This window comes from Solea senegalensis, linkage group LG1 (assembly GCF_019176455.1).
Source record: "Solea senegalensis isolate Sse05_10M linkage group LG1, IFAPA_SoseM_1, whole genome shotgun sequence".
NCBI classification, from domain to species: domain Eukaryota; kingdom Metazoa; phylum Chordata; class Actinopteri; order Pleuronectiformes; family Soleidae; genus Solea; species Solea senegalensis.
Window position 1 is genome coordinate 25,253,093 of NC_058021.1, and position 120,027 is coordinate 25,373,119.

General features: G+C 41.8%; 8 protein-coding genes across 9 annotated transcripts; 4 read left to right on the forward strand and 4 right to left on the reverse strand.

Moving 5' to 3' along the window:
• The first annotated feature begins 8,434 nt into the window (after positions 1–8,434).
• skida1 (SKI/DACH domain containing 1) lies at positions 8,435–11,378 on the forward strand. The gene has a single exon (XM_044040242.1). The coding sequence runs from the start codon at positions 8,864–8,866 to the stop codon at positions 11,339–11,341; it is 2,478 nt and encodes an 825-aa protein (XP_043896177.1). The 5' UTR covers positions 8,435–8,863; the 3' UTR covers positions 11,342–11,378.
• Positions 11,379–23,908: 12,530 nt separating this feature from the next.
• LOC122775746 (polycystic kidney disease 1 like 1) lies at positions 23,909–47,939 on the forward strand. The gene is made up of 51 exons (XM_044035916.1): positions 23,909–24,120; positions 24,786–24,958; positions 25,679–25,840; positions 27,770–28,186; positions 28,683–28,851; positions 28,935–29,177; positions 30,008–30,140; positions 30,223–30,426; positions 30,991–31,172; positions 31,825–32,028; positions 32,121–32,284; positions 32,378–32,602; positions 33,530–33,619; positions 33,695–33,874; positions 33,952–34,029; positions 34,529–34,671; positions 34,783–34,903; positions 35,724–35,853; positions 35,985–36,177; positions 36,258–36,314; positions 36,407–36,748; positions 36,829–37,086; positions 37,172–37,285; positions 38,082–38,233; positions 38,317–38,417; positions 38,944–39,142; positions 39,223–39,306; positions 39,397–39,606; positions 39,753–39,857; positions 40,298–40,402; positions 40,480–40,588; positions 40,664–40,837; positions 40,922–41,108; positions 41,662–41,750; positions 41,862–42,268; positions 42,359–42,443; positions 42,516–42,680; positions 42,766–42,884; positions 42,956–43,066; positions 43,171–43,282; positions 43,457–43,525; positions 43,822–43,934; positions 44,014–44,248; positions 44,366–44,470; positions 44,703–44,837; positions 45,929–46,063; positions 46,283–46,498; positions 46,592–46,756; positions 47,060–47,236; positions 47,327–47,364; positions 47,463–47,939. Exons 1-51 carry the CDS (start codon positions 23,909–23,911, stop codon positions 47,800–47,802), a joined length of 8,436 nt encoding a protein of 2,811 aa, XP_043891851.1. The 3' UTR covers positions 47,803–47,939.
• An 821-nt stretch (positions 47,940–48,760) lies between these two features.
• Positions 48,761–53,623, forward strand: pdia4 (protein disulfide isomerase family A, member 4). The gene is made up of 10 exons (XM_044040282.1): positions 48,761–49,067; positions 50,526–50,700; positions 50,887–51,092; positions 51,180–51,318; positions 51,414–51,619; positions 51,719–51,877; positions 52,022–52,173; positions 52,314–52,470; positions 52,577–52,810; positions 52,959–53,623. Exons 1-10 carry the CDS (start codon positions 48,992–48,994, stop codon positions 53,372–53,374), a joined length of 1,920 nt encoding a protein of 639 aa, XP_043896217.1. The 5' UTR covers positions 48,761–48,991; the 3' UTR covers positions 53,375–53,623.
• Positions 53,624–53,701: 78 nt separating this feature from the next.
• si:ch211-217a12.1 (alanine aminotransferase 2-like) lies at positions 53,702–63,466 on the reverse strand. The gene is made up of 12 exons (XM_044040331.1): positions 63,343–63,466; positions 63,079–63,248; positions 58,356–58,445; positions 57,954–58,062; positions 57,675–57,808; positions 56,986–57,229; positions 56,303–56,382; positions 55,624–55,760; positions 54,783–54,957; positions 54,536–54,691; positions 54,338–54,450; positions 53,702–54,225 (listed from the first exon to the last, which is right to left on the reverse strand). The coding sequence occupies exons 2-12, from the start codon at positions 63,226–63,228 to the stop codon at positions 54,135–54,137; spliced, it is 1,479 nt and encodes a 492-aa protein (XP_043896266.1). The 5' UTR covers positions 63,229–63,248; positions 63,343–63,466; the 3' UTR covers positions 53,702–54,134.
• Positions 63,467–66,286: 2,820 nt separating this feature from the next.
• Positions 66,287–81,098, reverse strand: ppp1r16a (protein phosphatase 1, regulatory subunit 16A). The gene is made up of 11 exons (XM_044040296.1): positions 80,974–81,098; positions 73,258–74,289; positions 72,672–72,742; positions 71,459–71,604; positions 70,553–70,656; positions 70,206–70,330; positions 69,864–69,989; positions 69,694–69,769; positions 69,115–69,244; positions 68,856–69,018; positions 66,287–68,110 (listed from the first exon to the last, which is right to left on the reverse strand). The coding sequence occupies exons 2-11, from the start codon at positions 73,502–73,504 to the stop codon at positions 67,565–67,567; spliced, it is 1,734 nt and encodes a 577-aa protein (XP_043896231.1). The 5' UTR covers positions 73,505–74,289; positions 80,974–81,098; the 3' UTR covers positions 66,287–67,564.
• A 1,604-nt stretch (positions 81,099–82,702) lies between these two features.
• foxh1 (forkhead box H1) lies at positions 82,703–88,061 on the forward strand. Of its 2 annotated transcripts, XM_044040310.1 has the most exons (4): positions 82,703–82,818; positions 84,304–84,903; positions 85,528–85,632; positions 86,111–88,061. In XM_044040310.1, the coding sequence occupies exons 2-4, from the start codon at positions 84,424–84,426 to the stop codon at positions 87,089–87,091; spliced, it is 1,566 nt and encodes a 521-aa protein (XP_043896245.1). In that variant the 5' UTR covers positions 82,703–82,818; positions 84,304–84,423; the 3' UTR covers positions 87,092–88,061. The 2 variants fall into 2 exon arrangements, with proteins under 2 accessions (XP_043896245.1, XP_043896253.1); XM_044040318.1 differs by lacking the exon at positions 82,703–82,818 and having other exon boundaries at positions 84,222–84,903.
• Positions 88,062–88,674: 613 nt separating this feature from the next.
• On the reverse strand, positions 88,675–107,314 carry oplah (5-oxoprolinase, ATP-hydrolysing). Its single transcript, XM_044040174.1, has 28 exons — positions 107,189–107,314; positions 105,365–105,584; positions 104,443–104,634; positions 103,452–103,566; positions 103,096–103,219; positions 100,823–101,018; positions 100,381–100,546; positions 100,149–100,287; positions 99,883–99,950; positions 98,657–98,832; positions 98,438–98,560; positions 98,224–98,336; positions 97,685–97,855; positions 97,042–97,179; positions 96,715–96,853; positions 96,470–96,582; positions 96,230–96,381; positions 95,963–96,123; positions 95,755–95,856; positions 95,145–95,319; positions 94,696–94,880; positions 94,444–94,590; positions 94,189–94,323; positions 91,355–91,504; positions 91,067–91,224; positions 90,828–90,988; positions 90,537–90,634; positions 88,675–89,185 (listed from the first exon to the last, which is right to left on the reverse strand). The coding sequence occupies exons 2-28, from the start codon at positions 105,533–105,535 to the stop codon at positions 89,033–89,035; spliced, it is 3,921 nt and encodes a 1,306-aa protein (XP_043896109.1). The 5' UTR covers positions 105,536–105,584; positions 107,189–107,314; the 3' UTR covers positions 88,675–89,032.
• A 1,233-nt stretch (positions 107,315–108,547) lies between these two features.
• Positions 108,548–119,475, reverse strand: shrprbck1r (sharpin and rbck1 related). The gene is made up of 14 exons (XM_044040255.1): positions 118,764–119,475; positions 118,031–118,205; positions 115,444–115,521; positions 115,083–115,224; positions 114,888–114,978; positions 114,440–114,761; positions 114,147–114,238; positions 113,840–114,010; positions 112,139–112,299; positions 111,598–111,709; positions 110,786–110,965; positions 110,368–110,466; positions 109,836–109,979; positions 108,548–109,730 (listed from the first exon to the last, which is right to left on the reverse strand). Exons 1-14 carry the CDS (start codon positions 119,043–119,045, stop codon positions 109,650–109,652), a joined length of 2,130 nt encoding a protein of 709 aa, XP_043896190.1. The 5' UTR covers positions 119,046–119,475; the 3' UTR covers positions 108,548–109,649.
• Between the last annotated feature and the right edge of the window lie 552 nt (positions 119,476–120,027).

A 120,027-nucleotide genomic window follows, 5' to 3' on the forward strand; every position in this document is an offset into this window, starting at 1 on the left:
CCAAAATGTGTTCACAAAAAAATCTAACTATAAATATTGTATTCTTTTTTTATAACTATTGTTTTAAACAAACATCAGTCCTTTACACACAACTAAAGGACTGATGTTTGTTTAAAACAATAGTAATAAATACAATTACAGTTACATAATTCATACAATTGAATGAATTATGAATTACTTTTTTCAGTCCTCATAATATATATGCATCAAAATTAGTGGTTTGAACTAATGGGTTTCAATGAGCACATTTTTGTGCATAGGTGTGTTAGTGTAAGTATTTTAGTTAACCTTGTTTACAATTAAAAAAAATTGAGCACACTCAAAAATGCACAACCTGGCATATGCTTTTAACACTGCATGAAAGAAAAAAGGATAAACTATTCTAGAAGATAAAAAAACAAAAATGGGTCAAGGTGTGTTAAGGGTTAGAGGTGCAATATGCAACATTCTGCCTCACAATATAGGAAAAAAATATGACCACAAACACTAAAGGAAACACTAGACAATGTGTATAAATACTCTATGTTCAGATGTTGTTTTTTAAACATTGAGAAGAGCACATTTGAACACTGCTCCGTCGACATGATGTCCTGAGAATAATTACATTAACATACAAAGTAAGAGGAGCTGCTCACTACTAATTGAATTGAAAGTAGTATAAAGCAGTATAAAGCATCCAGCTAAAAGAGACTCTCTGGTTTTACTTTCAACAAAATCTTGTTCTTTGACAAAAAGCTATAAACATGAAGTGAAATAAGCTCTTTCATCATCAAAAATGATTTAGAGCTTGTCCTTCTCATAAGTAACTTGATGCGTATACATGAAGTTCCACATCTGTTTTCAATGGTGACCAATTTAAATAGGTGTGATAGCTTACTGGCATTAGCTGTCATGATCATTTCTGTTTTCGTCTGACAGGCATGCGTATATGTAATGACTGATGGCACTCAGGTATTACATATTGGAATTTTAAAATACAATTACAGCTCGGGGCAGTTTTGTCCACCTGCTGAGTGGACGAGGAAAGAGCCAATCTGACACTCGGTGTCAGTATCGTTCTTACGCCGTCCAAAACCGCTGGATCATATAACGGGAAAAGAGAAATGTAAAATCCCATAGGATGCCTAAACCCAAAATATCATGTTATGCTTCACTAAGCAAAGGCTGTAAAGGGAGACTTACACCACCGTCATGTGACCAGAGAGTGTGAGTGAGGGCTGCACATGTCTGCCTTGCTGCAGTCATCATATCAGCTGTGTTAATTTAACTTAACAGCAGCATTTATAGTAGAATATTTGCAGTGTTATCAATATGTTTTTGGTTATGGCAAATTTATGGCATTGTATGCGAGTGATATCATTATCAATAACCGAATCTTTAAAGATAAATATGAAAATGTCCTACTACAATGAAAACTCTGTTCTGTCATTCAGTGTAAGGATCATGAATCCACTTTTCAATTAATCAAAAGCTGTTTTTCTTATTTTACATAAATGCAAACAACATCATTTAAAAATATACATATATATATATGGACCACTTGTTGTGAATACACATTACAGACATTTACTGTTTTATCCCTTTCAGCACTGGACTGATCACACATGAAACTAAATTACAGAATAATCAGTAAAGAAAATAATCTGGTTAACGCAGTTTCTTTTAGTCTACTGTCACACCAGTGTGTGTATGTTTGTGTTAATGGTACAAGGGTTAGGGTTTGGATTACCATAAATCATAATAAATCCAAACGTAGCAGCTTTTCAGGTGTGAGACATGAGGCTTGTGTGGATTTTTTTTATTACGTTGTATAAAACTCAACAACATAATAGTCACTCAATATAAACATGACTTCTGCATGTACAAACAGCAGCAGCAGCTTCTGTACATGTACAGCATTTAAATCAAATACTAGTCTTGGTTTTTAGCCTTTTTATTATTATTATTATTATTATTATTATTATTATTGTTATCACATCTTACAGGTTGAGTTGTATTGCTGTCATTTTTAAATAAAAATAAAAATTTCATTAACATTTTTTACATTATGATGAAAACATGGTGAGAGAATGTAAAAGTATAGTCTTAACGAGTGGACAGCCAGTGGATCTGAGAAAAGTTTTCATTACACAAAAGAATATATTTATCCTAGCAAAAAAAAGAAATTAATTGGCTTTGAGAAGCCTGGTTCAGAGCTGTCAATATACAGTTTTGTTTTGACAGCATCCCCATGCTGTTGCCAAGGATGTTCCTGACCACACACACACACACACACACACACTATTCTAAGCACTCAGCTGCTGCTTGCATCACCGATTCCTCTGAGCGAGCTCCCGCTCTTGGTTTCCAGAGAAACGTAATGACTTGCCAATAATGCGCAAGAGCACACGAGCGTCCTCCGTGTAATATGGTGAGCGAGAGGTCCCTGGGAGTGCCTGCCCATTGTTTGCTTTAATTTCAAATTGCTCAAATGCTCCAGTCGACACTGGGCACTGCACTAAAAAGGGGGCGTGGGGGGATGGGGAGCTGGGGAAAAGGGGAAAAAAGTGAATTGTGTGTGGCAGGGGAAAACCTATTAGAGCTGGAGAGAACAAAGGGAGGCGAAGGAGGGAGCAGCGGTTGTGGAGGGGCCCATATAGCTACTGAAACACTGAAAATGGCAAATGATTTTCACAACTTGCACTTGATTAAGTCAAAGTCTGTGCAAATCATGTGTAATGTTCCTCAGGTTGTCAGAGAGGAGCTTTCACTGAGACAGAAAATTGGAGCAACACTGTCTGCCTCCCTATAGTGACCTCCAAGTGTGGCTTTTATATAATTCAAGGTACAGTAACTACAGCAATTATATCCAGGTGTCATGGTTAAAGCTCTGTGGCTTATGTTGTACATCTGTTAACTTAGTGTTGAGGTCTGTGGATCCACTGTGGCTACATCTCTGGATTTGTTCAGAGAAATACAGCAACCTGTCTCACACACACATTATTTTTTTTTTTCCATACCTGCTGGAGAAACTTTCATTCTTCTCGCACTATGCAAATGTATGTCAGAGGCTGTCATTGTTGTCAGGAATGTTGCCTCTGTCCTCGGTACACTTGTTTTCATATTATCTCCAGTGATGTAAAATAGCAAAGTTGAACTTGGGCAAGGCAACAAAACCAACTTAAAATCCTCGAAATACACATTTGCTGTGGGGATTCCCATTTCATTGATTTAACAGTATTCAACAAATGGGCTGACAAAGAACTGTTAAACAAAGGAGGTTTAATTTGCTGTCCTGAAATGCCCTTTCAGCATGAAATGTTCTCATTCATATTCCCATGTTTTCTTGCCTTTGGTCCAGATTTAATTGTTGGAAAAGGCGGCTTTGCAGCATTTGAAATTTAAAAAGGTCAGAGAAACCCGCACACATGAGTTCTGGGTGTGTTTGCGGTGTGTTTTTGTGCCGGGTCCTTTGTGTCGAATGTGGAAAGTGTAAAATACACAGCGAGGACAAAAGACAATATACTCACACCTCACAGCCTCAGACTTACGTGTAAAACCCTAAACTCAAGTTAAAGCACTGTAAACACTGTGTGTTGTTCCTTAGGCGACCAAACTGACCTCCTGATCTGAAACATTTGTTTTATTGACAAGAACTTACATGAGAAACATTGCCTTATATAACACATTAAATGTTAAAGGGGTTTATCTTGAAGCCATGCACCCACAAATATGCCACACGCTTGTTTTTAAATTGATTAACTGATGACAAATGTGTATTTTTGTGGGTGTCAAGTAGAACCCAAATTAACTATGACTAGCCCATACAGTATATATATGTATATATATATTCTGGAAACTATCTATAATGTACATTCTATTCTTAGTTTTAATATCCGTCGATACTATACTTTCTTGGAAATGCATGTTAATTATTTATTATCTTTATCTTTGCTGTGACAATGTAAATTTCCCCACTGTGGGACTAATAAAGGACTTTATCACAAAAATAATCATATTGTTGTTGTTTTTTCATGACAATGTGTGTTTGAGTCCAGCAAGTATATACATTTAGCCCAAATATTAATGCTTAACTAAAAACACAGACAAAGCAACAAACACACACACGTCACACACTTTAAATTGTACAGAAATACTTATTAATAACGTTTATTTTCCTCTTGCTTCAAATTCAAGGCATTAAATATAAGTGAGTCTAGTATTTATTTGTGACGAAATTATGGAATATACTCGAGATTTTAAACATGTGGCAAATGATAATTATCAATATTCTGCACATGTTTTTATTTAATTTCATTTTATTTTAGGGCATTTAAATAAAAACAATATTGAGAGCTGTGATGGTTGTAACAGACCAAGGATGTGTGGTGTGTATTCAGCACACTGATCCACAATTTGTTTCAATTGCCATTGTCCATAATTGTGACAATTTTAGATGTATTTAAAAAAAATTTAGCCCTTAAACAGTTCCACAGTGGGGGGAAAGTGAGACAAATGGAAAATTTGAACGCAGTGAAAATGATCAGAACAGTTGAAATTACTATTTAAACTTCGACCCATCAGTGCGTTATTTTTATTTAAACAGGGTTTCCTCAGGCACACACACACACACACACGCACGCACACACACAAATTGGAAGAGAAAAAATACAAACAGTCCCAACACGTCGGGGTGAAAGGTGAAGAGAGCCCCTCCCCCCACCACTGTCCGCACACACTTCAGGCTCGGATTGCATGTAAAATCACATTCTCTCGGGGTGGTGGGGGGTGGAGAGGAATTCATTGTTTTGGCATGGGGCAGTGGGTTTGCGTCATAAAAGGTCTATGCTCTTACAAGAGCCTGCGCCTCCTTGACCAAGTGTCTCCATAAAACTCAATGCACAACAAATGAGTCGCGGCTGTAGCAGAAACACGACACGTTTGGTGAAACTGGTGACATTTTTTTTTATGGCTCATAAAGAAATGTATGAACTTCATGATCACTGTCAATTTAACTCCCAAAGTGTTCCGATCTCTCTCACCCTACCACATTTGCTTGTGCCGTATATGGCGCGTGGTCATGTGAGCGTGTTGGAGCGCGTGCATGCTTGCGTGTGTGTGTGTACTTGTTTATGTTGCCTCTTTAGGTCCCTTTTTTCTGGCATAAACACTGATCTTGTCATGGAAACAAAAAAAACTACCGTTCTCTTAATGAGGCAGAACCCTGTTTCTGGTGAGAGTTTTAGGACACAGGTTAAGGTTATAGAGTTAGACATTAACTGGTTATATTTAAAGTTGGGGATATAAGGCTTTATAGGCTGGAAGTCAGTGCACAGACCTGTGTCTGTGCCTGTGTGTGTTCTTACCGTAATCCGTCTATCTCTCCCATTAAGCCTCGCTCTGCAGTGAAGTAGTGGAAAAATAGAAAAGTAGGTAAAGCCCCGCACATGCAGCAGTAAGATGTTTCTCATACGCATGTAGCCCTTTGTTTAGGTTAATTTACTTCATGTTACTTGATTGCCTGTTCTTACTGTGTGAGCTGCATTAAGGATCATATATACGTGATGTCTTGAACCTTAATTCCAGACACTGAGTTGAAAGACACAGCATTTTAACTGCATGTCTATATAGTGTGTCCTTCGGGTTAAAGTGAGTTGTGCACAATGGATAACTCTGGATTTTAGATCGTCCGAGGCTTTTCACCTGCAGCATACACACACACACAGAAACACACACACACAGGGCTGCAGCGAGAAACCTCCACCGGGCTTGGAGTCTCTCCCTCGGCCTCTCTGTGTGTGTGTGTATCCTCCCCTCCCCTCCAGATACAACATCCAGGCAGGCACATGCAGGCAGGCAGGCAGGGGAAGAAGAAGAAGAGGGGGAATAAGTTGCCCCGTGGCATCTGGCGTATCCACAATCTGCATGACAAAAGAGCTCCCGTAATCTTAATTGGGAATTATTAAGTGTATGTAAATACACGGGGTTATTTTTATTCACAGTATTTATGCGTAATATGTTGTCATTGTTTTCAAATCGTGAAAACGAGTCTGCATTTAGAAAAAGATACATAGAGGAACGTGTAAGTGGATTTAAAAATATATATATATATTATTTTTTATTAATATTATTGTTTATTTAATTTAACTCGGTGTGTGTGTGTGATTTCGTGTTTTAGGATGTAGAACAAGTGCAGATGACTGAGTTTGGATATAATTAGGTCAGTGGAAGAGAATTATTTTGCGTGTCACACTGGTTCAGATTTTCTACATTGTCCTTGAACGCAGTCCATAGTGGATGTCGTTCAGAGGAAAACAATAAACTATTTTTGTGCCAAACGGAACACAAAACCCAGATCTCCTTGAACGGCTGTGACGTGCGTCTCCGCGCCGCCGCGCGCGGTGCTGCTGACAGTCAGGGGAGCTGTTATTCCCCACGGGCATGTGGTGGTGGTGGACCTCTCAGAATAAGCTGCCTCTCTGCTACATCCGAGAAAACTCCACGTGCTCAACGCTACCGCGCACAAGCAGCACGTGAAGAGCGAGTTTATTTTCTTTCTTTCTTTCTTTTTTTTTTCTCTTTGCTGCTGCTGCTGCAGACGGAACAACCGAGCAGTCTGACGCACAGGTCTGCGGTGCGGAGGTCAAATCACCCAGAGGTATAGAGCTGTATAAGACTTGCGCACACACACACACACAAACACTGAATGCCCACAAGCAACTTCTGCCATATAGCGTTCACTTTTTTACACTTAAGGGTAAAGTATAAAGTATTCTAATATCCCTACAACTTTGTACCACACTATTTACAGCCATGGAAGGCAACATAATTTAATTTATAATAGCTTAACAATAAAATGGAGTAAATTTAGTTGAGTGAGTTTGGTTACAGCGTGTGGGGAACAGTTATTCACTTAAAAACAAACAAATATTAGCCTTACATTACATACAGTACACAGTCATATTATTTAGACAGCGTTGTGGGTGGTGGCCTCAGTGTTTCCTGTGCTGTCTATAGTGTTCTAGTCTATACGTGTGTGTGCATTCCAATCGTCTCTATTAAAGTGTGTGTGCGTGCTCGCGCGCGCACGTATGCATGTTCCCTGTGCATTTTCGTGCAGACATTGTCAAAGACGCGCACAAAAACCCATGTGTGCACCGTGTGACACCGCGCGTGACACGAGGCACAGTAGAAAAGGGGGAAAAAAATCGGCTTCAAGTTGACATTTCGGTCATTTTCTGACACACAATGCTGCTCACACAACTATAACAATTCATATATTTTCATGTGATATTTCTACATTTGCTCTCAGACGTGTTTAACATGTTAATTTTTTAAAGGGAAGCTGCTGAATATTTTTGAAGTCGCTGCGGGTGAAGATGTGAAAATCATGTGGGAAAAGCAACTCTTGACTCTGCACTTTACGCGTCGTCTTATCACACTGGGAAATGGGGCGCGCGCTCCATAAAGGTTTGACGCTTTTTAAGTGCTTCGTATAAATAAACATGAACTTTACTCATTGGCGTGTTCTTTGCATTCCCCCCTCCCTCCCCCCCTTAAAGCGATAAATGTAGGCTTACCCAATTATTACAGCACACGTGAATGTGTCACACACTCACACACAAAGAGAGAGGCAGGAGATAAGAGTAAAAGTGTGTAAAAATAATGTATACAATAAAAATAACATGACGGTATAGAACCAGACAAATGAAGACAAGTCTACATAAGTAGGTCAGTCTATAGGCAACACACGAGGAAGAATCCATATGGAGGAAAAGCTGGACCCAACAAAAGCAGCACACGAGTAGAGCTTCAGTCAGAGCAGCAGTAGCAGCAGCAGCGTGGACGTGGAAAAGCAGCTCCACGAGTGTAAAAAGCAAATATCTTTGTTTAAGCATGGGCTGCCTGCACACACACGTAATCAACAAGACACTGTGGATTCATTCCACCGGCACACAATCCACTGCATATGTAGCACATATCATACTGCGTGTCCTATACATGTTACATGCACGTTTATGTGGACAGCAAAAAATGTACATTTGAGTGCAGTGTCACGCTGCACACTCACACTGGTTCACCCATAATGAACGCACGCAGCTGTGGCGACTTCACTGCGTGTTTTACTTTAACACTGACGACTGCGTGTGAGCACAATTGTAAACTATATTGTAATGATAGTGAGTGTGTGTGTGGAGGGGAGGGGGGGTATCCATTTTATTGCATCACCTGTCAGCAGCGTCCAATGGGCGTCTACATGGAGGGCATTAATTGATGAAGGTGTCTCCAGACTGGCGCACCTCCCCTTCTCTGTCATTTTATTTGTGGCTCAACCAGCAGCCAGAATAGCAGCTGCATTTTAGCAGTTATTCTGTTTCTCTCTCTCTCTCTCTCTCTCTCTCTTCCTCCCTCCTCTCCCACCCTCACTCCCTCCCCTCCCTCCCTCTCTCTCTCTCTCTCTCTCTCTCACACACACACACACACACACACACTCTCTCTATTTCATCCCTTTGGCTGAGGCAGTGGTGTACACCTACCACTCGTCCTGCTGCCGACCAGAGGGGAGTGGAACCGGCAGAGGCAGGTAGCAGCAGCCCCGGCTTGGTGGACGCATCCGCCGCATTCCTCCACCATGCCGGACCGGGGCAAGAGGCGACGAGTGGATGCTGTCGGCTCAGTCAACATATGAGACACCGGCGGCTCCCTTTAACTCCGCATGTCAAAGTTTACATTTTCATGACGCAGCAGCAGCAGCAGTGTGCATGGATTAAAGGTATGGCCAGGATGTCTTGGGCTCGCGACCCCCCCATGCCATTTACTGGTGAATCCATAACACAGTGAGGGTGACTACATGGATTAAATCACTGGAGCGCATTTATGAAACATGGGAGACCTGGAGTGTGGTTTTGAGGAAATGCAAGGCGTCAGATTGGGATACCTGCTCATCAAAGGCAAGCAGATGTTTGCTTTGTCTCAGGTCTTCACCGACCTGCTCAAGAACATCCCTCGCACCACAGTGCACAAGCGCATGGATCACCTGAAAGTGCAGAAGCACCACTGCGACCTGGAGGAGCTGCGGAAGCTCAAAGCAATAAACTCTATCGCCTTCCACGCCGCTAAATGCACGCTCATATCGCGGGAGGACGTGGAGGCTCTGTACTTCTCCTGCAAGACTGAGCGGGTGTTGAAGTCCAACAAAAGGAAAGCGAAAGCGGTGCTGTGTTCCCCCGGGGATGTCGATGCGTCCTCGGGGCTCCTCGGTGCAGACGCGGAGCTGTGGAGGGAAAAAGTTTGGTTTAGTTTGCACGGCGTCCCGGAGACTCTCACACTTCACAACAAAACGGGCAGGCGGAGAGAGCTGACTCCCTGCCTTACCGACTCCAAACTACCTCAATATTACCACAAATCCCACGGACGGGATTACCGTGCGGCGACCAAGTCCAGTCACAAACACTTTAAAAACTATGAAACAGCAAAAATCGCAGGGAACCGCGTTACTTTGAGCCAAAGGCACTCGTTTTTCCGGAGCGCAGTGAGCCGGCAGCCCGTGGTGCTTCAGTCCGCCATAGCTGCTCAGTCCAGGCTCTCGCGCTCTGCCGGCGACCTACTTCACAAAAGGAAGAGGAGGCGCGAGGGGGGCGGCGGCAAGGACAGCGCGAGGCACTCGTGGAGCAGGAGCAGACACACGCATCACCAAGTCCCACCGGTGCTGCTCGTGCAACCCAAACCATCAAACAGTCTCGGGACTTCTTTTGGTGCTTTCCACCTCGAGCAGGATTTTTATTTGGACCCCAGACCTCACCATCACCACCACCACCAGCATCACCATCATCATCACCACCACCACCCGGCTTTCCCGGAGAGCTATAGCAGCGACACCGAGTCCAGCACCTACTCAGATCGGGCCTACCCCGACTCGGACTTTGGGTCCGGCTTCTCCACCAGCAGCAACTCCGGGAGCTCGGAGGAGGAAGAGGATGGCGAGGATGAGGATGATACGCAGTCAGAGAGTTCAGAGGTCAGCACAGAGGAGGAGGAGAGCTCCTCTCAGTCCGACTCCAGCTCAGTTTCAAGCAAGGTTTCGGTCCAGAGCATCCGGTTCAGACGCGCCCGGGTCGGTTCTCTCCCCAAAAGTCTGCACACTAGTAAAGCACCTTTGCTTCTGCAGCCCACGTTTCACTACAACAACCAGCAGCAACATGAGAAGCATCACAGGACACTGTGCCATGTTGCCACTGCACAGACAGAGGACACGAGGCAGGAAAAGAGGCAAACACGTGAATTCATTTGCAGTGACACCAGAAAGGATTTGGGACCCATGCAGCCACCAAAATTCAACTCAGCTGCTGTGCACGGAGAGAGCTTTTTTACTGAGTCCAAAAGGGAAAAAGTGTCTGATGCGAAACCTGCGTTGGGACTCCACCGGAGCAAGGCCTTTCACCCCACACGCAGGGCATCATCAGGGTATCCCACTAAATGCCCCACGGGACTGAGCGCGCTGCTTTGTGACCAGGACAAAGACGCCAAACTCCCAAAATGTACTGATAAAAGGGAGGCGAAAGCCACCACAATAAAACTGCCCACACCAGTGAAAAAAATAAAGACCGAGGTGGAGGAGTCCTGTGTGACCGCCACCTCCAACACTGACAGCGGCAGGACAGACAGGACGCCTCCCTTCAACCTCCACAATGTGAAAGTTAAAGTGGAGGAAAGCTGTGACGAGTATGAATACCACAACCAAGCTACTGGGGGAGTTAAATGTAAATGGGATAAAGCAGAGAGCAGCAGCTACCAAAATGTTAAGCAAGGGGACGTTTTCAGCAGCAGCGGGATTAAAGCCACAGATAAGAGCCCAGATGTGGCCCCCAGGTCCCCGTGTGACCCTCAGGAATGTAGGAGGGACAGTCCAGGTGTGGAGGAGGGGGAGCACAGACACAAAAGCTGCAGGGCACTGGTGCTGGGGAATAAGAAACCCCGAGTTTCAAGAACTCAAACAAAACAAAACGTGCCCCGGGTCAGCAAGCCTGCTGCCCCTCCTGCCCCCTCCTCTTCATCCTCCTCCTCCTCCACCTCCTCCTCTCCTTCTTCTCGCCCCTGCGAGGATGCATCCACGGAGGATTTACCGAGCAGACGCAAACGCAGCATTGCAGTATCGGCCGTTAAAATGCCTTTCAGCCTGATGGCAAATTTCCCCTCCCCGCCGTCGCTGGTTGTTGGCAGCGACGGGGATTTGTGTCCCGCTTACTCCCTGAACTCGCTGCTGGGCCCCGGGCCTCCCCCTCCGTCCCACCCCGTGTGGAGGTGGCAGCCAGGCGTCCACGTTCTCCCTCCCCCACACACGCAGAGAACTAGGAAATACTGAGCTCTGTGTGTGTGTGTGTGTGTGTGTGTGTGTGTGTGTGTGGTATAAGGAGGAAAAAAAGCAAAACAAAAGCCCCCACGGTTTCCACGCTCCACGCTCCTCCAACCTAATCGTAGCTAGAGTCTTAACGTGAGCGCACCAAATTTGCTCTAAACTTTGTTTTGTTTTGTTGTTGTTTTACCTTTTCTCCCCACCCTCTGTGAATGGATATACATTCCGCGTTGTTTCGAAGTTTTGATCGAGGAAAACCTTCACCACCATCTCGCTCTACCCCTTTTTGGAGCCTCTCGCATACATGGACTGTGAGACACCGCTCGTGGATTAATCTAAAAAACAACGACAACAACGTGTGTTTTGAAATAAGATATCCATCCTTAGCAATATGTGAAGGGGTCTCGTTGTTGCGTGGTTGTGTTTACTTGATTTGCTTTTGTTTTTCCTGAACTCGACTGTTTCTCTTTTGCCTTTTCTATGCTCGACCTGTAGGATTGTATGTCGCAGGGCTTTCAGTGGTTTGTGCTTTGTCTCAAAGAGTAAAGGGGGCAACACGAGATCGCAGCATTTCTTGTAACGAGGCTAATCTATAATCTCAGATGAAACTGGGTTTCTATATATATAAAAAAAACAAAAACAAAAAAAGAATAACAACAACCAGGGTTTCCATTCTGTGCCACTTGGTAAAGCTGTGTTTTCTTTCTTGGCCCAAGTGTCCATGCGTAAAAGCGCCAGGGAATTATTTTATTAACAATTGGGTTTATTCATGTGCTCTAAATTAAGCCATTATTAGATTTGATTTTGGGCTTTGTTAAAGGTGATTGTGGCTCAGGTTTTTTTTTTTACTATGATTTTTGAGTGCTTATGATTCGGTTTCAACTGTCTGCGCAGTATTTCCTGGTTTGCAAACGTGGTTCCATGTGCACAGATGCAGACACAACACAGGCCTTAATGTACAGACAATCAAAAAAGAATAAGGCTTAGACCTTCACACAGCACGATAGGACTCTATTCATGTCCCTGCAGGTCCATATATACATATATATATATATATATATATATATATATATATATATTGTATATATGGACACCGCCACAGTGATTGTGTCCGACATAGGTTTGCAGTGGGATGTGAATCAGGAGTCACTGTGGGGAGGAAAACAGCACCAAAACAGCGTGAAACAACCTTCCAGCTACACTGGCTGTTCACTCAGAAATAATGCGACAAAGCACAAGTAAAAAGCTGAAAAGCACTGGACTTCTATAGACCGTTGGGGTCCGGTTTCAGCTTTAGTGTTTTCTGACTTGCCTGGTGAGGAAATGATGGCGAAGAGATGCTGATAGGAACACATGATCGATGAAAATCAAAGAAAAATATACAGAGATATAAGACCGTTTCATTTGGATGTGAAGAAAAATGGCCAAAATACTTTCCCATGTGTAACCTGAGGTTTTTTGGTGTCGCTCATTATTATGTTCTGTAGGTAGGATGGAAACACGTCACTCGTGACCTGTGATTGGCTGAGACACTCAAACTACAATTAGCTTTCCCACATAAAAACCCATAGAAAGACTAAATGGATTCAATGTAGACTTGGTGAATGTACTGTATTAAGTTGTAGCTCCTACTTCAATGTGAACACTCTGACAGACATGGAGTATAGAGATCCATTGGCTCAAGTTGCACCCACATCATATGAATCTATCCTTTAAATAAATGTGTGGATGATTTTTAATGGCAGTGCAGTGCACGGGGGTGCTCTGTGCACTAATTGACAGGCTCCTCTCTCTCACTGCCCGCGACAAAGGCAAGGAGAGGCCCATAGCGCAGCTGATGGCGAGTCAGATCACAACAAACCCAAAGCCCGTGAATGATGTCAGAGCTCCTCACATAAGCACAGCAAAGAGCGCGTTCATTCAGAGGATTGTAGAAGCTATTTAAAGGCTGGTTGTAAAAAAAAAAAATGTGATAGAGAGAGGGAGGAGGGGTTAAAATCAGCTACATGTGGTGGATGTGGTTAAAGCACCGTTGTGACGCCACAGCTCACTGCAGGGTCCTTCTATTATTGTCATTATTATTATTATTATTATTATTATTATTATTATTATTATTATTATTATTATCATTATTGTTGTTTTTATTGGCTGCAGGGGCTACAACTCAAACTTGAACTTACGCCTGTTCTCAGCTTTTAAACGGGCCATTTCTGCAGCTATGACACAAACTGGTGCGTGAGCAGGCTGTTGCAGTATAAAATGGGGGGTGGTGAGGAGGGATGGGGGAGGAGGAAGATGTGTGTGTGTGTGTGTCAGAGCAAAGCTTTCAACCTTTACTCCGCATGTCAAGAGCATACAGGGCTGCACGGCATAGGAAGAGGAGGAATAGCCTTTGCGCAAAGCTGTGCGGGTTTCCCCCGCAAACACACACACACACAAGCGCACGCACACACACACCAGCCTATTCTCAGTCACGCAGAGCTCACAATGCGCGGCTGACGGACTGGGATGGTGCTAATGGCCTGTAGGGAGGGCCTTTTCCACCATTAAGACAAATAGCGCTCTGACAGTGACGCTATCAATGTAAACAATTGCATCGTTCGGCAGATATAGAAGCAGCATGTATCCTCCTCCTTCCCTCCTTTCCTCTTCCTCTTCCCCACTACACCCTCACCCTCCCCAGTCACTCATTTTACGTCTCTCTTTTTTGATACAATACTTGAGGTCAGGTTTTTTGACATGGAATTTGAAGTCACTGGTTCTTTATATAATGAGACTGAATATTTATTTTTGTGAATTTTCTCTGAGGGTTTTTTTCCTTATATTTGATGATTATTTTTTTCCTCTTTGTTGTGAATATGCATATATATAGTACAGCTGCACTCGAAATGGAAACTTGAACGGTGGATATCTGAAGCACTTTCCTTGTCTTTTTTTTAATATGAAACGTTCATTAAACGCGACTGAGTGTGAATCACAGACTCGTGGTCTTTCTTTTTGGGTTTGAGGGTGTGGAATCAAGACATATGTGATGTTTTCTTATGGGGTTTCCTTTTCCTTTGCAAAAAAAAAAATCGTATATTTTTGGGAACACATCTGCTTTTCATGTTGTACCAGTTTCCCCTTTTAATTTAGGGTTAGGGTTATCAATTCCACAGCTAAAAGGTCAAATCTTATTTATGGAAAATTAAACAATTGTATGTAACAATTGCAGACTTAAATGGGTTTCAGATTTTATATGATAAAGACCTGAAATTATAGTCATAATTGAAATTGTGGGCAGTTTACATGGAAAAATTAAACTGCCCACAATTCAATAGATCACTGATGAATAAAGGTACATGCACACGCTGCTCGCCTGCGGTGTGTGTGTGTGTGACGGTAGAAGTGGTAGACCTGCGGAGCCTGCAGTAATAACAAGAGGCAAACCGCAGACATTTACGCACACAGCCCTTTTCTAACCGCTGCACATGAGGTGGTGTAAAGGCGTCACGGTTTTACATGCATGCAACAGAGAGGAGTCTCAACGAGCCGGACTGAACGACGCAACACTCATGCAGGGCCACCGCTCAGCCTCTGAGCAACTAACTCATAAAACAAGAACAAAAAAGTAGTTGCAGCATGCATGCGTGCATTTGCAGGAAGCTCGTGCGCAAAGATGGCCAACTTCTCAAATTCCCTCTCCATAAACAACCACATTCCTGAGAGACTATATAGAATAAAGGGCAACCCCGTTGTATAGTTATGACACAATAATATAATCCAACAGCTCAACACGTCATGGTCGAGACGCACAGCAACCATTAAAAAATACGGACAGGTTTCCCCTAAAATATTGTTTTACTGATTCATACATTTCATACCAACATTTGACGGGATTCTGCAGCCTGGTCCCGATTCAGATATAAACTCAGCCTAAGGCTGAACGACATGTCTGTCAGACTATATGTGCAGCAGCAGCAGCAGCAGCAGAAACAGAACCTTTAGAACTTCTCCCAGAAGCTTTGAGCAGACTTGCCCTTTGCTCGTCCTGCCACGTTTTGACGTGATATGTCCCTGATTAATGAGACAGTGGTATATATGGCCCAGGCCAAAGCCCCGAGGATGATAAGGGGAGCCGGGGCTGCGTGTCTGGCCCCAGCACGACGTCTCTTGCTGCTGCAGCCTGAAGGAGCTATACTGGCAGCAGGGACAACTCTGCTGCTGGCGTTGCAGGGTTAAATTCCAGTGCGGATTGGGAATCAGTAGACTGTAACCTCTATAGAATATAGAAATAGGAAGAATACGTGGAAGAAAATGTGGGGGGGCGAAATAAATTAAAATGAAATATAACACACAATGCAAAGCGCACTCCGACTGCATTTGCCTCTAAAAAGATTTTGCATTAGTGAAAGTACGCGCGTAATGGTATGGTCAGCAACCTGATAACTTCACGCAAGTTCACGCCGCGGGCTCATATGTGCCAAATAACAATAACAATAATAATAATAATAATAATAATAATAATAATAATAATAATAATAATAATAATAAACAACCAACCAACAATTCTGAGGATTTCCTCTCTCACTGGGTATTGTTGTTTCTGTGGGGTCTCGTGGGACGGAAAAGCCACTGGAAAGGGTCTGCATGCGTGGTTAAAAAAGAAAAACAGCTCAGAAAAACAGCTCAGACCGGAACCCCACGATGAAACTGTCAGAGTGCAAGCACACACTTGTGCAGCCCGAACGGGAAAGAAACAAGCTGCTCCTGCTGCTGCCTGAGTCATGTCTGGCTGCAGAAAAAAGATTTAAAATAAAACTTTAAATCATTTTGGAAGAGACCAAAAAAGAAAAAAAAAATCAACAATTAATTCCTTAAATTGCATTGGAATAAATTGGAAGTGGTTTAAACTGAGGAGAAAAACTACAATGAAATTACACAAACATTTACAGCGATTGTGTGTGTGTGTGTGTGTGTGTGTGTGTGTGTGTGTGTGTGCTTTTTAAACTCAACATTCATGTAATTATATTGGCACATAAGCATAAAAGAGGGTTGTGGTGATGGAGTGGGGGGGGGTCTCATTGTGGTCTGTTTCAAAATAAAAGCCGTCCTCTTTAATTCAGCGACAGCTCTGACCCCAGCATGTGAGCGTGACCCCGGAGCTCGGAGCTCCTGTGTAAGAACAAACATTTCCCAGTGAGAGAAGCTGCTGTAATGTACATGGATTCCCCTCCATGCGCCGACCACGTGCTTTTCCCCCTTTTATACTAGAGTTTATACGATCCAGATGTGAGGAACAGCGTGCATTAAAGGGACAATAAAAATTCGCACCTTCTTCTTTTTTTGGGTTGTTGATATTTTTAATATATTACACCTGCCTGATGAGCTTTAAGCATGTACTGGCACTCAGCATCTGTAAATCTGAACACTCTTTGTCTAATACGGAGTTAGACGAAGGTGCAATCAGACCTGTTTTGTTTTTGCAAACCTACATTTAAAAATTTAAATGACTATTTTAAGTGCATATCAATCAATCAAAATGGTGCAAAGGTCATGACATCGTGCAGTCATTGAATTAGTCAGCAATGACGCAAAATCACGTGTCAAGACAAGAATGGACTTTAATCAGTTTTATCGTCTTCAAATCCTGACATTCACTCACTTTTTTTTACAATTTTGCTGTAAAAAAGTATATTTTGCAATATCAGAAAACACTTTTCACTTTCAAACTTTTCGATTAGGACAAAAAAAAACACTCGGGAAAGTGTGTTAAGTGTTTTTAGAGTTTAACTGTGATTTAAAGTGGAGGGCGGAGACCGCGGGGGAAACAGCGCTGCCTCTCCGGGGCTTTCACCGGCTTCCTCCTACTCTGAGCCGGCGTCAGAGGGAGGGAGCTCGGCCTGTTTTGGAGAAGACACGAAAGAACAAGAATGGAGCGGGGAAAACCACACACACACACTCCAACAACAAAATGTGTGTTCGCAAAAACGCTGAGTTATTTTACTGAGTGTGACACAGGAACAAAATAAAAAACACACACTTTAAACCTACAGGTTTTGAAGTGTGTGTTTGTGCTTGATGACATTTATTTACTTAAGACAATCAATTCCTCTGCAACAACACAGATATTTATTAATACAAATAAGTATAAATACATTTATATTTATGGTGGATTTCCCTCGCCACGCAGGAAAACTGCACAGGGGGGAGGAAGAAGAAGAAGGAGGAGGAGGAGTAGTAAGGAGGAAGGAGGAAGGGGAAAACCAGCACCAGAGGGGCTTCTGCTCCGTCATGGAGCTCAACTCCATTTGTAAAGGCTTTTCTTTGGACGGGGGCAGAGCCAGATGTAGCCTAATGTTTGAATGGAGCATGTAGACTCGAGCAACTTTTTAGATACAATTCAATCACTTTATATGAGTGAGAGCTGTTCAGTGCAGCGACACAAGCACAGTGTCCATGTTCATTTATTCATTTATCAACAACATGCCAACACGTATGTAAAGAATCTACACCTAAAACAATAAGGCCACTCTGTTTTCTGAATGACAAGAAATATGTATGTTAATTATTATTATTATTATTATTAGGAAGTTAAAATTATGGTTTAAATCAGTTGATCAAAACTTGCACTATCATTAAATGTAGTTATATAGTGAAAAATACATGTTAATATAACTCAAAGTAATTCAACTGTTTCATATCAAATGCATGTTTCACAACCAACTCCACAATTTAAGGTCAAAAATAACAAAAAATCCAAAATAGAGACAAACATAAGAGACGATTGCAGCAAAAAGAGATAAAATACTTTCCTTTCAAAAGCCTGGTAACTCATTTTTGTAATTTAAAACATGTCTAACAGCCACTCTTCGTAAATACGACATTATGCTATGACTACATTATTATTTTTAGTCTTATAAAGAAGAACGACCCCCACAATTACCAACAACTAATCAATCTGAATATTTGTGCACATTTCAATGTATTAAGAGTTGAATATGTGTAAAAAATGGTGTTGAATTAAACTGCACATAAGCTGATTACGATGTCCCGCAGTCTGAAAACTAATGTCTGGACACTGGCTCCCTTTTAGAAAATGACAGGTCAGTTGAGAACGTGACTCACTAAAGGGGGATTTGAACAGGCCACAAGCAGCGGTGACCTTTGACTCCTCATACCAGGGACTTAGAACAAGAAGCCCAGGCTGGACTGAGGATAAAGCCACCAGCACGCACACGCGCACACACACACACACACACACACACACACAGAAAAGTTGTATTATTAAGACACAAACTTAAAAATGATGCTATTTAGTAGAACATGTCAAACGTCAGACTGATGAGAAACAGCCCTGCAGTGCCTTGCTGCAGGGCACGGGGCATGATGTGTCAGAATCCAATTTTGAGCGGACGGAGCATCCTTTCTTCTCCTCCTTCCAAGTGAATTTACTTCAATTGACTGGCGGAAAAATGGAATAGGAGACTTCTGGTGCTGTCTGGGTCTCTGCCAGATAAGGTTTCAGCTGACATTTTTCACCCACTTCTTTAAATTGCATATTTAGCGTGTGGGACAAAAGGGGTTCCAGGACTTATTCTTTATTTAAAGTCTATAGTTGCACGGCTAGAAGGCATGATCACATCCAAATGAAACAATCTGGAGATGTTTCCTTTAAAGGGTATTGGACATACTTTACTGAGTTGATTTAAAATCACTGTATAACATGACACCAAATCACATGAAATTTATAATTCTGGGGGCATTAAATACAAATTGTCTTTAGTTAAGTAAGTTTTGAAGTAGATTTAAAGTAATCTGGAAGCATATAGGCTGAGTAAAGCAAGACTAAACTGCAAATTATACGTTGAACAAATTGACTTTCACAAATTTATTGTCAGGTTGAGTTCAGTTCTTGTTTTTAAATCAGCTGGTGAACTTTCTTTTTTTTAAGTTTTTAAGTTTTGTTAAGTGTTGAAAAACACTTAAATGGGTAACACCCACATGACTGAGGTTTATTCAAAAATAAAGTTAGAAAATGACATGAAAATCACTTTCTTATTTGATCTTTCATGAAGAAATTAAGCCTTTTTTGAGTTCCTCTGCCATTTTGTTTAATGCTGATAAGATAAGATAATCCCACAATGGACAAATTCACAGTTCAAGAGAGACGTGTGCAGACAGCAAAATAAGAAAATGGAAAACAAGCTAGGGATTAAAGGTAAAAACAGAAAAAAGGACTATGTGCATTATGTATAGAAGAATGGATGAGGGCTAGAGAAATATTGCATATATATTGAAATATTTTCACCAGTTTCACCAAACTTTGAGTCACAATGTGATTTTGAGTCACATTTCATTCTTATTGCAAAAAAAACAAACATTTCTATTTATTTCTCTTTCTTTTTTACTCATTGATTGTTCTCCTCTCGCCAAAGCAAAGCAGCAAAAAAGAAAAAAGTCACGTGAATTGAGTTCTCCTTTTTCTGGAGGTGTTGTCAAACACAGGAAACTGCTCCTGCTCGTGATAAGATCTGAATGTTACAGTGGATCCTTGTTAATAATTTGGACTGATTGAGGATTGTTTGGAGTGTAACAGGAGCCCGGGGAGCTCCTCCACCCTCAGGGGGCAAAAACGGTGACTGAGAGCTGCAAAGCAGCTTTTAAATAAGGATGTTTAACCTGGTCAATATGTTTAAGCACAGCAGGGAATCAAAGGTTGCAGGACTAAGACTTTATTTTTATTTGTACTTTTAACAAAAAAAAGCCACATGGATTGAATAACTGCAGCACAGACCATGTGTCTGAAAAGACCAAATGCATGTTATTACTTTTACATTTTGTTTTTTTTGCTCCTGACCCTCTTAACATTCTCTGAGGAGTTTTGAGGCCTCATTTATGGATTTGTGGTTCTAGTATTTTATAAATACGTTCAAAGATTTAACTTTTTGAGCATCAAGAGAAGCTTATAGGAAATTCTCACAAAGAGCAGGTCCAATCTGTATTTTTCTTTTTCTTTCTTTTTACATAATATTATATTTTATAACAGTTGTTAAAGAAATATAAACTTACTTTTAATTTAATGTAGACACCTCAAGCAGAGCCAGGCTCAGGGCGGATGACCATCTGCCTCCTCCAGTTGGACTGTGGGTGGGGGTTTGAGGATGAGAGAGAGAACATATCCACATAAAGTTACGTATTATAACAATAATAATGACAATAAGAGTAATCCTAACAATACACTGACGGCAATAGTTGTAGCAGGACTTGTTGAACAGGATTAGAAAACCTACTAACATCAAGAAACAAGTCGTCTTTGTTTGTATTTAAGATTAAAAAAAAAAGACTTATGTTAGACAAAGGCACAACACCTGTGTTATTATAATTTACACACCGCTATTGAGCTGAAATCAAGTGTTTTTTGTGCTAATGATTAAACAGGGAAAGAAAGTGAGATTAAAAGAAAAGCTCCAATTGTCATTCTGCTGTCTGTCTTCCTTCAAATAAAAAATATTTTTGATATTTCCTCTCTTTTTTAAAATCATAATTGAGGACTTACGTATGTGTGAAATATGCTAATTGAATCACCTTGTTTATTCATAATGTGGCGTCTCTTCTTTTCTTGTTTCTCTTTTACGAGTAAAATACTAATATAACACTATGAGACTCCTGACTTCATTCATATTCTATAACAATCTGACATGACTGACAAATATTTAATTTGAATGAAACACTTGAGTTTGTTTGTCTCTGAGAAACACAATCAAATGAACTGATATAGTGAAAAGAAAAAGAAGAGAGAACGACTTTAAAGAAGCATACGTGTTAGTTAATGTTGGTGTAAATGATAACGTCAAAAGAAAAGTACAGTGGGCCTGTAAATCTTTTTGGTGGAGAGTCCTGAAACATCCGGGTCCTTTCATGTAAATGTATTAATTAGGTTAGAAAATAAGTGAAGAGGAAAACAGAAAATGCCAAGGAAACAACCAAGAAACTTGTATTTATTAAAAATAAAATGACAAAACAGTTCAGATAAAGGGAAGTAAATGAAGAAGAAAAAAGGTGAAAGAGTCGATCATTAACTCCACTTAATCATCATATTTAATACATTTATAAATGAAAAATACACTCATGTAACCGGTCAGTAAAGTGGTGTTGTCTATGATGTAATGACATATAATGAGGTTTAATGAAAGCTGACAGAAATATACAATAAAAATGTGAGTAAAGTGACTTTAAAGGCTGTTTCTTTTACTTCTACCTGCTCTAACATCATGGACATATGAAGACAGTGTGTGATGCGTTCACATTAGACTTCAGTGTGTGTCTCTCTGAGTGTGTGTGTGTCTCTTGTGGACTTTAATGTATATACGCGCAGTTTATACAGACTGCGCGTATAGCGCGTCGCCTTCTCTCCGTTTACGCACTAAAGCGCGGACCCCCACGGCTCATTTCTGTGCAAAGATTTCGTTGAGGCGAGTGTCTCGCAATCGTGTGAGCGCGTGCGCGCACCGAAAACGCGACACGCGCTCAACGAATGAAGCAGGTGACACAGGAAAAGAGTGTCCCGAGCCCCGAGGTTTGGTGGCTTTATTTTACGCACCGTCTCCACCACAGCGCGTCACGCTGCACGTCCCCGAAATAAATGTCCCTCAGTGTGTGAACACGGGACCTGCAGGAGCCCACGAAGAGACTCCGGGGTCCCGCTGCAAACAGCTCTGTGTGTGTGTGTGTGTTTTCCCCCCACTGTAAATTAATCCACATTAAATGATCCCGCTGTATAGCGCACGTGCGCATTAAATAAAGCTTTAACCCACAGTTACTGTTTTTGTCTCCACACATGCTGATGAATTTAAATATTAAATAAACAAATAAAAAAACACGTTATTTTCTTTCCTGGGAAGTAAAGACGACTTGTTTACGCGTCTGATTTGGTGTTTTCTTCACGACGAGGACACGCACGCGAGTCCACGAGTGGCCAGACGGAACGAAATCAACCAATTTTGCGCGCGTTGCGTGTAAAAGATGAACAGAGGAGAAGTGTGTGACTCCCCCCGCTGTGCCCCTCACTGCTATTGCCACTGCCATACAGAGGACGCGGTCTGGCTGCGACCCCTGGCGGCCACAGGGGGGAGCGGAATAATCTCTTAAAGGGGATGTCAGGGAAACCGGAAGAGTTTTTTAAGGTGGACCGGCGAAGTTAGCTGCGCGGCGAGGACGACGCTTTATTCTCTGTTCCAGCAAAAGGAATCACACACTTTCAAGCTTTCATCTCTGCTGCTGCTGCTATTTCTTTTTTAAATATAAATTATTTATTTATTATTTTATTTTCAACCATGCATGCTTCCTCACATATTAATACACAGCACCTCATGATAGAGGCTGACTCTCACTGCTCTCAAAGAAATAAAAAAATAAAACACACTGCATGTGAATCTGTAGTTTTAAAAAAACGCATGAGTTGCGTCTCTGACCTCTACAGAGTGACCTGTGGAGGCTCGAATCCACAAGCGTTGAAGCCCACTCCCACGGTGTGCAATTTAATGGGGGAAATAAACTCTAGTGATTTATTTGCGAGGTCATCTGAAGCCTGGTTCCTCAAAAAATATCCAGGAACCAGCAACCAGACCTGTGATGTATTAAAAACATCGATATTACTCCTTTCTTTAAAAGTTTATTCCAAGTTCCACAGTTAAGATTCTTCCTCGATGAAAGAGCAGATGTGTTTCTGAGGAGAGTGAGAGGCTGAAAGAGGCTGTGGGTGAATAATCTGTGGTGTGATTTCCTTCACCCTGTGACCTTGGGCTCGTGAACGCAGGCTGCAAATAAAAGAAATCATCTCCTTCCTGTGATATAGCTTGTGGCGCGTGAGTGCGATGTCGGGTCACTTCAGGTCAAATGAGCCTCACAATAATCCTTACATAGGAGAAAATCAAATAAAGACCCCAGTGTTGGTTTCCTTTCCTTTTTCGAGACTTATTATGGGATGGCACCTTATTTCTGCGGTGGTGTATTTATTTTTATTTATTATTTTTTACCAAGACACCGCAGTTCAGTGTGCAAACAGCGGCCCTTGTTCCTCTGCAAACTGCTCTCTAAACTCATAAAACATGTAAGTCAGTAATTGACATTTCACTGCACGAGGAACGTAAACGAGATAACACGTTCGATAATAATATTTTTATCGTGTAACAGTTAAATCTAAGAGGTCACATGGTACAGTATTCACGTCCTCACACATTTCTATTGTCCCTCGACAGTTTTGCCTGAAATATCGTACTAATATAGTCAAATTAAAATCAACTGTAACACTTACGTTCACATTTACAGCCCTGTAAGTTTCCTGTTTGATCCTCGCTCATTGAAAGCAGCCTCCTGCTTCTTTACACACTTCCCTTCCTTTGCACACAGTTACACTCACACTCACCTTGTATGCAGGATCCTGTGACGTCAGTGCACCTCCCTCCTCCTCCTCCTCTTCGTCGTTAAACCTGTGCGTTCTCCTCAGATGCTTCTCGTCCTCCACTCTCTCCTCCTGCAGACCCGTGTTGTACTCGATGCGGCCTTTTTTGCCTGGAAACAGGAAACACATGAGTCATGTTCAGTCCTTTACTCCGCGTGCTCGCGCTGTCGTGTTTTAACATCAGGCTCGCGGGCGTCCGTGCGTCACGACAGGAGAACTCACCATGGTTCATCGGCTGCTGCGTATGCGCCAGTGGCTCCTCTTCCCTCTTCCCACTCCATGATGAACCCACGGGTGTCCGTGACCTTGACCCGGTGAGCTGCTCTGTGCGCTGCCTGGATGAAGGGTGAGTCTGGTGCTGCGAAGCACTTGTGTTCAATACATAAAGCAGATTATTTATCTAAATTTGCGTTTTTATTATTTATTATCTTGTATTAAAGTACTATGAGGACCATGCTATTTTTTCAATGGTGACATAGGCCTAATAGTTAATAATGTCCAATTAATCAATGTTTATCTGTGGAACCTGTTAAGAAATTATTATATAGACAGACAGACAGACAGACAGACAGATAGATAGATGATATAATGTGTTGCTTCTCTGAAATGCACTAGAAAAGTTTATGACAAGCCTATTTTTATGCATTTGTTAGGTTGTCATGAGGAAACTGAGACAATAATGTGACATAAGAACATTTTGCAATGACCTAAAAACCTTAAAACAAGAACAGCCACTTTTTATATATATATAGCAATCCTCATTATTTGTCATTGAAGGTACCAGGTGGCAGCGTTGACCTTTGAGAGCTGTTACTGTGGCAACCACCGGCTGCATGGTCTGGTCTTCAGTGAGTGTGTGAATGCATCATCTTCTCCAGGAGGGTCAGAAAGTGGAAGAGAAAGGTGAAGCTCCCATTGTCCCTGCGACTGAATGCACAAACATGTTAGTGACTGGATTTTTTTTTAAAAAGCACTTAAAGTTCTCTTTTTCTTTTCTTTTCTTTCCTTCAGTGTGCTGCACTGTCCTGTCGCAGGTGAACCTGGGACAGTGGCTCTCTACAGGACTGCAGGGCCGTTTCTGCACACCGTGAGTCTGTCCACCTCATCAGAGAGAGTCCCGGCTGGGAAGACGTTTGTCCTAGAAGTTTCTGGAAAGCTGGCCGGACGCCCTGACCAGCCCACAGGTCAGCTGCTCCGCTGAGTTCTTACACATGCTCTCAGAAATGTGAACTCTTTGGTTTGCACAGAGGTCGACTCTTATGTTGTAAAAACAACCAGATTTTGCTTTTAAATTTGTTTTTTTTTTCACTTATAAGTCACAATGCATTTTTGTCAAAAAGTGTGTTTTTGTTGCATATTTGTTATTGTTACTACATAAAATTTGCTTAAATTAACATGATATTAATTATATGATTAAGCTATTAATTTAGTAATTATCATCATATGTTATGTCATCACTGATTAGTTATTAAAATTATGATGGATTATTAATAAGCGTTAAAAGCTGCATTTGAGGAGTGTTTACTCATTTTAATATATTTTTCAATTTCAGTTTAAAAAGTTCAGATAACAATAAAGAGTCAAAGCCCCTTTACAAAAAATAATCACTGTACATATTTGATTATGAAGACTTTTACTAGATTTTTTTATTTTAATATTATTATAATAATTATTTTAAATTATGTAAATGTATAACTTTTGTAATTGTAAATAGTTATCTAATTCTCAAGTAGGAACAATATTACTTTATTTTGCAAAATTCATTGCTGATGACGTTAATCTACCTCAACAGGAAAGTAAATATCTCCCTACATGTGTGAGTAATGTTTAAATCTGCATTTAAAGGACAAACTAAGACTGTCCATGTACATGTTTATTTTGTTTTGCCTGTGTTTGATTTTCAGGGATTCAGAGTCGGGCAGGTCAGGACTTCTCTTACGTCACAGTGGAGTTCCTGGGCGTGACCCCTAAAGTTCAAAGTTCACGTCATGTCAGCTTGTTGGATGACGGCTCTTTCTCCGTGTCAAGTGAATGGTTTTTGCAAACTCCGGGAAAATATCAAATTAGTGAGTCAACAAGCGAAAACATTTATTTATGTATATGTATATGTATATATATATATATATATATATATATATACATATAATTTAAGGAATTAATAAGAAAAAAACATGAATTATATTCTTTTTCTATTTCAGATGTGAGTGTTTCAAACCTCCTCTCCACACTCTCCTCCAGCCTCCACCTCTCTGTTTTACACCCTTCACTAGATAACGTGGCGATCTCCGGCCCTGTGGTCTTCTCCGTCTGTGCACACCTTCAAAACTCACAAAACACAGCTGTGTGTCAAACGTGGTTTAATCCTGGAAACAGAGAAGAAGACAATGAGACGAAGGAGGAGGAGGAGAAGAGAGACTGTGTGAAGACAGAAGACTCCTTCCCCAACAACACTTTGGTATGTAGGATTGAAAAAGTCTTGCTTTTGCACATGCTCTATGTTAGAATTAAAGGTTTTGAGCATAAATCCTCCTCTTTCATCATGTACAATAAAGTACACTTTTTTTTAGTGTTTTCTTTAAAAGTTTCTATGAACAAAATCCCATTATTTAGACATTTTTGTACTTTTACTATCAGCTTCTCAAAGTATCTTAGTGTTTGCATGTTTTCAAAGCATGACAAAAAATGCATCAACATGAAAAATGATAAATTTCTTTAATACTTTATGTTGGATTATGCACATGTAAAGTTAACAGAAGCAAGAAAAAGAAAGAAAAACATAAGATGTGATTTGCAGTGTTTTACAATCTTAATATTACTATAGGAAGTAAAAAAAGGTTACAGATATAGCACGCATGTCACATTTTTCACATTTATGTTATAACAGAACAGCACTCGAAAAAAAAACGAGAGGGTTTTTGTTGAAAGTAAGGGCGACTGTGCATGTACAACAGAATTACAGGACTCACCAACGGCAAAGAAAATGTGACTCTAAACATTTACTTGGGTTAAATGTTGTCACTAACCTTTAAGACTCCATGCATGTCAAGGGACAGTACCTTTAAAGCCTCTTCCTGACAGAGAGAAGAACATAATCAAATTGTATGCTCATATCATACTGAAAAAAAAATAAATTAAATTTTTTCCATGTTTTACTTTGACATAAAGTTCACACAGCGATGGTGAATCCAGTTCAACTGCATGGACACAGCAGATTATACATGTTGTTAATCTCTGAGGAAAAAACAACAACATAGCCATACATAACCATAATACAGAATAACTGATCAAAGAATAAGGCTATAAAAAGACTAAACACTGAATATGTTAGTTTGAAAATCACCTAGTCCAAAAATGCAACTTATAACTTGTAACTGTTGGTTATTTTTAATAGTGTTTTAATTGTGAGTTTGTGTGACAGCATTAACCAAATAATTACCTGATCATTAATTGCTGGTTTTGGTCTTTTCATAAGATTTATTATGACCAGACCTTCCAACTTCTCCTGAACCTCAAGCTGCATGAGGGCAAATGTGACTTCAGCAGCAGCAGCAAAGACAATAACTCCTGCAGCTGGGATAATGTTGGCAATGAATCAAAGAAGAGTGAGACAAGCAATCATCAGGACTTTATCCACAATATCCATGACAACATCATCCACAATCTCCTCCATCTCCACCCCTTGAATCAGTCCAGTTGCCCTCTGCACCTTCACTTCCTCAGGTCCATCTTCTCCACAGCTCCACGCTCATCACTGCTGCTGCTCTCCATTGTCCTGCCTCAAGCTTTAATGGCAAACAAGCAAATCTGTGCACTGAGGCCTTCTGGGAGTTGCATGTCAGCAGTTCCAACATGTGCAGATTTCAGCCTGGAGGTCGTGAACCCAGGTGGCCGAAACTGTACGGGGTCAAGTGTAATTTGGGTTTTTATTTTGGACAACGCTGTTGTGATTAACACAACAACTGAGGGCTGGAACGTGAAGGTGTCACTTCCACTAGCAGGACGTTATAATGTCACAGTTAAGGCTGGCAACTGGACCTTGTTTCAAACACACGTCCTGGTTCAGGATCCAGTGGGAGAGCTGGTGCTGAGCGTGCCTCGTGTGATCAGGCCAGATCACAGACAACCGGTGTCATTCAGCGTGGCAGCAGGGTCTGACATGACTGTGTCTCTGCTGGTGAATGCAACACAGGTGTACAGAAACTGCACATACGCTGCAGGGGAAGAGGTGACGGTGGTTTTGCTTTTCGACCACACCGGGGCCTCTGTGGTGGAGCTTCGAGCTGAGAATCGAGTGTCTTCTCAGAACAAGAGCGTGAGGCTGTGCGCCGAGGGGGACGGGAAGTCGTTGCTGCAAGTTAGAGCTAATCCAAACTGGCAGCCACCCGCCACTCAGAGTCCTGCAAACAGTGAGGGTCACGACGGTGAGAGGGAATATTTAACGGACGCCCACTGAGCACAGGCAAAACATTAATAAGATAATATTAATAATATTAGGACATCATTATTATTACTAATAATAATAATTAATAATTATATATATTTTCAACAAGCAACTTTTAATCTATTATGTCAAATTTGACAATATCATAAAATATACAATATTGCTACACCCATGTGGTGTCAAGCTCATTTTAGGCTTTTATCTAAATTTGATACAATCTAACTGTTGAAAATGTAAATTAAAAAAAAATCCTGTGTGTGTACATGTGTGTAGTTGACTATTTGACTGTTCTTTACAACTTAAAGGGGCTTTTGAAAGGTTAATACTTGGTTTTAAGGTCAGGGTTAGAAAAAGGTTTAGGTTAAGGGTTAGGATTAGGTATTTAAGGTTAAAAGCAAGGGGCTAGGGCATGCGTTACGTCTAAGGTGTCTAAGACTTTGTCATATTTGTCTGTTGTTTTTTTCCAGTGGTGCAGATTTTTGCAGCAATGTCAGCTTATCTCACAAATAAAGATATCACCTTCCTGGCTGTGGCCGATCCACCAGACAATGCAGAGTTCACCTGGCATTTTGGAGACTCCACATCCGTCAGAACCACCTCCAGAACAGTCACCAAGAGATACCACAAACCTGGAAAGTACGGGATTATCAATGAAATGTACATTTGAGGTGTTTTTAAAGTGCAAAACTACACACAATACCAACCCCTCTCTAATGTAGGTTTGCTGTGGTTGTGGTGATGTCGGCCGGTCAGACGTCCATCACCTCTGCGGTGTTTCCTCTGATCGTCCAGAGAGCAGTGAAGCTCAACAGGCTGGTCCACCAGCCCTCGGTCCTACAGAACCAGACAGTGAATGTGAGTTGTCGGGTGAATGTCGGGACAAACCTCACCTTCCTGTGGAGCTTTGGAGACGGATCATGCATCAGGCTGGGACAGAGCACAGAGCAGCATGTCTTCCACAGGTGAGTCAGTGTTTGACTACACTTGAATGCTATTTAAAAACAAACAAACAAAAGAACTTGTGTCTATTACTCAGTCTGCTTCAATTTTTCTTTCAATTAAAGCTCCAATGTGTGAGAATTAGTTGAAATTAGCAACATTCAGAAGTGGAAAGAGTACTGAAATATTCTACTCAAGTAAATTGACCATTATTTTACTTGACCTCAACCTGTATTCGTTCTTTCTTGTGTCATGCTAAAAGGACAAGGGGACCAAAATCTCACATTGTTTTTAATTAACGGCAAACCTTTACATATTAAAGTGCTGACAAAATAAAATATGTAAACACATAATGGGTCAGTCAAAATGGGTGCTTTAATTTTCACCACTCACTCGGGAACCTAAAAAAACCTTCTCAATTACACTAAACGCGAGTAAATGTAATTCATTACTTTCCACCTCTGGCAACATCTAATGGTGAAACTGCAGAATGCTTCACATACCAGAAAAGGAGATAAACACTCTTTTACAACTCTTCCCACTCTCCCTCTCTTTCTAATTTTGCCTCTTTCTTCTTTGTCTGTTCATAAATCAAATTGAAGTGGACAAAGCCGTTCACCACATTGGCTCAAGATGGTGTTCCACATCAAAGAAAGGCCCTAAAGCTCTTATAAAAGGCCATGAAAACATACCTTTGGGTTGTTCAATTAATCTCTGTACATTAAACACTCCCAAATGTCACACACTGGACCTTTAAATCTCCGTCGACCACCTTGTTTCGCTCTGTTTTTTGTGGATTTTGTGTATCACTTGTGTATTTTTGCTGATGTCGACTGTGTTTATCTCTCTGCAGAACAGGGGAGTTCACAGTGGAAGTGACTGTGTCTAACCTGGTCAGCTCAGCCTCACTAAAGAGTCATATCTTTGTTGTGGAACAACCATGTCAGCCTCCACCGGTTAAAAACATGGGTCCTCTGAAACTACAGGTAGAGTTTTAGCTCCACCTGAACACACAAGTATCCTGTCTAGATTTTAGGTGAATAAGAAAAGTTTCCTCTCCGTCTATAGGTACAAAGGTACGAGGTTATCCGCTTGGGAGTGACCTATGACACTGAACTGGACTGCGACTCATCAGGAGGCCTTCACTACACGTGGACACTGCTGGACTCTGCGGGCCGGTCACTTCATTTGCCTTTGACAGACACTCACAGACAGAGTCTCACACTGCAGAGCTACTTCTTACAGTATGACACCTACACTGCCACAGCCAGGGTGAGTTTCTGAAAACGGTCACGTGTGGAGGAGGCTGAGGAATACAGGGATCTTTTAAATTCCTTGGTTCTCAAAATGTGGTGCAGGGGCTTCCTCGTTGGTGGCACTTGCAGGAAAATCAGAAATACTATTCTACTGATTAATTTAGACCAGATTATGTAAAAAAAAAAAAAGAAGAAGAAACAAATAGCTAAAAGATAATAATTAGAGTGACCTTATCTCTCGCTCCATCTTAATCTAATCCCACTATACAAGTGTGCAGTTTATATGTAATTGTACTTGTAAAGGTGTTGTTTCTTTGTAGCTCAAGGACTTTTTCCATTCATTTCATTCGAACTGCACTGATTCGAGTGCTGTAAACACTGTTCAGTCTTGTCGAGTTATAGGCAGAAACAATAAACCTGAATTTATAGAATGACTATATAGATATAAAGTGTTCAGCAACATTTATTGGTTTACATTAAAAAAAAACAACCCTCACCTACTTTATCTGCCAGTTACACCTTCATCTCACACACTGCGCCTTTAACTTGAATAACTGTCACAGCTGTCCTCTCTCTGCAGGTCCAGGTCATTGACAGTGTGGTGTACAGTAACTATAGTGTGAAAGTTCAGGTGATGCCTAGCTCTCCGGTGGCCGTTATCCAAGGTGGCACCAACGTCTTCATCAACAACAGAAACACCACCATCATAACTCTGGACGGGCAGCGATCGTACGACCCCGACTTCCCAAAGAACCCACTCAGGTAGAAACCTACAGATTTATTATGGTATGACTGAAGTTTGTATGACTGCTGATTGTGACTGATGCACTAAGTGCAGCTAATTTTGTTGTGTGACTACAGTGACAATTCTATCCTATTCTCTTTCATGGATATTTCTCTTTTTGGTCTTTTTGGTTTTATTTGTGTCTTAACATGTGACTTAAATTCTGTGTTATAAGGAAAAACCAAGTGCCTTCATTAATAACTTCCTTGATTCAAGTGCATATGTGATTAAAATCAGCAACTATTGACAGGTAAGTTTGTATATATATATTACATTACATTATATATATATATATATTATATATATATATATCAATGGTATAATCTAAACTTTATTTAATTTTCACCCAACTGTGAAAATTTGGAGTAGAATAATGCACAAATCTGTACTAACACATAAATGGACACATGTCCTGCAGTACAGTAAATAAGAAGAGATTTTGGATAGAAATAGATGAAGACCACAAGTAATGATGACACTGCTTTGTGTTATTTTTGTGTCTTTGTGGTTATTTTGACGCCTCATTTTGCCGCACGATAACTAGGAGCCAGCAGGTGCATCAGTGAATCAGCTGTTTGTCCAGTTTTGGTTTGCAGGTAAACGTTGGTTATCATTTTCTCCTCCTCACAGCTACAGCTGGACATGTAAACCACTCAGCTCCATCACTACCTCCTGTTTCCATCAACGCATTTCCACTTCCTCCCCCGTGCTCACATTTGCCGTCAGTCTCTTAAAGTGCAACTTTGACCAGTTCCAGTTCACGCTGACCGTGCAGAGCGCAGAGCGATCGGCTTCCGCAGAGACTTTCCTCACAGTCGCACCACATGTGCTCGGGTAAGACTTACAGATGCTCAATATATATCTCGATAAAAGATGCTGATGCTTTTCTACTAAGTACATAGCTGTCAACAATACTTCCATACCAGGAAGCTGTCACTTTCCTGCCCGCGTTGCCAAGGAAACCAGGTGAGCTGGGACTGGTCCTTCTCTGTGAGCACCTCTTGTGAAGACTGTGATGTTTCCCCACATCACATCCAGTACAGCTGGAGTCTGTACCTGGTCAATGCCTCCTCTAAACATGTCGTAGAAGGTAAAATAAGAGTGTCTTCATCCAGTTTGGCTGAAAAGTAAGGAAATTATAATAAATAAAATAAGAATGCAATGTTCTCTTTGTCGATTCCAGTCCCATTTTGTCACACTGTGGATCTCAGTGCTCCTTCCACAATCAGTGAGGGACCTGCAGAGCAACTTCAGACTCCTGAGATTTCCAGCCTGCCTGACTCACACTACAATGCAGCTCCTCTCTTGACAGAGATCACCTCAGAAAGTGAAGCCACAAAACTAAATCTGGGCCACACTGACACTGGGACATCATCAGAGACGAGCAGAGACATGTCAAATAAAGCAGGTGTGTTATTAAATGAACTGTAAAACAATACAATACAAGCCTGTAATCCAGTTTAAGTATTCAGGATAAACCTGACCCGCTCTGCCCGGGCTTCCATCAGCATCAGAAACAACACGATCAGGTTAAACTGGTCAGATCTTTTGCGCTGCCAGCTCTTAATTATGATATAAATGATTTCACCCTGTGAGGTACTTAGTGTCCTGGACATCAGGAGTGAAAATAAGATAAGAATAAGAAGTCTTACATTCAAGATTTACGTTGATGTAAAAATAAATAAATAATAATAATAATAATAAAAAAATAATAATAATCTTTATCTTTAGGAGCAGAAGGAACAGAGTTGGACCCTTCAGAGAATCATGATGCACAGTTTGATCGAAGCAAAGACATCCACGGATTCTCAAGTCATTCTGACTCTTCTTCCGATTGGGAAATGTATTTTCCTGACCTGGGGAGTGGGGACTTTGCAGGGGAATTAGGTGAGTAACAGTATGTTCTGTACTACAACAACAATACTACTATTTTTTAATGTTTTTAGGGACTAATCTTTTACATTTATAGTTTGAATTTTAATGCATCTAATAGACATTATGGCAGAATGTTTGGCTCTGACGTCAATGCAAGACAATTGTCTGTGCAAACAGATGATAATACAGTATTGTCTTACCTATTTGGTTTTAAATGCCTCCTTCTGCAAGTTACACCTCTATACATATTGGCAGTATCAGTATTGTGTCATTTCATGTCTTTGTTGTGCCTTTGCTGTTCTTGCAGTTCAGCTTTTGCCTGCTTTCCCCTAATTAGGAAGGTGCTATAATAAATAAATAAATAAATACAGATTAGCATTTAAATGTATTTGTCTGAATCCAAAACAGTGGCTCTTGCATATTAATGGTTTTCGATGTGTAACTCTGTGGTGCATTGAAGCTGAAGCGTCTATTCCAGGTTCAGATTATGACGTTCCCTTCCCGAGTGCAGAGGAAGGAGAGCCGGGGAGTTCAGCGGGAAGACCCACAGGTACGGTACTGATCCATATCTGTGTGTTTGTTTACCAGTGTGAGAGGTTGTGTGTTTATTTGTGTGTACTCACAGGTGCGGACGGTGAGACCTTCAGCCTGGGAGACGACTCAGCGTTCGATCCAGCAGCACACGAAGGCGACGGCAGTAACCTGTTGGTTTCCAGACCCTCTGTCGTGACTCAGCAGCCAACTTTGCTGGATTTACCCCGAGACCCAGTGGACAGAGTCCTTTTTGAGTCCTACACATACACAGGTAAAGTATCGATGAAACAAACTGTCTCTCAGTATCACAAACTACAGTCATCAGTCAACTTTTTCCTGTCTTTGCAGGAATTTCCTCCCCCGTGCTCAGTGTCAGACCCTTCAGTCTGAGGCCGGGGAGCAGATACATGCTGGAGCTCACTGCCAGTAAGTTTTTCTTTGCCAAGATCTGATGTATTATCAACAATAATCTGTCATTCTGTCATAGTCAATGTGACCAGAAGACAAACGTCCTCCCTGTTGTCAAATGTCTTTCATTTATTTCTTTTACAGGACACAAAACATGTAACATGTAAAGATTCAAAGGCAGTTGTATGAATGAGGAGGTACTTTCCACACACAGAGGATGTCATTAGAGAAGGGGTTTTTTTCAGTTTGGTATCACCATATACAAACTATGCTGCCTACTCAAGGTGCTCACACCTTTTCTGCAGGGGAGCATGAGGATTTCTTACAGTTCACATTCTTCTACTTGTCCTCTAAGAGTGATGCAAATTCCATTTCTTAGATGGATGTTTTTTTTGGATGAACAATAATCTCTAAACAGTAATGAAAGAATCTGACCTTTGTTAGCCCATCTTTTTCCTGTGACACTTGAAGGGACAGAGATCTGGATCCTCATCTAACGGTTACCTGTGTTGTTCAGAGTCTCATGACAGATCTGTGGGTCGAACTCAGCTGTTCTTGGAAACCAAGTCCGTCCCAGAAGGTGCCAGGTGCCAGGTGCAGCCAGTCATGGGGAGCGAGTTGCACACACACTTCAGCGTCTTCTGCACCTCGGGGAAGGAGGTACATTTTGTCTGAGGCATAGCGCGCACATTCATACACGGACGCGCAGTAAATGAGCAAGCAATAACATTCTGTGCGTGTGTGTGTGTGTGTGTGTGTCCATATTAAAAGGATTTACTGTATGAGTACAGCTTCAGTGTCGGAGGAAAACAACCCAGGGTGCTGTACCACGGAAGAGATTTCCAGTATTATTTCAACCTTCCTTCAGGTGACCCCAGTGATGATTATAAAGGTAAAGATACACACACACGTTTGCATAGCATTCACAGTAAGGACATTCATTGACATAATGCATTCACTAGCCACTTATCCTAACCTTAACCATCACAGCTAAGTAACCTAAACCCAATGAAACCCTAACTCTAAATCTTAAAAAGGTCTTAACTCTGAAAAAGCCATTTTTAGGGGTGTCAGAATGTGAGGACCAGCCAAAATGTCCCTACTTTCCCAAAATGTCCTCACTTTCTTAGGTATATAACACACACACACTGTAGTTTCCATGACTTCAGAGGACATTGTGTTGATTTACATTCATCTCCTAATCTCCCGGAGACTTACTCTGACCTTAGTCATAATTAGTAGTGACTTATCCCTAAACTTAACCTAACCTTATAACCTCAGCCTAACTTTAAGACATGTCTTCACCTTAAAATGTAGTAAAACACATTATGAGGACCTGATTTTTGTCCTCCAAAGGAAGACAAGTCCCCATAATGTGACCGGGTAAACAGATTTAGGTCCCCACAACATAAGGAAATACCAGGTACACACACAAAAACACAGTGTTCTCATTGAGTGGTCCTTTATCATTTCCCTGACCTTAACCATCACAACTAAATGCCTAACCTTAGCAATACACCTAAAAGTCTCGACCCTCAAAAAGCACTTTAAAGTTGTGAAGACGTGCCAAAATGTCCTCACAAAGATAAATTTGAATCTAAGTTTGTCTTCACATCCTATTATACTCACATACACAAAGATCTATTATCGTCACAATTTTTTTCTCACTTATTAACTAAGGGCAAATGTTTTCTTGGTTATTGTCTCCATAGTAACAATTTATACAGAAATCAGAAGCAGCACATACGGAACAACCACGAAACCCTGTCCTGTCACTGTCCAAGTCCAGCCTGGCTTCCTCAGAGACACTTCACCTCTTCATGATGATCCTGATCTGGAGCTGTAAGCATCACTGTGTCGTCACATCACATTCCTGAATATTGTCATGGTCATTTTCAGGATTTCAGTAAAGGCTTTTATGAAGACTTAATGTGCCATTACTGTGCGTCTACACCACCACTGATTCTCTGCAGGTCAGGTTCAGGTCTGAGGAACCTGTCAGCTCTAGTGAAGCTCGGGAACAGTCGGGAGATTGGTAACTACATCAGTCTACTCTCCAGCGTCCTGAACAGACTTAGCCTGGATACCGAGGCCAACACACAAGCACAGAGACATGTACGCTGTGTGTTAATTTGCACGCTGTGTGAGCTCAAGAGCGGTGATCAGGTACAATAAGGATTAATTTCAACTTCTCTAACTGACAGCTATTACAACGTTTTAATAACAACATGTAATGTCATTCACAGGCTTCAATCCTGGACAGCGTCTCCACGCTCAAAGACCTTCTACAAGTCACAAATCAAGTTGGTGGAAGTTTATCATCTTTTATAGATGACGACGAATGAAAAGAAAGAAATATGATGCATTTCCCCTTCATGCTTTTTTCTATTTTTAGGTGACTTTATCCAGTGTGAGACATGTGACACTTCACATTCAGGCTGTCTCATACCTGTTTGTGGAGTCCAGCACTGCAGCCACATATCACCTGGACCATAAGACGCTCAGCACCTTGGTCGTCCTCCTTTCCTACAACTTGCAGGCTGCTGTCACAAATCGGGACTTCACGCCTGAAATGCACAACTCAGATAACATTACACATGTGCGTGAATCAGACTCACACAATTGCTGCATACGAGCTTCAGCCACCGGTGATCTCATCGCAGGAGGATTGACCTCAGCAGAGCAGACGAGGCGCCTTGTTGTGGACGTTCTGCAGACTGCGTCAGACCTGATGCTGGTGAGAGAAAACATCTATCAAATCATCTTCTGATCACACTTTGTATTGCTCTTCTGATATCCATGCTTCTTTTTTTGCAGACGTATATTCTGTTCCACAAGGTCCAGCAGCACAGAGTCAGCACAGATCTCCTCACGTTATACGCCACGTACCAAAACCAAACCTCCCCAGTGATCAGCAGCGGCTCCACCACCTTCTACATCCCCGCTTCTCTCGTCCAGCTTCTGTTTGTTCATCACAGCAGAGCGACAGAGAGCAGGCAGCGTCCGCCTTGTGTGCTCGGCCTGCTGACCGAGCTCGCCACCGACCCTTACACCTCCACCCGCCGTCCCACACAGGTGACGAGCAGCTGATGTGTGGCCATGGAGTCATGTAAACACAAAGGCTTCGTAACTTATTCTCTCTCTCTGTGGTGATTTCCAGTTCAGTGGACCAGTGGTTGACCTGAGTCTGTACAAGTGCAACACGAGGAGGAAGATCCCTGTTCGATCCCTTGTTCTGCCAGTCAGCGTCCAGCTGCGACATCCACCAGGAAACGTATGCACCGTCTGTCAGAGTTTCCCACACTTTTTATATTTTGGACCTACATTTAAAAGACGCCAGACAATCGTGACCCAATTTACAATATACTATCAGAGGCAATTACTGCCATTTCGGTAAACAAGACATTTCTATATTAGTCATTAGTTTAAGTCTAACCTATACATTTAAGTCTACATGTAATTTCAACATATTAACAGATGCTCACGCTCAAACTTTCTGCCGAAAAAAAGGTTCTCAAATGTTATACAATGACTGTTTACAAGCAAGTGCAAAAAAAGAGTAAAAATAGTCAAATTCAAGAGGAACTAACTAAATGCAACTAACATTTATTTTCAGCATCTATAAATCTGTTGTCCAATTAGTTGTTTACGGCCTTAAGTGTCAGAAAATGGTTTAAAATTTCAAATGACGACATCGTCAAATGTTTTATTGTGTTCAGAAAACCAAAAATATTCTGTGTACTGTCACAAGGGAGCAAGGAAACCCTGCATATTCACATTAAGTTAAAATCAGAAGCTACTTTCAATTTAATTAGAAAAAACACACTTAAAGTGATTGACTATCAAAATAGTAGTTGATTCCTTATGTAATATATATGAATAAAATATAAATAACACTTCAATGAAGACATAAATAAAAGACTATTCTCTATATATATATGAGTATATAGAATGAGTATATAAGAATATAATCACCTAATCACGTTGTGTTCATACATGTGTGAGAAAAACAAACCACTCTTAAAGGCTGTTAAAGCACGGCTGTCAAACTAACTTTATCTTTTCTGTAGAGGAGCTCTGTGCACGAGCACGTCCTGGTCCACACGCAGGTCAACTACCACAGCTTCAACCTCACCCAGGACCATTTGCATCAGGCCGTGCAGTTGAGCGTGGAGTTCACGCCGCCGCCCAACAAAGTGTTTCCCGTCATGCTGCTCTTCAGGTACAGTACATGTGTGGCGACTTGTTCAGCTATTATTATCATCATCACATGACACTTGACAGTAATGCTTTCTGTTCTGGCAGGATGTTTGAAAAGCCGACTCCCAGCATGCATCACCTGCGCAGGATTCATGACTGGGAGAGCGACAGCATTTGCATCACTTTGCCCCCGTCGTACCTAAACGGTGACAAATGTCTCATCTCTAATGCCTTAAGTGACTGATTGTTGCATTAAAGATATAATATGTAACATTTCAGCATTACAACTATGTAAAAAAAAGAGACTTGAAGCTCTGCCTGTAAAGCACAAACACACAAGGAAACCAAACTATCATGATCCCATGCTGCTGCCCACTGTCATCAAACTAGCTCCTTAGTTGTTGGGTTTTTCTCTTTGAGAGAGACTTACATACTGTGTTTTTAAGAATAAATTGTTATGCTGAATACTGTATGTAAGAGAAGTAAGTGAACATGTTAACTCTCATCATTGTACTACAGTATATAGACATTTTAACTATTATTAAACCTAACCTTATCATGTAAAATGACATTCAATAGCATTAACTAATTCAATCTCATTGACGCAAAAGACAAGAATGAGATAAGCTGTAGCCACGTTTAGAGAGTATGACACTTTTAAAATGTATATGTAGTGTTGCAATGTCCAATTTGTGTCATTTAATATTTCATCCAGCTATTTACTTACTCTAGCAGCAGGGGTCGGTCACCTGGCACTGCTGAACGCAGAGTTTGGAAAAGCGCGCAGACACAAGCACCTGAGTGAACAGATCAGCTACACTCTCACCGTGGTCAGCAGCCAGTGTTTGTCCTGGGATGACCACCAGGGGGCCTGGACTCACCGTGGCTGCAGGACACAGCGAGGAGACACAACGTCTGCTGTCAACTGCAGGTAAGGCCTGAGTGTTGGACACAAACACACGCTCTCTGGATGTTGACATTTAAACTCTTCTTACCTGCTGTTGGTTCCAGTTGTCACCAGTTGAGGCCACTGACAGTGGTGCAGCACCACATCCAGAGCAGCAATGACACATCCAGTCTGGAGCCATTCCTGAGGTGAACCTCCCTCCAACAATGTCTCTCTGTAAGCAGAGAAGAAGGAAAACAAGCGGTCATTGTGATCATTTTTGTCATTCTCTCTTTCAGTGTGTCCCAGGATCTCACCGTGCTGGCTGTGCTGGTGCTGTGCGCGTGCCTGTGCCTCCCAGCGTCGGTGGCGTGCAGGAGAGCAGACGCCGACAACGAGAAGCACCGGAGAGTCCACTATCTCTCTGACAACTCTCCATTTGACCCATGTCTTTATGCTGTGACCATCCACACTGGCCTCTGCTCTGCAGCCACTATGACTTCAAAGGTCACACAAATTGCATTTGACTGCACACAAGTGCACATTTGTCACACAAAGTCACTCTTTTTAGGCATATATTTTCTGTTGTTGTAGATGCAGTATCTCCAGTACCTGTATCTGCAGTACATTCACTACTTGCATGTTTTTGAATCAGGTTTACGTCACTGTACGGTGAAGACGGAGTCTCCCACACAAAGGAACTACAGGTCCCAGGGTGCACTCTGTTCAGAAGGAACTCTCAAGACACATTCTTACTCAGGTAAAGTCCTCCCCAAAGTTAAGTGCTATCATCCGCAATATAAATATTATTACTTTTAAAGGTCCAGTCTAAATTTCTTTTGGCAGAAATGGACTATATTATGCATAATTATGTTTGTACAAGTGTATAATCACTTTGAAATATACATTGTTTGATATTTGTAGCCTTGGGATAAGACTTTTATATGAACCTCAGCCAAAGGGCCTCACAGATGAGAAAGAACAACATCCTCTCTGGTATGTGAAGGCCACCACAGTTCACTGGAAAAGGGAGGGATGAGTGGAGGAGTCATCTGTATGTTACAATCAATCAGCGGTCTCACCATTAGATGTCACAAATTCTTAACACACTGGACCTTTAAAACGTTATTATTATTATTATTATTATTATTCCAAAAACACATACGTCAGTGTGTAGTGTCTGTGTGTCTGGCACCACAGTGCAGCAGAGAGCTTGGGATCTATGTGGGGGGTTCACATCTGGCACGACGGCTCTGGACCGTCGCCAGACTGGTACCTGAAACACGTGGAGGTGTCTGAGGTGAGGTAGAACCATGTGTTGTTGTTTTTTTGTCTGTAAATGTGCATGGAACTTAAAAGTTGCTTCTGTGTCAGGTGAACAGCAGACGTGCTTGGCTGTTCCTCGGTCAGTGCTGGCTGGCTGTGAACAAATGTGACGGCCAGGTGGAGAGGATGCTGCGTGTCTGTACCCACGGACTAGGCTTTGCTGAGGTAGAATCACATTGGAACACAAAGAAAAAACAGCTTCTACTTGCTCCATGTGACCAGATGCCTGTCTGTTTGCAGATGTTACGTTTTAAATTATCCGACCTCTTGGCCGACTTCCACATCTGGATGTCTGTGTACAGCTGCCCCTGCCCTAGCTTGTTCACACATGCTCAAAGACTTGGTGTGTGTCTGCTACTGCTGTTGGGTTACTCGTGCGTCGACGCGGTGATCATATCACAAATGGACGATCAGGTAATTTAACGATGAGACGCTCACAGAGCATCTAAAAAGCATGTCAACAAGGAACAGCTGTCCTTTGTAATCCCTTGTTTACAGTTGCCGTTCGAGTTGGGCTTTCTCGACGTATCAGCGGTCTCTGTGGCAACCGGACTATTAAGTGTGGTGGCAGTGTTGCCCGGGGCAACGGGGATATCTTGTCTATTTCGACTGCGTGAGGTCAAGCGGAGGAGGTCAGGAGTCCAGCAGGGGAAAGGGAGAAACACTGAAAAGGGTTTTGTTGAAGGTGAGGTTTGAATTTGTGAAGATTTCTTTCTTGTGTCTTACATTCTATAGTCACTGAGGTCTTTAATATTAAAATTAGAGCCTGTCTCTGCTTTGGAAATGTTGGCAAAGTTACAGACTTGGCAACTGGGGAGAGCACAGTACAGTACAAAGGATATATTGTGTTCATTCAGGGAGTTAAAGATGAATCATAGATAGATATGCAGTAGCATTTAAATTGTAACTGATCAGTATGAAGAGTCTGAAAGTGTACCAAGCAAATATTGCACCAGCAGCAGACTGGATTAGTGTTGACAGAGTCTGTGTCCACTGCAGCCTCACATTTCTCTTCTTGGCTAACAGGAGCGGAACCTGATGTGGTTCTCTGCTCTGGAGTGGACATAAAAATGCTGGTTTTCTCAGTAACCAAAGCTTTTCAACCACCTTCAACCCAATTCTTACTATTTACCAATGACCTAAAACTGCTTCTGACCACATGTTTGCACCATTTTTATTTTTATTATTTTATTTCCTACCTTTTTGCATGATTTCAATTTTCATTGCTCTCTTTACAGAATCTCTTTCGGTAAATGACAGTGTCGCCCATGCCTCCTGGAACAAACTTGAGCAGTGGCTACAGGACGCCTGGAGGAAAACATACCAGGTTAAATATTAAGCATCAGTCTTTTTCTGTTCTTTTCTTTCCTATATAATCCATTTTTAGGCATTCTAAAAAGGCATTTGAATCACTGCGTCTCACCCTTGTGTTCTGTAGGGCACAGATGGGCTCCCGTTGTCCGCTACGATTCTGGAAAATAAAGACACAGATAAAGAACGTGTAAACCGACCAGATGTGATCATAACAAAGGAGGATGATCCAGCAGTCAAGAGCAGTCTGGTACTTCAGCATTTGACGTCGCGCTCGAAGCAGGTTGACGATCATGAAACAACGCAAGGAAAACAGCTTGATCCAGCAGATGTTCTGTCCAGAATGAAAGATGAAGATCACATCGTTCAGAATGAGAAAGTAGATCCTGGAGGAAAATGTCGTTATCATGCAACCGACAAACTGAAAGGGAGAAGAAATGGAGCAGCAACCCGGTGGTGTCACCGTTTGGCTTGGACTCTCTGTCTGCTGTTGTGCCTTTGCTGTCTGGTGCTCTCTGCTCTGCTGGGAATGAGGTAATGAAGGTCCTTTTTTGACATATACGAATAAATAAGTGAAGGCAGTACTGACGATTAATTGTGAATTGTTAATTATGCTTGTGTCAGATTTAGCAGCAGCAAACGTATGCTTTGGATACACTCCCTTTTCTTCTCGCTGGTGTTTTGCATCTTCGTCATCCAGCCAGCTGTGGTAAAACTCATTTCAAATGAATAAGAATGCATTAAAGTTAATTTTGGAAATAATGTTCTTTTCCTTTTCCAGATAGTCGCCGTGGCAGCGACTGTCTCTTTTTGGCACAGAAAAAGAGCAGATTTCCATTCTTTCTCCAGAATTGAAGAGTTTGAAGTAGACCTGTGCTGCTGTACTGATGCTGATGGACCAGAGAAGCAGTTCAAGCCTCAGGAAACATGTTCAGACTTGGAGCAGGTGATCACCATCATGTGTTCCCTCTCAATCCGTTTCTTCTTTTCGCCGTCTAAATATCAAGTCCATTATTTCTGCTCTCTGACAGCTGCTTGCCGCTCGTCAGCGAGCTCGCTACCTGCGTCTCGTACACCCACCGACTCCAGCAGAGCTGAGGAGAAGTCGGGGGAGGAAAAGAAGGGGGACTCTCATTCACAACACCCTCAGGTGTGTGTGTATGTGTGTGTCTGTGTATGATTTACAGGTGTATATTAAGGAACTATTGCTTTGTCATCCAGGGATTTGTGTGTCTGTGTCTCCATGATTGTCCTGATGCTGTGTGTAACACACGGCAGCTCATTCAGTGACCATTACCACCTCAACCAAGCTGTAAGAAAACACTTTATAAGGTAATACTCACACACACAGGTATTATCTCTCCCTCATTGTGTTGTGCTCAGATGTAAAGCCCTCCAACTGCTTCAAAATCATGTTGTTGTTTTTTTGTCAATAGGAATAATGAGAATTGTGACTTTATGTCCATACAAAACCATGAGGACTGGTGGAGGTGGATACAGACCAAGCTGCTAAATGTGTTGTATAAGAACACATCAACAATAAATGAGGTAGAACAAAAGCTACCTCATCAGAGACTGACTATGAAAATAATTTGATTGTGAATACAGATCTCTAACTAACGTTGTGGATGAAAGATCTTCTTCCATATTTTATCAATAAAAAATACAAAAGAAAACCCAAATTAAATTAATTTCACAGCCTGGTATTTTGTTGTCATTCAGCAATCCCACATCTTGATTGGAGAACCCATCCTGTGGAAGACGGGGATTTACAGCTCGTTACAGGAGCATGTAAGTAACGTGAGACTACTCTGTAATACTAATAATTTATATACTTTTTGAAAGATCAGCAGAAAAAGCCTCTTCACCTCTTCACTCATCACAGTTTTTTTCTTTTTACACTAAACCTCCTGTAGAGGGTGCTGTAGGCCAGGAATCTATAGGCCACCGATTGAACAGAAAAGTACAGTAATAATACAGATTATTCAGGTGGTAGATTTGGACTAGCACCAGGACAACACTTATTCACACTCAGTTCTCAGAATCTCTGTTGTGATCATCATTTCTGTGTTTTATGCCTCTTTAAGTCTCTTTTCCCAGACTCCACTGCTACAGTTCCCACAGTAACGCCCATGAGGACGTGTGGCCACCTGGGCTGCTACGCTGGGCACAGCACTGCGTTTGGCCTCGGCCACACTAAGTGAGAGTCACACACAGTCGTTCACGTTCTCTACAAGAATCATCACTGTGGAATCATCAGTCACTGTTCATGTCATCAGGTCTGACGCTGCAAGCAGACTGACTCTCCTGCGCTCAGATGGCTGGTTGGACAGACGGACGGTGGCCCTGAAGGTCCAGTTTACCTTGTTCAGCCCTGCACCCAACTTATACACCAGTGTGACCCTGCTCACTGAGCAGAGCCCCACTGGTGTCCTGATGCCCTCTTCTAAAGTCCAGTCAGTGAGGGTTTATTCCACTCCTGCTGTGTGGGACTATGTTGTCATGGTGTGCCAGGTAAATGACTTCATCACAGCAACACCGTCATAACGCTACTCATCAGAACAGTTGACCCAGAAATATCGCGATGATGAAGATGATTTTAAATCTTCTTCACGTTTTCTTCTCCTCTAGCTCGTTTTCCTCCTGTTGTCTCTTCTGCAATTCTGTCTTCAAATGTGCACTTTGATGCAGCAAGGGCTGATGGGATACTGGAAGACGCCCTGCAACTGGCTGGAAGTGAGTCCTCCACCAACATAATAACTACCAAAAAATACACACACGTCCATGTCATACACTGCGCAGTGCAAACAGGACCACGATGACCCAGCTGAGAGGGTGAAGTAACCTGTAGCTCTTAAACTAACACACAGACAGGCGTGAGGGTCAAAGCACACAGCAGAATGGTGTAATGTGAGTCTGACGTGTGGCCTGTTTAAATAAAAATATACACTGTACCTCACTTTTGCAGGTCGCTCTGCTGACAGTGACACTCGTGCGCTGTGTTTATTACGCCCATCACTCCATCGTCATCACGGACGCCGCCGAGCTTCTGCAGAGACGCAACGGACATGTTGACGTCAGCTTCTTGGCGTCCTGGGAACAAGTGAGAGAAAGACATGAATGAAGGCAGGGGGAAGGAGGAACAGAGAGATCGAAAAAAGCTGTTCCTTGACCCGTCTTTAAAGGCCCAATTTAATGACATCTAATGGTGTGACTACAGATTTTTTTCCTTTCTTTCTGTATCTGTGTGTTGGGGAACTACAGTGGCCTTCAAATACCAGAGAGGATGGCATTCTTTTTAGTTTAAAACACAAAATGCAACATCTGACTGGTTTGTCCACTATAAATATGGCAGCACAAGATGCTGGACTCCATAAAGCAAAGATTTAAGTGCATAAAAAGGCTTATTCTAAGACTACAAAATAAGTGCTTGTACTAACGGGTACTATGATGCTTAAATATGTTAGGAACGGTGAATACATTGCTTGGATCCAAATGCACGAGACAGGGGGCACGATGGAAGATTCAAGGGTCTTTATTGTCCTCTTGAACAAACTAAATCATAAACACTTCTTCCTAGAAGCTGAATAAACAAGACAAAACTTGCCTCTTGAGCTAAAGTTTGAGCAAAAGGCAAAACAGGCTTGGACGCTGATGTGTTCTCTGCAAGCATAAATGACACACTGGCACATGACAGAGGGACTGGGACTATAGAGGGAAGAGGGAATCAAGGGCAGGTGCGAGTGATTACTTAATGATCACCAGGTGAAGTGCATGAGGTAATTAGGAGAGATGTGTCGAGACAGATGAGGGAACAACGCGACAGGAAGACATGAGCGTTTACCAAAATAAAAGGGGAAGTGAAAATCAAACCCAACACCAAAAGTGGTAAGAACTTAACGTGACTTTAAACATAAACTAACACAAGAACTGACTAAACAAGACAAAAACACTAACATATCAGGATAATTATGACTAAAATGTGATTAACACAAGATATGAGACACTGTAATTCTCTCTTCTTAGTTTGCTGTTTTTGCTTAACACACCTTTATTAAACACACAAGGATAAACCTAACTGTCCGGTTGAGACATCCTGTTGTGCAAGGATTAATGATATGTGAAATTAAGGAAGACAGCAGCTGTTTTCCAGTGATTAAAACGCCCCAAAACAACATTATCTTGTCTTTGCAGGACATTCGTACTCTCTGTGGCTTGACACTTTTCCTTCTCACCCTGAAGTGTGTGACTGTGTTGAGGGGGAACGAAACCTTGGCGTCCTCTGCCACGCTGTTCACCCGCTCACTCTGCAGCCTCTGCTGGCCCATGGTAACCTACACATGTAAACAGTGCAAACAGAAAACCATGTGCAACTTGTGTGCATAGTTTTATTAATGTGGTTTTAACATGGATTATTCTGTGTCCTACCCATACATGTGATGCTGGTGTCACCTTTCTGTTTTCACCCTCACGGTTGTGACTGTGTGAGTGTTGTGATTTTACCTTGTGGATTTGGTCAGTAGTGAAGACCTGTGGCTGCTGTTCTAGGTTTCAGGTCTGATCCTACTGGTGGCACTGTCCTGTGCAGGAAATCTTCTGTTTGTGCAGCGGTCCTGGGCTTTCAGCTCTATTCCCCGCTCGCTCCAGACTCTGCTCTGTCGCTGTGGGGGTGTCAGACCCCTCAGGAGCCTCCTTCTCTCTGGACGGGATTTTCTGTTCTGTGGAACGCTTTATCTGTCTTCCACTATGGTGTGGACAGCAGTGGTAAAGACATATAACCTTGGCCTTTCAATAGACGTTCAGTCTGTTTCATAGCTGCACAGCCTCAGAAAGTGGATCCCTGTCATGTTCTCATAGGTAATAGCTGTGGTGTCCACGTTGGTGCGAAGATCCAGAAGATCTGAGAGCAGGAGGGACACAGTCTTCACTGTGGCAGAAATGGGAAGCTACATCACACAGAGGCTTTCTGAGTTTGTTTTGAAGCGTGAACCAAAATGGATTGACGATCACGTGGAGAGCAGGGTGAGGAAAACGCTGTGAAAGTACTTTTTGCCTTCGTCTTACTTCTGCATTATTACACACCAGAAGTAAACACAGAAAAATGGGGATAAGGCCCCCTGCTTAAGGGCGCAACGGCCCTTAACTTGTCCTGGAATTCGAACCTGCAACCCTCCACCACTTACAAGTCCAATTACCTTGAGCTTGGCAAAGGTTTGCCATCACTGTACAATCACTGTTTGACTAACATTTCTCGTATATGTACTAATAAATATTTATTTATCATATACCTTATACCATATACAAATCCTTATGCTCTGTTTTCAGACTTTCTACCTTGAAGAGTTTGAAAGCCTGGTAGATGAGCTGCTGTTCAGACTCAACGCTCTCTCTAACTGCCTGCACCATACTCTGCCTCCGAAACTCCATCATGACGCGGAAGAGGAGGAGGAGGACAGTCCCATCGCGTCACCCACGCAGGAAGCCCTCAGCATGGACACATGGGTGAGGCAGTCTTTTGTCAAACACGCAGACGCGTGCATGCAAACATACTGCAGACAGTATTATTTGGACACTTTGTGATTTCTGTTGCAGGACTTTGGAGGAGCACAAATGGCAGAGGAGAAACTCAGGTACTCAAAGTTGTTCAGCATCGACTGAGGCGACATTAAATCAGTATCTAAATGTCATAAATAACAAAAACAATAAGAATTCCTAACTGCATCACCAGGTCCATGCTTGAACTAGAGATGCTGCAGTGTTTGCAGCAGAAAAGCCAACAGAGAAACACTTCAGACACCATTGTGGCATCTACTAACCAGCAGCAACCTGAGGAAAGAGAAGAAGATCCAGGACTAAACAGGCCGTCCTTCCCAGAGTCAGCATCAGTCATCGAGATGTGGACAGAAGATGTTATGGAGACGCAAGACGGCCACCGGATTAACACAAATGACAGCTGCTGGATAAGCAAAACTCAGGCCACCCATACTGAGGTGGTGGTGGAGGTTCTGGTACATGACGAGCCTGGAGATGCAGAGTCAGATACAGGAGGGCCCATACATCTGAAATAGTTCAGGTTGAAACTCTGCAGTGCAAATAATCTACATTGTAAGAGCTTCTCTTCTTTAAGATGTAGCCTACATTACATACACGTTCAGCAACATATTTTCCTAATTTCTCTGACTTGAGCAAATTGAAATTAAAATAAGCTGAACTTAATAGTGAATAACTATGAAATAAATTAATGAAAAATGCATCACACTCTAGGCTTTGCGATTCATCAATAAAAATGTGTTTCGTTTCCCATTTGTTAGTAACATTATAATTAATCATGTTTTGTTTTTTTCTCAATTAACACAGATTGAAAGAAAAAAGTAAGATATACATTTTAGGAAACTATTAACTAATAGTCTTGGTCACTACATTTACATTATTTGGTTGGTTGGTTAGTGTGAATAATACTTCTACCTTTCTTTGTTAGAAAAGTCATGTTTCTTCATTTAGTTTTTTTGCTGTGGAAAACATACTACAAACAGTAAATAGATAAATTAGTATTTAACACTTTGACCCTGATCTGTGACTGATATTCATAGTTTGTGCTCCAAACAAGGTGAACACATGTGGGCTCTCTTTTCAGCTTTTTATCAAAGTCCAAAGTAAGAGCAGACAAAAAGGTGCATACAAATATGCTGGGTGTTCTTTCAGACCATGATGGACAAGACTATTTCCATGTAAAATAAGAAGATTTAAGACAAATATAGTATTTGTTAATGCCCTTCATCTGAAAAATGAACCTTCATCCCAAAGTTCAAAGCACTAGTTAATTACGTTAATTAAGGTAAAAAAACAACAACTTACAAGACCTTCATTAAAATTAAATGTACCCATCACTATCAGAGACAGGAAACTATAAAAAAAAATAAAAAATAAAAAGGACCAATAACGTCCTCCAACGTTTCTGACTGAAGAGTTGAGTGGCGACTTGTGATTGGAGGAGAGCGGGTGGCGAGAGCCAATCACAACGTGGCAAGTCAGACAAGTTCCAGACGGAGGTGGTGGCGTGCGTGATTTCTGTGTGATTAGTTTGTATGAAACCACCAGCCAAAAGCGCCCACGGCCACACTATCAGCAGTATTGATCCGGGACAGCGGACACTTCGATGACATTCATCGGCGCTAACTGCTGAGCTAATTAGTCCGCTGCTTCGGAGAAAAGAGGGGAGGCACGTCGTTGCTAACACAGCTGCATCATCAGTGGACAATGAGGAAGGCTGCGCTGCTGCTCATTGTTCTGCTCGGCGTTGCTTACTTTGCAACTGTCAGCAAGTGTGAAGATGGTGAGTCTTTGTTGCAGTCGCCGTTTGTTTGTGTGTTTTCTGAGTGGAAAACAGCAAGTTAAGTGAGCCATGTTGCTGCATATGCTCTGCTGGTCCTGTTAGCATGCTGGCTAAAAGGATGGGACAGCTAATAACAACACAACTGCCACAAACACACAAATATGCACCAACCTGCACCGTTACATTCATATTAGGCTCTTCCAACGTCATGTTTTACTTACACAAGCTTGGTCATTTATTGTGATAGAAGGTGGATAAACCCAAGCTCCGGTGTTTGACAGGATATGCACTCATGTTGTTAATTGTACACCCGTTCAACTTTTTGGAAATGTAAATGCAGTGAAATATCGCGATATTTTGCGTGGCGATATTATATCGCCTTTGAAACACAAAGTATCGGGGTTTTTTGCATGTCATATTTTTAAACTGAGGTTACAAGCATTCAACTTTTTGTGGATGAGTATAAAAACATCAATTGATGTTTCAGTCCACTAGATGGTGCCAGTTGCTCACAGCTGTTTAAGTATATCGCAATATAGAGATAAAATAATGTATTGTGACTTAAATATCTAGATAATATCATATTGTAGTGTGTCTGGCGATTCCCACCCCTAGTAAATACCCGATCAGCCAATCACAGAGCAGCAAGGCTGAACAATTAAATTCTATCGAAAACGCAATACGGTCTACTGCTATTTTCAAATTGCAGGAGCACAGTATTTCCTAGAGAAATCGTGTGAGAAAGAAAACATCCAGTGAGCAGCAGCCCTTGATAATGACAAAGGAAAATGGCTAGACTGGTTTGAGATGACAGTCAGGCACTAGTAACTCAAATAATCACTGAAGTATGCAAAAGTGTGCATCCCTGAATGCACACCACACCACATCTACAGCAACAGATCACACTGGCTGTCACCCTGTTCAGCGAAGAACAAAAATACTAAAGAAGGTTGGAAAAATGTTGTTTGGTCTCAGTCTTGATTTCTGTTGTGACATTCAAACGGTAGAGTAAGATGTAAACAACAAGAAAGAAATTAACCGTCCCCATATGAGTGGTTCAGGCTGGTAGCGTAACTGTTTAGATAAATATTCTTGTCTAACTTTGAGGCCCTTATCATTGCTGACCTTGTCCATCGCTTTATGACCAGTGTTCCCATTTTCTGATGACTACTGCAGCGCAACAACGCACCACGTCACAGAGCTGTAAACTTGTTGTGAACGAGTTAACTGCACTCGAATGCCCTCAATCCTGCAGCAACTCTGTGATTCTATCATATCCACATGGAGCAAAATCTGACCTTGTTGAATCTGTGCTGCAGTGAATTAAGGTAGTTATAAGTCAAAAGTGGGTCCAACCCAATACTAGCAAGATGTATCTAATAAAGTGGCCAGTGAGTGTGTGTTGCTATAGTATCCATAACTGCTGGTCAATAAAACTGAAGTCAATTTGTCTTCTAGATGGCACAGAGGAGAGAGAGGAGGCTGAAGAGGACAGTGATGATGAGGAGGAGGAGGACGAAGAAGACGACACAGAAGTGAAAGAAGAGAACGGGGTCCTGATTCTAGACGACAACAACTTCGAAACATTCATGGAGGGGAAGGACACAGTATTAGTGGAGTTTTATGCTCCGTGGTACGTTTGCCCTCTCTGACGTCCGTGTTGCATTTAATTCAGTACATTTGAGTCAAAAATAAATGGTATAAAGCAGCAGCAGCAGCAGAAGAGGAGGAAAAGCATTTCCTGATACAAGCATGCCACTTTGTTTTCACATCTTCAACAAACCTTTGAATAATGATCTACTCTTGGTTTTTTTCTTAGGTGTGGCCATTGCAAACAGTTTACTCCAGAGTATGAAAAGATTGCTCAGACTCTGAAGGAGAATGACCCTCCTATACCTGTGGCCAAAGTGGATGCAACAATAGCCAGCGACTTGGCGAGCCGGTTTGAAGTGTCTGGTTATCCCACCATCAAGATCCTTAAAAAGGGGGAGCCTGTGGACTATGACGGAGAAAGGACACAGAAGGGTATGAGCAGTATAATTTTTTTTTTAACACTTTCAGCATCAATTTAAAAAGAGTAGAAAGTAAATGTACTGAATTTGTTTGTTGCAGCTATTGTCGATCGGGTTAAAGAGGTGGCTCAACCAGACTGGAAGCCTCCTCCTGAGGCTACACTGGTGCTGACCAAAGACAACTTTGATGATATTGTGAACAATGCAGACATCATCCTGGTGGAGTTCTACGCCCCATGGTCAGTTATGTAACACAGATGGTTTAATTGCCACTGTAAAAGTTATAAAAATAACTGATAGTGATAAAAAAAAGGCTCTTGTAATTGACCTCCAGGTGCGGACACTGTAAACGTTTGGCTCCGGAGTACGAGAAAGCGGCCAAGGAGCTGAGCCAGCGCTCTCCTCCCATCCCTCTGGCCAAGGTGGACGCCACAGTGGAGAATGAGCTCGCCACGCGCTTTGGAGTCACGGGCTATCCCGACCTGAAGATGTTCAGGAAGGGCAAAGTGTTTGAATACAACGGACCCAGAGAGACGCATGGTAGGTCACCGGCTGTGTCACACACGGAGCTTGTGGATCTGCACGTTCCTTTTCTGCTCGCCCTTCAGCACAAATTCATGTCTTTCACTTCCTCTCCAGGCATCGTTGAATACATGGGTGAGCAGGCAGGGCCTCCCTCCAAACAGGTCCAGGCAGCAAAACAGGTGCAGGAGCTCATTAAAGACGGTGATGATGCCATCATTGTCGGCGTGTTCTCAAGTGAACAGGATGCAGGGTACGAGGTCTACACCGAGGCGTGTAAGTCACTCCCGTTGTGTGGATTTAATGTAAACATTTGGTTTTGGCTATTCTTTGTGGCAATGCAGCAACTGTAGGAAAGCAAAATGTTTGCTAGAACTTGGCCTTATGATGTTTTTCTTCCTGTTGCTGGTCTTCTGACAGGTAATGCACTGAGGGATGACTTCACTTTCCGTCACTCCTTCAGCTCTGAGGTGACCAATCTACTAAAAGCGTCACCTGGTCAGATTGTCATTGTTCACCCTGAAAAGTTCCGCTCGAAATACGAACCAGTGTCGCAAACATTTGCACTGAAGGTACTGTCATTTTTCCAGCTGGTTTGGTTTTTACTCACTTTACTTTACATTGGTTTGCTTTCAATTTGATCGAATAATGGCAGTCACTGCGGCTTTGTCCTGGGTTAAAGTAAAGGTTTGTTTTGACTAACATTTCACAGGACTCTACATCAGTGTCAGAAGTGCAGGAGTTCTTCAAAAAGCATGTGATTCCCCTGGTGGGCCACAGGAAACCAAGCAACGATGCCAAGCGCTACACAAAACGACCCCTGGTGGTCGTGTACTACGGAGTTGACTTCAGCTTCGACTACAGGAAAGGTGAGGTTTTTTAAAGGCTTTTCTTTCTTCTTCTTTTTTTTAACCTAATCTTAACTTGGCAGATTTAATTTATAAAGCTCTTTATTTCAATCCTAATCAATTTTAGCTACTCAGTTCTGGAGGTCCAAGGTCCTTGAGGTGGCCAAAGACTTTCCAGAGTACACGTTCGCCATCGCCGATGAGGAAGACTTCGCAGAGGAGCTGAAGAGCCTGGGCCTGAGCGACAGTGGAGAGGAAGTCAACGTGGGAATTCTAGCAGATGGAGGCAAAAAGTTCGCTATGGAACCAGAAGAGTTTGACTCTGACGTGCTGCAAGACTTTGTAATGGCATTTAAGAAAGGTGAGCTAAGATGGGATCATGTATAACTTTTTACAAAATGTGATCGCTTGATTACTCCTAGAGAGGTTGAAAGAATCAAAATGACTCACATTTCATGATCTCTTCCTAATTATTTGTGTGTTAACTACTTCTGCCTCTTTTTCCACAGGAAAGCTCCAACCTATCATCAAGTCCCAGCCAGTGCCAAAGAACAACAAAGGGCCAGTGAAGGTTGTGGTTGGGAAAACTTTTGACGAGATCGTCATGGATACCCAGAACGACGTCCTGATTGAGTTTTATGCTCCCTGGTGCGGCCACTGTAAGAAACTGGAGCCCGACTTTTTGGCTCTGGGCAAAAAGTACAAAGGGGAGAAGAACATTGTAATTGCCAAGATGGACGCCACGGCCAACGACGTGCCAAACGAGAACTACAAAGTGGAAGGCTTCCCCACGATATACTTGGCACCAAGTAACGGCAAGCAGAGCCCCATCAAATTTGAAGGTGGAGACAGAACAGTGGAAGGGTTCAGTAAGTTTTTGGAGAAACATGCCACAACACTGTCACAGAGGAGAGATGAACTTTGAAACACGGTCCTAACCAGTAGCTGAGAACTCCTCATACCATGCACAGGCAGAGACTTGGGGGACCAGAGGGAGGTGAAATCAAACGGTGTTACTGAGTTGCTGTGATGATTACTATGTTCAATCATCATTTTAGTTTCTGTTCATTCCAAGAGATTTCTTCTGTTTCTAAAAGCATGTAAGCACTGTTGAAGATCGAACCCTTTTTAAATAAAACTCAAAATGATGGTGGCTCTGTGCACCAACACTCAACTGTGACTCTGTTTTACTGGAACTGAATACAGGTCAGGCCAGACAATGTTAGTAGCATAGTATACACTTGAAAGCAAGTGTTTTTAGAAATTCTAAAAGTTTAATTTCATTTTGAACATTAGTATTACATATGTCTTCATTTAATTGAGGATTTCCTTGTCAGTACTTGGTCTCTCTCATTACTTTAAAAACTCTAGTCAGTCATAAATCAAAGAATCACGTAACATGACTGTGACACAAGAGAAACAACATTGCAGGGGAGAAAGGCACCTGAAATGGATCTAAAACCTAAACCTGACAAATTTGGCCATGTGATACTACCTCAAGTAGTACCACCTCAAGTACTGATAATCAGGACATCATTGCATGCTTCATATAAAGGGCAGGAAAGCTTTGATTGCACATTTTTTGACTTGCTGTCTAAACAAGACATCTAAGTTTCTTCACTGACGGGATACGGGCTCAAATGCACTTAAAGGTGAAGGCACTGAAAGAGTTAGTTTTCGCATCGCTACGAAAACTCCTGTGTGAAGCGCAGATGGAACTCGCGGATCCTCTGCAGCACAATCTTCAGCTTCTCAGTGGGTGGCAAGATGGTCATCCTGAGCAGATTAGGATGGGCAGATTAAAGGCAAAACAAGTGTCAGAGGTGTGGTTTAATCAGAAGCAATGCCACATTTTCGGGATTAAAAATGCCCGGGTCGCTGTACTAACCTGAAGTGGAACGTTCCCTCTCTCTGCCCAAAGCCACTACCTGGTACCAGACAGATGCCCTCCTCATTCAGGAGCCTCATACAGTAGTACATGTCTGGGATTTGACCTAACTCCTACAAACACACATTTGTACTCATGTAAGTAGTTATCTTCTCTAGAAGTGTTTTCGTGTGATGCAGGACATATGGAAAAACAGACCTTGGCCTTGTCGATGGCCTTCTGTGGTATAGTGATGCGGGGGAAAGTGTACATGGCCCCCTGGACTGGATTACACGTGATGCCAGGTACTGTGTTGAAGGTCTGTTCCGTTAACCTGGCCTTCTCTGCCAAAGCTGCCAACACTTCCGTCTTTTCCTGGACAGAAAGTCAAAAACCATGTTAACTCATCTCAAATTGTCACACTCTGTCTGCATTTGTCAAGATCAAGTTAATTTTTTTTCCAGACCTTCATGAATGTGGCATGGGAGGGCTCATCAGGCTGTGGTGGGTTGACCACCAAGTCCAGGAGAGCCTGCCCGGGGACGGGGGGACAGAGACGCACCGACACCAGTTTAAGGAGTTGAGCCTTCACCATAGGGTCCAAGTTAATCACCTCCATGTAACCTCCACGGAATCCACATCTAATAAAAGTGGAGCAAGACACCAAATACCAGACTTTATATTTTAAAAAAAGCAGCAGTTTGCCATCAGCCTACTTGATTTATAACATAGGTAACCAAATCCCTGAGGAATGAATGGTCTCAATTCCTAGTTTAGGGTCTTCTGTAATAGATAATGATGTCATTTTAATATTATGTTCCCCTTCTAGGAAAATAGAGGATAAATCGCGGCACATATAAGAGGACACCAGTGTGACTGACATACTGACATGAAGCCGGTCCAATCACACATCTTGAGGTTGCACAACGGTTGGTTTATTCAGTCCACGCTAAATATAGAATGCTCCAGTAGTATAGTATGTCCATAGCATAGGTCGTGCCCACGCGACATGTGCACATGTACTCTCAGAGGAACCACTTTTCTGCACCAAACACAAGCTCAAGTAGACGTGTGACTAACTGGAATAAGTCGTCATTCCAGTGGTTAATGACCTTCAGATCAGTGTTGACGTGCGACAGAGTATTGACTCGTCCGTGGGGTAAACAAAAGATATCCAGCAAATGTAGCCATTATATTACCTTCAAGCTTCAATTCATTTACTACATGCCTCCTCTGGATATTTAAAAACCACACAAAGCGCCTTATGAAACATCTATAGCCTCACAAGTACATGTAACTGGACTCACTCTCCCATGTAGCATTTGGAGGTGGAGTGGAAGGAGGCCAACTCCACTGTGCTAGAGTATTCTGGTCCCATCTCAAACAAAACCTTCTTAAAGGAGTGGAATTCACTGCCCTCTGAGTACACGTTACCCTGGTAAACCTGAAATGAAGACACAGCACAATGTACAGTATTTACAAATGTATAGTATGTGCACATTGCAAGTGATGCAGTGCATCACATATATATATATATATACACACAGTATATACACATATATATACACATTTCATATGTGGATGTACATATATATATATATATATATATATATATACACACATACGTGTGTGTATATATATGTATACACATATACATATATACACACGCACATGTTTAAAGGGGAGGAGCCACAAACTGTGGCTCCTCTCCTGTCTGTCATGTCCTGTCTGTCATGTCTCCCCTATCAATCATCAGATTAAATATTTCCTTGTGGTTTTTTTTGTCTGTATGAGCTCAATTAAAGTGGTTGCATTATAACGAGAGGCATTTCTGTGTTTTGTATATGATTTATCATACAGTCATTCTGGCGATCGTGTGGAGCCTGAATACATATTTACATACAATACATATTTTAAAGACTCTTGATGTCTTCCGTGTGTGTAAATTTGACTTGGAAAAATAACAGAATGACATTAGTGCATTACTTCATCAGCCAGGAGGAAGAGGCGCTCCTCTTTGGCAAACCGTATCACGTCTTCAATGCACTGCCTGGTCTGCACCTGACCTGTTGGACAGGAAAACCAGAGAGAACTCAATCATTGACAACTCATCAAACAGGTTTTACCTAAAATAACAAAGTCCTGACATGTGTAAACCTGCCTCAGGTGCATTGCACGGTGAGGTGAGAGGAGTTGGACTGAGGCTACATCATACGACAACCATATGTTTTCATTTGAATGCAGCATTTTCATATAAACACGTGCCATGTAGATGACAGGTGTATATAGTCTGATATTCTGCATAAAGGAGCATCCAGCCAGTGCTTGTCTCTATTTCTGTACCACAAATCTACAGAAAAGTCCATCACATTCCCTTCAAGCGGAGGGAGTTTTCATGTCTTTGGTATGATGTGGTTAGAACCACCAACCTCCCAATTTAGAGGCAGCCACTCTAGCCACTAGGCCATCTGGGTGGTCATGTTTTGGTTATAACATGTGGTAAATTATGCAGAGTGCATCTCTCTCATTCCTTTGAGGATAGTTTTGATTGCTATCATAAAAAAACAAAAGTAAAAACAAAAGCGAAAACACTTGGTGCCACTTTAGACCCAAGTGCAAACCGGGGGCCTCATACTTTCACACGGTTAAACTTCTAACACAGAACATACCCGTAGGGTTTCCCGGGTTAATGATGCAGAGGACACGGGGGCTGCAGTTCTGCCTGGCTGCACTGATGGCTCTCCTGAGTTCTGCAATGTCCAACGCCCAACACTTGTCCTCATTCAGGTAATAATTGATCTGCACCCCGCCCAGGTCAGCCAGGGCAGCCGAGTACAGAGGATACTGGGGGATGGGGATCATCACTCCTGTGCGATCGTGGCCCTCGCCGGACATCAGCAGCTTCAGCATGGTCTTTAAGTGGACAGGAGGGGGAAGGAAAAGGAGGGAGACAAGAGCAAGAATAGAAAAGAGAGTCATAGTGCTGACACACGGGTGCAACAGCTGCTCCAGAAGCAAATATACTCAAGACAGCGGGGCAAACAAACACACCTCGCTATATTTGCACACAAAAAAAACTCTATGATGTGACTGTAAGCTCCAGTAGATAGGTGTAATCTAATGGTCAGTCAGTAGTCTGATAATGTTATGTCAGTGTGAGAGTGACAAAGGTCGGAGGGTAGAATGAAGTGTAGAATAAAGTGTGGATAGACGTGCAAAGTGCAAAGAGTATAAAATTAACAGAAGCTGAATTAAGATCTGTTATAATTGCCCAAATAAGTCATCTATGCTGGGACAAACACATCAACAGTGTGAAACAGGTTTGGAATATCCGGCGTTTATGATAATGAGACAATACCACGATGGCATCACTGGCCCCAGTGGAGAGGAAGATGTTGTCAGGGCTGGACGGGGTTCCACCATCTCTCGTCTCTATGTAGCGCGCCACATCCTGACGGATGCACTCGATCCCCTGGCTAGAACTGTACGCTCCTGGAACACATGTAAGTGAACTTTGTCTTAGACAAACACAGTCGGTTGGTCGATTAGGCAGCGGACAGAGTCGGACTGTCCAAATGAATGATTAATGACAAAGCACAAACGGAGTGGTTGGTGGAATGAAGGGGAGTTGTCTGACCTATACTGTGGCCGCCACACGCACTGAGAATACGCTGCGCTCTTTGCTTTACGTCCACTGGAAACTTGCTGTCCTCCATGAGCTCAGGGTAAGAACATAAAGCCAAGACCTGTGGGGGAAAAAAAATCACTCCACATTAAAAAAGCACTTGGGAAGACAAACATTATTGTATTTTGCAAGTATATAGTATGTATATATACATATACATATATATATATACATATATATACACATATATATAGTGTGTATTGCAATACACTCAGAAAATATTGTATGTATATTACCTGAAGGTTGATCAGTGTATGGAAAAAGCAACAGCATAGCGAATCCAGTTTAACATATAATTAAGTGCTACCTTCGTAAGCACTCATGTGGCCTAAGGTGACAGTGCAGTGAACCTACCTGTCTGAAAAACGTGAGAGGTTTCTGACCCATCGCCTGAGCATCGCCAATGTTCGCCTTGAGAACTTCTGTGAATGGTTTCTTGACTCCCTGAAAAGGTGAAACGCGGATTTTTTTTCTCTTTAAGGCTCCGACAATATCATACAGTATATACTACAAATCCTTACATATAAAAAGGACATACTTTTCAATAAAAAAAGGTGTCAAGTTGGACGCCGTGATCAAATCTCGAATGGTTGCCATGATAAAGAACACTTTGTTCCATCCATGCACTTCTGTGGCGGGGGAATAAATCCCTTCAGACAATGTGTAAATCAAATCAAAACCCCTTGTATTCATCCCCTTAAAGACGGGGCCTCCGGATGCTTCTTCTCTCATTAGCATGCTTTTGTTTAACAAAGGCGCTGGTCGGAGTTTGTGTCTGCTGGTCTGAGCCAGGATGACGCTGCTGCTGCTGCTGATGGGGGACACAAAGAAGCACAAACCCCTCACTGTTTGCGACCAGGGCACGACTTAGAAACGCTGGCATAATTAATCAGTTGGCGTGATGCGCTCGGACTGTTCCATAATATTCCACATCTGTCGTCCAGCTGAACCAGCTCTGCTTGTTCACAGTACCACTCACTATTCCTTTCTATTGAATCAGCATTGTCCTCTGTCCTCATCTCTTTGACCAAATTGGATACTGCAAGCTCTGGTGTGGTGGTCTGTTTGCACGCTGCATCTCTTTATCTCTTTATCAAATGAGGACGTGTCCCAAACTAAGCAACAAGGTATAAAATCAAATAGATACTGTGCTGTTTTCCATATCCCTGTTTTTATACTTTGTCAAAATAACCAACATTTTGGATAAAACACAAACATCTGGCATCTCTTGTTCCTTCACAGAGCAGATTGGGAAAAAGAAGGCAGTTGATTTAAGACGAGTTGATATATTATCCACGCCCAAATCTCCACCCATGGTCCGACTGCTTCTCTTAATCTAGAGCACAGAAGAAGTGTTGGTTCAGTCATAAACCATGAAGTGCCAGAAAAGAAATTGCCTGGAATCTGTATTGTTCTGCCAGATTGTTGCAATTCCTGTGGCTCTCATCTTCACAATGTTGCCAGAAGTAGTTGGGAAAACCACGTCAGGATTTGTGCGACTAGAATAGACAAACTGCAAGAACATTACGTATTACTAGACAGGCAACGACTAGATCACAAATGTAGCTCTATACGTCGTTCAGTGGAGGTTTGGAACATAATATATCACCTATCATTTCTGTGGTGCTCGAATAGAGACTTTTGAGGCAAATTTTGTGAGCGATAAGTCGTACACGAGCGTGTTGTGAAATGAATGTAAGTGGATGTGGCACGTTTCCGCTTTAGTTCCTGTCCCTGCCTGCTCTCCAGCAACAAAGAGGCCGCTGTTCTCTGGGAGAGAGGGGAAAAAGAAAACAGGGCAGTCGGCTCTCTACAGTCCAAGTTCTGCTGCTCACTCAGCACCAGGCACTGATTACACAGTCCGGACCAGTGAAGCGGGCCAACAGGCCCTGTGGGTCAACAGCCTGGATAAAGCCTGTCCTGTCAACCATCCTGAATTCACATTTCACTCAGTGTCATGATGTGATCTGAAACTGTCATCCCATCTCAAGAGCATTCAGGCGGGCCAAAATAATTGGGACTGCACTAACTCAATCTCTGAACTGACAGAAAGTGGAAATAACCACTGCTGCTCTGCTCATGTGATTGATCTGCTTCAATATTACTTCTAACAAGATGCCAATGGAGAAGAATCTCGATGTCAGATGATGTTTTGAAATGTAAGAAATGTATTATATAAAGCCATAAAATGACCACGATGTGTCATTAGAAATGAAGGAAATGTGTAGGGCTGAAACAATTATGCAAATATTAATCGATCGTCAACTATTTTTGATGTTTGAATCAGTTTGAGTGTTTTTTAGTGAATATTTCTTGATTCTTCAGCTTCTTCAATGTGAATATTGTCTGGTTTCTTTGCTCTACATCAGTGGTACCACCTAAGAAAAATACTGAGCACTTGAAGTAACACCATTATCGCCCAATGTTAAAATATAGTGTCGTAAATAGGCTGAGCAAAGTAAAATAATTTAGGCAAATCAGATTGACTGTACATGTAGCGCAGTTTGATAACAAAGAAATCATCAAAACTGAATAACTGTAGTTTGTGGACGAAACCATGACATTTGAGAGCATCATCATCTCCAACATCATCTGACATTTTATGGAACCAAGCGGTGAATCGGTTTATGGAAATAATCGTTCCACTGCAGCCAGAGCAATGTAACAAATTGAAATGCTGCCGTCGCTGATAACAACGGTGCAGCCAGTATCCACACTATTATTTATTTTATTTGCCAGGCCACAACCACCCAATAACGCAGCTCCCAGCACTTTAACACCAGAAATGCTGAAAGTTAGTGAACCTAAAAAGCCTTCTTTAAAAGTGTTTCGTCCAGAGGAGACGCAAACAAGTGTCTGCATTAATATATACTGTATACATGGATGTCAGCATATGAGAAGTCTCCAGTGCTGTTGCTGGCATGCAAATATTAACCAAAACTGTGGAACGGTTCTAAAATTAAACCAGATGGTGGAATGATTATGTCTGTGTGTGTGCATGAACACTGTGTAAGCCCAGGTTTTAAAAGTAGTAGTGTTTCCAAAAATGCTGAAATGGCCTTGCAGAAGCAAAAAAAACCTGCGGGATTCATTGCTTTCTACCACCACAGACAATGCAGACTTTAACCAGCAGCTAATATCTGAGCCAAAAGTAGCTGTGTGCTTTGCAGTCATTGTCAAGCCTGGGGTAAGGACTTATAAAGGGAGATTGCCACACCAACACACACATGCACACACAAAACTTGCATAAAATCTGCTGAGCCCTCAACTAATGTGTTCCATTCCAACTGCGGCCTTAGGCGAACCCTCCTGCCGTGTTTTAGAAAAAGAAAGAAAATAACTCTTCCTGTTTTTTTTTGTTTGACTCTCATTTGAATCAGTTGGTGAAAGCAAAATAGAAACTTGAAGTTCCCCGACAGCACATGAGCAACATTACACTCAACACAAGCAAGCTGATGTTCCTATCTACAATTAGAGCATCTGCTCTGGACTTTGGATGTGACTCATCTGACATAAACCTTTATAATTGCTGGACAAAGAGTTAATGGCAGCACAGACTCAAGCACTGCTGTAATATAACGGAACGTACAAATATTTTGTTAGTGTACTTAAGTGCAAAATTCACCGTTCTGTACTTAAGTACAGTAAATGTTATATGCTTTAAGAGTTTTACTTAAGTAATATTATATAAAAAAAGTGACTTCAACTTCTAGTAAGTCATTTTCTGGTGAGATACGTGTACTTTTAAGTAAGTATCCCTTTAAGGTACTTAATACAAGATTTATGTTAGTTACTTGTTCCTTGGTTTGTTTTGGGCTTTCCTTTTTATTTGAGGGGAGGGTCAACTGGTGGGCCACCAGGAACTCGCGCATATTTGCCAAAATGGGGTGGAGGGCTGGCTTGTTCATAACGTTCCTTGAACAGAAAGGCCTCAGACAGCGTTGTGGGCCTAACAGCTGCACTGAGCTCTCCCAATGAAAGCTCTCCCCGCAGGGGGGAGTGAGATGGGCAAAGTCACAGAGAGACAAAACAGCACCCTCTCATCTTATGTAATAGCCTTCCACAATAAACACATCATCCACTCTCACAATGCCATGGCCCTCTTCCAGCGAGAGAGGAGTTAAATGTACTCAAAGCTGCCAAGAACCTGTGGAACCCTCCATAACTGCCGGGGGTTGCATTACAGCTTTTAAAAGACTCCCTGTTCCCTGGAGGCATCTCATTTGTGAAGACAAGCAGATCAATATTAATACAGCAGAATAGTACCATGAGTAACCAGGACAGGCATGAAAGGACTTTTAAAAGCATGTCCGGTGTGTCCTCCCTCCTCCCACCTTCAGGCAGACAGCAGAGACTGACCAAAACAACCCCAGCCCTTCATCATGACTATCCACTGATTTCCTGTGTCAAAGAACCAGAGTTAAGAAGTTACTTTTTTCTGTGTGTGTGTGTGTGTCACATCCACAGGAGGACACTTTTCTTTTTAAATCATTTGAAGCTTCTGTGCTTTTTTTGGAAATGGTATTTTAAAGGGACACATATGGTTGGAAAATAACTTTTTTTCCAATATTAACCAATGTTGAAAAATACTTAAAGTAGTATTGCACAAGTTCATTCAAACTGTGTTTGGCAATTTAAACAACTGTTTCAAGTTACACGACTGGACAAAACTTAACATTCACAAGACACAGACGAGTTCTATTTTATGAAATGACTTCATTGATTTGGTTAAAAAAAAAAGTGAAGGGATATCATTTTTTTAAATTTGTGTTGCCAAACCAGCAGGGATCTGTGTTGTGGTTGAAGTCAAACTCCAGCTGTTGAAGTGAGTCAACAGCTGTGCAGTAAGTTTCCCCTTTCATTCTAAGAACACAAGGTTTCACTTGAACAACTGCTATTAACGTTTACATTCAGCCAAATTGAGCCTGTAGTTTTAGCCTGAGGCTGGACGTTGTATTTAAATAATTCAGGTCCCCAAACTGACTGTATGACACTATAAATTAGGAAAAAGTGTCACCACCATGTAACATAACAACACAAACAGAAAGCACGTTTTCATAAACACATTCGTCTTTACCTCTCTCAGCTCCTTCTCTATCTCCACGGCCCGCAGGAAAATGGGGCCCCGCACCGCGTACTCGACCCGCTTGACGTTGGGGTTCATGTTGTCCAGAGTAAGGACCTTCCCCCGGTGCGACACCCCGTTCTGCTGCTGCTGCTGGGACATTTCTACTGAGCAGATGGGATCTGAGGAGAAAAGAGGAGCAGTGAGAGCGTGTGGAGGAGCAGCAGTTAAAGTGTCCTGTGATGACTCCTCTCTCTGTCTCTTTCTCCCAGTTACCAGTGTTTCAGCTTCTCCTGCTTCTTCTCCTTCTTCTCTGAGCTGAGCTCACACTGACAGTTGAGTGTCTCCGCGGTCACATTCCCACTCCGTCGCCACGCCTCGCTCCTGTCAGGTCGTGGTTGGTAGTTCAACTCGTTTTTCCCCTCCTCACTTTACTTAACTTCGCCTCTGCCTCCGTGTGCCAAATGACGCCTTTAAGTGCCGTCGGAAAATAAAGCTTTTTTATTTTTTTCTTCCAAGGGCCCCCTTTTACCGTGTTAAAGTAAATGGCAGTGAGGTGAAGTTACAATAGCTATAAACAAAACAATAAAAAAGGTGTTTTTAAACAGGTGAAACTTATGTCAGGGATTGTATGAGGAACACATTATAAACACTGACTTTGCTGAAACAAACTTATACCTGAACCAACACTGTCAACTGACAACATGGCCGCCATTAAATGCTAGCTTACACCACTAAACATCTGCTCACGTTTATATCTTACAAGATATGTACAAAATAAGTCAGCCTTTCCCTACAGGAAACTGAATTTTGTAAAAGAAAATCTGTATTTTTATTCCGCAGGCACATAGGAGAGCTGCTGGTCTACTTACAGCCTCCTTTTGTCAGTTTGTGACTTAATTAGGACTTGTAAATTAGCTAAATCTGAATTTGATTCCAAAATCCCAAAGTCTCCAGATAACACATTTAGACTTACTGATGGTAGGAGAAATACATTGTGAACTCCTGTGAGCTGTGGTGTTAAAAATGCTTATTTTCTCTGTGGACTTTGAGAGTGGTTAACAAACTTCAGTGGTGTTGTATATCATGTTATCAGCAAATATGACTGCCTGGATCCTAGATTAATTCACAGGAACAGTGGTGCATTTAGGGGTCATGCTCAGTGATAACGTGTTAATTCCTCGAACAACCACACTGCAAAAAAAATAAAAAATTAACTATCTGCAACCACTGGATACCTGTACTAAATGCAAGGTACCCAAACCTAGTTAATATCAAATAGTTGATGACTGAAGTTACCAGTAATCAGTATAAACATACTACTGTCACTTTATTATTATTATTATTATTTTTTTTACCACGCTGTTTATTGTCTACCACCTTCTGGCCTTCTTGCTGTGAGGCAACAGTGCAAGCCACTGGCCCCCTTGTGACCCACTTAAGATGTTACACTTTGTTAATTTCAGATGTATATATATTTTCGCTCAACTCATCACATCTTTAAAGGAATGGGTGACTCCCTGTAACAGGATCAACTTCACCGCCTCAGATTAACATTTACTGAACTACTCCAGTGAGGAAAGACATTTTCCTCACAGGCTGTTAATAGCTTTCTGAGAGAATGTTTGTGAAAATGGCACAATCACAAGGTTTTGGATGAAACACAACAAAGACTATAAATAATAAAGACAGATTATGGAAAAAAAGTAGTTATGTTATTAAAGATATATTTTTTTGTGTGTGCTTTTTGTTTGAGGAAGTACACAAAATATTGTTTGTGAGGACAGTGAGAGGAAAAAGAAACTTCTTGGACAAGGCTTAGGATTGACATTCGATACCCTGAACTAAAACAGTACATACACCCAAGTGACTTATGTGTGTCATGCAGTACAGACAAAACATTATTTAAAATTACAGCTCAGCAACACATGTCTGAGGATGAGTGTTAAACTAACAGAATAATAATAAGTTGGCTTGTATTCTGGGCTGGATCCACCTTTACACACACCCCAAGTACAACTGCTGCCAAAGCCACGTGTATCATATCTTGGTAGGTGGCATTTGTCTTGGCATGCGCGTGTCACTCTCGTGGGTGCATCTCGAAAGGAAAACCATGATAAGTCTGAGACGTACCATGTCGACACACCCTGAAACAAGGGCTCGTGCTGCGTTGCAACTGTTGTAATGAACTGTATGTGCTGAGCAGTTTATGTGTGGATCACATGGTGCACTGGCATACGTCGCATGCTCGACTGTGACATTCAAGATGTGCAGACATTGAGTGAGTGTATGACGCAAGAGGAAGAGAGAAGGTCTGTGCACAAGCTCATATTACCTCAAGTGTAAAGATGCCTTCCACACCGTCAGTGAATAAAAAGGAGTGACAGTCTGATAAATACCTGATCTACTTCTCTCGCCGATAACATTCTTTCCATCCTGAAACACAAATACCACCTTATTCTTATGGTCCATGACATCTTGCATGAATAAAGGCCGTGACTTCCGTGTCAATTTAACACACATTCTCATTAGGACAAGATACAATTGGGATTTATGTTAAATAAATAGTTAATTTGATTCTTTTACTCTTATTTGAACACTGCTTTAACATGTATAAATATCACATTAGAACAATGCGATGCAACAGTGTCTGTGTTTGCCAAATAATAATAAATGGAAGGAATTAAATTAACTAGGGATATACCACGTTGGACTTTTTGCCGATATCCGATATGCAGATATATCGGGAGTACTTAAAGACTAATAACGGATACCGATATATACGTCTTTGTTGTGCAAAATAAATAAGCATCAAAAAAGGAATAGCTGTAGGGGGTGCTAGCACGGAGGTCAATGAAGTAGCAGCTTTTTCAACCCATTATTTTCGTCGTATCATATCATAACCGCTGATCTTGGCGTTTGCTGACATCCGATAACACATCATCAGCTGATATTGTCGCACTGATAATATCATGCATCCCTCAAATTAACTTGGTCTACACACAGTGATGCACAACTTGGTCTACACACAGTGATGCACAATCTAAAAAGCTCAAGCCTTGGCAGTGACAGAGCCTTGGTTATCCCACATCACCAAGCGTGGATTCTAGTTTTAACATTGCTTCCGCTGGATTAGGGTTAATTTCTGCAATACTAGCACCTCCAGGAATAAGGTGGATAAAACCTCTGAAAACAAAATGGACAACCATCAAAATGGAAGTAGCATTAAACTTTCATTGCAGACATGATTTCCCTCCTTTCAAACAAATACTGTAACTCGACACAGTGTCCAGATCCATTGAATGGTACCACTTACATTTAGAAAAGAAAAAAAATAGAAACATAATTTGTGAAAACATGAACAATTTTGTATTTGTCCAAACAGTAAAAATGATCAACAAATCTGAAATGTTTAATGGAAATTGGAGTGCTCTGGCATCAAGTTGGAGTGTATGATTGACAGTTGATTCCTACTGTCAAATCCACCACAAGAGGGATTCAAAATGTGATAAATTATCATATAACAATGACAACAAAATTCTCTACCATCTGTTAACACAATATCTTGCCCTCTCTTTAATTCTTTATAGAATTATATTAATCTTTTCTTTAAAAAAACTGTATAATTGTACACTGAGAGCAACGCTCGGCATCAGATAGAATAAATAGTATGATTCCATTCAGAGGCTAGAAAAATAGAAATATAGAGGGAGATCTTTTGATTTACAAATTGCTAAATAACTTATTGAAATTTTTTTTTTTTTGTGCATTAGAAACTATACCTATTATAGCACATTTTCAGTCCAAGAAAATATAATTAAGCAAGAAAACAGTCCTTTAGTAAATGTACATTCAGTATAGTTATGCAATTTCTGGAAACTATCGTGACCAGAGTAGAACTCTGTCGAAAATGCACTTATTATATCCGGTACCTGCCTGATTCTTCATTTTGCCGCCACTTGGTAAAGAAAACAGAACTTTAACCTCATTCATTCTTAATTTAAAACAAATCAATTCAACTTCATCCATATTCTCATGATTGACTTAACTCTCACATGATTCTAAAGCTATTAAATTATAACATTTGTGTAGTTAAAGTAATGTGTGAACTGCAGACAGACTGAGCAAAGAAGATTGTCGTTCCATTGCAAAACTAAAACTTGTAATTCTCCTTTACGTCACTAGATGGACCCCTTGAGGCTCAAATACAGCACATCAGCTCATGCAACCCTGATTAAGGAGCATGAGAGACCGCTGGGATTTTCAGTAAAGTGTATACTGCATCATATTAATAATAATGATAAAAAAGTAAAGAATGCATCAATCACCACATTGTGTGGATTGCACTTTAGCTTCTGAAATACAGTCACTATCACTGCAATGAGGCCTTAGCTTTCCGTTTTCATGTTTGTGAAATGTTTTTGCCACATTGAGGTGTAACATGCACAACTACACTACTTTGTAGGCAGCATGCTTGTGAACATATATGAGTGTGCTTCTACATGAGTCCACAGCATGGCTCCTTGTTGTTGGACTGCTCCTCATCAGGAGCTCGTAGTTTCAGCAGCGGAGGATCTCCGCTGGCTGGGGTAAAATACACCTGGCTCGAGGAAGCCACCGGCTCCGTGTTTGTGCTGGGTGTCACTTCAAGCTCAGACGGGTTCTGGGTGGGTGTAACCTCAGCTGCTTCAGCAGAAGGCTCCTCCTCTAAGGCAGGAGGCAAGGGAGGTGGAGGGGCGGGATATTTATTCAGCTTGGCGGCTGCACGCTGCCGTTTCAGGTCAGCCAGAGTGTGGTGTGATTTTTCTCGAGTCATACTGTCTGCCCCCTCGCCCTCTGCAGAACCAGACCCTAACCCAGCTCCAGATGCTGGGCTAAGCTGGTAGGAGGCGCTGCGATCCATGCGACCTCCACCACTCCACTGTTCTCCAGGCACAGACTCGGCCAGAGACACAGAGGTTCCTCCATTACCTAGACTGGACGCTATCTTCCGGTCTGCAGCTTCCAGTTCCTCCAACCGTGATGCTGATGTTGTTCCAGCAACCTGAAACAGAAGAACGGACAACAAAACCTGCAGTTTAAAGCTTCAGCGTGAAACTTTTGCTCGGGTAACTTCTCCCCTCTCTCAATGTGAATCAACGACACTAAAGACTAAAGGTATTTTACTAATAATTTCTCAGCTGTTGTGATCTAAAGCTCAAAAATAAGCTGCTGGAAGTAAAAACAGACATGAACTGAACTCTGCAGTGAGTGACACATAGAGGCTGTCTGCGTGAGTCAGTACTATGAGGATTAGAAGGAAACTTTTCAAGAGCGCTTCTTGGTGTTTTCAGCCAAGGACCCAGGCAGTGACATCAAATTTTCCCCCACTCTTCGGAAGAGTCTGTAGAGCTTTCTGAGAGTACGACTCTAGGTCCATATACCGTTCCCTGCCATCGCACTTAAAGAAACACACTGTAGGATTTACTCTGAGGTTCCCCCCACAGTTGGTAAATGATATTGTTTGTTTCAAGTGTTTAAAATGAATTAACAACCATGTCTTCACACCAGATACAGTAGCCTATATTAAAGCATTTTACACAAATATGATAACATGGTTTTATTTTTCAATATATTAGAAATGAAAACTATCCCCCCAAAACAGCAAAAGAATGACCGAAACACTGCTATGCTGAGAAACGAGGACAGAGTATTATTTATATTTACACACTGTTACACACTGCAGCTTTTACCAGATAGCACTTATTGAACATGTGCTCGAAAAGCTCCTCGAGGTTGAGTCCACTCACCATGGCTGCATGCTGGTGCAGCTCGTTGTCCGTCTGTCTGTCCTCGTCCTCGTCCTGTGGATCGGGCTGTCGGCCGCGCTCCTGCCACACCATGGCCTCTTTGTGATGCTCTCGTCGGTACAGACTTGAACGCTCGTTCACACTGACACGCCGCACCACCTTCCTGTATAAAAAAAAACAAAAAAACAAGAGATGAATGCATTACATACATTTTTCAATGAATAAAATAAAATCTTTATCCTATAGTGTCCACTCTCACCCTCGACTGCCGGTGCTAGAGGCCCGTCTTTGCAGTGTGCCCTTCTGACGGTCCTGGCTCTTCATGATGGCGTCATGTTTATGCTTTAGGTCTGTTAGCCTGGCTCTCACCTCCTCATCCACACACACATCTGAAAAAGGCAGCAGCAAGAGAGTTACACATTAAGGATATAATATTAGAGAGATTGACAATGTGTGTCCAATGTGTAACATTTAGGAAGGGTTTATTGGCACAAATTTAATATATACAAACCATAATTGTATTTGTGTATAATTGCTTTAAAAAAAGGTTTTTGTAGCCTTAGCCTTTTATATGTACTTTAGGCAAGGGCCATCATCTTGCACTGCCATGTTTCTACAGTCAAACTACTCAAAGTGTGCATTTTAACTTCTGAAGTGAAAGCTTCCTATACAAATGAGGAAGACTGACATCCTTTCTGATATGCACAGGGCTTATCTGGAAAGAAAATTGTCCCTAATATTTTACTCTGGACCTTAAAAATGGTTCTGGATGGTTGGTGGATGTCATGATCGTCCTCATTATTTTATTTTAAGGACCACAAAGACTTTCTGTTCTTACCCAGTGGCGTCTCATCCAGAACAGACTTGCTGTTCAGACTGGCTCCATGGGCTACCAGCAGCTCCACCATTTGAATCTATGGAATAAATAAAACAACAAAACCAACACTGTGATATAATACTAACAGGTCAGAAGTGGTGAAGTTGTTGTGGTTTGCCTGCAGCACTCACTTGTCCCCAGCAGGAGGCAGCATGCAGCGGTGTCCAGCCATCAGAGTCTTTCACCTCCACATTAACCCTGTTCTCAAGCAACAGCTCGGCCACAGACGTGTAGCCATTAGCAGATGCTATATGGAGCTGGGAGAGGTTCAATGCAGCACACAATGTTGACCAAGAAATGCATTTTACAACTCTAGACCATTGTATTTCTGTTTAATTTAAACTATGTGCAAACACTTTTACGACTCTGTTACCATTTAGAGTTCACATTATCCCACATTTTCCACTGTGAAAGCAATCTGCGACCACACAAAGCTACACATCGTGTCCTCTGCAAGTGTCCCTCTGTCTCACCAGTGTTGCTCCATTGTTGTCCTGAGTGTTTAAGTCTGCTTTGCTCTGGAGCAGAGCCCTAATGTCAGCGAGCATGGCTGTTTCTTTAGCACCTCTGCATTCGTCTATACGGTCCTGAGTTATCCCTAAACACAGACACACAGAAACACAAAAAAAACAGTTAATATTTGGTTTAAATTTCAATTAACAAATAGGACATCATGTTCATTTAAACATTATCTTCTGATGAGATGTCTAAATTATAAAATAAAAGTGCTTGTGCATTTAATGTTTAATATTTACAGTTCTCTGTGCAGCCCAAAAAAGTGCTTTTTTTTTAAACATAGTTCCACCATCAGCTTACTGACCCTGTTCAGCCATAACCATCTCCAGCAGCTCCAGGGTTGCCTCGTCCTCACAGAGGTCATAGGGCATGTTGCCATCCGCATTGACAGCCAGCAGGTTGGCCCCACTAGCAGCATGCATACACAAATATGCAAAAACAAATGGATTAGAGTACTACAAGGTGACACAACGACCTTATTCAGACCTGGTATTAATTCACGTCCACTTCGGGTCTGAACAGTCTCAATGCATCCTCAGATTTGAATGTAGAATCCACATTTGGGGGTGGTTTGAGGACACAGGGCTACATTGCTGAGCTGCATGAGTACAATCCGTTCTCAGGATGCAACAATTATCAGTGCTCATACTTTCATTTATTTGCAACCACCACCACAATATTTATCACATGAATACTTTCTTTTTTTTTTTTTTAAATGGTTTTAACTTTATATTACAGTGGCAAGGATAAAGCTTTGATTTACTTATGCACACACAGACACTTACATCTATAGAGTCGGTCTTGTTAAAAACATAATTTTGTCATGATGTATTTAAATAATTGGTGAGAAAACTAGATCTTATGCGGTCATAGCAGACAAACCCAAGACCTATTTTAATGCCAGGGGTGAATAGTTTTTATTTAGTTAATTTAACACTGAGGGTGGATGTTCATACCAGGTCTGGTTTTCATTCACTTGCAAACTGTAGTGAAATTCAAACTGCAGCAAAATTTGCATTCTTTATGTAAAGTAGATACTCTGGTCAAGAAGGCTCTCTGTTTATACTTCTAGCACAAGATAACTATATCCTTGAAGGGAGGGACAAAATTATCCTTATCATAAAACAAGCCACAATATTAGTCCACAATTATTATGAATTTGTACATCATAGTATTCTTACAAAACAAGTAAGCTTCAGGAGTAACTTACGCCTGAATCAGGAGCTGCACTAGTCCCGTGTGTCCACAGGTGGCAGCAGCATGCAGCGGGGTCCACAACTCACTATCGCAGGCATTCACACAGGCACCAGCATCCAGCAGGCACTGCACTATCTCCACAAAGTCATCAATGCAGCACTGAGGAAAACAGCAAATTAAGTGATTATTATTATGTATAAAAATGCATATGAATGAGATGGAACACATGGAGAATGGAAATGTATGCATCATTATTCATGGCGATATATACACTGGCTCCTGTAATCGGAAAAAATATAAAATTAGCATTCCTCGCCCAGCCCGTTGATGTGCAAACACTTCAGTTTTCCATGGGGAAGAGTAGAGTCAACTGCTGTCATAAAGATGTCTCTGTGTTTGTAACAATCCCTCTCATGAGTCTGTAGTTGCATGTTTGTGTTAAATGAGAGAGAGAAGAGGTCAGAAATCACAAAGGGTGCATTGTGATTTTAGATTATTATCCCAAAACATAATTTTACAATGGTTTCTTCAATGTTACAGTAACCAATTCCCCTTTTTCCAACCTCTGGCCCTCAGTCTAAAATGTGGAAATGAATCAGTGTGTCTATCATGTGTCATATCAGTGTGTAAACACAGATTAACATTCTGACAAAATGAAGGCAAACAGTGTGTGGTGAGAACAAAGCAGGGACTGCACACAACACAAACACACATGCTGCATAAAAGGTGACCTGCCTTAGGAGCCAACAAGTAAAAAAAACTATACAGGCAACATTTGAGTTTGTATAAGGTGATGAACATATGGGTACCTGTGCAGGATGGCATTTAAAAGGACATAATGAGGTTTACATGCTGATGTCTTTCACATCATATAATATACTCTGCTTTGTGAAAATGCTGTTTGCAGATTGATTAAGTGTCTTGGAAGTTTGTGTTAAATAAGAGCCATAACTCAGTATTTGATCAGAGCCTGTGAAGACTGGGGTGACAGCAGCTGAAATCTGAAGAACAAGAATACGACTGCGATTCATCAGAGAGAAGAAGGAGAATATGAGACATCACAGATGGCACTCATATGAGCTCATGATCGCAAAGGGTCCACATCACACAGTAGCACATAGCGTGGTGGGGATGCAACACAATCCTCCAACTGTGACCGTCATGTAGTGAGGACTTGGATTTAGTGACTGCAGATGAGAAACCACAGTCTGTTTGTGCGTGTGTACCTGATGAAGGGCTGTCAGTCCATCTTCATTGACTAAATCTGGGCTGACACCAGTGTTAAGCAGCTGCCTCACTAGAAGAAGCACAACCACACACACAGAAGTATTATGACCGGCCACCTGGGCATAGTCCTTCACACATAAACATAAAACATTACACATTGTCTGTTTAAAATAGATACAAGTTATGGTGTGTATACACAATACCAACACATTTTAAATATTTTCCACTTTAACTATCCTTGATCCAGCCCCTGAAACAAAATGCTTAGTTGTAAGATTAAGCTGGATGTATCCAATAGCAATGACACAATTATCACTTTTTTTGTTTTATAAGGCAGAATGACATCTCTTTATAAGTGCTTATATCTCATAAAGGCCAGTGGAAAGTCAATAAAAGTCAAATAAGACAAGTGCAGGGGTCAATCAATCGTGTGGCTTTCAGAATGAGACTTCTTTCACGTGACATTATCTAGGAGAGAGGGCCTTGGATTACAGTTTGAAATCTTGTTTCTTGAATACATGTTTGATTCATAATAATATGCATTACTGAGTCAGTTTCATTGCATTATTTGCCATTTCTACCCACCCTCCTCCACATCATTGCGTGCAGCTGCATCTAGGAGGGTGATGGAGTTGGGGAATGTCACTTTGGTGGTGCGTGCCTTCTTCTTATCTGCTTTGGCCCTTGACCCTCGTGCCGCATCCTTCTCCATCTGCATCCACGCCTTCAGCTGCTGAGTGCGACGCTTCTGGGCATGCTTTAGGCGTTCTGTGGCGCTCAAACGCCCAACCGTGGCCATCTCAGCCAGCAGCTCGCCGTGATCTGCTGCCATGCCACAACCAACACTGAAAATTGTTAGAGTGCCTCAGGTTCCTTAGTCTGGTGTGTTAAGCTTAATCCACAATGGTATGAAATTAAAGTTTCAGGTTTCCAAATTTCTCATATGTCTCCTTTGTGTCTACTTTCAAGCCAAAAAGGCTCAAGCCTTTGAGAAGGCACAAACAGCTGCTGTAAAAAAATATCCTTACATTTATGAAAACAGGCAGCAACAATGTCTGAGGACCAATGAATCAAAACGACTTATCAGGTCACAGATAGCACAGATATCTCCATGATTTCAAAAGTAAGCAACACATGAACTTGTTGCAATGTCTCTTTCGCATCTTCCACAACAACCTTTATCTTGCTAAAGAAAAAGGGTGAGACAAAAGGGACAAAAGCATCCACGCTGTGATTTGTGCACAACTGTCAGACCTCCGATCCATTTCAACTGCGGGATATTTGGCAAATGATCTGCTGAGGATAAAAAAGAAAGACCGGAGAAAAGGGGGTGCTTGAAAAGTGTAATTAAACTACTCCTTCAGATTGGATGCTCCATATTAGCTTCAATACATGAATCCACAAGTTTGGAAGACAGGGAAGGTTCACACAAGGTATATTTCTATTTCAGGTAAGGGTGAGTGACACTGCATCAAAATATCTCCAGGTGGGCGAGTGGAGACTTCCCCAAAATCAACATATCACTCCTGGCGCACTTTTTGTCCAGTCTTCAAAATACCAGAGTAAGTTGTGATGGTTTAGTGACTTGTTGACTGTTGACGCTGTTTCCGTCTGCAACTGTGGACAGAGCGAGAGAAGAAGAAGAAACATCAGGAAGGGAAAATACAAGTGATGTGTTACAGTATAATGCACTCGCGCTGCTCTTCTAATCTTAACTCCTGAGCTCCTTCCCCCTACTCCCTCCTTTCCCACTCCTCTCCCGAAGGAAACTTGAGACGCTGGGAGGCTTTTCATTAATGATTGACACACCTTGCTGCATGACACACACTTTGCTGCCACTGACATTTGCGCGACGTGAAGCTGACACAACTATGCGGCGGAAAAGTGTTACAATTAAGACTCTGTGACACGTTTCAGTGCAAGTACTAAGCTTTGTCCGCAAGCTCACTCTTGTTACCTTGTGTTAACTTCCCAGCCAAGTTGTGGCTCAAACACACACATCCACCGCTCTTTCCAGGTAATTCATTTATTATTTAGTCCTGGGCTTGTGAGTGCTGAGAGAAAGGTCAACGAGAGGCACTCAGAGAGATAGAGAGTGAGTGACTGACAAGAGAGTAAGGCAACAGAGCCCCTGCAGCTGAGGGAGGATGAGAGGTGAGGAGGCCATAGTTCAGCAGGAATCAGCTGATTAGATAGCAGACAGAAAGGGAATTATAATGACAACAAAGCAGTTATATGGTTCCTAAATTCTTTCTAAACCCTAGCCAGAGTTAAGTCATTTGTGTGTAAAAATAATCTAGTTTTAAAAGGCAGGTGAATTTTATACTTTCTTACAAATCATCAAGTCAAAACCTATTTTGTTATATATGCAGCAGGTGCTTCCCAGAATGCATCACCATCACCTTCTAAACAACAGCTTTTACAACCAACAGACCACATAAGTAATTTGCCATCATAGTATTTGTGGGTGAGATTTAGCTCAAGTCTAGAGGACATTGTTGTTTGGATTTGCCGCGCTGCTGGTGCAGGTCAATGACATCATGCACATCCATATGGGCAAAAATTGCGCATGGATTCCATTTTAACTCAAGTCACATGGCCACATGTGACATTGAGTCAGCAAAAAAAATCCAGAAAGGAATCAGTAACAGACAGCATTCGGCCTCTTGATTGACAAACAGTAAAATTCTCTGAGACACAGTAGTTTTGTCATCCTATGCTTTGACCTCTTACTATTTTTAGGACACATAACTTCTCACCCTTTGTCACAAGCTACAATGTGAGGATTTCCTTACCAAACACAACCCTATTGACTGGCAACTGCACAGATCATTCATTTAAACAATACAAACAGGAACACACACAGGACTGAGACACACAGTAGATTGCAAATGTAACATTCATTTTTAAAACATACCAGTGATCTATGAGGTGGCTGTCTTTAACCATCCTCTTCCTACAGGAAAAAAAAACATAGTATCCAAAGACTGTGTCAAAAGAGAAAACCAAACCCTTAGACAATAAAGGCTAGGCCATACAGACTTAGTAGCCTGTTTCAGGTCAACCACAGTTAACAAATGAACAGTGTAACATGCTTTCTGGTATTTTAAAAGAGGCTTTAATGGGTCAAAGGATTGAAGAAACAAGGAAAATCCCTTCAGGAACTGAACTGCCATATTAGTGGTATGATTCTAGGGACAATGTGAAAGATCAATGGAATAAAGTAATTTTTAACTTTTAGTGTGGTTCACAAACAATTTTTTTTTGATAATGTTGTATTTGTATTATGTTTTTATTTTCAAATCAGATTAGATGTTAAATGGAGGCCTTAGAAACAGACTTAGTCATGAACAACTGATTCAGGTGCTCTGTGTTTGGTGAAATTGTTTTATATTTTGCATTGTTCATTATATTTTTTGGCTAGCGACATTAACATTTTAGCAAAATGTAATCAAAGTGAATCTTTGACAGCAGTTAAAATAAAGCTCTTTCATCATTGGCCTTAAAATGACATGTAAATTTATTTCTGGCCAGCGTTAAAAGCAACATGATACAGGACTGGACATATCATCCATCACTGACGGCTGACACCATCCTTCCACACACACTAATTTAATTGACTTGGCTTGCTGTAGCATAAATTATATTAATGTTTTACTAAAGCATAAAAATTATCAGCCACAGAAAAGAGCTGAATTATTTTTGTCCCTAAATGAAGATTCAGCCCAGAATTTATTTACCTTCCTGTCGAAGTGAATCCTACAGCTTTAAATTCTTTTGATAGATAAAACAGATTTTTTTTTGTTTATACCATCATTGTTGAGGCTGTTACGTGTTGACACACAAATGCAAACTCAAAATTACAGAGACCCATACATTTACATACACAAATACACTTGCATGGGGCACAGGACAATGTTTCCTCATGAGAGGACTTGGCAGAGAGAGACCAAGGCAGACAACACAAATCTCAGCCAAAGTCAAACAGTGCAGTGTAGCGAGGGAATGAAGCAGAGGCAGGAGTTTGGACACGGTGGTGTTTACTTTTGAACTTGATCAGTCTGTAGACACGCAAGTGAAAGACACATCTTGGTGCAAACAGATGCCCTTATTTGCCCTCATATCCACACAGTCACATAGTAAAGGCTTTGCAGAATTGAATAATAATTACTTAATTCGAAATAAAAACAAAGAATTAGTTATTTTTGCAAACACGCAATTAGTGATAGTGATTTTGCCATTTGCATCCCCATCCTTATCACAAACCAATAGTGAACACACAAGAAACCAGGCACAATAGCAGTGGGCAAAACCGTGTAAAAATCTGTACCTGTGGAGCAATGGGGGATTAGGTGCCTTGCTCAGGGGCAACCCAGCCCGTGACACATGGTTTTGACACTTTCTGAGTATATTCAAGAGTGCTCAGTCCAGTGGGGACTGGTTAAAAATATATTTCACAATATCAGAGAAATTAGAGAAGCAGATAACCAAGTTGGACACAGGTGCTTGTTTTCTTGGGTTGACATTTTAAAAAACTGAATTTAAGAGGAAGTTCTTCAGGGTTAAAAGTGATCCAAGTTTTAAAGAAAACCTTATGTCATGTCTTCTGCTTAAAAGTGATAATTGTGTTAACTGACATGTATTTTCTACATGATTCTCTGTGATTACCATGCAGGGCTGGGTGCTATGGGAAGAAAATATACTGTATCATGATATTATAAACATCAAATTATTCAATATTGACATATAGCACGATATAAATCAAATCAATCTTTCTGTAAGGGGTGACATAGCCTATCAATAATAACTCAATACGTTTAATGCTGTAAATACACTTTAAAATAAAATATCTACAGTTCACGATCATCTCAGATAATACCTTTTTTAAATTTGTCAATTCCATGTACTTATAAACGTACGTAATAAATATATAATATTTAATGTATACTATTAATCTGTTCATGCAACAGCTTTTTAAAACCAGGAAAAGTTATCACAGACAGCTTATCACGGTATGACGATTTCTTGTCAGTACCACGTTTTGGGCATTTGAGAAGTTCTGGGTTGAATGCAGTGTCTTTAGCCAATATTTCATCAGACTAGTGTTTTCCCATGTGTAAATTTAGACTATGCACAATTGCAGAATGGGGAATTTGTTGATATTTGTGTCTCAGAAACAGACACACAGTGCTGTGTGCAGTGCTCGTACAACAAGAAATAAGACTGAAGATTGTTGGCGACTTTATAAAAAATGACCCTACATCAATCTGACATTTGTAGACCGTTTTTCCACCTACTGACCTAACAGGAAGGGCTGTCTACAGCAGCTCAGGAGCACAAACTTTCATTCAACAGATGTAATGAATAGACCACTATGACAGACACATTTATACACATGCATATATTCATCAAGTGGGTGGTAACGGCAAAAACAACAGTGCAGTGAGCCAACACTCCCACTCCACCTTAAATCTGGCTGCATCAGGAAAAAGTGGACAGCAAAACATGCAGCAATTTGTTTGTTTGCCATCAAAGAATGACAGTGCTCAGCTGTTGTGGGTGACTACAGTACCAGCCCAAAGTGCTGATCACTGTGACCATGCCGGACCTTCTCATCCACTGAGAGAAACAATGCTGCTGTCAATAAAGCTTGATAATTCAGGAATGATCCTGCCTGCAATGTATACCAATGCCAGATAATTTAAACTGTCATTTATTTCTGCTAAAAAACAGAGCTAAAAGGGTTGGTATTTGAAGTTATTAGTTGTTGGCGAGACAAAACAGACAAGATTTCAAGATATAAACTTTGCCTGTGGGAAACACAGTGGATGTGTCACTGTTTTCTGACGTTTCATAGACTAAATATTTAAAAGCTTAATCAAGTTAGCGAACATCAACATGAGTTGCAGACCTTGAGGGAAGTACAGACCACAGAGGACTGCAAAAGAAAGAAAAGGGGGGATCTACTTGAGAAGAAGTGGGCACATTAAGTCCTGTCATGTGTAAAGGTTTCAGCCGCTCCATGTAATCACTCAGAAATCTCAGTAATGCCACAGAGTACGAGAGGCAATGAAAAGAAACAGTGTTTGTGCAGGAGGAGTACTGGAGGCAGATATTCTGAGGTTTTTAAAAATCTATTACGAAGACCAACAAAAAAGTAGTTGTCGTTTTTTGTGGAAGGCAGGATATGGAATGAGAGGGCGAAAGATGCAGAGGAAAGAATGTCAAGGCAATAGAAAAGACCATGAGAAGGAGGAAGGATGGGGAGGAGACAGAAAGACTGAAAAGCACTCAAACTTCTCCTATAAGCAGGAAGTAGACACAGCGGTGAAGAGTGAAAAACCGCAATTTTAAAAAAAAAGAAGTCTACATGGTGTCCAAAGGAGGAGATGATGTATGTGACATTCACCTGTAGAATCTCTCACATTTGTACATACAGACATGGTTGTCTCAGACAGAACAGACAGAGTAAAAAGGTGTGTATAAGGGAAAAGAGTGTAACAGGAAGCTAAACACAATTTGAACTTTAAATAACTGCTTTGTCTTACCGTGAAGGGAAAGAATGAAGAATCTTTTTATAGTAAATACCTCAAGTTACACACGTTTTACGTTTTGGTCCTTCGACAGTAACAGAGAAATTTATCCTAAAGTTGAGACAGTAGAGCTGAGTTAATGTTAGTGTTCATGCTTGCGTGCACATCCATGACTTGAGGACATAAATCTGTTTGTACAGTCACATTATGAATGTCTGGTATCAAGGACTATAAGCTAATCTTGGCCTACATTGAGTCCTGCTAATATTTGACCATACATGCTGAGGAAAAGCTTTTGAGAAGGTACTTTGAGCATAGACCATTCTGATCAAGAACTGCTTAATTGGTCTAATAAATGATTTGTGATGCTACTATTGTTTGGATTTGACTATGGTTGTGTCAAAGAGACGTGTCTCAGAAGAACGGTTTAGCATACTTTTTTAAGATGCATACTGGTGCTTTATTACTGACATGCACTCCATAGATTTGACACAGAATGTGAATAATGTAAATATATACACTCACTGGCCTCTTCCATAATTATTATGTGTATCTAATAAAGTGCCTGATGTGGTGTTCTGCTGCTGTAAGCCATCTGCTTCAATGATTACTATGTTGTATGTTCAGAGACAGTCAACTGGCTCTTTGAGTAACTGTTCAAGTTGTGTGACCATTCTCCTCTAACCTCAACACCAACGAGGCATTTTCAACCAAAGCACTGACTGGATATTCTCTCTATTTTGGACCATGTTCTGTACAACATAAAGCTGGTAGTGGAGGAAATACTCCCACCATCAGATCTGGCACCAACAAACATCCACATTTGGTTTTCATTCTGATGTTCAGTTTAAACTGTAACCAGTAAGTCTTGACGTCTACATGCCTAGACACAGTGAGTTGCTACCATGTGATAGATTGACTGTGAGGAGCAGCTGAATGTGTACCTAATAAAGTGGCAAGTCACTGATTACAAGACTCAAGACTCATGGACATGAAACACAGTTTCAGAGCAAAAGGAAGAGCTGTGGCTGTTTCTCACAATGTGCAATAGTTCCAAAACATATACCACAATCACCTCAGCAATTAATAGTGTTATTATGTGGAAAGCCTGTATAATATTATAATATTGCAAATAATGTTTTACTGTCTATTTGTATGTTTGCACTTGTTTTAGTGAGCCGCTTTAACAAGTGAATTTCCCCACAGTGGGATCAATAAAGTTAAATCTAATTCTAAGTTCTCATCTAATTATAAGTGGTATGAGTAATATATCATTATTACCGCTTCCCCTCGACCTACTCCTACCACTAAAGTTGTTAATGTTGTTGGTCCCACGGCTTGAGGATTAACTGGACAGCAGATAAGCTAACTTACCTAGCGGTCCGAAGACAGGCTCAACAGGCGGCTATACAGTCTGACAGATAACGTAAGTAGCTCGTTTAAGCTGCCTAACACCATTCATTCAGCAAGGAAGCAGATAATGTCCATGGTTTGAGTGACTTTATCAAAACGAGGCAAGTTTAAAAACACTGCAACGGGCAACACCTGTTGAGCTGCGACAATGTCGGCTAACACCGACAACATGTCATGCTAACGCCACCTTAGCCTCAGGTTAGCTTACCTGCCAGTCGCAGTGGCGTTTATTTTAAGTGAATTAAACGTTAATGTCGCTTGAGTGTGACAAAAAAAGGTGTTACCAAAAACTGACGGAGAGTTATACGAACAGAGCGAAAAGTGACAGAAAACAATGACGTGATAAACGTCTTACCTGGAGATGCGACTGTCATTGGGAACTCCGGGCTGTGACACTGGACCTGCAGCTGGTCCGACTCCTGCTCTTGCCCTCGGGGGGGAAAGCTTCACCATAACAACCAGGACAGTTGCCCTCTCTCTCCGTCACCGACACATGCTCCACCAGGGGGCGACAGAGTCCAAGAAATGCAGTTTCAATCTCCAATGACGACAGTAGTACAAACAATAAGAATCTTTCCATACTATAAGTAATTTCAATATTGAAATAGATAAATAAATAAATAATTATCTTTCACAGTTTTATTTTATTTTATATTACGTAATTCACAATATTCATAGGTAAATATGTCACATGCATACAGTGAGAAATACATTGTTCATACCCTGTTAGTGTGCACACTTAAGTTTTTTCATGGATCAAACACAAAAGGTCTGAAATTTTCCTTACCTTGTTTTCATCTTCACTTAAACTGGTAATGGTGTCATGTCCAACTCCACCATCTCTTGTCTGAGGTACATACAAAAGTGCTCCAGGCATCTTTCTTGTTTTAATAAAGCTCAAAGCAAACAATGTTTCTGCACCTGTAGGTGTGTGCCACAGTTAATCTCGGCTGTGAATCTGGTTTGACAGTCTTTCCACGGTAAGCTGTTTGGGTGTACTTTCTCTTTGGACTGGCTATTTAATCCGAAATGTTTATCTAGCCTATCAAGGTGGTGACACTGTGATCTGCTGACTCATGACCACTGATGTCTCTTCACAGATTAAATGTATGTTTATGTAAACTCTATCTATCTATCTATCTATCTATCTATCTATCTATCTATCTATCTATCTATCTATCTATCTATCTATCCATCCATCCATCCATCCATCCATCCATCCATCCATCCATATCAAGACACCATGATATGATATTATCATGATATTGCGATATACTGTGTATTTGCAAACTCATATATTGTTTGTATACTCTTAAAACTGAATGTTTATTGTTGTTTGGAGCAACATAACCATAATCATCACAACAAAATAAGCACATTAAAAGCAAAGTTGACCAAAATATAAATAATAAAACATGGATTCTCCAATTTGTGCACATACAAACCTCTGGACACGTGTCTAGAGGTTTGAATCACCATCTTTGAGACATCTGCATCCACTTCATAAATTGTCCATCATCCTTGTTAAACAAACACTAAAGAAGCAATGGTGGCACACACACACACAAATAAAAAGCGCCTTTTCACTTTCTCTGTCTCTCACAAACACACTCAACTTCTTTTCTCCGTCTTAGTATCGGGAGACATTCCAGGGCAGCTTTTGGGGGGGGATTTGTCCAAACACAATCAGCCTGTGTGGACAGCCTTGTCCTGGATGCTCTCCTATTCATGTGGTTGTCTATTCTTCCCATGGATGTCTCACTCTAATCCAGGCAAAACCTATTAAGTAGCACTCCAGCTGACAGGAAGAGATAGATTGACTGTTTTTAATCGGCCTGTTGAGGGTGAGAAGTCATGCAGATTTAGATGGAGACATTGTGCACAAGGGACAGGGGTTTGTCTCTACATGTCTGGTTTCTATCTCAAGGAGTGGAAAACACTCTAGAGAGGACAAGTCATCTTAATATGATTTATTGAGCTGCTACTATTTGGGTGACTTTTAGTGAAACCACTAGAGGGGGACAAACTATACTACTGTGCAAAACTGTGTAGAGAGCCTCTTCCTCTTCATTCATGCAATTTCCAGCAGGTGAAGGAGGTTTGCTGCTCACCATGTTAGGAAAGTCATCCGACACAGAAAAACACGCTCAAACATTTTGTGCACGATTGCACATTTTTGCCAAAGCCGCACGTTCACGTGGTAAGTGTTTTAAGAGAGGGGAAAAAAGTGAGATAATAGAAATCAAATCGTTTTGAATGTTGCAATCACCTGATGAGCAAAATCCACCAGCTGACGGGAGAGTGTCTGGTATCCAAGAAAAACGCAGGGGAGATCCATTTTCATGTAGTTGCACAAACGAATTGATTCAAGATAATTAAGTGTCTTTATCTTAGCAGATGTGGCACTTCAAGCTGAACAAGCATAAACCATAATAACAAGAGGTCAGTGTCATTTGCAGAACGTTTGTGGTTGTTGATTCTCGTGTTGACTTAACGTAATTCTTGTTTGGGAGATATTTTGAGGCTGGTTCCAGCAGTTGCTGGTGTGGGTGGGGGCATGATTGCTCCTGTTTTAAGGTGTGAATGTCCTGCCTTATACAGCACTTTGCAGCTTGTAAGCGCCAGAAAGTGCACAAATGGTGTTGAATAGGCCCCGTATTTCGTCACATGCAAAACAGCCTCTCGGGGAAGGGACAGTCTCCATGCCAGCTCCACAATGGGTTTGTGTCTAATCCAACTTGTTTTCACTGTCTTGCTGGGAAGCAAGGGTCCGCACATTAGCGCTGCGTTAACTTGAACAAAAGACATGCATTCCCGAAACTTAGTCCTTTGACACTGAATTGCAATCGTGCAAAGTCCCCAGAGGGAATCCAACTGTGCGCACAGCACTCCCGACCACTGCGCGCTCTCACTGCTCCACGGAGCTACATGGCTCCGAATTCTTTATCCGCTGACCAATTCCAATGTGAGATGTCCTCAGGGGAGAAAAGTCTCGTTGAGGGGGTCAAGGCACGAATGATATCTGCTTCTGAAATAAGATGATACTGATACTCGGAATCTGTGGATTTCACAAGCTGCAAGAAATTCCAACGTCAATCTTTTTATTTGATGCTGTCCATTAACCTTCTAGTGTTGCAGCTGACAAATTCTCCTCTTTCACTTTGTTTATTAGCCCCCCTCGTGTATATTGCGTGCCAAAAATTGTTGATTGCATGTAACTTCAATCGAGATTAATTCTTTCAAGTATCCCACCACCCCGCCCCCCTCGAGTTTTACCCACGCTTTCAGTATCATCAATCCGACCTACAATTTATGAAGGGCACTTTTTATGGGGAGAGTACAATGATATTGTTTGGAAAAATACTTTGTTTAATTCTACATTTATTAATTTACCACAAAGTGCCATTGTGTGTTAAAGCACTTTGTGCGTTTGTGCGTAAATCTTGGCACTGTTTCCAAAGCAAACTGGGACCCTCAGAATGTGTTGTAAGTTGTATGTTGATATCACCTAAAGGGTTATTTACAGGTTTACTGTCTCTTCTCTCGACTCTCCCCTCAAACCCCCCCCCCTCCAGCCACCACCCCCCAGGCGATCACTCATTCTGCTCTCAGATAACGCCTCATTCTCTCCTCGATTACGCAGCGGGATTTACATGAAACTGTTAATTGTTTGCTCTTCAAATAGAGTCAGCCTGGAGACAGCAGTCTGCCAGAAGTTAAGGACCGGCTCTTTGGCCTCCCTCCCCCCTCTCTCCGTGCCCCTGTCCGAACTACACTGGCCGATTTTCCCCCTGGGCTCATCAGCATGACAAAGCACTGGCCGGAGCAGAGTCTCTTGGCACCACCCGCTCCGTCCCACACTGGAGAACACCACGACCATCAACTTGACTTACACAGACATGGGCAGAAGGCTTTTCTCTCCGCCGGTGTAACGTGGAACTCTCCGGCCCATCACTGGTCACTTTCTCCAGCTCAGATGGGTCCTCAGCAGCCGCAGCAGCCGCGCTCGGAGAAGCACACAGCGCGCCCCGAACACCTTGGCACCGCCACGCCATTCATGGATAAAACCGCGGCACCGAGCGCACCGTTCCCAAACAGACAAGATGCCAACTTCAAACACGAATCTATGAATCGGGATTCATGGGTGAATGAACAGAAGAAGAGTAAGAGCAACGAGGGGAAGAAGAAGAACTATCAGCGGTATCCAAAACCACCATACTCGTATCTTGCCATGATTGCTATGGTCATCCAAAGGTCGCCGGAGAAGAAACTGACATTGTCTGAGGTAATTGGGAAAATAAGTTTGTCAGTAAAACTGAGTATTAATGTGTGTTTTACTCACAATGCTGCATAGATGTCTACTTTCATCCTGACGCCTGCCACTTCTGAAGTATTTATTAATGAGAAACACTCTCATGCTCAAGAATTTCATCAGGAAATTACTTCCACACACTTTTCTTGTGTTAACTGCATGGACAATGCATGGCCAGATGGCAACTTTTTCAGTTTACGAAGTGACACAAACCAGCCACCTCTGGGTGACACTTGAGTGACTCCCATTCCTGCCATTCTTGGTTGGCTTTGATAAGGTTGGACTACAGTGAAACCAGACACTGATCTGTTAAAGGAAAGTGATAAGATACTAAATCATGTTTGAGTTGCTCTAACAGAGTCTTTATCATGTTGATCTGCCCATTTAAGAACTGCTGTAATCCACACCACTTTATTTTTAATTACTAAAATCAGTCTACTAAAGTGTACAGCAGGATGTTTTGGGCTCCACCTCTTGGCATAAGATCTGTTCATACTCCAAATGATTACACAATGAAGGAAGTTAATGTTAGTGTACATACGTTATCTGTGTTCATGTTCGTCCAGGCAGCCTCACTGATGCTCTTTTCATTTTCAGATCCTGAAGGAGATCAGTACCCTCTTCCCATTTTTCAAAGGAAACTACAAGGGCTGGCGGGATTCAGTGCGACACAACCTCTCGTCATACGACTGCTTTGTGAAGGTTTGTATGATGTAACTGTACAAATAACTAACAAGAAAGAAAAAGCCTTCAGGTGTGCTTCAGATTAGTGGCCTTGAGTGGGGAATATTGATTGGTGAATATTGAACGGTTTCTTAGTAAGCAGCCACTGTGGAGAAACCATTCATCGGGGTTCGTTCTGGTGCTTGAAAATGCTTAAAATACAGACCGTCTTTCACAATAAATAGCTCCCTGATGACTGAGTAGTTTACTTGTTAGAAGGACATAAAAAAATAAGGGGCCGTCCTTGCCTCTGTTTATCTTGAATGTTCTTTTATCCTTCTGCTCTTACAAAATACAGTTTAATTGTGACTTCACAATGTCAAAGAATCATTTTGAGTATGTACTGTATTTGTAGAATCTGTAATGGCTTAAAAAGGGGCTTGAAAATCGACACCGAAATTTCTTGAATTTGTCATAAGAAGCCGTGTTTGAACTCTGATTCTCCTGCGACCTGTAGGTGCTGAAGGACCCAGGTAAGCCTCAAGGCAAAGGCAATTTCTGGTCAGTGGAGCTGAGCCGTGTTCCCCTGGAACTCCTCAAGAGGCAGAACACAGCGGTGTCGCGCCAGGATGAGACTATCTTTGCCCAGGACCTGGCTCCCTACATCTTACAAGGACACAAGCCAGAATCTGAGCCGACCTCTGAACCTGTGACCTCCCTCCTCCCCATGCGCACTGGAAACCCTTCCCTGCCACAGGAGGACTTGTTCCGACCTAAGCTGGACTCATCCTTCGCTATCGATTCCCTGCTACACAGCCTCCGGCCGACGAGTGCTTCTGGGGATGTGGACGTGACTTCCAGGGAGTGCTGGGGTGAGATGGAGCATTCTCGGCCCTCTCCTCCTCTGCGACCACGCTACACATCCTCTGCCCGTAGTGCCTCTGCCAGCTCTGCCAGCCCGGCTTCCACCTCCTCCTCCTCCTCTTCCTCTGATGAAGAATGGAAGGGGGTGACCCTGTCTGGGAAGCGTGTTCCCCCAGATGGCGAAGCAGGGTCTGATGGGTATGAGGATTATCGGCCACCACTGCACAAATCAGCCAGACGGGAGAGTTCTGCACCTCCATGGGAGCTCCCCACCTCCTACGCCAAATATGCTCCCCCCAATGCTGTTGCCCCGCCCAGCATGCGGTTCAATGGAGGCCCTATCATGCCACTGCACGGTGGACTTCCCCTTTATAACTATGGTAGCTCTCCAGTCGCTCCTGCTCACTTTTTAGGTCACACATATTGGCCCATCCTCCCCAGTGGACGGGTTTCAGTCCAAGGCCCTCCCCTCATCATGGACCTGGACAATATGTTGCAGTCGGTGCCTCCAAATAAGAGTGTTTTCGATGTCCTGGTACCAACCACTCCGAACTCTCACGCACACCAACATCAACCGCCAAGTCAGTACGCCCTGCAGAACGGGCCTCCTTTAAACCGCTACCCTCAGTACTGACTGAAAAACTGTCGCACACAAAAGACACAATCCGTCACACGGATGCCAAACCACAGTGATGCAGGGGTGAAGTTTTATCAAGATAAGAGAGAGCGAAAATGTGTTATCTGCTGCAACTTTTACTAAACCGAGTCTCACTCATTTCCTCCAGCTGAAGGCCTCTAAACTGCAGACAGTGCTGTTGATGAATTCATGTTTTTTAGAAGATGAAAACCACTGATTTATATATATATGTATCTTTTTTTAAAAGCTCAGGTGTTTTTCAGACCCAACTTTAACAAAACATCTACCTCAGTTCTCAGCTCTTTGCACTGCCAATGTCATTTGCACTGACTCTTATTGGCATGAAACTATGACCTTTTATCTGTTGATCTACTGTGAACGCTGAATGTAATGTTGTACAATCATGTGAAATACTAACAATGACAGGCTGGACTGTGGATGTGAACATCTGGAAAATCTGTGTTTAAAAACAGCAGCGTTATAGTATTTTAACAGAATAGAGGTGGGCAAAAACACAATTTAATTTTCCTCTGTCTAGACTGCTTGCATTGATTCTGTCCCTTTTCATTTTGGTGTTAACTTAAGTTTTTTTCTTGTTGCATTTGAGAATCTGGCAGGTTTACCACAGAAATATGCTCAGATTTAGATTCTTGTCAATCTGTAAAAAAGCTGCTGCTGCCATGTTTACGCGACAATCTACTGCTATACAACGACCACTATCTACCTCAGACTGGGACATGTTCCTGTGAACGTTTGCACTGCTGGTTTTGCACTATTTTAATGTTATGATCACGACCAAAAGGAACTTGCTTTAAATGTCTGCCTACCACGACGGCCGAATGTTTTCTAACTTTCTCGTCATGTACCTGTACAGTGCTGAGCTGCAGTGAAACTTCATCTCAGAGTATCAAAAGAATGTAATGGAGTTAAATAGGGAATGTAATAAAATGCTGTTTATTTTACTTAATGTGGGTCTTAATAAGTTGTTTCTGTGCTTAATACTAGACTGTGTTGGTTCTGCACGTCTGTAAACACAACAGGAAGTAACAACCGGGTTTTAAAAGGTCCCCCAGTATGTTGGATTGATTTACCACAGGAATTGAAATCCATAAACAACCAGAAAACTATCTTTGATCGACAGGCCGTGGTATCTGCAGAGGAGTTCTCAGCGCACACACACACACACACACAGCTGATTTACATCAACAGTCCAGCAGCCGTCAGCCTCCTGCTGCTTCCACTGCTGTGACCACTCTCCTCTTTATCAGCTGCCTTACGCATGCCTGCACTCCCTCACCATCCTCGTTCCCCAGCTCCCTGATCATTCCTGACCTGGAGAAGGGAGGAAGGGACAGTTTGACACCATCCCCCCCCAAACACATACATGCATACGAGTGGTCTTTGGAGTAGCTGTGGATCAGGAGCTCTGAAGTGCATTGTACCACTAACCAGAAACTTGGGTTCAATCCCCAGTTCCTCTGGTCCACAAACCTCAGTGCTCCCTCTCTCTTGGTACAAAACACAAATATAAGCACTGTGTTTATATTCCTCCCAATTAAGGAAAAAAGTGGACAATCTCATCAGCAGAAACTGGGTTTAATTGTGTTGTTAAATTAACAAGTGTGTTTGTATTTCAATCGTTTTTTTTCCCAAAGTGTTCAATCCTAACAGCCAGGATGAGCACTATAGATAATAGATGCAAGTTAAAGGACTATTACAAGAGTGGTGCTGACTGAAAAAGTACAAAGTAGAAACTGTTAAAATATCACTGGCCAACAATCTTAGTCTTAATTCATCTGGGATGTACTGGGATTAAACCTGTTGCTGCTATTTTAATCCCTCATTCTAAAGAATTTCTTTTCGTTTTTCACTGTGTGCGTGTTTTCCCTGATCTCGTTTCTCTCCCCTCCAGCTCATCTCCTGATTTCTTATTCCTTCTCACACTCCCTCTTGTGCCATCCGGTATTCGAATACGCTGCCTCTCTCCAGAAAAGTCTCATTCAAGCGCCTGTGCTTTGTCTTGGGTCTGTTGCTGGTTTCCTCCTCTCCTCCATATCCTCCGCCGCCAGGAGTGTAGAGGCAGAACATGTCCTGTAGGGGGACATGAACAAACATCACAGTAAACATCTAAACATAAAAAAGAGCCAGCCAAACATGAATTCTGAATCACATTTCTGATCAGCACGTTTATAGCATCAAGTAATAATTAGCTCAGCACCACCTGACATAAAAACTGCAATAAAAACAACATTAGGAAACATATACTTTGTAACAAATGCTGGTTCACGCACTCACCGCTGTATTTCATATGAATCTGTTGGTTGGTTGTCTCTCAATCAGAGGAGGAAAATGCATATGCTGTTTTTTTTTTTGCATCAGCAACTACAGCACCAGGTGTACCACGTTAAATGGTCCAAGAATGAACTCAGAATTCTGTGAATTCTCTGAGAAAGTGCTTTTCTCCTTCTACGCACCAGGGACAATGAGCTACAACTACAGACACTGCAGACACTAAAACACATTTAAAGGCATTATGGACTTACATGAAAGAAACATGTTGTTTCACAAAGCTTTTTGGAGGGATTAGGATTAAGGACCTTGTTGGTATGGCACTCTCAATATATCTCTTTTTTACTCTCCTTTAATAACCTCCTTTTAATTTTTATATTCTGTTGTGAGTTTTATATCTGAAATGTTCTTGTCTCCGTAACTTTTTGCTATAGTTGCAATTTGTGATATCTATGCTGCTATCTTGACCAGCACTCCCTGGAAGAAGAGATCTTGTATCTCAATGGGACCTTCCTGGCTAAATAAAGGAAAGATAGATAAATAAAGACGGCAATGTAATTGTTTTCTTCCCTTGTTTAGTCATAGGACACTATTTAAAAGCACAGTATGTAATTTCTGCTGCTAGGGGCCTCTCAATCAAAACAATAACAAAAGACCTAGTTTGATGATGTCAAATGAGGCGCCGCTTCAGCGGCAGACAGCACAGCAAATGGCAATGAGAACTTGTCATCGATTAGTAGCAAATACACACAATAAAATAATAATTAAAAAATAAATAAATAAATAACAACAACACACTCGCTAACGAGTAGTACAAAATATTTCCCTTCTCACTCTGACATTTCATCGAACGTTTACCCCGGGAAGTTAATGCAAAGACGGGTGAAGTGGATGACGCCACTGAAAGGTGACCGAAATAAAATGGTTAATTACTTTGAATAGAAATAAGAAATATTTTAATAATCCCCAGTGGGAAATAAGATATTATATATTAGATAGAAGCAGAAATATGTACACATCTTGGTGAAACTTGGTGGTTTTCATGACAACATTCAGTAAGGTCTCCTTGTAGTTAGATATATTTTTGTTACACTTATTCTAACAATAAAACTAAACATTTATCACATATATACTGTACATGGTGCTGTCTTACCCCAGGCTGTAGCGGGACGCTGGTTTTGGCTCCCAGGTTGAGCTGTCTGCCGTCTGCCCTGTGGAGCAGGTTCAGTCCTGCTGCACCATCCTCTCCCCCTGATAAGAGGAGACAGAGTGAGCACTGAGGAAACACCCGCACTTTGCATTACAACACACAACACTTCACTCAACACTTCATTGTTTACAAAGTCAATAATAGCATTGGTGGCAGATTAAATTCCAATGTCACTGTTTTGTACAAGGATAATAAAGGTATTAAAACAACCACGATGAATATCAGAGTGTTTACCTTTGAGGCCGTAGGGTCGAGTGGACCGTCTCTCGGTCAGTACAGACAGAACCACCTTGTTCCTGAACAGAAGTTTCCGGATCACACCATCTCCACCGCAGTGCTTCCCTGCGCCTCCCGAGTCGGGCCGCAGTGAGAACTGCTCTAAAATCACCGGATACCTGAACAAATCAATCAATTAGTGGACCCAACAATTTCACAAAAACAAAAAAAGAACATTTCTTTGACTGATGCTTTACCTCTTCTCCAGGATCTCGGGGTCAGTGATGCGGGTGTTGGTCATGTGACTGTGCACTCCACTCCGCCCGTTCCAGCCTGGCCCCGCCCCTGCTCCCCCGGCAACCGTTTCATAGTAACCAACATTCTCTGTGCCAAATGAAATGTTGTTCATGCAGCCCTGATGTACGGCAGAATGACAGTACATCCATTTAAGCAAGGAAATAATGACACATCTTTAAATATTCAACTTATAAACTAAAAGGTACAACATTTTGTTTTCCACATTAACATAACTTAATTGTTCGTACCTGCGAAGCGGCGCATACTTCAAATGCCTTAAAGATGACATCGACCACTCTCTGGGATGTGAGAACATTTCCTCCAACCACAGCTGCATTCTGGGAAGGCTGGAGGATCGAGCCAGGAGGGATGATGACTTTGATTGGTGCGAGACAACCCTACAACATGGAAGCAAAAAAAAGATGATATGAATGAGATAATCCTAATAATCTTTGCGTTCTGAAGAGGTGACACTAGAAAAACAGGACATTATTTTTGTCCACTTGCAGAAGTGGACAAAAATATCAGAATTATTGGGACTTCATCTATATGGACTAAATCCATAAGTGAGGACACTGTGTTTCCATCATGGTCCAGTTCAGTTTGGTACAGTACGGTGTGGTTTTGAACGGTAAAGCCCAAGGGTCAGGTTTGTGTTTCGACTGAGAGCAGTACCTTTACTTGGTAGGCAGGGTGTGGGCAGCGACGACATCGAACGCAACACAACAGACAACAATGGAGGACGTCCAGCAGCTCTTTTTTTACTGCTCAGTTTGTGGCTGTTTGTCTCAATAAGACATAAAGCTTTGTATGAGAATAGACTGCAGATGTCTTCCTTGACTTCTATGGGGTATTTATTGCTAGGGAGTGATGTTTTTTTACCGTCCCATTTTACTCTGGTACCACAGAATTGAACAGCTGGGGCCAATTATTTGGTACTATTCCTATACTACATACCTTACTGTACCGAACCAAACTGAACTGTTCCACGTGGTGGAAACACAGCTTAATCTGTCTTTTTTTCTTTTTCTTTTGGACCAGTCCTGTATGTCTTTTGTTTTTAATGTTGAAAAAAGCTTGATTTAAAACAGTGGTTAGTGCAGGACAGGTCTAATCTAGCCTCTGGTTCTGATTCTAAGTTTAATGTGACCTTGAAACTACAGTGAATAACTAATAACCTAAACCATTTACGTTATTTACACTTACATCCTGTTTTCTACACGCTATGGTGCTTTCATCATTTATTTAAAGGGGACATATTATGCAAAATCAACTTTTTAACCATTTTAATACTGATATTTGGGACTCTGGGGGCCCTACCAGTCGCCAAAGTGTGGAAAAACAATACTCAGTCATGTTTTCGTGGTTCCGCTTAGTGTAAGTATAGGCGATAAAACGCTCGATGTTGAATTCCCTGCGCTTATGACGTCAGCATGCGCATTTCACCGCGAATGTTACCGCCCCACCAGTACGTTTACTTCGCAAGCTCCACCTTAGCTCCACCTTGTCCCTGCGAGAGTGCAGGCGAGGGAGGAAGAGCGGTATTATGTCAACGCGGCGGGACAAGTGTGCTATTGGTGGCTGCACAGTGGAGCACAGTGTTTTACAGAGGATTTTATATATGAAGCTAATGTGCCGGATAAAGTCAGCAATCGTGTGTTCGTGTGTTCGCACCACCTCACATCAGACTGCGACCAGCGGTCGCTGTATTTAGTCAGGGGACGTATTTCACCGACGTACAAACACACAAATTGTTAAGAAAAGATCACATAGAGCTCATAACTGACCATTCTGACACGTCCTAATTAAACATATTTGTTCAGTACGTCCTCCATGACCGGAGCACAGACTCAGTCTGATACAATCACATAAAGCAGCTGTTTATGCAGCTCGCTGCTGACGATCAGCGGTGCTGCACTCTCTGTGTCACCGCTGATCGCCAGCTCGCCGGAGCACCGGAGCTGGTCAGTGGTGGTGAGGTCTCCGGAGCACAGTCTCCGGTCTGATACAGCAACATACAGTTTATTCAGCGCGCCGCTGGCGATCAGCGGTGGCGATCAGCTGATCGCCAGCGGCAGTTTAGGCTATCGGTGACACAGAGAGTGTAGCACCGCTGCACAGAGAGTGCAGCACCGCTGATCGTCAGCAGCGAGCTGCATAAACAGCTGCTTTATGTGATTGTATCAGACTGAGTCTGCGCTCCGGTCATGGAGGACGTACTGAACAAATATGTTTAATTAGGACGTGTCAGAATGGTCAGTTATGAGCTCTATGTGATCTTTTCTTAACAATTTGTCTGTTTGTACGTCGGTGAAATACGTCCCCTGACTAAATACGGCAACCGCTGGTCGCAGTCTGATGTGAAGTGGTGCGAACACACGATCTGATTCAGCAAAATACAGTTTATTCAGCTTACACGGTGATCGCCACCGCTGATCGCCAGCTCGCCGGAACACCGGAGCTGGTCAGCGGTGGTGAGGTCTCCGGAGCACAGTCTCCGGTCTGATACAGCAACATACAGTTTATTCAGCGCGCCGCTGGCGATCCGCGGTGGCGATCAGCGGTGCTGCACTCTCTGTGTCACCGCTGATCTTCTGTTCCTAAGTGTTTTTAACTGATATACAGTTGGACAGTGTTCAGCTCGATCCTTATGTAGGACGTCTCTTCCTGTGACGGCACTCTCGCTGACATGTTGATATTGTCAGAGAGCTAGTGGAGGGAGGGGGAGACGAATAGAGCTGTAAAGCGCTGTAAAGAGGACAAATCAGAAACCCCCTGAAAGAAGTGGGTGTGTGTTTGCCTGTGTCTCATTTGCATATAAAGGGACCATGCACGAAAACCGAGCGTTCTGAAAGGGGCGGGTTTAGCAGGGTTATTGAACTACTATGATTCTTCATCCTTATGGTATTTTGACCAAAGCATGTCACTGACATGTTCATTAGGACACCAGGGAACTATCTTAATGGGGGAAATAGGGTATAATATGTCCACTTTAATACTACTTTGGGTCACTCATTAACCCTGGGCTGCTGCGTTTGCTCTTCACTGGAGGGCGAAACAAACCTAAACGAACGATGGTTACCTGGTTGAGTGGGATGTCCTGTCCGACCATGCAGCGCAGGCAGTAGATGAGGGCAGAGAGGGTGATAGCCCGAGGAGCATTGCAGTTCCCCCACACCTCTGTCCCGGTTCCCGAGAAATCAAACACAGCACTGCCCTGTAACAACCGAGTTTTCAATTTCAACTAAACGTCAACTATAATGTGCACAATACGCAGTATATTAGGCTTTCATGTTAACATTGTGTTGAATATCCCGAGTAGATTCCCATCGCTCACCTCTTCTTCATTAATTTGGACTCGCAGCCTGATTGGCGTCCCGTCATCCATGAAATCCTCCGACTCCACCTCCAAGGATCCAGTCTGTTGCCGTCGACAACGTGCAAAGTCTCTCAGCATGTCCCTCACTGCGAGCTCTGCATTACTCTGAAAGCGTCAAACCCAAAGCGACGGCGGTACGACTCGTAAAGCAACACTTTTCTAAATGATCACATCATTGTTGTCATTTTACACAGATTTACATGACCTGACCTGAATGTACCCCATGTAGGCTTGGACCACAGCCAGCCCATAGCTGTCAATCAACTCCCCCACCAGCTGGCTGCCTCTCTGATTGGCTGCCACCTGAGCCCGCAGGTCTGACAGGTTGTCATGGAGATTACGAGTCCCAGAGCAGTCTGGGTACTGGGCCGGAGCCATTAGCGCTTCAGTTACAGCTGATATGGAGATGGGAGGAAAGGCCCAGGGAGAAATGTGACACGAGAACAGGCACAGAGAGAAAAGCATGACAGGAAACTGAGTGAGGAAAGTGAAAGTTAAAGTAGACCATAAACATTCGGACTCCTCAGTCCCATATTTTGTTAAACCCTTTGATTTGTATATGCAATATGTGTGGTCTCCGTTAAAGCCACAGTATATATTCCATCTCTCCATCTCTCGTAAGTCTCTCACTTTAATTCTCTCATCTCCTCATCTCTTACCTTCTTCCTGGAAGACCCCGCCAGTGACAAGTTTGAAAGACGTGAAGACTGCGCCCTCCTGCTCAAGGGTTGTGGAATGAGGGGGCATGGAGCCTGGAGTGATGCCACCTATGTCGGCATGGTGCCCTCTGCTGGCCAGAAAGAACACCGGCTTGCTCAACTCCTTCCTAAACACCTAAAGTGAGAAGAGGGAAACATGGGCCATGTATCTAAAAGCTGATCTTCCATTTTTCAGGATGAGGACCACAAAGTAACGACACACTGAAAAGCCACCACTGGTTGCAAAACGAACGTCCTGGGAGGCTACAGATGTTTGCATGTTTTTGGTCTTCTCTAATATGATTGACAGCTGGTATCATCCAATAGATGCTTGGTTGCCGGTGATATCTGTGAATTTCTGGTTTAAAAAACTGACAAATTGACAAATTGCTATTTTCAAGGATTCACAACAGGAGTTCATTTTAAACCAGGAATACTTTTTTATATATACATGTATATATATATATATATATATATATATATATATATATATATATATATATATATACACAGAGAGAAAGAGCAGTGTTCAAGAAAAAGAAAAGAAGTGAAGAAAACTCCACAGACTGACTGGTGTGATGACAGTGAGGTCCGGAAGATGGCTGCCTCCGGCACATGGGTGGTTACTCAGGAGGACATCCCCTTCTCTCAGCTCGTTCCCCAGTGTTCTGATCTGAAAAAAAGCACAAGTATAGAACGTACGGTGACTCCGCCTCTATCAGATGTGTCGCCTCGGCAGCATGACTGCACCCACCCACCTAGACACACGCAGTCTTTACCTGGTACTGGACAGTCTCTTGCATGGCACCCAAGTGAACAGGTATGTGAGGTGCGTTGGACACGAGACCGCCGTCTGGTCCGAACACGGCACAGGAGAAGTCGAGGCGTTCCTTGATGTTGGTCGAAATGGAGGTTCTCTGGAGAACTCTGCCCATCTGCTCTGTAGAGGGAAGAAAGATGGAGATAAAGGTTAAAACTGAAAAAGAACCCAGGCTTTACTTCAATCCATGCACCCTCCGTCACTTCATTTCATGTCCTGTTCTCACCTGCTATGCTCATGAAGCGGTGGGAGAAGATGGAGAGCTGCACAGTGTTGAGTTCAGTGCCCAGGGCACAGTGAGGGTCGGATCCAACAGCAATGCAAACATCGCCCCCTTCTGTCCGATGGGCCTCACAGCATGGCTCCACCAGGATGGTGCTGCACGAGGAAAGAGCAGAATTAACCTTTAAAGTGTCATGAATCAACTTAAAGTATTAGAATTTGAATGAAGAGCAAAGCAAAGTGCCTGTTCTTGTCAATGATGATGGCTGGTCCCTGGATGCTGTCACCACATGGCAGCTCCTCCCACAGATACACGCTTGTGTCCAGGTAACCATCTTCAAAGTAACACTTGGTCATCTACAGAGAAGAACAAGAAGTACTTCTATACCATATACAATTTTAATTGTAGCTTAATATATATATAAATGGTAATGAAAAAATACAAAAGATGAATGTAAATTAAATATTAAGGTGTGTGTGTCCATATACCGTGACAGGCTTGGCATGTTTGAATCCCATCTTTGTTTTATACACAGATTTGATACCCGATTTTCCACAGCCCCTCACTCTGATGTCATCCACCATGATGGGTCTGTCTGGAATGGTGAATCCAAACTCCTTCAAGTAACTAAAAGGGAAATGAAGACAGAAAACAAAACATTACAGTGAAAAACTAGAAGTAAAACCAGAAGGAATGTAAATAAATGTCATCTCCAAAGATTACTGAGCTCCTCACATCAGGAATGAGACAGGACGGAGTGCACATGGACTGCACGCAGTGACATTAGCAAACAAAGCAGTAAACAGAGAGCTAACCGTTTGGTGAAGGCACTGCGAAAGTCTCCCGCTTGACAGGACTGCGCGTTGCTGGGGTAATCGGCAGCGGTGACCATGAGCGCACAGTCGGTGCCCTCGTAACGCAGGTGGAGGAAGACCTCGGTGGTTATCTGATCGCTGAAGAGGACAAGAGACATTGAGGCTGCTTAGTCTGGCGTGCATAATGTCAAAGTGTATCACCATAATCCTCTGTATTCATCTCTATTACAAGAGTACATGTAAATGACGTTCCACAATGCAGCTTTGAACAGAAACAAATGAGCTGACACAGCTTAATTAACAGCTTTCTTGCAAAAAATTCAAGCACTTTCAATGAGCCACGTCAGTTTAAGGTGTTTTTCAAATATTTTCAAGGGCTTTGACACTTTCTTTTTAAGCTCACAATTAATTTTACAACTGATTTCAAGATTTTATTATCTTTTAAAGCACATTCAGGTCTTACTCCCAAATACATTTCTCTTCAAATTATCCCCCAATCCAGGCTGAGTACCAAAAGGGACCGGGCTTTTTCAGTCCGGGCCCCAACTCTTTAAATAACTTGAGTGTTTTTATAACAGTGAAAGATTCACATGCCGACGACTGGTTAAGCCCGAAGTATGCCGTGTTTTTTTTGAGCGCTGACCTGTTGAAGTCCCGCGCACAGAGCGTGTCGCGGCATCGCCTCGAGAGCTGCTCCACCCTCCGGTCAAGCTCGACGAAACAGCGCGCATCGTACTGCAGCGAGCACGGCTCCTGCACCTCCTCCACCACGTCAGCGAGAGCCAGGCCGTAGGCTGAGAGTACGCCACTGTACCTGAGAAACACAGGCACACACATCAGTGACAAAGATACTGCCGTCACTACGGACAGGGTTCAAGAGAAGGACCAAAGAATGTATATAAAATAGACAGGAGTCTTCCAGTCTGTGTTTCACAGCCCATTTAAAACAATGATAAAAGCTACATCAAGTCATTTTTAGACACAATAAAAGAGTACAGTTTCTGCATCAAGTGGATTCTTTGTTGTCCACACTTCACCTCTGACTCTGTGTTTATGTTGAACTGAAGCAGAGAGTGGAACACTGTTCCCAGATATTTGTAAGTCTCCAAAAGTGGGTCCATTATTATATTCAGTCTATGAAAAAAAGGTCTATCAACACCGCCGCAGTCCCACCAGCCTTACTTGTGTATAAATACAGTCTTCATCCCCAGTGCTCGGGCAATAGCACAAGCATGTTGTCCACCTGCACCGCCGAAACAAGCTAACACATGCTGAGACGTATCGTGGCCTTTCGCCTGTGAGGGTGTGTGATGAGAGAGAGAGAAAACAAAACATGGTTTTCATATTTTTCAAGCTTGAACAAATTGTTCCAAGAAGCTCGAGGAGCCCAAATGACCTGTGTCAGTGCTCTGATCGGCCGGCACATGGCCTCATTCGCGACACGAATGAATCCCATGGCGACCTCCTCCACACTCATCGCCGAATCACCGTTGGACACCGTATGGTTGTTTGTGGTCACCTTCAAATGAAAGAAAAAGAGCATGAGCCGCAACGTTATTAGATTTAGATTACAAAAGAAAAGTGGAGCTTGACTGAATCTTTCGCAAGTGCCTGCCTGTGACTGGTTGGAGGACAAGAAGACGTTGATCTCTTGGGTGAGAAGACGGAAGTGCTTCATGGTGTCCTCAGTGGACAGTGGTTCGTCCTCGCCGGGCCCAAAGATCTTTGGGAAAAAGGAAGGGAGGAGTCGTCCAAGGGCTAAGTTGGCATCGGTCACGGTCAGAGGGCCACCTAGAACAGATCATCAGTTATTATTCTGTTTCACCGTCAGTGCTGTTCAAAGCTGAGCAAAACCTTAGCGAGACATAGAAAAGCAACTCTCCAACAGAGTACATCAACAATCGAGTCACAGTCATGTTTTATTTTGTGAGCAAACATTAGAGCAAGTGAGAGTCATCCCAGTTTTTTCAAACATTTAAACATTTTCAGTGTATTTATGTAATGAGGGAGGATGTGGCCTAAAGTGTTCAACACCAGCTTCTTTACCTCAGACAAACTGACACTTGACATTTAGTTGCATCACCATTCTGCACACAAATAGTTGTATAATAATTGTACACGCAAAATATTTTCCTGAGGAAGCCATAACTCACTTTTCCTTTGTTAAACATTCAGGTTTGTGGTTAATTAACATTTTTTGGATTGACTGTAACTGTATTTGTTCAACAATAAAATTAATCCTCAGGAACATAACTTCCCGAATAATTCTGATAATCAGTGGGGCTGAACAATTGCATGTTTGCAAATCAAAATCGCTGTCATTTCATTGATATACTTTTTATTGTTTGAGCTACAATTAATTGTAGTTCTTTCATTTCAGATTCTTGTGAATCTTTTCTGGTTTATTTGCTCCACACCAATAAATGAATATCTTTGGTTTGCCCGAATGACAATTTACAAAATTTTCTGCAATTCATGGATGAAACAACCTATAATTATCAAAAGAAAATTAAAATATTCATTATTATATGTTGGAAATGAATTATATCTACAAGTTCTTAACCTTGTGTTAGATTATATTCGTTAACATGTTGATGGTCGTCCTGTTTTGCATAAGAAAACATTTAACTGAAGCTTAATCGATATTTTACCCCAATCATTCAGCTCTGATTAGTGCAATCCCTGTATTTGTACATGGATGAATTAAATTTGAACTAAAGAGTGGTGGTGAAAAAGTGAGCTGGATATGTATCATTATCAAATCTAATAGGTTGTGGATTGAAAAGGATCAGTGAATCAGAGACAAACATTTAAAGAACAATAAAGGAAGCATTCATTCACCTTTCCTGTAGCACGCTGGTCCTGGATGTGCTCCTGCAGACTCTGGTCCAACCACAAACATCCCTGATCTGAAATATTAGGAAAACAAAATCAAAATTCACAAATATGAATCGAAAGGAGAAAAGTCTGACCTTTGCTAGTTACAAAAGACTTTGATTATAGAAAACAAATAAAGACGTCACTTTTTCAGGAATTCCTTCTCTTATTCATGACACAGCAAAAATTAAGCAGAAACGACAGCTGATCAGTCCCAAAAACACACTGACCTGAAGAAGAGTCTGGATCCTCCTCCTGCAGCCACAGTGTTGATGTCCAGCTGCGGTGCTTGCAGGGTGACTCCAGCTGTGGTGGCCTCGAACACATGTTCGTACTGGCCAGCGTATCGACTCACATCTGTGGAGGTTCCTGCAGGGGGGGTAAAAAAACAAACCCCAGAAGTTTATAAAAGTTTATAAACGTGACCACAATCAGACACACACCAGCGTTCACTCGACTCACCACCCATGTCAAAGCCAATCACAGGTTTCTCCTCCATCTGGCTGAAAGAGGTGACGGCATAGCCCACCACACCCCCGGCGGGGCCAGAGAGAATGGCCCGTGAACCACAGAACTTCTCCATGGGAGTCAGACCGCCATCTGACTGCATGAACAAGACATCCACGTCCTGACGTCACGGGGAAACAAGAGATTACTTTCATCTTTGGAACATCAGCTGACCCCACTGCAGCTTTTAAACACATTTACTTACATTTATTGCCACTTGTATGACTTCATATCATTTTTTATCACTTTTTAAAATGAATTTATCTGTTAAATCATCTTCTATATTGAATATAATGTCATTGTGCTCATTGTGCTTGATGTGTTTCTCATTTTCTTACGCCTCTTTCTGATTTTTCTCCCTATGAGTTAATTTACTATTTTACATATTCCGTCATACCTTCAGTCCACCCTTAAATCCAGAGGTGAAGCCTTTCAAATACTGACGGATGTTGGGTGTGAGGTAGGCGTCGGCGCAGACGGTGTAACCCCGAGGCACCGCCCGCACCATGGGCATGACCTCGCTGGACAGAGACACCTGGGTGAAGCCCAGAGAGCGAGCCAGGGCGCCCACAGCTTTCTCATGATCGGACCACCTGAGGAGAAAAAAAGAGCGAGAGAGAGAAACAAGTCAATCATAAAAGTTCTGCTTTCACACATGCACCGAAACCAGGGTGTTCTCCGGAGATTGTACCAATGGCAGAGTGATATTGTCCAAAGTTCTTTGTGCTGGTCTTGTTACTTAATCCTCCAGATATTTTTTTTAATAGCAACGGCTTTCTTTGTGATGTGCAGAAGGAAAACACCTTTTTATGTAATCTGAAGTCAACCTCTTTGATTTCTATCTTTTTTTGATGATGGTTTTGGTCAGTCTGGTTTTAAAGCAGGTCACTCGACCGAAACTGCACTTCTTGCTGTCACTGAGCAACTCCACACTGCCAGTGCTGCCTCTCTCTCCTCTGTGCTCATCCTCTTGGACCTTTCTGCAGCGTTTGACACAGTTAACCACCAGATCCTTACTTCCTCCCTTCAAGAACTAGGTGTCTCAGGCTCTGCACTTACCCTTCTCTCGTCCTATCTTCAAAACCGAACATACAGAGTAACCTGGAGAGGATCCGTGTCGGAACCCTGTCCTCTAGCTACTGGGGTCCCTCAGGGTTCTGTCTTGGGCCCTCTCCTCTTCTCTCTATACACCAACTCTCTTGGTTCGGTTATTCGCTCTCATGGTTTTTCCTATCACAGCTACGCCGATGACACCCAACTCATTCTCTCTTTTCCCAGCTCCGACACACAGGTAGCAGAACGGATCACCGCTTGTCTGACTGACATCTCTCAGTGGATGTCTGACCATCACCTGAAACTCAATCTCGACAAGACTGAATTTCTTTTTCTCCCAGGAAAGGGCTCTCCCACCACAGATCTAACCATCACCCTCGACAACTCTGTGGTAACTCCTTCTCACACCGCAAGGAACCTGGGTGTGACACTTGACGACCATCTCTCCCTCACTGCCAACATTGCTGCAACAGCTAGATCTTGCAGATACATGTTGCACAACATCCGAAGGATTCGGCCTCTCCTAACCCAGAAGGTGGCACAGGTTCTGGTCCAGGCTCTTGTCATCTCACGCTTGGATTACTGCAACTCCCTCCTGGCTGGTCTTCCTGCATGCGCCATACGACCTCTGCAACTCATCCAGAATGCAGCAGCTCGACTGGTCTTCAACTTACCAAAATTCTCCCACACTACACCGCTCCTCCGCTCCCTTCACTGGCTTCCTGTAGCTGCTCGCATCCGCTTCAAGACTCTAGTGCTTGCGTTCCATGCTACAAACGGATCCGGTCCAGCCTACATCCAGGACATGATCAAAACCTACACCCCAGCCCGCCCACTCCGCTCTGCATCGACAAACCGGCTTGCTGCTCCCTCACTGAGAGGATCACAGAGGCACTCGCAGAACTCGAGACTGTTCACTGTCCTCACTCCCAAATGGTGGAACGATCTCCCCATCGACATCCGGACAGCTGAAAGCCTCCACATCTTCCGACGCCGACTAAAAACACATTTCTTCCGACTCTACCTCGACTAAGACGACAAAAAAAAATTAAAAAAAAATAAAAATTGTATTGCACTTATGACTAGCACTTCATAGTTTGTTCTACTTGAAGCTCTTACTTACTTCTAGCTCTTATTTGTACCCAAATGTTTAAATGTACTTTTGTAAGTCGCTTTGGATAAATGCTAAATGACATGTAATGTAATGTAATGTAATGATGGAAAAGATGGTAAATCATCGACAGACTGCTTCCGTTAATGGGAAAGGATTTAAAGAACATATTTATATGTAGTTATTTATATACGATATTGTTTATTATTGTTTACTTTTTGTGCTTTTGGAATCGTTCTATGCATCCATGTATTACGTAATATTTTTCTTTTTCTTTTAGTGGACTACGAAAGACTCGAGTGACAAAGTTTGAATTGAATAGACTTTAAATACAGGGGCAAAGAATAAAGACATTATTTTCTACTTAAAAGACTAGAAAATTGGACACTATCGACATATTCACTTTACAATCTTCAAAAACAAGAAGCAGTGTGTGTGTTAAGACAGAACAACAAATAGGTAAACAGTTAGCGAAGAAAGGAAATGTAAAGTAAACATCTACTGACGTGTACGAGTGCAGCAGGAGCACAGCCACACTGGTGATCCCACGAGACAGAACTCCTCTCAGCTCCTTCTCGACGTGCTTCAGATCAAGCTCCTTCCACACCTCCAGAGAATCCCCAGTGCTGCCTGAGAAACACACACACACACACACACACACACACATATACAGTAAATTTACATTTCATCTACGGCATACTTCAAATATTCACATATAAGAAGCAGGGGACATCACAAACTTGTTTTAATAATAAAAAAAACCTCAAACCGTTTATCAAAAATAGTTGAGGATTAAGTTAGTTCCGGTCAGTAAGGGCAGAGAAATAAATTCACAAGAATTCGACATAGTTCTGTTTCAAACCTGTGACAACACGTTTGGGATCCTTCCTGGGCAGCTGGCAGCCATCTCGCCTGAGGACGACGCGCTCATCCACCTCTATCACCTCCTCGTACAGCACTTCAGGCACTGCGACCTCCTGTTAATATACACACCACACCATGATTACACATCGGACTTATAGAGAGATAAGCCTGGATATGACATCTTGCAACATAGACTTTCCGTCAAATTAGGTCAACATGAGAGTAAATGAACTGCATATGAATGGCACGAATAACTTTAAATGTTATTTCTCAGGCTTTTTTCATGCTGTGTTATAGTGACAGCTTATATTATAACAGAGCATCAGCTTCATAGATGAGTAACAACTTCAATAACATGTCAGGGGCAAAGATCTGCTTCCATTCTCCTTAAGACAGGGGAATAACTAAACTCTACAGTATGTTGCAGAGACCACAGCCCTGTATCCAGGCAACTCGCCTATATATTTTAACGTACATATTGCATAACAATGTTTAAGCTGATCAGGCGGTGGGTCAAACTCACACTAGGACAGGGCCGGCCATACGTATTTTGGTGCCCTGGGCCATAATAATGTATGCAGTGCAAAATACTGCAATTTCATAGCAGTGACAATATGCTGCGTTTCAGAAAACACATTTTGGACATGAGACACAAACACAGATGAGAAACAGACAAACATGTTACTTGTGACAGAGACTAATATTCTTAACATTTAAGGTTGTATAAACACTTTGTATTTGAATTAAGGGTTAGGTAATTGAAAAATAATTACGCATTCATTACGCAAATCAAAAGGATTTTTACGCAGTACTCTATACTTCCTCACGTGGCCTTTCTTCTGCATTCTGACGCTCACTTTGAACTTCGTGACAATGCTCGTCTTCGTCTATGCCTGAGCAGTTTGATCAAAATGATCAGTGAGTGTCCTGTATGTGTGCCGTATATAGCCATGGTTTTAAGAAAAAAAAAAAGAAGAAAGATGACAAACCAGATCAAACAGCTTCGGTCTGGCCTGTGTGCCAATGTGCAGCAGGTCCTTAAAGCCCTTCGTGACCAGGAGAGCCGTTCTCTCTCCCTCTCTCTCCAGTAACGCGTTGGTCGCCACCGTTGTGCCCATTCTGATCCAGCCAATGAGTGAGGTGTCCACAGGCTGATCGCGAGGAAAGGCCCGTCCTGTTTCCTGTCATTATACGTATGCAGACAAATAAATAACACACACTCCTCTATAGCTGCCATTCCACTAGTGATGTGAACACATTCTAAATGACACATTACAGTACATCCCAAGACTCAATATGCTGTGTTTTTGTCCCTTGTGTATTGTTTTGACGAGTCTGATATAAGACATGTAAGACACATCCTTCACTATAACACTTATATCATGTTCAAAACCAGCCGTGTTATGAATATCGTGGTATTTTGCGTGGTGATATTAAATCGCTTTAATTTTTTTATTTTGTAACAAGTAAAAATGTTTACATACAACAAAATCAATTCATGTTTCAGTCCACTAGATGGTGCCAAGTGCTCACTCTCACTACAGCTGTTAAAATCGCAAAATATGATTTTGCAATATCTTGATAATCTTGATAATATATAGAAATCAGGTGTCTCTAGTCATTCCCATCCCTACCTGCAACACAATAATATTATGTATAAAAACTGTCATGATACACAAGCTCGCTGAAGCTTGAGGAGGTTTAGGACTTTGGACATCTAAGACAAAGCAGCCTTCTTTGTCTTGGACAGTTTTTCAGTCCAACCCCAGACTCGCTGTTCCAACTACAACAACAACATGCATGACCTTTGTATCTTCAGGCAAAAAAAAACCACCTACATGTTTTAACCTCCGTGTGACCTCTAACCCCACAATAGTGCTCTCTAATCCCTAACCCATCTTGTGATGTTACCTCTTCCAGGACTCTGCGGATGCCTTCAGTGGGAGCGTCTTTATAGTTCTGTGGGTCTCGGGACAGCAGTTTCAGGACTCTTTCACGACCATCGGGCAACCGGGCAAACACATCAGTGAAAGTGCCACCGCGGTCTATGGCAAAGTCAAATTTTCCTTCAGTCTCAGCCATAGTGGAGGAGGTAAAAAAAACAACCCAAAAACTCCTGCAACTCCTGGATCTGGGAGTGGAGTCAGAGAAGGACAGAGAGAAAGTGAGACAGAGATAGACCGTGTTCAGTGCTGATATGAGAACATGTGAGATATCTGCTGAGAGGGAAGGAGGAGAAACACCTTTCATTCATAAAACTGTCTGCAACAAAGACAACCCTCGCCCTATCCGGGTTGATTATCAATCACCACCAAGCTTATGTAAAAAACACTCACACACAAACACAAGTTTGCACTGCTACTCTTGAGACTCCACATTGCCGTTACTGTCTACTGTTAAATATAACGTGTAAACAAGTACTGAAATGTAGGGCTGCGACTAACGATTATTATCATAATCAAATAATCTGTCGATTATTCTCTCGATTGATTTGGTCCATAAAATGCCAGAAAATGTTGAAAAACGTTGTCCACAAAACAAAATGATTTCTAATTTTAATTTAAGAAGCTGAAAACTGGTTTTAATAATGAAAAAACCCTCAAAGTGGTTAATAATTGATTAATTGAGTAATTGTCTCAGCCCTACTGAGAGGTAACCAAGTAGAATAAGCAGTATGTTAGCTCAACTAAGTCCTTGTTGCAACATTAGCTCTTGCAGCTACATAATGCTGTTAAAACTTGGTCATTACATGAAACACTGCAGGCTCATGTGTTCACTCCTACAAGGTTTGCAATTCATTCATTTTCTATGGTGTAACTGGGAAACTGGGGAGGATTTTCTCTATGGTGTTGTGCAACTTCAGTGTGGAGACTGTTTGTCTCATTGTTGTCTTATTCTTCTGTTACTGGTTTCTTATGTTATTCTTCACAGAGCCTCCAGGATAGTTTGAGTCTGAACATGATGCAAGCTAATTCCACTCCCAGTCGCATTATCAGGGGGTGTTACTCCAAATTTGAGAGGTTGTATTTAATAGGGATGGGACGAGTTCGCTTTTTTGTCTGATACCTACATCAGAAACTCGAGTATCTAGAGCTAACGATATCACAAACTCAAGTATCTACCGATAACGATACTGCAAATGCGAGTATTTACCGATACCAAGATCACAAACTTAAATATCTACTGATATCGCCCCAAACACGACTCAGCTAGGATTTTTATTTACATTTATTTTGACCATAACGATACTGACCAATACCAATTCCCAATTTAAAATACACAATTACATGTATTTTAAATGTAGAAATAGAAATTGTCATGCAAACATGACAACTGTCATAACCAACCCCGCCGCCCCTAACGCCACCACTGATGTATGTAGTTTTTCTGCATGTCTTCCAAATGATGTCATAGCTGTGACATTATATGCAGTTAAAGACTATATAAAAGTTTTAGCAGGAGCAGAGACTAGTGACAGAGACAGTGTCTGATGCAGCTGCTGTGACGTCACATGAAAAAGCTCCACATGAACCTGCAGGAGGATGAATGACCCACAAACCGACAACATAATTCAACATTCTGTAGTAAGTTTCGGTCATGGACAGTAGACAAGTGACATGAGCACTGCTGCCTCGACGTTCAGTAATGAACATAAACTATACGTGTGTCAATGCTACGGCTTCACGAAAATCACCAGAACTAAACAACGAAGCAGTAGCGACGTCTTTCACTCACCTGTCCGCAGGTGCTGCTCCGATTCTGAGGCTGGGAATCTTTAGTAATCCTCCTCCTCCTCCACTTCTGTAATCGGTGCCTTTACGACTGAGACCACGTCGATGAAACCGGGTCAGTTGAAAAAAACTGGTCTAAGCTCCGCCCCGCCGAAAAGATCCGGTGTAAATTAGCGCCCCCCTCTGGTTTTAGTAGATATATTCTAAGAGAAAAATCAGCACCTGTGGATCAAACGAATTAAATCACAATAATTAAATTTTAAGTGACCACAGCTGATGAAAAAAAAAGATTTATTAATAAATAAAAGGAAATGGGGTAAACAACAACAAAGTAAGTAGAAAGATACAAACTAAGGTACTTTATTCATAAAATAACTTTATTATTATTATTGTTTATTTTCCAGTTTTCAATGCATATTTGTTGACTGATTATACATTTGATTTCAAGCAGAAAGGAAAAGCAGTAAATTATAGGTAGTGTGTGCAAATATTTTAGAAAAAGAGTATTTAAATCATTCTAAATGTTGGGGAAAATTTAACCTCAACCTTACACCGGTTGGTTAAGAGTAAGGATAAGGTAGGGTTGAATCAAGATAACACCTCATCACTAGCTTAGTGACCAGTACATTCCTGTTCGAATAGTAGATAACTTTTTTTCTACTTTATATCTGTATTTTACAGTGATTTAGTGATTTAAGAAGCAATTGTGATTATAACTCAAATGAAAATTATTTAATAGGGGATGACATGTCGTGTGCCCATGCCATTTTCACAAGTCATAATTAGCATAACTAAATTGGTAATTTATTAAGCTAAATATGGAGGTTACTGGGATTCAAACTCACCACAAGACCACATTTATCCATCAAGGTCAGAGCAGAGAGTGTGAGAGCAGTGTGTGTCTTCCTCCACTAAGGAGTAGAGCAGAAAAGCAGCACTTCATATCATCATTAAAAAAACAAATTTTCCCCCATATCGTCCTTGTCATGTGACCCAACAATTTTAAACCAATGCCAAATTATGATACTACCACATACCTGTATTTGTAAGATTTAGTCCATCCATCCATCTTCTACCACTTTATCCTCCACAAGGGTCGCAGGGGCTGCTGGTGCCATTCCCAGTTGTACACGCTGAACAGGTCGCAGTCCATCACAGGGCCACATAGAGACAAACAACCATTCACTCTCACACCAAAGGTCAATTTAGAAAACCCACACACACGGGGAGAACAAGGGAGAACACTACACCAAATGTGTGGCCTGGAAATAGTGTGTGTGATTTAAAGCACACTCCCATACATGAAAACTGCTTGGCATTTCAGATCCGTCCAAACAAGACACCAAAGTATGTGCAAAGAATCTTAGTTGAAAGGTTATTTATTGATTAACCGATAAGGCACAGCAGAATATCAGCAGCAACACAGTGCTGTGATGGGAAAGAGAAAATAGTGAAGAATTCTCATGGTTCCTCAGTTGTGGGGGGGGGGTGTGTGGTTACGGGCATATATCTTATTTATATACTGTCTGGTGAACACAAGAGTGTCGTTAATGAAGATCACTCACTTTTATCCTTGAAGGTGACAGCGTGAAAATCCATTTTTGTCTTAAAGAAACAAAGAGGAATAAGAAAATAGTCCAGTAACCTACTAGTATGCAAACATCACCTGCATCATATCTGCGTTCCATAACAACAGACAAACAGAAACAGAAAACAGTACTGAAATGAACGTGTGACAATTCACCAATACACTTAATACACAGTGGTTCAACAACACATCAGCGTCAGACAGACACACACTCCTTTTAAACTTCTTTGGTGACAACGTAATGCATCGGTTATGCAGACACAATAAAATACACAACGTAAACGTAAGAATAGCTATGCCAATGCAGAAAATTGCACATGAAGGACGCAACAAGGATCTTCCGAGAAAACATCACCATAAACACACTGCTACAGCTTTTTTTGCACAAAAATAAGGTCACTTAAGTTTAATGCATCCTGGTATGTAACGACCAAAACGGCACAAGAGACATATCTGTACCTGTTTTGTTAAATTTGCAGTGCAATCATTCTTGAAAAGGCACCAAACACACACACACACAAACTAATATTATTTCCCCACATAGCTCTGCGCTCACATATCATCATTACAGTCAGGTGTGATTAAGTAAGTTATGCTGAACACTGAATTGTTACAATCATGCAGCTATTGTTTCCTTGTGTGGGAGGCAGAGCTAAATGTCAACCTATTACTCGTGTCATTATGATTACAGTGAAAAGCCCGCAGCATAGACCATTGTGCCAGTAAGTGAAGGTGAGAAATGTGCTAAACCTCCACTTACAACAAGTATGATGCACCATATGTAACAATTGTAAAATTCCTCATTTTATGTCTTAACTCTTGTTAAATTAGGGACCAGTTGTGTGTCAGTTTCAGTCAAACTCTGTTTGTCAGATACTCAGTGGCAGTTTTGACATTTAGGATGGCATTTCTGATTGTTGACGTTGCAGCGACATCCTCCACTGGTGTCTCCAGGGCCCTTGGGAAAGGGAGAGAGTGTGAATCTTTCTGTGGATATTTCAATATTCCAACAAGATCCTACATCACTGTTTTAAGAATCCAGAGGTTAAAGCAAATGTCTTACTCTTGGCCCCCAGCGAGGCCCTCTGGTTACCCAGCAGATCTCCGTGTGGCAGACGGTGCAGCGAAGCCAGTCACATCCATCCCTCTTCTGCACAATGATGCCACACTGGGGACAGTGCATCGCCTCCCCCGACTGCACCAAAGACTGTTTTTGGAACAAAAAGAAGCGTAAGAACGAGACCGGTCGCTCAAGAGGAAGAAAGAGAGTTGAGAGGAAGTGGCAGATGTCACTTTGAGTTTGATGTATGTACATGAAACACAAAGGCTTCTGTAGAGAATACGATTACTGTACATTTCCTGAAATGTGTGTTTTGCTTGAGCATCCGGGCTGTGTACCTCTCTTGTTCTACATTCTTATTCTCTTCGATTTTAATTTCTGTCTGTTTTTGAGATTTCTTTCATCTCTCCTCTTTCTCCCTGCGAGTGATTCTCTCTAAAGTCAATTCTACGTACACTTTGTATGTAGCAGCAGCTCTAAAGGGCTGAGAAAAGATCTCTTCCTCTTCACTGGATGCACATCATTTAACACTCACCTTGAGTAGATGTGTGGTTCTCCTAGCAGCAGAGTCATTTATAGCACGGGCTGCAAGATCATCCTGGTACTGCTTACAGTTCATTCCCTCGTGGATAGACTGAAAAATATAGGAACTTGAAACATAAAACTTGTTTTTCTACAGGACCACAGCAGACCAGTTTCTTCCTGCACCTACAAGTAATCTCGTCTAGTTCTACACAAAAAATAAATTGCAACACTTTCTCAAAATCTTAAACTGAAATGATTTTGTTTTATTAACCCTTTATTAACTGTACATGGTTTAAGCTTCACCCCCTCACTTACTGACATACTTTTAATGGACATATAGAAACCCTGAGCCCACCAAGACAATTTCCTAAAAAACAATGCAGGGAAACAATCGAATACTTGTCTATATATGTATATATATCTCAAACCTTGCAAATCAGACAGTTGTGTTTCCCACAGACGGGGCAGTGAAAGACATTGACCGTGTCTTCGTACACACACCAGCCCCGACAGTCTGGAGTGGCACAGTGATAGCTGCCCTCGCAGCGAGACTCTGCCACTGACAGACCTCTCTGCAACCAGCGCTCATACTCCTCGGCTGACACCAACTGTAAAGCAGAGAGGGAAGCGACACCTCGCAACATCAGGGTTGGAATGCAGAAGTGTGAATTACAAATACGGCAAAACAAGGTGTGAATCTGGATCTGTGGCGACTGTGGACACTAGAAATCGCCTGTAGGTGTGAATGAATGCTTGCTCGTGTCAGTGTGTTGGCCTTGTGATGGACTGGTGTCTGGGGTGAACCTTACGTCAGCTGGGATTGGCATCAGCGGACACGTGACACTCACGTGGAGGATAAGGCGGTAGGTGATGGATGATACCAATTTATGATATAAAATATATCTTTTCTATTTTCATCTCTGTATTAGTGTTCACCTTGCATGAATAGGGTTGTTGTCTATGTCTACCTGTTAACATACACACATAGGCCTCCTCTGTTGGATTTAAACATTCCATATAAAAGTAGTAGACCTCTTTTCACACAGGACACAGAGGCTACAGTATGACATCTGCCTTCATTAGCACAGTTTATTGACTATAAACACAGTAGCAGAGCAGTGGTGTTGAGAGGAGCTCATTTAAATATTTAGATGATTTAAAGGGTGCCAATAACTAACAGCTTAAACACTAAAGTAACATGGTGTGTATGAGAAAAAAGATGTTTGTTGGTGTAACTCACAGCTCTGATCTCCCTCTCCTGCAGGAAGCACGTACAGGAATATGTGTCATCTCTGTAAGGACAGGACACCTCGGGTTCCTCACTCAACATGATGACTGAACGTAAACACTCCCTGTGCAAAACACAGACACAAACAGGCAAAGAAAGAGTAAGTTTCAGTTTGTGCAGACAAATACTGATGTGTTTGGCAGGAGCAGGTCTCTCCAGTACACTGCAAAAACCAGCGCCTTTATATAAAGAATTAAAATGATTTTGACAAAAATGTGTCCTGACTGCAGCACAACAACACAATGGTAACAAATGTAACCTCAGTTCTATGAATTCCGGTTGACAACCAGAGTATAAAGTGTGAACCCTGTGTCATGACATGATAGTGTAGAAATAATCATGTGGACGGCTGCAGATGTTTCACCACAGATTAGTAGTAGTGACATTTCTGCCCAGGAGGACTGAATCAATCTTTAAAAATAAAAGTGGACACAAAAAAATATAACGAAACAAGAAACATTTCTGACAGGGTTGTACTCCCCCTGATTCTTACCTACAGAAGCAGTGAAGACACTCCCTCAGAAGGACTCCTTCTCCAGGCTGCAGGTCCACATAGCAGATCCGACAGTCCACGGACTCGGGATTAGGCACCAGATCTTGACCATCCATCATCATCAGCTTAGCAAAATTCTTCCTGCGCTCCTCTTCCCTTGCCTGATACGAGGAGCAGTGTTATTGTGAGGATTAAAAAGTAAGCTCCACAAATTAACTCTTTATAATAACAAATAGATTAAACTGTCATGAAAAGATTCAAATGCTTTTCACTCAACCTAAACAAGCACATGTTGCTTTCACATGCAGACACACAGTGTGTATAAACATTTTATTATTACACATTTTACAGATTATATACAATTGAACAGTGCAAAATGAACAACTGTGCTATTGCATTCAATTTAGTGGAACCTCTGCACGTCGCAAGGTTATTAAAGAGCTACCAATGTAAAAAGTCAACAGTGATCATGATTATCCAGCTCATCGATACAAAGAATAAAAGTGATTCATAGTCTATTAGAACCTGATAAATAATCATCCACATGGCCAAAACAAGCTAATTGTTGTATGTTTATGACAAATAAAAACAGCGTCATTAGAGTAAATGTAAATAATGGCATCATAAGGTCTTTCATCCCACCATAAAAATCACCCATTTTCATACAGTTGATCTGCTGTGAGTAATTATGAACGTGGCAAAACAGGGAAGCACCTAAACCAATACTTATTATTCATTTGGACATCACTTAGTAAAAAATAAGTGCTAGACAGGCTGGGGTGGTAAGAGTGCATCTACTATACATTCAACTTCAGAATACAAAAAAAAAAAAAAAGAGTACCTGCTTTGTACTCTAGACATGCATAGAGACATAGGCTTGTGCATTAGAATTATTGTGTGATTTAAATGCAAGTGTTTGAAATGAGATCCTGATGCTACAATGTCAAACGCTGTGTGAGTGTGTTCAGTAGTCCTGGTCCAGGTTATACAGGAGTGAGTTGTTTTGAGCCCCAGCACTCCTCAGCACCTCTCTTCTCCCTTTCTCCTTCAAAAAAACAGAGACAGAAGAGAAGAGAGTCAAGCCGAGAGAGTCTGCAAGTTTGAATTCAAATGTCAGCTCGGAATTAATGTCGTACCTCCAGCTCGCCATTATCTAAGCCTAAAAAGGTTGATTTCACATTTGATCCCTCTACGCGATATGTGAGGAAATAAAAACAACTGTCTCAAGCTCTCTGTTATCCTATCTATCACACGAATCAACATGAAACCAGGTTACTTCTTTCATCTGTTTTGACAAGCACCGTCACTTGTCTTGCACGTTAACTGTTTTGTAATGTCTTATTTGTACAGTGTTTTAGGTGTAATGTCAGGTATTCTGTTATTTAGATTATGTCCATTGTATGGCTTTGCTTAACCGTTTGTTGTCTATTGTGTTGTGTATTGTTCTGCAGCTTTTGTAGCACTTTTGCCTAAAATTATTTTGCATGGAGAAAATAGCATATTTAACCCTGTTTTCTTTTTTTTTTAACAAAGTGTTGTTATTTGAGCCCCAAGCCTGTTTCATGTAATCCGTCCCTGAATGGTCCTCCAGCCACTTAATTTATTTTGAGCTATAACGAATTGTTGCATGCTTATAGGTACAGAGAAGGGGTGCTTGTGGGGGTGTGGTAGTTTCTGCTGTGTATGTGTATTTGTTCCTACCTGCTGATACTGTCTGATAGCCTCCTTCTCCTGCTGGATGCGCCTGAGTTCCAGAGCGTCGGGTCGATATCCACCCGGGATGACGTAGTTCTCTGGTCGGTTTGTGCTGCAGATCTCGCAACCTGGCCGAGTTGGTTTGTTAATGTAAGTGCAAGAGGGGCATGACCAACCCTAAAAGAGAAAAAAATTTATTGTTTTCAATATTTGTTTCAGTAACAGCTTATTGAAGATTTGTCGAAGACCAATCTGTCCAATAAAACTGTGTGAATTAACACTAGAAGGTGCTTACTGTTGCTGCTGTGATTACCTGATGTGAGGATGTGATGGGGCTCAGTGCTTCATTGAGTTGAGGCATCTCAAGGTTGATGAGCTCTCGGATCTCACTGACGTTTCCTCTGTCTGAAAGAATACAGAACAAAGAATCTAGTGCTCCGACATAATTTCATACCTTGTGTCATCACAAATAGGTCTACGCCTATGTCAACATTGTCCATTACTATATTTTCATTACTTTGAGTAGCAATAGCCTGTAGTGGACCCCACTGTGAACTTGTGAGAGGGATCATGAAACTGAAACTACATTCTCATGCTCTCACTCACCAGTGTTGCTGCTAGTATGGAGTCTTGGGGGAAGGGTTGTGTATGGCCTACGGTCCTGAGATGAGGGACCATTTGCAGAGGTAGAAGAGAGAGGAGGGCTGGGTAACGATAGCGATGGAGGGCTGAGGAGAAGGGCACTCTCCTGGTCCTGCTGCAGGACTTGGAGTGTCAAGCGAGCATGACGGGCTGACAGGAGGTACAAGAAAGCTGTGTCACCATCCTGACGGACACCATATGAGGCTAGAGATCGCTGGTTGCTGCACAAGCACTGGCCAATTACCCAGCGCTGCACCCGAGGGTGAAAGCCATACTCAAGAAACATCTGAGGTGGTAATAAAGGAAAGGAAACAAAGAATGAATGACAATGGAAGAGAGAAGGATTTTTTTTTAAACCATGCAGAATAATTTGTAATGGAAGGTTTCAAGGAGAAACACTTGCAAGACTAACCTGCTGTTTCAGTGCTGCAGTAGTCATATGTGGGAAGACTTTGACAGTAACACAGCAGGATGAGGAGCAATCTTCAACTACAACAGCCAAGCTGTAAAGTAAAAATGAATACTTGTCATCAATACAAATCTATGTACATTTCACCTTATTTCAAAATGAATGACCATAAAGCAATAACGACATTAATTTCCCTACCTAATTTCAGTATCATCGTGGTCTCCAGAAGAGGGTTGAATCTTGAGCACAGCATGTTGTCGTGCGAGCGTGGACGCAATGTCGGAAGCAGACTGCATGTCACCTGCTTCTATGGCCCGGGACAACTCTATGCAGGTGTCCTCTACGGATGGATAAATGCATACATGCACAAGGAAACACAGGCAAGCCCACACAGGTGAACATACATGGATGGCAACTTTGTTTAGAAAGGATGTTTTCATATGAGGCTAACAATGATTCAATGGTGGCGTAAAATGAGTGAGAAAATGAAAGAATTAGTTACATCACATATTAACAAAAAGGTTATTTATACCAAGAGGAAAATGTTCAGTGGACACACCTGTTTGCTGCAAAGCCAGTGTGTTCTGAGGTTGAAGGGCATCCGGGGGACACTGTAGACCATTAGCATAAGGGGCAACTGCCGATGAAAGACGTTGAAAAACACATGTTTAAATAGAGTTTATTTTATGGTTGCATCTAGTTTTTAGTAATATAAAGAAACAAACTCTTGTGCACCGACATTGGCTTTCTAGAAACCATACTTTCTTACTTCTTCTAATATTAATCATTTAACTGAGAGGTGTGATGCTGCCCTCTACAGTTTAAAGCTCTCAACAGCTTGCAGTCATTCAGCACATTTTAAAGGTCTTCTTCTTCTCTAGCTGCACACTGAGAGGTATAATGCTGCACTCTAAATTTCTTAATTAAAATTCACATTTCAAAGGTTCTTTATCAGACACCTGGGTACTGTCAGTGACCTATAATATCCTCTACCTAATGTACTTCATACCCAGGTGAAAGTTACACAACAGCAAACTGAGAGCAACTCCCACTTACTTAAATGGTTTACAGTTAGATCTGTTGAAAGACAGATCTGTGTCTAGTGACACTGGGCTAATTTGTTAACTATGCAGTCACTTTCACAATCTGAATCAATTTTTTAAATGCCCCAACAGGCCCCAAGAAGAAATAAGTGCCCAGTTGTTCAATTACATCTTGGTGGACTTAACCCACACAACTATTTACATGTTCTTATGTTTTTTATCTTATTTATTAAGGTCTTTTTAAGTCCAGTTTAACTGTAAAGGAGATTATCAAGGGATGCTCAAAATAGCAGCATTTATGGAAATAGACTATTATCTTAGTTGAGAATATGGAAGCAAATTAATATCTCTGGAGCCAGGGAACTGGTCTTGTGGTATGAAAATTCCATATGAAAGGTTACAGGTCAGTGAATGAAACAAGAAGCCAAACTTGACTCCAGTGGGCTGGACACATTGTAGCCAGGAAGTGCCGAGTCATGTTATTGCCCAATGTTTTGAGTAGAAAACATGAGCCAAAAAAGGCGATGCTGATCCTTAACATACTGACCCTGAAAATGGCGACAGAGAGGTTTATCGCCATGATAGGGAAAACATTTGTGACAATGTTCCCAACAGCACACACACTCGCACCAAGTAGTGCAATAGACACTTGGAATGACCCTGAGCATGCACCAGTGGTCCGATCTGTGCCCACGAGAGGCTATTTGACTGTGTCTGCATTGTCCATTCTTTTCTCCACAACAAGAAACAAGGGACTAAGTTTGTATTACAGCTACAGCTGCTGTCCGGGTTAGGAAGATTATGGAAGGAATATTATGTACATAAGGACAGGCCACTTTATTTTCATTTCCTCTCAAGTCAAAATATTAAACATGGTATCAGTGGTTGAAACAGACACTTGGGATGTGACTAGCATTGCTCCAGGCCAGTGAAAGGCTCCTCTGTTCAAACAAATAAATAAATAAGTCGGTTCACTACAGGGCGAATGTTTCTCCTGTGGTACATTTGGAAAGTTCAGACATCACTTTTTTATGTTTTTTATGTTATGCTTAAACTGTCTTAATCATTATCTTCTCCTTAATCTACTGTGGCATTCCATTGAGGACAAAGCAACAGCAGAATTTTCTGAAATTATTCACAGGGAAAACTAAAATGTCACACTGACATAAGTCTTTTGTTTAGTTCTTAAATAAAGCTTATATGGTAGCAATGACAGCCTTGAGTGTTCTTGGGTATGATAAGGAAAAGTTTGCACACCTGGATTAAAGGGTTTTCTCCCATTTTTCTTTGAAGCTTCTCAAAATACATATAAAATATATATGTCAGATACATCAGTGGGAAGACAATGTCAGATTTTGGATTAAGTTCAAGCCAAGACTCAAATACACTCAGTGTTAGGATGTACCTATGTCAATCCTACAGTATCCTAGCTGAAAGTTATTTTTCTGTTATAGGGATGAGCATGAATATTCGATTATTCATTTGATATAAAAAGTCTGTCAGTTAATGTGACTAATTGTGATTACATAAAAAAAAAAGGTCTTAAAAATATCTTTCTACTCCAATGACACTTAATTTATGGTGCATTTATTATCACAAGGTGACAGCAGAAGCAACCAATTTGTGGAGAGTATTTGCTGAAGTGATGAAATTTAATTAATCTTGAAGCTGATCCTCTAAGATCCTCACTGTAAATGCCGCAAAAGAGATACAAATTTAGAAGGGCCTTGAATGCATCTTCTTAGCTGCTTATTATGGCTCAGGACAATGTGAACCCTGATGCTTTTGAGGCCAAACTGGTCAACGTAACCCATCAAGTTCTTGTTTACACAACTTATCAACTTTAAGTGATAAGTAATTCTGATGCCAAACACTTGTGCATGTCCCTCATTAAATCAGTGGAATTTACAACAAGTTGGACACGGTGCAGAGACATCGCAAAGATGGTTAAAATAAAAGAGAGGCTATTGGGCTATATTTCAGAATACTTATGACTTCATAAGTTTTTCTTTCCTAAAGTTCTGTTTTGTCTTCATTATTGTGGGGACAGGGTTGTAACAAAATGTGGCAAACCTATAGGGAACTAATCCTATATGTACTGACCTCTATGTGCCTCTCTCAGTGATGACATCACCACAGTGGCCCACTCTTGGGCTTCCTGCTCACAGCGGAAATTAAAGCTGATACGGTCATGAGGTGGTGCTACCAAACTTAGCTCATGGCACTTTGGAGACTTCACCTCATAGTTCACCGTCCTCAGATCAAACTCAGCAATGGTCTGGAACGAGAGGAAGAGTGAGAGTGACAGGAAATGAGGAAGGATGACATTATAAAGAAAAACTGATTTATATACATCACTGCATACGTCATTTATCAATATTTTTTTTTAACTCCACATTGTTGTAGCAAAGGGGAATAATGATGCACCCTGTAAAGCAAATATCTCTAAGGTGGCAAAATCTGGATGTATATTTTAAAGCAATTATACTGTATACAGAAATACTGTGGTAGTACATTCTATTTCTGCCAATAATTCTTCAAACATTAAAATCAAAAAAAGGAAAAATTGATGATCTCTCTTTCTAATCTCCTTTTTGTGACTTTCGTTCTTTGATAGTCTACACTGGTCTGAGTTATGCGGGGGTTTGATGGGCGTTGATTGGGCGTTTACACTGAATGTATTGACGAGAGTGACTACGTGACGCCTTCTGTGTACATTTAAAAAAGTTCAGTTAAGTTTGGTTGGTTTAATAAACTGGTTGTTGCAGGCGCACACACCACAACAACAAGCCTAGCACACTCCCTCTCTCCACTGCTGTCGCTGCTGTGCACTCACCGCACTCCGGCCAGCTTCGCTGTTGTCCTGGAGCGACAGCCGGAATTCCCCGGACTTTCCCGGGTCCATGCTGAGTAGAAGGCGGAGTGACTCATCACCTGCTCCCGGTAGACACAGCGGCCGTATACCAGAATGACACACCGACACCCGAACCGAAATTAGCACCGTTTGGCAGCCGAGCTGCGACTGCGAGGCCCCACTCTGAGCGGGGAGGGCAGCGGACTGGTCCGGTGCGAAGCCGCGGTTGTTGTGAGGAGTCCAACCGTCTGAACTCAGCGACATACTGTCCAGAGACTCATGGAAAAGACAAACACAAACACGTCCCGTCCCGCGGTGTCTCTATTCTCTTTTTCGATATTTTTACATCCTATCTCGCTGATAAATATTTATAAATCTCGCTGTCAACAGGAAACAAGTGCGTACGAGTCAGTCAACTGTTTGGAGGGACTTGAAACGATAGAGGTTTCACTTCTCCCTACTTCCGTTTTCGCTTAAGATTCGTTTCCGTTGAATTTAATCTTTCTCCCTCTTGTACCACACATTAAAGGTTCCATTAAAAGTATCCTTAATCTTTATAACGCCACGGTTGTTGTACTACTTAGATGCTAAAGAGGAGCCAGAGCGTATGTTTTCCCTCCGTAGTGCTCATGCGTCGTCAGCAGGGTGACGTAAGCTGTTTTAATATTTATGACGGATCAAGCAAGGTTTCAAAAAGGAATTATTAAATGCATTTTTATATATTTTACTGGAACCTCTTTTTAAAATGTGAGAATTTAGACAACATAATTCAACTTTTAGCATTCAATATTTTTTATGGCTTATCTTATTCCCCTTCGGCAGTGTTTGATTTGACACAGTGACATCTAGTGGTCACGATTCGTTAGAGCACCTTTATCAGTCATGAAAGATCTGAAGATTTCTCGTGTCTCACCTAAAATGTACAACTTCTTATTTGACAATATATCTTTGAATTATTTGTCTCAACTGAATGATCACTTGTCAATAAAATATCAAAATATGGTGAACAATGTAGATCATTGTTTCACAAACCAATAAATGGTGTCCTCAAATGTCGTGTTTTGTCCACATGATATTCAGTTTACTGTCCTCCAGAAGCAAATAAACCAGAAAATTAAGGAGATGAAATCAGATAACTTGTTTTTAAATATATAAAAATAGTCAAATGGATTAATTACATATCAAAATATATGGCAACTAATTCAGTAGTCAATTATTGCTGTTGTTTGTGTAACACATGATCCAT

What these genes read in the sequence shown, in the direction of transcription:
- skida1 (XM_044040242.1), top strand. Translation starts at nt 8,864, where the DNA reads ATGGGAGACCTGGAGTGTGGTTTTGAGGAAATGCAAGGCGTCAGATTG.
- ppp1r16a (XM_044040296.1), bottom strand. Translation starts at nt 73,504, where the DNA reads ATGGCAGCAGATCACGGCGAGCTGCTGGCTGAGATGGCCACGGTTGGG. An exon ending in ACAACAATGGAGCAACACTG is followed by an intron (nt 69,990 to 70,205) that starts GTGAGACAGAGG and finishes AACCTCTCCCAG; the next exon opens with CTCCATATAGCATCTGCTAA. An exon ending in CTGCCTCCTGCTGGGGACAA is followed by an intron (nt 69,770 to 69,863) that starts GTGAGTGCTGCA and finishes TTTATTCCATAG; the next exon opens with ATTCAAATGGTGGAGCTGCT.
- si:ch211-217a12.1 (XM_044040331.1), bottom strand. Translation starts at nt 63,228, where the DNA reads ATGTCCCAGCAGCAGCAGCAGAACGGGGTGTCGCACCGGGGGAAGGTC. An exon ending in CTCTCACGTTTTTCAGACAG is followed by an intron (nt 58,063 to 58,355) that starts GTAGGTTCACTG and finishes TTTCCCCCACAG; the next exon opens with GTCTTGGCTTTATGTTCTTA. An exon ending in GGGCCAGTGATGCCATCGTG is followed by an intron (nt 57,230 to 57,674) that starts GTATTGTCTCAT and finishes GTCCACTTAAAG; the next exon opens with ACCATGCTGAAGCTGCTGAT.
- oplah (XM_044040174.1), bottom strand. Translation starts at nt 105,535, where the DNA reads ATGGCTGAGACTGAAGGAAAATTTGACTTTGCCATAGACCGCGGTGGC. An exon ending in GATTTAAGGGTGGACTGAAG is followed by an intron (nt 100,547 to 100,822) that starts GTATGACGGAAT and finishes CCGTGACGTCAG; the next exon opens with GACGTGGATGTCTTGTTCAT. An exon ending in TGTCCTCCAACCAGTCACAG is followed by an intron (nt 98,561 to 98,656) that starts GCAGGCACTTGC and finishes TTTCATTTGAAG; the next exon opens with GTGACCACAAACAACCATAC.
- shrprbck1r (XM_044040255.1), bottom strand. Translation starts at nt 119,045, where the DNA reads ATGTCGCTGAGTTCAGACGGTTGGACTCCTCACAACAACCGCGGCTTC. An exon ending in CCATCACATCCTCACATCAG is followed by an intron (nt 114,011 to 114,146) that starts GTAATCACAGCA and finishes TTTCTCTTTTAG; the next exon opens with GGTTGGTCATGCCCCTCTTG. An exon ending in GAACCACACATCTACTCAAG is followed by an intron (nt 109,980 to 110,367) that starts GTGAGTGTTAAA and finishes TTCCAAAAACAG; the next exon opens with TCTTTGGTGCAGTCGGGGGA.
- LOC122775746 (XM_044035916.1), top strand. Translation starts at nt 23,909, where the DNA reads ATGTTCAGTCCTTTACTCCGCGTGCTCGCGCTGTCGTGTTTTAACATC. An exon ending in CTCATTCACAACACCCTCAG is followed by an intron (nt 42,885 to 42,955) that starts GTGTGTGTGTAT and finishes TTTGTCATCCAG; the next exon opens with GGATTTGTGTGTCTGTGTCT. An exon ending in TTTGGCCTCGGCCACACTAA is followed by an intron (nt 43,935 to 44,013) that starts GTGAGAGTCACA and finishes TCATGTCATCAG; the next exon opens with GTCTGACGCTGCAAGCAGAC.
- pdia4 (XM_044040282.1), top strand. Translation starts at nt 48,992, where the DNA reads ATGAGGAAGGCTGCGCTGCTGCTCATTGTTCTGCTCGGCGTTGCTTAC. An exon ending in CGGAGAAAGGACACAGAAGG is followed by an intron (nt 51,093 to 51,179) that starts GTATGAGCAGTA and finishes TGTTTGTTGCAG; the next exon opens with CTATTGTCGATCGGGTTAAA. An exon ending in CGAGGTCTACACCGAGGCGT is followed by an intron (nt 51,878 to 52,021) that starts GTAAGTCACTCC and finishes GTCTTCTGACAG; the next exon opens with GTAATGCACTGAGGGATGAC.
- foxh1 (XM_044040310.1), top strand. Translation starts at nt 84,424, where the DNA reads ATGACAAAGCACTGGCCGGAGCAGAGTCTCTTGGCACCACCCGCTCCG. An exon ending in AGAAACTGACATTGTCTGAG is followed by an intron (nt 84,904 to 85,527) that starts GTAATTGGGAAA and finishes TTTCATTTTCAG; the next exon opens with ATCCTGAAGGAGATCAGTAC. An exon ending in CATACGACTGCTTTGTGAAG is followed by an intron (nt 85,633 to 86,110) that starts GTTTGTATGATG and finishes TGCGACCTGTAG; the next exon opens with GTGCTGAAGGACCCAGGTAA.